The sequence below is a fragment of the Primulina tabacum genome, chromosome 10 (assembly GCF_025594145.1).
Source record: "Primulina tabacum isolate GXHZ01 chromosome 10, ASM2559414v2, whole genome shotgun sequence".
Lineage (NCBI taxonomy): Eukaryota > Viridiplantae > Streptophyta > Magnoliopsida > Lamiales > Gesneriaceae > Primulina > Primulina tabacum.
The window spans coordinates 7,476,607-7,620,054 of record NC_134559.1 but is presented as its reverse complement, the minus strand read 5'-3'; the positions used below and the strand labels follow the sequence as shown (position 1 = coordinate 7,620,054).

At 33.5% G+C, this 143,448-nt stretch overlaps 16 protein-coding genes, 1 long non-coding RNA gene and 1 other non-coding gene across 20 annotated transcripts in view; 10 read left to right on the top strand and 8 right to left on the bottom strand.

Moving 5' to 3' along the window:
- LOC142505506 (ATP-dependent DNA helicase Q-like 3) overlaps window positions 1-7,721 on the bottom strand; it is a 9,499-nt gene extending 1,778 nt beyond the window's left edge. The window contains exons 1-18 of one of the 3 annotated variants that reach the window (XM_075618517.1): window positions 7,614-7,694; window positions 7,491-7,539; window positions 7,306-7,389; window positions 6,455-6,595; window positions 6,277-6,311; window positions 5,362-5,445; window positions 4,587-4,675; window positions 4,149-4,301; window positions 3,970-4,066; window positions 2,844-2,847; window positions 2,600-2,749; window positions 2,419-2,511; window positions 2,278-2,343; window positions 2,042-2,175; window positions 1,066-1,157; window positions 831-961; window positions 599-705; window positions 1-460 (exon numbers count right to left, since the gene is read on the bottom strand). The exon at window positions 1-460 is cut by the window's left edge and continues 159 nt beyond it. In XM_075618517.1, coding sequence (XP_075474632.1) covers window positions 70-460; window positions 599-705; window positions 831-961; window positions 1,066-1,157; window positions 2,042-2,175; window positions 2,278-2,343; window positions 2,419-2,511; window positions 2,600-2,749; window positions 2,844-2,847; window positions 3,970-4,066; window positions 4,149-4,301; window positions 4,587-4,675; window positions 5,362-5,445; window positions 6,277-6,311; window positions 6,455-6,595; window positions 7,306-7,389; window positions 7,491-7,493 — 1,854 coding nt within the window. In that variant the 5' untranslated portion in view covers window positions 7,494-7,539; window positions 7,614-7,694 and the 3' untranslated portion in view covers window positions 1-69. Of the gene's footprint in view, window positions 461-598; window positions 706-830; window positions 962-1,065; window positions 1,158-2,041; window positions 2,176-2,277; window positions 2,344-2,418; window positions 2,512-2,599; window positions 2,750-2,843; window positions 2,848-3,969; window positions 4,067-4,148; window positions 4,302-4,586; window positions 4,676-5,361; window positions 5,446-6,276; window positions 6,312-6,454; window positions 6,596-7,305; window positions 7,390-7,490 lie in introns of all 3 variants that reach the window. The other 2 variants (XM_075618518.1, XM_075618516.1) reach the window with 2 other exon arrangements.
- A 1,480-nt stretch (window positions 7,722-9,201) lies between these two features.
- On the bottom strand, window positions 9,202-14,043 carry LOC142505505 (uncharacterized). The gene is given in 6 exon segments (XM_075618515.1): window positions 9,202-9,628; window positions 9,732-10,781; window positions 10,784-11,728; window positions 11,798-11,869; window positions 12,969-13,623; window positions 13,625-14,043. Coding segments are annotated over 6 exon segments (3,405 nt in total). The 5' UTR covers window positions 13,946-14,043; the 3' UTR covers window positions 9,202-9,266.
- Window positions 14,044-22,430: 8,387 nt separating this feature from the next.
- Window positions 22,431-25,659, bottom strand: LOC142505271 (uncharacterized). Its single transcript, XM_075618184.1, has 5 exons — window positions 24,724-25,659; window positions 24,046-24,098; window positions 23,674-23,840; window positions 23,434-23,582; window positions 22,431-23,171 (listed from the first exon to the last, which is right to left on the bottom strand). The coding sequence occupies exons 1-5, from the start codon at window positions 25,532-25,534 to the stop codon at window positions 22,717-22,719; spliced, it is 1,635 nt and encodes a 544-aa protein (XP_075474299.1). The 5' UTR covers window positions 25,535-25,659; the 3' UTR covers window positions 22,431-22,716.
- A 1,878-nt stretch (window positions 25,660-27,537) lies between these two features.
- On the top strand, window positions 27,538-30,424 carry LOC142504845 (uncharacterized). The gene is made up of 7 exons (XM_075617691.1): window positions 27,538-27,847; window positions 28,126-28,236; window positions 28,315-28,383; window positions 29,335-29,466; window positions 29,695-29,772; window positions 29,860-29,979; window positions 30,063-30,424. Exons 1-7 carry the CDS (start codon window positions 27,635-27,637, stop codon window positions 30,249-30,251), a joined length of 912 nt encoding a protein of 303 aa, XP_075473806.1. The 5' UTR covers window positions 27,538-27,634; the 3' UTR covers window positions 30,252-30,424.
- Window positions 30,425-30,429: 5 nt separating this feature from the next.
- On the bottom strand, window positions 30,430-34,167 carry LOC142504844 (protein arginine N-methyltransferase 1.1). Its single transcript, XM_075617690.1, has 9 exons — window positions 33,859-34,167; window positions 33,757-33,767; window positions 33,064-33,219; window positions 32,239-32,302; window positions 31,990-32,132; window positions 31,740-31,827; window positions 31,443-31,558; window positions 31,204-31,354; window positions 30,430-30,880 (listed from the first exon to the last, which is right to left on the bottom strand). The coding sequence occupies exons 1-9, from the start codon at window positions 34,067-34,069 to the stop codon at window positions 30,675-30,677; spliced, it is 1,146 nt and encodes a 381-aa protein (XP_075473805.1). The 5' UTR covers window positions 34,070-34,167; the 3' UTR covers window positions 30,430-30,674.
- A 2,245-nt stretch (window positions 34,168-36,412) lies between these two features.
- LOC142505470 (uncharacterized) lies at window positions 36,413-47,287 on the bottom strand. Its single transcript, XM_075618452.1, has 16 exons — window positions 47,078-47,287; window positions 46,922-46,971; window positions 45,960-46,020; window positions 45,212-45,307; window positions 44,975-45,121; window positions 43,450-43,581; window positions 42,368-42,495; window positions 41,898-41,940; window positions 40,891-40,974; window positions 39,776-39,817; window positions 39,187-39,257; window positions 38,191-38,244; window positions 37,983-38,088; window positions 37,837-37,905; window positions 37,228-37,371; window positions 36,413-36,701 (listed from the first exon to the last, which is right to left on the bottom strand). The coding sequence occupies exons 1-16, from the start codon at window positions 47,222-47,224 to the stop codon at window positions 36,570-36,572; spliced, it is 1,506 nt and encodes a 501-aa protein (XP_075474567.1). The 5' UTR covers window positions 47,225-47,287; the 3' UTR covers window positions 36,413-36,569.
- A 33,021-nt stretch (window positions 47,288-80,308) lies between these two features.
- LOC142505491 (1-aminocyclopropane-1-carboxylate synthase 7-like) lies at window positions 80,309-82,478 on the top strand. Its single transcript, XM_075618476.1, is given in 5 exon segments — window positions 80,309-80,558; window positions 80,656-80,787; window positions 80,884-81,044; window positions 81,415-81,610; window positions 81,612-82,478. Coding segments are annotated over 5 exon segments (1,332 nt in total). The 5' UTR covers window positions 80,309-80,402; the 3' UTR covers window positions 82,299-82,478.
- Window positions 82,479-93,633: 11,155 nt separating this feature from the next.
- On the top strand, window positions 93,634-99,069 carry LOC142505403 (uncharacterized). The gene is made up of 3 exons (XM_075618377.1): window positions 93,634-93,765; window positions 94,794-94,993; window positions 98,634-99,069. The coding sequence occupies exons 2-3, from the start codon at window positions 94,812-94,814 to the stop codon at window positions 98,818-98,820; spliced, it is 369 nt and encodes a 122-aa protein (XP_075474492.1). The 5' UTR covers window positions 93,634-93,765; window positions 94,794-94,811; the 3' UTR covers window positions 98,821-99,069.
- On the bottom strand, window positions 95,857-98,627 carry LOC142505404 (uncharacterized). Its single transcript, XR_012804412.1, has 2 exons — window positions 97,825-98,627; window positions 95,857-97,179 (listed from the first exon to the last, which is right to left on the bottom strand). It is a non-coding gene; the product is annotated as an uncharacterized LOC142505404 (long non-coding RNA).
- Window positions 99,070-99,933: 864 nt separating the features above from the next.
- Window positions 99,934-103,532, top strand: LOC142506189 (putative phospholipase A2 homolog 1). The gene is made up of 4 exons (XM_075619367.1): window positions 99,934-100,118; window positions 100,203-100,242; window positions 100,349-100,468; window positions 103,144-103,532. Exons 1-4 carry the CDS (start codon window positions 100,020-100,022, stop codon window positions 103,320-103,322), a joined length of 438 nt encoding a protein of 145 aa, XP_075475482.1. The 5' UTR covers window positions 99,934-100,019; the 3' UTR covers window positions 103,323-103,532.
- Window positions 103,533-106,727: 3,195 nt separating this feature from the next.
- LOC142506129 (uncharacterized) lies at window positions 106,728-114,190 on the top strand. Its single transcript, XM_075619281.1, is given in 8 exon segments — window positions 106,728-106,986; window positions 107,217-107,349; window positions 108,599-108,702; window positions 109,918-110,089; window positions 110,201-110,341; window positions 110,461-110,686; window positions 110,771-113,328; window positions 113,330-114,190. Coding segments are annotated over 8 exon segments (3,939 nt in total). The 5' UTR covers window positions 106,728-106,918; the 3' UTR covers window positions 113,867-114,190.
- A 2,683-nt stretch (window positions 114,191-116,873) lies between these two features.
- LOC142505563 (cation-dependent phenylpropanoid and flavonoid 8-O-methyltransferase 1-like) lies at window positions 116,874-119,252 on the top strand. The gene is made up of 6 exons (XM_075618600.1): window positions 116,874-116,952; window positions 117,562-117,650; window positions 117,740-117,819; window positions 117,966-118,110; window positions 118,197-118,328; window positions 118,628-119,252. The coding sequence occupies exons 2-6, from the start codon at window positions 117,594-117,596 to the stop codon at window positions 118,913-118,915; spliced, it is 702 nt and encodes a 233-aa protein (XP_075474715.1). The 5' UTR covers window positions 116,874-116,952; window positions 117,562-117,593; the 3' UTR covers window positions 118,916-119,252.
- A 610-nt stretch (window positions 119,253-119,862) lies between these two features.
- Window positions 119,863-122,413, top strand: LOC142505725 (F-box/LRR-repeat protein At4g29420). Its single transcript, XM_075618828.1, has 2 exons — window positions 119,863-120,456; window positions 121,095-122,413. Exons 1-2 carry the CDS (start codon window positions 120,003-120,005, stop codon window positions 121,985-121,987), a joined length of 1,347 nt encoding a protein of 448 aa, XP_075474943.1. The 5' UTR covers window positions 119,863-120,002; the 3' UTR covers window positions 121,988-122,413.
- Window positions 122,414-122,778: 365 nt separating this feature from the next.
- Window positions 122,779-122,850, bottom strand: TRNAP-UGG (transfer RNA proline (anticodon UGG)). The gene has a single exon. It is a non-coding gene; the product is annotated as a tRNA-Pro (tRNA).
- A 76-nt stretch (window positions 122,851-122,926) lies between these two features.
- Window positions 122,927-128,028, top strand: LOC142505562 (histone acetyltransferase type B catalytic subunit). Its single transcript, XM_075618599.1, has 10 exons — window positions 122,927-123,061; window positions 123,197-123,238; window positions 123,796-123,905; window positions 124,654-124,722; window positions 125,388-125,426; window positions 125,514-125,590; window positions 125,687-125,786; window positions 126,725-126,800; window positions 126,919-127,070; window positions 127,177-128,028. The coding sequence occupies exons 1-10, from the start codon at window positions 122,983-122,985 to the stop codon at window positions 127,807-127,809; spliced, it is 1,377 nt and encodes a 458-aa protein (XP_075474714.1). The 5' UTR covers window positions 122,927-122,982; the 3' UTR covers window positions 127,810-128,028.
- Window positions 128,029-129,034: 1,006 nt separating this feature from the next.
- LOC142505599 (large ribosomal subunit protein eL31) lies at window positions 129,035-131,349 on the top strand. Its single transcript, XM_075618656.1, has 3 exons — window positions 129,035-129,147; window positions 129,275-129,384; window positions 130,877-131,349. The coding sequence occupies exons 2-3, from the start codon at window positions 129,302-129,304 to the stop codon at window positions 131,154-131,156; spliced, it is 363 nt and encodes a 120-aa protein (XP_075474771.1). The 5' UTR covers window positions 129,035-129,147; window positions 129,275-129,301; the 3' UTR covers window positions 131,157-131,349.
- A 743-nt stretch (window positions 131,350-132,092) lies between these two features.
- LOC142505244 (asparagine--tRNA ligase, cytoplasmic 1) lies at window positions 132,093-135,294 on the bottom strand. The gene is made up of 6 exons (XM_075618139.1): window positions 134,737-135,294; window positions 133,500-134,108; window positions 132,959-133,212; window positions 132,746-132,875; window positions 132,597-132,655; window positions 132,093-132,469 (listed from the first exon to the last, which is right to left on the bottom strand). The coding sequence occupies exons 1-6, from the start codon at window positions 135,214-135,216 to the stop codon at window positions 132,286-132,288; spliced, it is 1,716 nt and encodes a 571-aa protein (XP_075474254.1). The 5' UTR covers window positions 135,217-135,294; the 3' UTR covers window positions 132,093-132,285.
- Window positions 135,295-138,087: 2,793 nt separating this feature from the next.
- Window positions 138,088-139,552, top strand: LOC142505321 (small ribosomal subunit protein eS30z/eS30y/eS30x). The gene is made up of 3 exons (XM_075618261.1): window positions 138,088-138,302; window positions 138,393-138,530; window positions 139,289-139,552. The coding sequence occupies exons 1-3, from the start codon at window positions 138,299-138,301 to the stop codon at window positions 139,333-139,335; spliced, it is 189 nt and encodes a 62-aa protein (XP_075474376.1). The 5' UTR covers window positions 138,088-138,298; the 3' UTR covers window positions 139,336-139,552.
- The last annotated feature ends 3,896 nt before the right edge of the window (window positions 139,553-143,448 follow it).

The following is a 143,448-nucleotide window of genomic DNA, read 5'->3' as shown; positions in this document are numbered from 1 at the left end:
AAGTTCCACATTCTGTAAAAACTACTGAAACAAACTCTTCTTCTCCATAGCTCGGCCAACCCCATCACTTCAGTGCTTTTTAAGCATCGAAAATTTGTTTTCTATTGCTTTTTTGCTGTTAATAAACTCCGAGAAAGAAGGAACTGGTGGTAGAACTGTCACCTGGGAAATAGAAGCATCTGATTTAATACTGATACCAGGATTTTCATGATGGGGGGCTTGTGACACTACTGGATTCAATGTCGAGGATGATCGGGATAAGCCATCTGGTTTGGGTCCGACGACTTCTGATGTTGTAGTATCTTCGGCACCCAGTCTACTTTTCAGCTTATCGGGACTAGTGGTTGACAACCACCTTATAATACTTGCCATCTGTGACAAATAAAATGACTTCCCACTTTTCCCATACTTGTGATAGCATTCATTCTCAAGTGTCTCGACAGATGTGCAGAAGTCAATCCTGACATTTTGTTGTTTAAGGAAGCAGATATATCCGGTGAATCAAAGGTATGAATCATGTGCAACAGTTTTGGGGTCAATGGATCAAGAATATGGTTAAAGGCTCAATGGATCAAGAATATGGTCAAAGGAAGGATACCTTAACTCGTTGAAAATGTGTTGGTTTTGCTTCATTGCGTCTAGTAACTTTTGCTTTCCGGAGTCTCTTAATGTTCCAGATATGGCATTTTTGACAACTTTATTGACCTATCAATACACAGCAGATGCTTAGTAGCACGCGCAGAGAGGAAAAAGGATCATATATGACTAAAGATTGCAGTCTGCTCAAATAAGTTGAGCCCTTGCAGGAAAAAAACGAACACGATACCAACCTGCTTTTCTGAGTCATTTTCATGCCGGTAATAATTCTCTTCTGCCTGCTGCAATGACTCAATCCTGTCATTTAATCTTCTTTTCAACGATTTACTTGAATGTGCCACACTCTTTGCAATTTCAAAAGCCTCTGGAGTTAGCAGGTCAATAGAATGTCATGCTGAGGAGAAGATAAAATGGCAAAGCATTCTAAGATACAAACATTGCTTTTAATATTTTAACTCATGTTTATACCATCAGAATCAGATATATCTTCCTCAGATTGACTAGCGTCATCTTCCCGATTCCAGAATTCTGAAAATTGTTCTTTGCATAAATTTGAAGCACTGTAGCGCACAAGGAAATCAAAAGAGTAAAGCAAACAAACAAGTTCATTTAATGAACACAGAAACGACAAACTATATTCTAAAACAAATTCACTCACAGGAAATCAAAGAGTAAAGTAAAATGAACAAGCTCATTCAATGAACAAAGAAACGAAGAACTACATTCTAAAACATTTTCATTCACAGAAAAAAAATTGACAGTATGCAAATCTGTTGCACTGGAAACTAATCAGTGGTACCATAAACAAGAGTGAGGAATATGGACAATATTTTTTATGTGGGTGGGGAGGGGCAGATTCTTTATTAAATGAACAGAAAATGGTTGAAACAGAAACTTATAACCATGTACAAATTCAAGCGTTATAGATAATAAACACAGAACTGACTTTATTTGTTATTTCCTTGGATACCTAAATATTTTCCCATTAACCAATTTTAAAAAATGGACTGCGTCTGGGAACTACTATAACACACGATACTTCATAACCATCAACCTCCAGCATTCCTATAAACTAACAAGAATTATCAATCAAGAAAGTCTCACACAAGATAAGAGTCACTCAAGCCCTTCACTAAACACAATGGTTAACAACCATTTTGCCGCACATCATATTAATCAACTCGAAGCAGATCAGCCACCTGGATCATCTTTCTCCATATGGCTCTATAAAATGGCACATCACCATTCAAACAATAATGATTCAAGGCCTTCTTAATTAGTAATACCACATATTTTTGCTCTAACACCTCCTTTGTGGTGTGGTTGGAAGCAATACAGATAGACTCATTTCCCCGCCAGAGTATCTATTATCCACATAGCGAACACCAACACGAACATGTCAAAAAATTGTAGTACATCAATATAGAGAAAAACAAACGGAAACCTGCTAAGGAATACTTGAGAGGACCCATTTCGGTACTTAAAAGAAGTACTGGTTGTAAGCTCCTTCAGGTGCTTCGAAACTAAATTAGGATGTCTGCATGCATCACAAGATTTTGCACATAATGATGCAGATACCTGCTTCCAGAGAAAGACAATTACATGGCATTATTTTCCCATCAGAATCAGATTCTTACTGGATGTGTAACCTACATGTGAAATGGGTATTGATCAGCACACCTGCTCCCCAAAACTCTCGAGTATCTTTCTTCTACGGCAGCCCGCATCCTCGCAGTAGTCAATCATCTGTAAGGAGACAAAGCCAAAGTAAAATTGATATAATAGGATGTAAATGTTATCTCAGGGAAGATGTATACTTACCAGACAGAAGTCCGCTAGGGACTTCTTAGAGGAATCCATTTCCGAGCTTGAAGAATGCAACTTTTTGCTCTTAGCATTGCCCAGGATGAATTCCTGCAATTATGTTTATTAAGTTTTAGAATGATACTGCGCAAACCTGAAAATCAAACATAGTAGTTCAATTGGAAAGATGATAGCTAACCATTTTTCTACGGTCATCCACCCCATAATATAATAGACTTTGGGAGGGCAACTGATCACGACCAGCTCGGCCTGACTCTTGATAAAAGGCCTCCATGGACTTTGGAATATTAAAGTGGCAAACAACTCTCACATCTTTCCTATCAATGCCCTAGCATTAGAGTGAACAAACCTTTAAGGTGGATCTCTTCCAATTAAGAATGCTGAATAGGGAGCTTCACAATTTGTCAAAAATATTTTCATACCATCCTGCAGTAAAACCACGAGCTCAAAACATGAGCAAGAAAAACGGCAGCTACAGCATCAATTCAGAAACCATTACACAACAAATATAGAATACTGAGGCCAACTGGGAATGATAGACAATGAGAGCTAAAAGAATTGAAATGAGATAGCACACATTTCCTCCAAGGAGGATTCATGTTCTTTCCAACTTAAAGAAACATGAACAGAAACATCATTGAAAATTAATGACAATTTGATTATCAAAATTAGAAACACCAAAAATACATTAATATATAAAATAGAAAAAACTTGAAATAGAATTAGAGTAAGGAAGCAACTTGAGTGATTATGTATGAAGATGATGTATAACTTCAAATTAAATTAACTATAAATACTTTTAGACTCTACAGGATAAGGTCGTAATAAGTTCAACCCCTACAATTCCTATGGTAAAAGCAGGTTTCCTATTATCTGGCCATACATCAGTCAGCATAATTTACATTGTTGACATGAAGGAAATCAAAACGACTTTCATCAGCTTCTACTCTCATCCCACAATCAAATCAAAACGACTTGCATCAGCTTCTACTCTCATCCCACAATCAAATCAAAACGATTTTCATCAGCTTCTACTCTCATCCCACAATCACCACCACACCTTGCCCCCACCCCATCAGTCTCAAACATCTATTCCAGACGATCTGCCACTGCCGCCAAATAGTTAGAGGTTTGGTTGAAGGAGGGGAAGAAGAAAACAGAACTAGAACGCTTATTCTATTTATTATGCGATGAAAGTAATTATTATGACTTCATTCCACATGATTGCGAGATTCAAAACTGCAAAATTGGACTTTAGTTTATTACATCCGACAGTGGAAGAAATTAGGACCATACACTGTCTAAAGCATTTACGACAACCCAAAGCTTAGAACATAATAGATTTGTGCTTTCTGATTACTTCTTGCCCCTTTCAAATATGGCGACATATTTCCTACTAGTATACCATAGCAGCAAAAAATAATTACGCCATGATCCACCAAATTATATGATGCAATTTGCTAAGAAAAATGGAATTCACAAGACAGATAATTGAAATACCAAATAACTTTTCTAGTTGAAAGAATAACAATGAAACAAAAATCATACCCAAAAGCCACCGTAGCAACAATTACTTGTGTTTTGAAGCAAATCCAATCATCCAATGTAGAACTCCGCAATTTACTGTTCAATCCTGCATGATATGCTAATGTGCCGGAAAAAACCCAATTTAGAAATCCAAAAGAAGAAATGTTTTTAAAAACTGCCAAAAACCATAACTCCGTTACCAGCACAAGAAATTCCTTTCTTTGATAGGTGGGCAGCCAAGTCATCACAAGTTGTCCGCTCAAGGCAGTAGACTATAGCACAAATATTCCCAAATGATTTAAGATGCTCACAAAGATCAGAGTATGGATCATCCAACAGGTCTTTGAAGCGAACTGCAGGATGAAGTAGTTTGAGAAACATATATGATGGCTATTTAATCCTCTATTTAACACTCATAACAAAGTGGCTCATTCATTCAGATTCATCATTATTGGAATTGCATTTGAGATTAGTTTCACTGTATCAGGTTTAATGAGGTGGGAGGAGTTTATGAATTTGAATCTTTTGATTTTATGTTAAGAGTAGCTTATTTTATAGATATCCGTAAAAGATATATCCATGAGCATCATTTATGTCATGAAAACTTTAACGTTATGATCAAGCTATGGGAACTCCACCTTCATAATAAATATTTGGGCGGTTGAATGATGACTTCAGTACGAGAGGGTTTTGTAAACACAAGGACTCTATCACGTCCTCCTGAACTCTGCAGAAGTACCAAATCTAATATTAATAACTCCCTGCCACATATTATACAGAGAATGATGTTACTTTGGAGTTTGGACAGCAGTGTGGAGAAAAGGAAGCCTCATATCAACTAGTAAAACTTCGCACATGATTTGTGCGTGTAAATTAATTTGTTTTATCTAAAATATAGTTTTATATTTATATATACTAAATTTTTATATGAAATATAATCAGATTAGAGTAATTCTTATTTAATTGAATTTCTAATTTATTATGTTTTTTCGATCACTAATTTATTATGCTTTGTTTTATTTCAAAAATATTTATGAGGAAGGGGTATTTTGAGAAAAAAATGTTATGACACGAGAGGCAAAAAGTAGTTACTATCCATGCCTCAAATTTAATATTAGTAATAAATTTAATCCAACCACAAATAAACCACAATTTCAAATTCCTCAACCATATTTCAGAGACCACAACAAAAACTGTCACAGAAGAATGACATTAAACAAACCAATATATTGTTACTTTGCAGATGATATCTTTGATGATGCAGGCATACCAAATGCTTTTGACATCTAATTGGAGTAGGGTTGCACAGTGGCAAAACATAAGAAAACATGATATTAATAACAAGAAGGTTAGAAGTATTTCAAAATTTTGGTGCGTGAAACTGCAATTGCCAGTTAACATGGACAAACTCACTTGGGAGCAGCTGTAGCAGTCAAGGCCATAACTGGTATGTTGGGCAGTCGTTTCCTTAGAGAAGAAAGTTTCCGGTAGCTTGGCCTAATTTAAATAGAAAATCAACAAAAATAACAATTAACAACAGTAGAGCAGAGAAAGAATATAAGAAATCAACACCATGCAACACACGCACGTACCCAAGTGCAGGTGCACAACAAAGACATAGAAAGGGAGAACAATTATCTCTGTTTTAGTCCAGAGAGTTTGAGCACATAACAACAAATGGGAAAACATACGAAAAATAGTAGTAGTCATACAAATAAAGGTAAGAAAATAGCATCTTAAGGGAGTGCACAGACTCTCCCTTTCATTGTATTGCAGAAGCTGGAGGCCACATTAAAATAATATAAAATTTTAATGTTAACAAACACGATAAGCGACCCAAGATCAAGTCAAACGAGGAAGTTGAAATGAGTTTACCAATAACAAATATGGATTAAATAATTCTCATCCTAGCAGATGCTTAGCTTAGCGGGGGACAAATATCATAACTAGACCCAGAAGCAGCTCTAGTTCATAATTGAAAAGCTACATATGCTGCTCCTTACACATTCAAAGACCTTGAGCCTGGGCATACTTGACCCCCCCCCCCCCCCCCCCCCCCCCCCAAGCAAGAAAAAATACCCTTGTCCAGACTTTGTGATATGAAATGAAACACAAAAATTTAGGAAATGTATACTTTCTTTAATATATGAGTAACACTAAATAAATAATTTCTTTCTGATATTACGGTGCACAGTAGCATGCACAAAACTGATGAAAAGCATAAAGCTCATGATACTTATCTGTAGTGATAACATGCAAAATAAGGTAAACCAAGTCCGATGAAATAGGTTTGAACAAGGAAATATACATCGAAGTTCGAGAATCCACCTGAAATCATGACCCCATGTTGAAACGCAGTGTGCCTAAAAACATTTAAAAATTGGAAGTAAATTAGTTTCCTGATAGGTTAAAAAGCAGATAAATTTATGAGGCAACTTCAGAAGCATCTTTTGACAACTGACAACTATTTATATATTGCCGTTAAAAATCACAAGCAGTTAAAGACCTCGTCTACTGCAATAAGATTTAGCAATCCTCTGGAATGAATTTTGGTCAGCCTTGCCATAAAACCAGTTGTTGCAATCAGTTCAGGTGTCACATACAGTAACCTCAAAGATGGCTTTCCCGATTCAAGGTCTTCATAAACCTACAAATGCATATGTAAAACAGATGAACACCAATGATATATCCATACACAATGAGAGATAATATTCGGGTACATAATTTTTATACAGTGAAATAGTAGGCTACGATAGTAGAACTTATTGAATTTATTAAGAAGCTTCTTAGTCAGCATCTAACCACAACACAAACTGAAATTTATATATCTATAAACATAATGAAATAGAGAAGGTACAGAAAGATAAAGAAAAACGAAACTATTTGGGAACTAAAAAACTGGAAAACCTCTATTGCAAAAACTTTTAGTCACATAGCATAAAACAAATCAGGAAGTGGTGAAAGAAAATATCCAGGATTGACTTACTATAGATGCTAAAAGTAAAAGAAGGAGATTGGAGTTCGATTGTTTCAGGTTTTATATGGATTCTCAAAGAACATCAAATATGTTTACAAGTAAATGGATTTGGTTTTCCCCACACCATCTGCATGTCTTCGCAAATATTGTAAAGGATGTATGCCAGGTGTTACAGAGCTATAAGTAGTTATCAAAATTAGGGTTTTCAACAACGCACTCAAAACAATATTAAATAGCTCTCATTAACACGACTGATATGTGTGATAAACTCCTCCATACTTCCTCTCTGCTCATTGGATCCACTAGAACGTGATTATTAGCCATTCTGTCTAATCAGTAAGCATTAGTGCTGGATGAAGTAAAATCTATAAAATCTCAACCTTATTCTTGGCACTCGCGGTCTGGGTAGAGGAAAGATATTCAGCAGTAATCCCTTTCTCTTTTAACACCATTACTTGATTTTCCTGAATAAAAATATAAGTTGAATTTATAAAGTAGAATTTACATTCACTTCCGTTAATAAATTACAGAAACAACTGGTGGACGAAATGTGTCATGTACTCACCATAAGGGCTGAGATTAAATGAATGAAGCAGAAGAGATCAAATCTTATCCTGAAAAAAATGATAGAGCAAAAGAATCTGTGCAGGCCTAAGCTTAAAAGAAATATATCAACAATCGCATTCACCTATCAAAGGACTGACAACAAGAACTATTCCTGCCTTTGCTAGTGCTGGAATCTGATAACAGATTGACTTTCCCCCACCAGTTGGCATCAAACAAAAACAATCTCTGCCTGCGTTCAACAAATTGCATCAATTTCCAGACTACTTTCATATAGCACACCGAAAAAACGAAATTATAACATTAGGATAAAAGGACCACACAAAACACACATAGAAGCATATGTGCATAGATGTGTACATATATATAATGTAAGCATGCACGCATAAGTTATATACAGGCACAAGACTATAGTTACTAAAATCCTTCAAGGCATGCATCTATGATGAGGGTGCAGTTAGGATCAACCCTTGCACCTCAACACATGGTAAAATGCAGTCCTTTTGTGAAGGGAACCTTGTTCATGAAGCCCAGCGTTGGTGCGTTTTAAATGATTCAAAGTCTTTTTTAAGCATACCTTACATGTCAGAGGTAGCAATTCCAACATGAAATGAAAGATAATACTTGTCGATAGTTTTGCTAGTAGATTGATGGGCAATTCTTTCATTGGTATTTAGTAACTCGTAAATCAAATAGACCTTATGGTGTTTTACTTGTGGGACACAATTTTAACTTATGACGATCAGAAACGTTCCATTAACAACGCCCATCTTCTAGAAAAGAAAATTGGTGCAATTTTAAATAAACACAAATGAGATTCCGGTTAGTTCCAGCTGCCGTGGCGATTCCCATTTAGTTCCATCCTCTCCCACACATTATGCACACGGAAAAAATCAAACCTGATAAAACTGATTCAATGGCTTCCAGCTGCTTCCCACGAAAATCAGAGTGCCCAAAATGCCATCTCAAAAGCTTCACCAATGCTTCCTTCTTGATCACCTGCTTCGCAGCCCCGCAAATAGAGTCCAGCGGCAGTGGTGATTTATTCATGTTTGAAACCCAAGCCCCCAAAATGCATGTATATCAGCCAACGACAATCAAATGTCTCTCCCTACGCATTTTTCCATTTGGAAATTAGGGCTCCTTAATTTCTCAAAACAAATTATTTCTTTCAACTCACCCATTGTAGCTGACCTCGTCCTCTGTTTGTATTGTGTCCATTTTTTTCGATTTGAAAAAAAAAAAAAATTATAAAAAAAATATATAACCTATTAAAATTATATATTAACAATATAAAAAATCAAAATCGTAAAAAATCTATATATAACCACAAATTTAATTTTCGGTGACAAAAATGTTTCATTGTTTTATTTGTTAGAAATATATATATATATATATATATATATATATTTCTTATGAAAAAATATATTGTTTTGTTGACAAATATACTTTGTTTTATAAAATCTTGAAAGAAAGAATAATATGGTCCATATATGTATATTTTTGCATTCTAACTATATATTTATACTTCATCGTTATAATTATATGTGTTATTTTAGTGAAGCAAGATTTAAAACTAAAAATATATTATGATAGCACATTAATTTTCAGAAAATTATGAATTTATATTTACTTAATACATTAATAATTTGAAATTATATAGTTTTAGGAATTAATAATAATAATAATAATAATAATGAACTTATAATATATCTAATAAAAAATTAAAATATTATTAACAATAGTTTAAATTTCATACAGTACTTAATTTGTACAATTAATTGACTTGTGGAAAATACTGAAGGAGCTTAGACATAATCTTCTTCAATGCTACAACAACAAATTTCATGTTTATTATCCTTTCACTAGGATTCTCCATGGAACATTGTAAAGCTATCTCCATTATCGACACCAAGCATTCCAATTTGTCACTGAAGTGTTGTTCATCTCCTCTCAACAATTCCAAATCTATAACTCGTACAAGTGCATTAGGCACTGAACCATTCACCAAACTCCGTAGGCTTAAATCCCCTGTAAATTTAGAGTCGTTCGGCTTCGTTCTTGTAAAAACTTCCATCAGCATTATACCGTAGCTATAAACATCGCATTTCACAGATACCAAACCTTCTGAACCGTATTCTACGAGACCGAAGAAAACAAATAAGTTCATCGAATGTATGACGAGTGAGATTAAAAAAAATGTGATTGATGGTGTGTTGGAGCTGAAAAATGTCATGTTTACCTGGTGCGATGTAGCCTAATGTGGCGAGGGTCTTTGTGAGCGTAACACTGACTCCATCACTTAATAGCTTAGCGACTCCAAAATCGCTCAAATGGGCAACCATATCATCATCCAAGAGCACATTGCTTGGCTTTAAATCACAGTGAACTATAGGTATTGAGTAACCATGGTGTAGATATTCTAGCGCGTATGCTACATCTATCATTATGTTGAGCCTTTGAACAATGTCCAAGAAGTTGTTTTCCGAATATAGCCACTGTTCGAGGCTTCCATTTGGCATATATTGGAGAACCAATGCCTTGAAGTCTTCGTTTGAGCAACTACCGATGACTTTGCAAAGATTTCTATGGCGAAGCCTGCGCAGGACTTCACATTCGGTATCAAAACTCTTGAATCCGCCTTCTGACTGCAAATTGAACACTTTTATCGCCACGTCCTCTCCATTTTGAAGGGTCCCTTTATAGACAGATCCATAACTTCCCTTGCCGAGTAAATGGTTCTCGTTGAACCCTTCGGTGGCCTTTACAAGTTCCTGATATAAGACTCGTGATGGTGCACTATCGAATGAACTACTTGTTGGGGTTTCTGTCTTGTTTTTCTTCCTGTATCTTGCAAGTATATATGACAAGGTAATGGCAAAAACTAGCACTGAAATCCCTAAGAAAATATATACAACACGAAGAATCAATTTTTTCCTTTTGGACTCGGTGTTTGTGTTTTCGTGACAAGGTGGAACTCCATATTTAGAATCACCACAAAGTCCTACATTAGACACAAAGAAATGGCTTGAAAAGGATTTAAAGGGGCCACCAGTAGGGATTGGACCGCTCAACTCATTGAAAGAAACATCGAAGTTGTTGAGATACTGAAGTTTTTCTAATGACATCGGTATGGTTCCAGAAAGATTGTTGTGCGAAAGATCTAGTGTCTCCAAACTCACTAACATATCGATTGACTGAGGAATAGATCCTTGAAATCTGTTTCGTGCCAAAGAAAGAAAGATAATACTTTGTAAGCCTCCAATTGAGCTAGGAATGATGCTTGAGAGTGATTGTTTGACAAATCAAGGGTGGCTGCAACCTTCAAATTTTCGATATCTGAAGGCAGGACACCCGTTAAAAGATTTGCAGACAGATTCAACATGAGAAGATCATTCAGTTTCCATAGGCTCCTCGGTATGACAGAATTTAATATGTTGTTCCCCAAGAATAGATATCTTAGAGAAGTTAGATTTCCCATGCAATCAGGGATAGAACCAGTTATTTGATTTTGATCAAGCCGCATTACATTCAAATTCGGTAACATGCAGAGACTATCAGGAATAGGCCCACTTATTTTGTTGCGGTAAAGAAATAATCCTTGAAGTTCTTTCAAGTTCACCAATGTATTCGGAATAGTTCCAATGAGTTCGTTACCAAACAGGCTCAATATAATCAAATTTTTAAGATTCCCAAACACGTCCGGAATGCTGCCTCGAAGACCACAGTTGTTAGCATAAAAATATCGAATAGTAGTCGATAAATTCCCTACTGAAACTGGAAGAATTCCATTGAAAGGATTATCTCCAAAAGCTAAATTTGTTAGGTAGCTGCAGTTTTTCGTTGGACCGATGAAGCTTAGTTCTGATGTTTCACTAACAAAATTGTTCCCAAATAACATTAAAGTTTCTAAAAGATTCAACTTGCCAAAGGAGTTGGGAACTTGTCCACTGAGATTGTTGGAAGAAAAGCTGATGATGGTGAGTTTAGAAAAATTTGAGATAGATTCAGTGATTTCTCCGAAGAAAAAATTGTCATCAAGGTAGAGTTTTTGCAGATTAGGTAGCCCATAACTCAAAATCGATGGAAGGTAACCCCAAAGTTTGTTCACTGAAACACTTATTGCGTTTAATGTTGAGATGTTGAAGATTTTTTCTGGGATATAACCGGTTAAGTGATTGACTCCCAAGGACAATACCTCCAAATTGTAAAGATTGCCCACTTCTTCTGGAATTGTGCCTGAAAAGCTAGAACATTTTGTTGTCAGTTTCTTGGATTCACAAGTTACTATCTCATCAATTACTATACCTATCAGCTTGTTGGTGTCAATATACAACATTTGCAGCATTGTTAAGTTTCCGATCCCTTTTGGGATTGCACCTGTCAAAATTGCTAAACTTCATAAGGACTTGATATTGTTTTGAAATGGCGAAAAGACCGTTAATAACATACGGATATGCATAATAAGCCTATTAGTAAAAGATGCATACGTGTTGCATGTGTTATTATTATTTTAATTTGATCAAATAATATTAAACAATTAACATGAAATTATTTTCAATTTAGAAGAGTTAGTTCGATTTAAAAGAGATTTTTTGTTTAGATTTTTTTCTATATAAAATATGTAATGAATTGAAGAGGTTTTTAGTAGGTTAAGTAGGGTAATTATGGAATTAAATATTTTCATGTTCTCTAAAAAAGTTACTCTAAAGATATCAAACTTAATAATATAATATAAATATAAAACAAGCAAGATTTGAAACTGAAACTCGTGACATAACCTCCTTGTACGATTAGCAAATTTAGAGAAACTCCATAGAAAATCACGGCAAAAATATGTCAAGTGGGAATCCCATTTAGCTTAAGGGGGTGTATTAGTTGTAGATATTTGCTGATTTTTTTAAATAAAAGACTTTTGTGGGGTTGATAGATACTTTAGGTTGAATTAAAGACATTTTTTGACATTTTATAGTAGTACCTTAGACTTCAATTTTTGTACTTAATAGAATTTCATTGAGTCATTAAAAGTCTATTGATATTTGGAAAACCTATAAATTTTTGCAGAGTTTTTAAAAGTCAAGTTTAAATATCATATGACTTTTTAAAATTCTACAAAAATTTACATTGAATATTACTAAACTTTTATAGTATATAAAAGTGTAAATTGAATACCTCTAAATTTTTAAACTCCATAAAAGTCATTAAAAGTCTAGAACCAATACACCTCCTCTAGAATTGTTGTGGTTCTTGAGGTTCCAGCTATGAAATTAGAAACATATAAGATAAGCATCTTTTCAAATTTCAATAAATTTTGATGTCCGAACAGACGATAAGCTTATGCAAACATATAGAGTTTGACACTTTACGTGAAGTTAGAGAGGTGTGTTGTATAAGCGGAAATGGTACTTTCAATCCAGTGAAATGAAAACCAATTTAGCACAAATTTGCAGTCACGCAACTTTAAGTGAAGTTTTGATACCTGTAAAATGGTTGGAGCGAAGATGCAATATTTTAAGTGACCTTAAGTTTCCAATTTCTCTTGGTATGGAGCCACTGAATTTATTGAATGACAAGGAAAGAAGACTAAGCTGTGAACATTCAGAAATATTTGGCGGTATGGGGCCTTCAAATTCATTGGAAGACAGATAAAGCCCTTTCAGATTCGACGTGCTGCGACACATCCCTTCGGGGAGATTACCAAACAACTTATTCCCTGTAAAAGCTAGAATTTCTATGGTGGATATGTTGAAAACCGACACTGGTATAATACCAGTAAGATTGTTATATTGTAATAGCAATTTCCTCAGGTTAAACAAACTTCCAATAGATTCTGGTACGTTTCCCTGCAAAGGATTATATGATATATCCAAAACTTCGAGCTTGGACATATTCGTGATGGAACTCGGCATAGAACCAGTAAAACTATTATTCCGAAGACTCAAGAACCGAAGTTCAACCAAGACTCCAAACCAAGAAGGGATGTCACCGGTGAAGCTGTTGAACCCAAAATCCAAGAATCTCACTCTATGCAACTGGGCCAATTCTTCGGGAAGTTTGCCAAGAAACACGTTACCGCTCAAGTTGAGTGAAACTAAAAACGAGAGGTTTCCGAGCTGTGACGGGAGATTTCCAGTAAAGTCCCATGCCAGAAACGTCTAAAGCACTCACTCTTTGGTGGCGAGAACTGCACGTAACTCCAATCCATTTGCATGTTGGGAAAGAAACGGACCAGTTTCGGGACAAAACATGACAAGGGTCTAAACTGAGCTCGGATTTGAATGCAAGAAGTGCAGATTGATCCGTGGTTATGTTGCTTAACGCCATGGCCAAATAAGCCATCAGAATATTTAAGAGTGAAATTGCTTGAAGAAAAAAATGTCCCTTCACGCCCATTTCCAGAAAGACGGGTACTTCAAAAAATTTGATAGATGACAGAGTATGAATCTTGAAATGCATTTGAAGTATGTAAGATTGTGTTATTTAATGATGAGTCGAATGAGGAACTTCCGTCTCATGATTGATACCCGTACTGTGTTGACTTTACAGTCAAAAGAACATTTTTAACATTAGAAAAATATTAAGCAACCAAATGAGACGGCGAGAATATTAGTTCTAGATTTTTAATGGTTTTCGTGGAGTTTAAAAGTCCAAAGATGTTCAATATAAAGTTTTATATATTTCATAAAAATTTAATTCAATTTATTTTAATTTGTAGAGTTTTAAAAAGTAATATGATATTCATATTTTATTTTTAAAAGCTCTACAAAAGTTTAGAGTTAATCAAAATGTCAATAAATTTTTATTGATTTCATAGAATTAATCAAGCCGTGATAACGAAATCTTGTGAAATTTGAAATTATATTTATTAAAATTTTAATAAAAAATTATTGCATTACGCAACCAAAAAAATTATAATATTTAATTGGCTCATAAAATAAAAATTATTATTTTTAATAAGTAAAATGTAATTTTGTATTATTTATTATATAACAATTTATGTAATTCAAAATTCATATGGTAGTGTGTGTGTGTGTGTGTGTGTGTGTGTGTGTATATATATATATAATTTTTGTGCTATGGATTGATATATTAACATACATAGAAAAATTTATGAACAATCATATATAAGAATAATTATGAAAAATTAAATATATCAAATTTTTATAAAGTTACATTAATTTCAAATATTTTACGTACTTATTATTTATTTTCAGACAAAAAAATTGTTTTTTTATTTTGTTGATAGACATATTATCAAACCAAAATTGATATATTTTTTCATACAAAAATTTATTTTAAAATAAATAATATTATTTTAAATTAGATTATTAATATTAATTATTATTACCTATATTTTAAAAAAAATATTAATTAATTAAAAAAGTATATTGAGTTGACTTGAATAATGAAAATTTAATTATAATAAATTTAATAATGACTTATTTATCTCCTTTCATAAATCAAATCATAAAAAATATTTATATTAATAGATAAAAAAATTAAATAAATAAAAATTATTAACGTCAACTATTAGTTCAAAAAATAAATTAAAAATTACAATTATAAATTTAAAAATCCATATAGGTTTAATGAAAGTTTTTACAAATATATATATGAAAGTCATGCAACTACAATTTTTAAAAAATATATATGTTTTTATTGTATTGGCTTCTCCAAATTTTACAAACAAACAACAATTATTATATAATTATATATATTTCAGAATTGAAAGTGACCGTCCATAAGCTTACAGCTGGAACCTTAAAATGCCAAAAAATTCTGATTACGAATAGATTTAATTGGTTGTTTCTAGAGAGTCGATGTATGTAGCCTACGTTCAATTCTTATCGACTTTTCATTGATCATTTACATATATATATATATATAATATATATATATATATAGAGCAATGATACCCTCCACACCCTTTTCCTGCACACCTGTGTGTGCCTGTCTACGTGGCACGTCCACAACCACACAAAATTTTTTGTTTTGTTTTTTTTAAAAAAAGCTGACCAATCATGCACCGCCACGTAGGCGGTGCTCATGACCCCCCTGCACACCAGGTGTGCAGGGTAAGAAATTCGTGTATATATATATATATATATATATATATATATATTTGATATATTGAGCATATGTTTTTTACTTTTTTTATAATATCTCACAAGAATTTAATATTTTCCCCAAGATATTCATGCGTCCATCTCACGTTCAAGATAACTAAATAAATAAATATATATATATATATATAATATATATATATATATATATATATTCATTTGATTTTCATCTTATATTAATTAATGTGTATTAGATAATTATTTAAGCAAAACATCAAACTGATGAAACTGCTAATTTAATTAATAATCCTAATTGATTTATGGTTTTACAATTTTAAAAGTATATTTCTGAACTTTCTATAACCAATCAAACGGATTAATTCCATAAAAAATTTTGGTATAAAGATATATTTGATAAAATTGTAATTAAAGTTTGTTGTTTTCTTTTATTTTACCTTAAATAGATTTTAAGGTATATCATATTGTAACATCCCAAAAAATCTGAAGGTCCACGTGAACCACGTGTATGCAAATTATTAAATCTCATTGGTATTTTATTAAATTATTTTAAAGCATAAAATACATGCTTATTTTATTAATTTGTGTTTAATTATTTTTATGCATTTTATTGCATAATTCATGCATGATAGGATTTAATTCATGAAATTTTTAAAGTTCACGCATTAGGGTTTCTAGGTGCATTTCACGTTCGAACGAGGACCGGAGGCCCGAGAATTTTCAGGAAAATTATTTTAATACATGATTAATTTTTTATAAATTAATATATGATGTTTTAAGTGGATTTTTCAAATAATGGGATTTTACTGGGTATTTTTACCCACAAGACTTTATTTTTAACGGTACGCCAATTTTAGCGAATCGGAGAACTTTTTAATGGTTCGGCTAATATTTTCAAAACCTTTTCAACATGAAATATTTTTCGGGAGTGCGTTTGGACGTAATGGGCCTACTTCTAAGCTCGTTGGGCTTAAAATCCTTTTTAACTTTTAATTATCAAAATTAGGCCCATTAGTGGATTGTTAGCTATTTATATATTGGCTAATTATCATCTTAACCTAAACCTAGACCAATTCCACAGCCGACACCCCCCTCCAACCAGAAACCTCCTCGTGAATTGCTGCAACTAAGTCTTCGGTGTCACCGTTTCTCCCTCAAACAAAGAACGCCTCCCTTCGGCCGTGTCACGCGATCATTTGTCCAAGATTTTCCCACCAAGGCACGCTTGTTACTTCTTTCTTTGCATCATGCACGTCATATTAATGTTGTGTGTGCATTTCTTCATGAAATCTTTCGATCTTTTCAAGAGCACGATTAATCTTTCGGGTTTGCACCATTTTATCGCATCATGTATTGTGTTGCTCACGGTTTTTATGCGTTTGTGCAAGGGGCTGCTGTATCGTGATGTAAGGGGGTTGTACAGGTTGTAATCAATGGAGTTTAGGTGCTGGAGTTGGAAGCTTGGTCGAGATCGGTGGGTTTGTGAGGGCCGATCGAATTTTTGGTGGTTGTGCGAGATGGAGTGTTCGATAGTGCCTTCCGCGATTCTGGCCACGCGAAGGCCTCCTCCAGCCCTGGACCAGACCCTGGTGGGTCTGAGTCAGGGTCTGGAATGGCTCGAACCGTGTCGGAGTTGACGGAAAGATCGCTTGAGTCAAGTGAAGAGGGGTGAGCCGCGGTAGGAGGTGTTGATGAGTCTCGGCTCCTAGCTGTTATGAGCGTGCATGGGGCTGGTTGCGATGGTTCAGTAGGCTCCTTAGGGTCTGGTCAAGGTCCATGGTAGGCTGGTATATGGCTGGTGCGTCGGGTAAGGCTAGTGGCGTGAGCTTTTGGGAAAGGGAGTGCACGAGGGTGCCAAACAAGGGAAGGCCGAGAATTTGATAAGTTTCTGGAATTATCATACGTGAGATTTTGGGTCTGGTGAATATGTTTAGGAGCATTATAGTGTTTTTAAGATATGGTAAAAAGTTGGGAGAAATTCGGTTAAGTTTCGAGTCGATTCGGGTTAAAACCTGGACCCCGGTCCAAGTTTTAAAACGAATCGGTTAAGTTTGGTTTTTGGCTCGAGTTTACGCCTAAGAAATTTATGTAATTATGTTTTGGGATGTTTTAAGGATTTTGGTAAGTTTCGGGTCAATTTTAGAGGTCCAGGGGTGAAACGATAATTTTCGGGTTTCAGGGGCAAAATGGTCATTTTGCATCCGGGGTGAGGTTTTGGTCCTGGCAGCGCCATGAGCACAAATTATGATATTTTTAAATGTTCATGCATCACGTTTATGATTTTTATGAAATCATGATAAATACGGTGCATGCTTGGTTTAAAAGAAAAATTATGTATATGCATACTTTTATTAAGTGATGAATATGATGACACGTTTTGAAGGAAGTGATTTAGTTGTGACTAACACGATGACACGATGATATGATTGGAGATATCGTGAGGGAAAAGGCCCCAGAGGGAGCCCGTTTACGGGAGAAAGCCCCAGAGGGAGCCCGACGATCGTATTTCCATTGACATGATATGATGACATGATAGGCTCGGGCTCAGTTGACGGGTGAGAGTGTCGCTGATGTCCCCCGCCGCCGGGTACCACGGTTACACGTAGATGGATCCATCGACTGACATGATGACATGATGATACGAAAGTCACAGCTAATGAACGGAATTCAAATTAAGATTTTAACACGTATATGCTGATACGATGATACATGCTATTACCATGTTTTGACAGGTCACAGTTACGCATATGATATGATAACATGATGAGACATGTTTTGACACGTTACGATTTTACACGACACGCTTATGGTCATGTTTTTAAGCTCATGAAACGTATTTTGATTATGCTATTTTTCACTGCTGTGTGCTACATATATGTACTTGTTATTACTGGTACAGGTGTGTTGAGTCATTAGATTCACTAGGCGTGTGTGATGCAGGTGAGCATTTTGGGTAGGAGACAGGAGGTGCTGAACTCTGAGTAGGCAAACCTCGTGCAGTGACACGACCCGAGGACCACATGTTTTCCGCTTTATGATTTATGAGATATGAGATGATATGAACATTTTTATACGTTGATGATTTTAAAAATTTTTATACGTTTACGTTTATGTTGATTTTGGATGACGTTAGTATTTTTTTTAAACTGCGTCATTCTTGTTGGTAAATAAATACGATTATTTTAAATGCAATTTTATAATTGCAAGCAAAAAAAATATTTCCGCACTTTTAAAACGAGTAGATGTTTCATATCTTTTATTAAAATTGGTCACTCAAAACGAAAAATTGGTTTGATTCAATTAAGGGTTTATTTAAAAATCTTAACATACCGATTATTAATATGACTATAATATATAATTATTTATAAAAAAATTGAATTAGAATTTAATTTAACAAATGTTGTAACATTTAGGAAAAATTGTGATTTTAAGCATGTAAGTGTGTATACTTTACATTTTAGTCATGTAACTTGTCTAAATATGATTTTCATCCACTAACTTAGATTTTTTTGGTTCGATCTTTATTTGCCCGAAATCACTAAACACATCGAATAATGACTATTTGACACTGACGCTATCCTAAATTACTTACATGACAAGAATATAGTCTATATGTGTAACATCCCAGATTCGACGACTGTCCTCACTGTATCAAGACGAGTCTTTCCAGCGTGCTTATGGTCCTCACTCACACGCACCCTGGGAAACTTCCTAGGAGGTCACCCATCCCAAAATTTCCCCAAGTCAAGCACGCTTAACTTTGGAGTTCTTATGTGATGAGCTACCGAAAAAAAGATGCACCTTTGTGATATGAGTAGTACAAATCAAATCTTTTAAGCCCTCTTCAACTGTACAGTCTATTACATTGAACAGTCTCGGAATCCCTCTCATTCCCGTGTGGGTCGGTTCATTCATGTTCCCTCCACCTAGAAGCCTGCCAGGAGCCGCTCATTGTCCGTGCAACTGATGGCACCGGCGATCACCCCCCGCCCTCTTCGGCCCCGGGCCTCACAAGATAAATATCGCGACTGATTAAAAACCAACACAAACAATTACGATTTGATTCAATTTTTATGGTTCGGATTAGTTTGACTCGGTTTTCAAATACCCCTAGACCATATTATTGCTGGTTATATCAACAATTTTATAATAAAGATTATCAATTAAAAAACATGTTAATAAGAATCAGAATTATTTTATAAAAATAGATAATCTTACAACAGAATAATAATTAAATATAAACTGTAAGTTTTATTTGGATAATTAAAAAGCAGTTTTATTTAATCTCATCACTCATCAGTGAGACAACCAACGTCTGTGATCTTTTTTGACAACAGTTTAGTACAGACCTTTTAAAATTTTAAAATTTTAGTATAATGTTAAGATCGGAAATAAATTTAGAGCGGATAAATAAATTTATCTCAACAAATTATTTCGTCCGAGTTAGCAATGCTGAAATTATATTCTTGTCAGTTGGGTTCTTAGTAAGTTAATTTGTATGAAATGTGCGAAAGTAGACTGATTGAGACTGTTCGAACAAATGACTTATTAAGAAAATCACTTGGGTTATACTGTATAATATGTAAGGTAGGTAAACTAAGAAGTAAATAGGCACAAAGTTGTTTCTTAATGTTCGAAGACTTCAATACTCTTACATCACTTCTTATTCCTCACGAAAGGATTGCACTAAAAGATTTTTGTGATTACAGGTCATTTGAAATCACCCATTTCAGTAGAACTTGACACTGCCTAACTGAAACTCTTAGTAAAATACAATCTAAAATTATTTGAGCAATAATACTTCTTAATTTCAATTACACAGATTTCACAAGAAAATTCTAAGCACAAATTTGATCATCATAATGATCAGATCATAACTTATCAACATGTGCTAGTTTTTCAGTTTGACTCATAGAAAGCATTTTCAAATAAGACCAGTTAGCTTTCAAAAGTTCTGAGATCGATTATATAACTGTGTAATCTTCAGAGCTTGTTCAATTGATCTATTTATATTTTAGTTGCAACGATAATATTTTCAAATATTATTTCCTTTACCAAATATAGATATCGTTGTTGTGATGTCATCGTCCTTTCTGACATGTACTGATAGTGCGTAGTAACTTAACATTCTGTTAAGATTCAGTGATTATTGGTACAGAAAACTTTATCCGTTATTTCAGCTAGGCTTTGATCATTTATCATTGATTATACTGATTCTTTGAGGAATGTTTGGATTTGGATTGACCGATCGACTTAGATAGACTGTCGGTTGGACTTTATCAGTATCCTTGAATCGGTTTGACTATCAGTATCATTCTTATGCTTTATCATTCTTGCTCTATAATTAGTTAGACTCCTTGGAAAACTTCTTCTTATGAATATTCAGTTTTCCTTCTTGAATTCAGTTAGGTTGGGTTCTTTATATATCCGTCGGATCACTAGCCTTGTTAAATCACCAAGGGTTAAAATGTTCCGACAATTTCCTCTTTTTTTGTATTTGACAAAATTATGTCAATACCGAATTCATTAGCAATAAGAAAAGATTTTGAGTTGATATCATATTTTTTATGGCTATACAAAATAACGAGATACGTATGATAAATCACGAGCCTTCCTAGTTTGTTTCAGATCTATTCATGGAATAAATGTTAAAAGCTCCATACTCTATTAAGACCGAGCACATAAGATCGACAATTTTGGGGTCATGGTATGTCTTGGTATTGAAAAATAATTACATGTTACTTCAAGAAATAAGTATCATGCTCCCCCATTTTACAGAAACAATTACCATGATATATTTTATTTACCAAATATTTACAAATAACCAGGGAATATATAAATATCAGAAAATGGACAAATTTTTTAAAAACTCATTTTTAATTTTTTACATATAAAAATAACCTAAAAAATTCAGTGTACATGAACATAAATACAACTTACACAAAAGCATGAATGTAAAGATAATAGGCTCCAAGACATATACGAGTTGGTAAGGTTTGATGTGACGTGAGTTGATATTCCTCGGTGTCGCAGGATCAATTCTCGTATGGAACATATTCTCTCTCGAATATTGCGGAGATATGCTCTGGGTCAGTATTTGATGTCTTCTCCCTCGGATCCATGTCTACTCATACACATTTTTCGATCTATCTTCTCATCCGAGTCAAGAGGTTTTGACTCATATAAGGAGTTTACCACTACCGGTAAACTTTTTTTAAAAAAATGAATGTGAAGATAATTGCAATTATCATTGTCACGACCGTGGACGAGGACTCAGTTCCATTGAGGACAAGATAAGTCTTGGCAAGTGGGTCAAGCGTTTAAGCGACTCTTATATTTTCTAACTTCCGACAAACGTTTCATAGTCTTGGGATGTTTCATTGTCAATCCAGAATTGTAACTGTCGGGGAAGGGACCATTTCATCAGAGTTGATTAAAACCAGACTCGAACATGATATGAGTCGAGTGCATCTATCACGTCAGTCCAAGTCTAAGAGGAGACCCAAAAGAAATCAACCGAAACATTGATGGCGTTGGATTGCGTTGGTTAAGGAAAAAAAGTTGATTTTAGTTCACAAATTATGTCGTATTAATATTGCAAAATAATCTCGACTTTTTTAAAACACCGTTTTGTTTTTCGGTTCTCATTGATCAGATCAGCTGCAGAAAATATGTTCATCCTGATTCTTATTTCCATTTTATATACGAGGGATGGAGATTAGAACCTAACACCTCTCCCCTAAACGAAAAGTTATGTAATCAAGGATGAGGATTTTGGCAGCTGAAATCAAGGTGCCAAAAAACTAAGTCAGCTGAAAAAATGTTTTTATAAACATTAGCATTCACCTGATAACGCCATGTAAAAGAAAAGATGCTGAAATCATAAAATATCCGTAAGTATACAGACAACCAACTTAATTCTTATCCTTTCTGATGTATAGTCTAAAAACATTTCCTCCGCCAGACTAGAGGAACTCATGGTTACAGCAATAAAATCTGGATTGAAATTACTACTTTAGCCGAATGAGGAACCAGAAGCTGATGTGAAATCATGACATAAACAGTGAGATTTGAACAGCAGCGGTTCTTTTTCTGCAGCGACCGACAACAATAAAAGATGCCATTTCTATATTTGTAATTAGTTCTTCAATCTTTTCCTTCCATATCCTCATCTGAATAAGGATCCTCTATTTCGCTGCCACTGTTTGAATCTTCATTTCTTGGAACATTGGACCTTTTACCAGATAGAGAAGCCGAATTGTCTAAACGGTTAAACCTGGAAAACTTAACCGACTTTCTCCTTTCATCATTTTTTGTTTTTCGCTTTCTTCTTCCTTGTTCTGACGATTGAATTGAGCGGGCAGCAGCCATAAATGCACTATTCATGCTTTCACTAATTTTTCCATCTTCTTTTCCACGTTCTTCCTCACCCTTGTTATCAATGTAAAAGAGGGTATCAGAATCTTGCCTGGCCCCATCTTCCCATCTTGCAGGTTGCTTATACTCTTCTTCCGAACTTTCCAATATTAACTTTCCACGGGATTTTAAATATTCATCGTCAAAGATCTTAATTCCTCTATTCTCTATGTTTAGCATCCATCCTGAATAGTTGTAAACAGCCGTTGAAGAAATATCCAAGTACACAGTAACTTACCCATAAATTTCGGGGAGGGGGTGACACAGGGATCAGGGAGGGGCGGCTATAGGGTGGAAGTTTCAATTGAAAAAAAAATCATGGATATTTATTGTTTTCTGTTTGAGGGATGGCAGCCCGTCAGCCCTCACCCCCGACCCCCCAGTGAGCACCCCTGAAAGTGCAACAGTGAGTTCTAACACGGATTGATTGGATTTAAAACTACTTACTTAGAAACGATCTTGGTGATGATCCACTAGGTCCACTGGCGCTGGATTCATTCCCTATCTCTCTCCCTACCCATTTAATTATTTGCGAAGACAAACTAGAAATAGCAAACGCATTCAAGTATGGAATAGCTTTGGTCTGGTCTCTTGCCCTGCAGAAAAAGTGGAAATAACCAGCATCTTAAAGTTTACATCTTGATGACAATTGTGCAGTAACAAAATGATTTTTCATTCGTCCCTTACCCAAAAAACTCAATGGCTTCATGAGTGACCATCAATTTTGTGAAGGCGATACGTTTTTCATGCTTGGCTGGTAATCGACCCAAGCTTTCGGGACTAAGGAAAGAATATTCAACCAATATTAAAGACCCAAACAATACTTTCCGCAGACCATCTTCATATTCTGGGTTCTGAGAAAGTTAACACAAAGACCAAAGTATTCTACATAAGAAGTTGAACTGGACCAAAAGGAAACAACAATTCCAGTACCATGAGCAAAGGTCATCAAATGCAACAAGCAATTTTTACTCAACAAATAAACTCACACAATAGTGTTTGCTTGTTTAAATATTAACAAAACTGATTATAGGACAGATGTGTGCCAAGCCAACTAACCACAATTGAGGGTATAGACAACACTGGCTCCAGCAGCATGCTCATCAGGGTTCCTACAACCACAAGCATAAAAAACTGATGTTATCCTTCCAAAAAATCAACTATCCTTATGCAGACGTGATTAACAAAATAAAACTATCCCCAAAAACACTGTTAGTCTAACAAGCAACAATTTTTTGAAAATTAATGTCCTTTAACAAAAGCTTGACGACATGAACTATCCGTCATCGAAAGGAATAATAAATAAAAATGACTGTTTTATTGCTTTCTTCTGATAATTATTTTACCTTTCATCAAGTTTCAATATCTTTTCTTTGAATAAACATCAATACACATAACACCACAAAAATCAGAGGAGCTGCTAAAGCACCAAAGCTTTCAGGTTAATCGGAATTATAGATGGCTCAGCCTGGGGCTGGGCCAAAACTGCACAGATAACTCTACACAAATGTGGCAAAAATTCAAGAACTCGATTCAATAAATTGATAAGAGACCCAAAAAAATGCTACAAGAAACCCATAAATATTAGCTGCAGTGGTTATGGATTGGCAACCTAATACATTTACAAACCGGGCAAACCACAGATTCAAGGCACTGCACACGAGCATGTAAGAGTAAACCAGTTTAGGGGTGTCACTACTCAAATTTCATTAGAAAGTAGTATTCTTTTGTACAAACCATATACGTGTGAGCTTTGAAATCCAGTTATTGAACCAACGAGCCAATATTTGAGCTCATTCTGCATCTTCTCTTCAAAACCCTCCTCTCGTATTTTCAAGCACAACTTTAACAAAATAGCCTCAGCAACTACGAACCCTGCAAGGTCCATCACGCCGCACCCTTCAACTCTAGCTCTTTTAACAATGTCAGGGCTCAGGAGTGGAAAAATTGCTCTCAAAGAATCAACATTTTGGTTCTGCACCCCACTGTCTGAAATCCATAAATTAACTAAATCTTCTAGTGGGTAAATCAAACTTTCCAAATCATCAAATTTGTCATCCAACCCTTCACTGCAAACATTTAGGTATGCAAGGATTGAATCCACCAGACTTTTGATCTCTCTATCAGCTTTTCTCGCTTTCTTGGAACCCAAACGTCTGTCCTTCACATCGAGTATACAATAATGCAACTTGCATAGAACAGGTGCAACCGAAACTATACTCGTTACTAGGTTGCAAGAAGCAGAGTAAGAAACTATAAGCTGAAACAAATCCTTTATGGCTAAAATTCGATTCAAAGAATCATTTTTTGGCGTAACGTTGTCATTAAAGCTCAATGCTGTAAGAACCCAGATGGCTTCTAGTGGAGGGTCAACTTTAGATTGCAATAATTCTTGAAAATTGGATATGAAACCTGACGAATTTGGGGGATTAGGGAGCTGAAGGGAGGCTAAGAGTGCTTGAATCGAGTTATTGAGAAATACTTCGTAATTTTTGCCGATCAAGTGTGGAGGAATTTGGGATGTGGGGGCAGCTATGGTTGACGCCATTACTGAACTCCGAAGGTGAGGTGAATGCTCAAACCCTAATGTCGATTTGGCACAACGGAATTAGGGTTGGGGCATGTCATTGGGTGTAAACTGATACGGCAAATCCTTCTACCAGAGAAAAGTTTTCTTTGTTTGCGAATTACCAAAAGTCCAAAACTAAAAAAATAAAATAAATAAACTCAAAAATCAAGGGCAAAATGCTAAAATCAGAACACTAATACACAACCGCACACAAAATTCAATTTTATGATACGAGTTTCCAATCCGACCTGATTCATAAAAAATATTGTTTTTAATACAAAAAATATTGTTTTTTACTCTATGAATATATCAGGACGACTCATCTCATGGATATAGATCTGTGAGTGATCTCACACGAGATTTACTTCCATAGTGTAAGAGATTATTATAATTGAATTTCAACTGTGAGACATTTTATTAAACTTAAGATTTTGATGTAAAATGTGACAAAAGTTATCATCAATATAATTTTGAAATAAATAAATAATAATAATAATAATCTTTTTTTAGAAGACTAATAATTCTCAGATTGATATAAAAAAAATGTTGGAAATTACATTTTTATATGTGAATTACCATAACACGTGCATTATTTTTCAATCCCTTATATATAAATCAATTCCAATTTTTTTTTATGATTTTCATTGTTCTTTCATATAATACATTTTTTATGAATTTTATATAATAAATATTAAAAATTTTACTCTTATATTTACTGTTGTACACGATCAAACTATTTAATTTTATGATTATTTAATTTATTTTTGTTTACAAAATACATTTTCAGATTTCTTTTATGGCATACAGTTTCATATTATTCACACACAATATATATATATATATATATAGATAGATAGATACACACACACTTTAAGGGCTTAAAAAATAACAATAATCTTACAACAAAGGCCCTTTCGGGTAACCAGACGGTCCCGAGTTTGGCCGAACTCATACAGACTCACCTCGGGGTCATCTCTAGTATCGTTATACGGACTACACTGTTAATCTATATAAAAAAAAATTATTTCAATTATAGAATACAATTTATATACCAAGAATGAATATAATTATCATGTAAAATAAAATTAATATTTTATATCTAAAAATTAATTTACTAACAAATTCTAATTTTTTTTGTCATGAATATGCTAAAATGGGATCTTACAACAACAAAAAAAATTACTTGTCAACTTTTTCATGAGAGATCTTTTAAATATTTTTTTTATAAGATTTTAAATATTATGCGTATGTTTTTTTCTGTTTTCCCCATTTTATTTAGAACCAGAGTGAGAATTTTTTAATAATGTTTATCGTATCCGATCAATATAAAACTAGCCCGAATCCGGTCCAATTTAATCTCAATTAGACTGGATTGAATTTGTGGATCTATGATTTCAAGTCCACTCGTTGATTTCGAGAAAACCAAATCAATTTTTTCCCAGCGATGCCTCCAACTCGGGATTTTGATTCATAGAACTGGCCAGCAAATGGATATTCATTCATCTATCAGATGCGTCTTCTTTAGCGAATGAAAGAGAGACTCCTTTCATAGGCAGCAAGGATAGCAAGAAGAGGTTTAGAGCAAGTTTTCACATGTTGTTATCTTTCCAAAGTTCTTTTTTTACGTTCGATCCTTTCATCTTACGCACAACAATTTCAAATAAAATAATGTCTATATCCTCCTAATACCACCCGTGGAAAGAGTAAGAACCTCATCGGGCATTTGCCATTCAACATCAATGTTGAATCAGATTGTGTTACATGAAAATGAATTCGAAATCATTTTAATTTGGTCCGATTGAATATGGTATAATATTATATTATTTAATTTTTGTTATTTTGCATATATTCATTCCAATTATGTTTTAATCCAATTCATTATACCACAATCCGAAACCGACCCGTATACCTAACTGGATATTGGTTGATTTGGAGTGTATCCCACGTGGCTTCCAATAACCAATCAGAAACAGGTGAACACGTAAACACCTACAACCTTAACAAAGTTCCTAAAATGAAATTGGCGGATCTTTCGGTAGTGTCATTAAACCAAACATCTTATGTGCTTTGTGCGTAACTATGGCGAAATCCCATCAAGCACTACTAGTTGCCTCGTGTTATCTAGCATTCCTAATACTTTCATGGATTCCCGTATCTCACTGCGCCAAGAAACCAGTGGGGGTAGCAAGAAAGGAGGACATCCCATACATAAAATGCCAAGTTTGTGAGATGTTGGCATCGCAGTTGTACCACCAAGTTCAAGCTAAACAAGCTGAGATTTCTCCTAAAAAGGTGATTTTGTTGTATGGGTTTCTTTTAGAATTCGTTACTATGTTAATTTGTGTGATTGGTATCTTTATCTTCCTTTTTATTGTTTGATCAAGTTCTCTTTTTGGGTTTTACTGGGTTTTGGTTCTCTATTGTTTCTATTGTCTGGCATCATTATCCATATCATGGCATGCTTTATACAATGGAGTTGTGGTTCCTGTGCTTTTTATTGCTTTGTGTGCGTGTGTTTTTGTTTTCTTGTTTTGTCTGTGACATTTAGTGTTTTATGGTATTGGAAGTAGATATCAGAGTATCAGATTATCGAAATTGCGGAGAATGTTTGTAATTTGAAGAAGCAAGAAGCTGACTGGATACTCAAAATTGATATCGTGGAGAAAGGAGATAAATTGGAGGTAAATGAGTGTACAATAGTGATGGTTATTGAGCATTAAATCGTATGAGGATGCTTGCTTACATATTCTTGCACTCAGCTTGTTGAACAAGATTCTGAAGGACAGTGCAACTCTGAATGCAAAACAATAGAGAGAGCTTGTCAAGAGGTCAGATTGCTACACATCTTTCATTCTTCGAATTAGTGGCTACAGGCTACAGTAGAAGAACTCTATACATTGGAATCTGATGTTCTAGGCATGAAACTGATCTGCCTGTGAACGTAAACTTCTGCGCCGATGAATTTTTTAGCTTTTTGTTTGTATTGTTCGTCTTTGTTTGGAGGAAGTGGTAATTGATGCTTGAATTTATCACATGATAGGATATGGAGTCTATAATGATAGTGGCTTCTCTAATCCCTTTACTCACGCTAGATGTTTAAAAGTCGGAAATTTTAATTTTTTTTTACCTCACCTGACTGCTGAGTGGACTGAGATTTTGCTAATCCAAACTGTCCTGCTTGAGTGTTGCTCTAACTTCTTGATGTATCTGGTTTTAGTTGAAGGAAATTCTAATGCGACAAAGGTGTGATTGATTCCTTTAGAATTGCATATTCTCAAACAAAGATATTGGGGAACCTTGTGTTCAAAGGAGGATCCAGCGGGGCTGCGAGGAGGAGGGATATCATTCCTATTCAAATGAACAATTTTGAAATTTTATGAGATTTTCTATGACTGCAAGTTCAACCCCGAAACAAAATCTATTCAGTCACCCAATTTCACTCACTCAATGCTTCTGCCCCTGTCCCAACTTCTGAATTCGCCCTTCGGCCCCTTCCTAGTTTTTTTTTATTCCAGTCATTCTTACACTTGTGAACTATCAAGAATGCGTTCAATAAGAGGTATATGTGCTATTTTATACTATCTTAAACCTTGATAAAATTCATAAAGTAGCTCGGAAGATCTCCTGATACGGGTAAATTAATGCTTTTGTTTGTCTTGTTTGATTGATTGGGAAAAATACTGAATTCTTTAGTTGTATTTTCTATGCATTTGAGACCTCAAATCACATTTCTCCATCAATTGTCTTCTGCAATTAAACGCTTGGATGTGTTTTTCCAGGTTCTGGGTTATTCGGATACAGATGTTGCAGAATATTTGTATAAAAACAAGCCTGTGCTTGACTCTTTGGTTAATTACATCTGTAAAGACCTCACAAAGGCATGCCATTCTAAGCTACCGCCAGTTCCTAAGGTAAAATCAAGCTGGTTTTTCCAGCAGTCGTTTAGCTGGCTTGTCATCTTCCATACTGGACACTTTTTTGCCTTGAACTGTAAGTGATTATTGAACTAGTACAAGGACAAACAAAATCTTTCATATGACTGTATTTCGTCCATATTAAAAGATTATGCATGTGTTTGATTGGGCGAATCAGTCTTAACTTGAGGTAAATCCACAAATGCTTCAATGTTTACCCTTCAGGATAGGATTCCTGGAGAGCCCTTTGTAGCTAAGTCCACTAAAGAAGCCGAAATGGAGAGGCTAATGAAATCCATGGAGGTATGCGGTGTTTAAAATTTTTTATAACAGCACGCCTTTCCGACCAGCAAATTGTATTCCAGGTCTGACTAAAATTCTTTATCATAGGGCATTCCAGGAGCACCGGGCATGAAAATGTACTCGAGGGAAGATTTGATGAACCAAAACTTTGGCGATGAAGATGCAGAAGATGATGACGAAGATGAGGCAGACTTTCCCTCTAAATTGGTTAGCAACAAGATTCAACTTTCTCTTTTATCTAGAAGTTGCTAAATGAGCAATTTATTGAGCAAATGCTAAATTTCTCGCAGGGAAAAGTCCTGAGAGATAAAGACGCAAAAAAGTATGATTGGAAAGAACATATTACGAAAGGAGCCATGGATGTAAGCCAGAAATTAAAAGGTCATGCTAACAGAGTTTCAAATAGAATAAGACAGTGGTGGAAAGGCACGAAAACAAATTGGAAGAAGAATTCGAAGTCCGGCAAAACAGAACTTTAAACTCAAACGGTAGCCCAAAAAGATTGGACCCATTTGTTTTTGTGTCATTTTGATTTGTGGAACGCAACCGTGGCATTCTTAACGTTGTTGAGGGTTCTGGAAAAGATGTTTACAGTTTATCCATCAATTTTGTAATATTGCACAAATTGTCGAGTTAATAGGAAATATGATCATACAGTTGAACCAAGTCGAATTCATTTCCGAAGCAAAAATATGCCTTACACAGCTAAGTCAAGCGCTGACAAACATTTCAGCTGCAATAAAAGATACTGATATAGGGATTATATATCAGGAATGTGAATAACAAAAATGAAAAAAGTGCCACCTTTCAGGAGGTGGTAAGCCAGCTCTATGAGCGATGACAGCAGCTTTTGGCTACATCTAGCCAAGAAAAATCCGACACCATATGAAAGCACCATAAACTCAGCGCATTCGGTAGTATTGAGTTCTAGAGGCCTGGCAATGTCGACCATTTAGTGAATATTTTAAGGTGATATCCACGTCGCGTGGGTTTTTCTTGTTGGGTGTAACAGTAAGTATCCCCGTGACTGCCTCCCCTTGGCAAATAGTCAGGTTGTCTTCCAGATAGAGGACGGTTTGTTTCCAGTGAGTGGCACGTGACTTTGGTCCTGCAGAGGGGTTCAGTCATGATCTAAGCAGAAAAACTCAACAAAGCTTGGCGTTTGAAGGTTGTTCTTGTCATCAATTTTACTGCTTATGCACAAATATTGTGGCTAAAGCTAGTATTTAGATATATAACAATCCAATCTCATCTGAGATCCTAAAAGGGAAACTAGTCTCCCACAACATAAAAGATGAATGAGATCAACAACAATCGATGAAAACTACTACGGCACCCAAAAATGTTGAGATTAAGTACCAATTTATTCATGCATTTATGTACTAGAGATCTTCATGATACCGTAATCTAATCGCTAAAAAAATTGTATACCTGTAGAAAAGCCCATCAATTTGTGGCACTTTGTGAAAGAAACATCGAAATACGCCACAAGAGCATGAATGTAGTCATCGCGTTCTGCGACGAGCTTAAAAGGGGCAGTGAATGCAGCATCCCCAGCAGACATCTTGGAAATGTCCATTGTCTGCATGAATAGGAGAAAGAGCTGGTTTATGGCATAAATTGATGCACAAGCTGCATGATATTCAAGAGGGAAACTAGAAGCATCCAACCTTGAGTAATTGGCAGTTTGTCACAATCTGGTTCTGATCTACTGTATCGACAAGGGGTTCCCATATGGCTTGCTTCCTTATACAACTCATGTCGAATCCGTATACATTTTTCCAAACTACGATAGCGTAAAATGCTAATGAATGAATATTAAAGCATAAAGTCATAGCACAAAATTGTTTTACACTAACATTGACACCCACAACAGAAATTCAGTTTAACTAGCACATAGGTGCAAAGGAGACTCTGTAACATGATATTCATTTAGAACAATCAATACCAGAGGTGGTTAGGCTCACATTCAATTTTTTCATCCTTGTAATCAGCATCTTCAATTGCGGTCAAATAAAGGGAGGCTTTATCTGGTAATACAAGTCCTCCTGGGACCTGAATGGCTCAAGTAATCCCCAAATAATTGCTATATTATATAAATGATCAAATTCAAGATTATCCTAGTTTTGAGCTGCTGACATGCAACTAGGAAATGAATGCCTACATACATATCCCCAGAAGTAATTGCTAGAGTGGGAAACAACTTAAACGACTTACAAGCCACTTGTCACGAGCATAGAGGACAGTGTTTAGCATGTTTTCATAGACCAAAAAATATCCCATCCACTCAGAAATAATTACATCAACTTGAGCAACTGGAAGCTCAATTTCTTCAACCTTTCCCTGAATAACTGTTATCACTGAAAGTAAAAGTAGGACAATGAAATCCATCAGACCAATCAAACTGTGATGTAAAATGAAGATATGACACATAGTTTAGAAACTTCAAACCAGAAAGAGTATTACCATCTGAAAATCCATTTTGTTTTACAATTTCTTTAGCCATATCGGCCATGCTGGAGCATTCAATCTGAAATACAAAGGAAAGGTAAAGAAATATTCAAATTGAAAAGGTAAAACTGAAACCAGAGGGAATTAGAAACATGCCACACCACGAGAAAAGTCACATCAAGATAGCAGGCATAGCACCAGAAATACATATGATAAAGCAATAGCTATATCTGACATCTTCCTTCAAAATTAAAACCATAAAACTCTTGAAGCATTTGATCACATATGGTAAAAAAAATGAGAAACTTTGATTTCAACAAAGTAATTGTATATACTAACCAATTTCAAAAATCCAAGCAAGAATAGCAAATAGGTGCTGTAAATACTTCAGCAAAACATGGTATACAAATGAAATAGTATCCCTAAAAAAGCTGAACGCAAGAAAATATGGTGACAATGATCACCAAAAAAAAGCTAAATTCACACTAAAATGAAAGAGTTCTAATATGCTAATAAAATGAATTTATATAAACATATTAATGTAATAGAAAAAAATTCTAAAAGGTAAAGCATTTCAAAGATTAGCATCTCTTTTCCTTTCTCGTTTAAGGATGGACACAGGATAGAATAACTTGGAACGCTAGCTGTAAAAAGATAAAGCAGGTAAATTTCATGCTATGACAATGAGAGAATTTGTGTGAAATTGTGAATAAATAAACTTTTCTCTTTTTAAATTTGGTCAACCAAGTCAAAATCATCATGAAATACATAATGGATACCGAATCGAAAGAAAAGAAACTGAATCCAATGCAAAGAGATAGTGAACAGATACTTCATTACCGCATAAACATGCTTAGCCCCAGCTTTAGCACAAAAGAGAGAGAGGATCCCTGTCCCAGCACCCACATCGAGGACAACTTTATCCTTGTAAAGAAATGGGTTTTTGTAAATAACATTTTGGTATGTCTTAGTTCTGACAGCATCCTTCAACATCTCCTGCATCAGAAAATTCACTTGGATTAGAGTTAAAAACAAATCAGAAATATAGTTTTAAGCAATGATAGGAAAAGTTTTAGATCAAATACTAGCAATTTACAGTTGGAGATAAGATCGTTTGGAAAAATGCAGAAGTAAAATAAAGGATATCCTCCTAGGGTCAAAACTAAAAATATGAAAGAAAAATATGAACTTCTAGAACCGGAGAAAAACATGACAGTTGAAATTTAAAGAATTAGAGATCATTAGTATAGCATCATCATATATTGCCAACCTTCAAAAACAAAAAGGAAAAGAGAGTTCAAGCTAACAATGAAGAACCACGATCATGAAACAGTTTGGAGAATTGGAAAGCAAGAAATTGTTCACGACTATAGGGGATTCTCTAACTATGTAAAACCCCTATAAAAAACTTGAACAAAAACACTAAATGCTCCATATTATTAATTTCATAAGAGCTAGAACAAATTAGTCCAGCTGGAAATGCAACAAAAGCTTTTACTCCCAGCAGCTTTACATTCATAATTCCATACTTACTTCATGGATACCTGCAAACAGAAGAACAAAAAAGACAACTACTTCTTAGTTTCGCCTTCATAATTTTCGCCAAAGATATCAGCAATAGGAATAACAATTTACCAAAATGGGAGTAGGAATCGAAGTAATAATCGGCGCTTGTCTTATTATCGCCACTATTGAAAATTTCTTCCGGCTCGCACATGGAAGAGCTTTCCGTTGCCACTTCCTCAAGGGTTTCGTCTTCATCTTCTTCATACTCGAACCTGATTTTGGAGGGCTTATTGGCGGAGTTCTGGCTTTCATTTACATCCAAATTGTTCGGAGCATCCATGATTTTCCCTTTTTTAGGAATTTTCAGGTTTTGATTTTGGGGGAATATGTCTAGGGTTTTGGGTCGGCTGAAAGGGTTTTATGCCTGGAGATATAGGGCTGAGGCTTAACTTTTAATGGATCGAAATATCTCGGTCTTTTTTCGGTTTGAATTAATTATCTGGAGAATCCGATTTCTTTACCAAAAATAAATTCGAAAGTATTTTGTATTTTTATTATCGAATTTATTATATACGTTATTTTGTAAGTTATATATGTGAATGTGATGGGAATAATAATTGTTCCTACCGATAATATAGTGAAATTGTCTCTCTTTGTTTATGAGTTGGTAAAATAGTTGAGTAATTGACCATTAATAAGAAATTGGATTATCATTTCAACTTATTCTCGGACGATCTTTTCACATATGACTTGTCTAATATGATTTATCCGACTAACATAGTTTGCATGTTATTGTGTTAACGTGAGAATTTATATAATTGTGACAATTGAATTGGTACGTGTTTTAAAAATTTTGAATTTTAGTGCTATTTTTTATAATATATCCTCAAAAACCAATATTATGTTGCTTATAGTTAACAAAATAAATAATATAATGAAATTTTATTTGAAAATAATTATTTGGAACATTTTTTTTAATTTTCAAATTGGTATTAATTATCTAAATTTATATACAAACATAAGTTGGTTAGAAGTTCGATTCTTCCTACAAACATCTTTTTGGACGAGCACGTCATACAATGTTTGCCTGATACGATTTACAAGACTAGCGTGATTTACAGACTATTGTGTTAATATATAGGTTTACCCAATGAACACAGAAAAATTGAGACTGCGGGTTGTCGAGTAATCACAAAAAAAATGTGGTTATTATAGTAACTACATTTGTAAGTTGGTATGGTCAATTTTTTTATTACAAGAACAACCATTATTATTCATTAATTTACTAATTTTTCATTTATATCTTAACTCACATAAAAGAAAAAATCAATCCAATTGAAAAAATCATCAATCCAATTCTTAATTGGTGAACAAAATATTTTTGACTAATTAATTAATTATTTTTTAATACGCGTAGTATGTTTGCCAAATCATTTCTAGTTAATGTAACAGGTTAGAGTTTCAAGCTTCATACGATTGCGGAGCAAAAAAGGGTGACACAAGAAGTGAATGAAGATTATGAGAAAGGAAGAAAAGGAAGTTTACAACAATCATTTAGTTACTAACTATTGTGTACAAAAAGATAAATGGGACTTGATTGTGTTCATTAAATGCATTCAAAAAGCTTGTTAAAACTTAACTATTTTAAAGCAAAATTATCAGATTGTGTAGGGATGACAACTTTCCCGTGGGTTTGTGAAATCAACCATCCGCCCTTCTTGCATAGCCAAGTGCTCCTCTAGACTTATCAAATTGGGTTAAGCTCGTTGGATCGGCCCGCCCCGCTATAAAAATTGAATGGATTGGGTTGATAAAATAACAGCCCGTTTGGAGACGGGCCACATGGGCTGAGCCCGTTTGGGTTGTGGGCCAAGACGTGTCGAGCCCAAACGGGACGGGCTTTTGGCGGGCCCGCCAAATTAGGATAAAATTTTATTTTTGTAAGTTTTAAGTTTTATATAAAAATTAGAATAAGTTTCATGCACCTTTATGTATTAGAACAAACATATCGATAATTTACTCTTAGAACAAATTTATTGATAATTTACTCTTACAACAAATATACATAAAGAAATTAAAAAAAAATTACAGATGTACATAAAGAAAACAAAAGAGAAGAAATTCATGTAAATTTTATTCATGAATCTTAAAATAATTTTTAAGCATAGCAGTTGTTTGTGAACCCAAGAGTGGTTTCATTTGAAGTTCGACGGAGTTGCATTGAAATTTTGTGGACCCGACGGAGGTTTGCTAATTATGTGTATTGTTGAAGACATAATATTTTTTAAAATTTACAACCGTCTCTTTTCTCGACTTTATGTTCTCTTCCATGTTTCAATCTTCATGTTTGCTTTAAACGCTTTACTTTTTATAGATTATGTTGTATGCTTTCTTAATTTCTTATTTCAATGTTTTTAATTATTTTATGAAACTATTTGATTGAAATATATTTAGCATTTTTTTCTTAAAAAAATAAGCGGGTCGGCCCGCCTAACCCGCAGCCCAAGGAGGATTGGGCTGGGTTGACCATTTAGAGGCCCGCCAAAATGGCCTAATGACGGGTTGCAGCGGGTGGCGGGGTGGCCCGTCCCACCAACCCATTTTGACATGTCTATGCTCCTCCCATTGAGCCATTTTCCAAGAAAAAAAAAAAAAAAACTTCTACCACCAAAGGCAAGAACACTACTACAGAAAGAGATTCATTCATTTAACCATAACAAGTACCTTAATTTTGTCCTATAATCGCGTCTGTTTAACCAACCATGAATATTGGAACTATTGATTTCAACACAACAATGGATAAGAAATAATTACTCTTCAGCAACCCAAGCATTTCAAGGTTAAAATTTTCCATTTGAAGAAGGAAGGCTCATCTTTTTAATCGGCCACGGGGCACCTTCCATTACAGCTTCAATTTCTTGTATCTCACGTGGAACTTTCGTCATGTTTACACAACCATCTGAGGTAACATACTGAAAACGTACAAAAGAGAGCACATGAGAATGAGTATACATAAATGACACCCCTGCTGACCCCTATCTTCTTCCTTCTGTTTGCAATCACATTTGCAGACATGGTGTTAACTTGCATGTATATCAATGTGTATTTGCTGGGTAAGTTGCGAGAGTTAAAAATGCAAGTTGAATATCTCACATTCTGAAGTTGAGATTTTAAAATACGTTCAAAATTTCAAAGCAATACACAGAACCTGATGTCATATTAAAAAGGTTTGAAGAAAATTGTGATATTTTGATGATAAAAAAATGGTAAAACCAGCCGAGCAATTCATTAATATAGTGATTATAACTCTACTTCAAGATAAAAATAAAATAACAAGAGGAAGCCAAACCATGATCGACCCAAGCCAATATAATCAGTACAAGCTAGCACAGCCCCTTTATGAAATTAGTAAATTTGAGATTCACCATAGTGAGAATGTTACACATAAGATTAAAAAATATACCGATTCTGCTAAAGAAAGGCAAGTCAAGGAAATACCACATCACTTTCAATTCGAACCCCACCAAAATCTCTAAATCTGCTGATCTTTTCCTGGTTGAAATATTGTGATGTTTTTGGATTTTCCATTGCAGGAAGTAACAAGGCATTAATGAAATAACAACCAGGTTCCACAGTTATCACCTGCAGTTGACCCATCACAGAGACTGTGTAAAATTCCATGTAATAGTTATTGAAAATCAAGAATAGATAGAGATTTTGCAGCATATAAGTCTACCAAAAGATGATACAGATATTAAAGGATCATTGGAGTCCAGTTTGCAACAATTTAACAACAAAGAGATTACGCAAATTACATCTCTTTGAAAGATAATTGAATTTTAAAGACATTGAAATTTTAGTTTGAGAAAAGATGGCATACGGGTTATTACAACTAATTCTCACAGTATGGAAACATCAAAGTCTAACATTATAGCAAAAGAAAAGGTAAAATGGAAATAGAATAGATAATTTTCACTGTGCAGATTTTTAAGACAGAAAACACGAAAATTTTTAACATCAAACTGACTGGTCAATGCAGTACACTTACAGAGCCATCACTTTTTCAAATTAAATTTTGCTCAACTAAATACAATTTCAAATGTGTACCATTCCCTCCAAAAGTTCTCTACTCGTGCGCAAGGCCCTCAGTCCAGGTTCTTCTGGTCTTTCAGCTCCCTAAAACCAGATCATTAATATAAAAATTAACTGAAATTGAAAGGAAAGAAAACTCACAAGAAAATAATCACATTAACCTTTAGGTAACCCCCAGGGTCGTGGGTATCAATACCCAAAAGGTGCCCTAGGCCATGAGGCATGAAAATAGCACCCAGACGCTCATGATTCATAGCATCAATGTCACTTCAACCATCAGAGAATCATAGCATGAATGAGTGTTTAGTTCTGTGTTTATTTCGTACAAATGGCAATAAGAAGAAAGCAAATAATCAAGAAATGCATTACCCATATAGGAGGTCTCCATTCCTCAATGATTCCAGGATAGTTCTTTCAGCCAATCTGCAAATGAGAGAAAAAGTTAAATTTGTTATAAACTATTTCCTATAGATATTCATATTATAACTAGCGCTCATTAAGTTTGCACGTGCCTTTATCTTGGATTGTTACCTCATCGTCCTTGTTATAAAAAAGACAGAAATAGGGACCAAAACAATTTTGCTCAATTCTCTTAGTTTTTCTTTAAGTCTCCACCCCCAAATTCCCTCAGCCAGATTAGTGGGTCAAAACTGAAGCACCTGAATGTGCTTCTAGAAAATAAAGGGTGTGAATTTGGAGAAGAGACGTGAGGGGGATATTAGGTAAAGCAAACTAGGAAGGAGAAAGGTAATAGTGGTAGTAGAAATTGGAAAAGGGAGAAGGTGATGATGCTGACAGCTGGGTTGGACTTTGGAGGTTAATGGTTGTTAGATTTCGGAATGGTTCATGATCTAGTTTGACGACAATAGTGTTTTTTGTGAGCAAGCACCAGTAAATACAGTGGTTTAATTTTGTGACAAATATGACAGAAATATTTTTATAATATTATAAACATATCACACAAGATTGAAGAAGCAACAACGCTCACCTCAGTTTCTAATCAGATCAACCTAATAAAATGATAACCACAACTTCGCCGTGCAGGAGTGAAAGAAGGTTTGGGTGGATGGGAGAATCAACTTTCCAAAAGTTACATGTCCCTTACAAAATATCAATGAATCTATGCAAATATATTATTGGTTGGATTCACTAGTTTCTGTGTGATCTATATTGATGATTTGTTTATAATTTCTATGAAGATATAATGTGCTCACCAAAAGTATTATGCATCTCATCAAGATGCTTTGAAAATACAGCAATAACAGAACTAAGCCATACAAAACAGCTTATATTTGAGATAAATCGTCCAGAAACTTTGCGTCAATAGCCACTAAATCTCTACAGCATTCAAATGTGGGTATTTACTTGTGCATGTCAACCCAGTTTACTCCAGGCCGCATATTTGAGATGACAGCATCATGTGCACAAAGGACAGCCTGCAAACCAAAATGATATAGAAGCAATATATATTACATATTATAAGGCATTAGTTTTATTAACATGCTTTTTGGTCTCCAAGGAAAAGGATTACTAGATTTTCTCCTAAAAGACCTCTTGAACTTTGATGCAAATGATACCTTCTACTTTTGCAACCACTAAACTCCAAGAATTGATAATCTGATTCAGTTAAAAATTTCCATGCCAGAGGGTTAGAAACCTCATAGATCGAGTTTTCATAGAGAACATTCCTTTTTTTGGATTCAACAACGGCAGCTATGCTACTTCAATGTAATATGATAGTGGATATGAATTTTGAAAGTCACTTCATATAATTACAGTAAATTCAATGTGAACTTTCAGAATGTTCTTGTCTTCCTGCAATGATATCCTAGCGTGCGCTTACTACTCAAGAATGGAAAGATGGAAATCATTACAAATTGCTGTGGTTGATGAGCCTCTCAAAGAATTAAATCCAATAAGTTAGCGATTCCAACATGAATAACAGAACACTCACGTTATATACTAGAGATTGATCCTCTGTAAATTTTCCATTGACCTGCATGCACAATCACATTTCTTGTTGTTGTTATAAGACAGGACCAAACACTCACAACAATGACCTCCACAATCTAAAGACACTTTCATTTGGCACCTAACGGACAACAAGATACTATCATGGTTGTAAACCAAAACAGTTAACAACAAAAGACAGTTATTGATATTTCAAGGTCAGGGCACATTGTAAATAGGCAGGTCAAGACCTCTACTGATTGTTCAAAGTGTACAGACAAAGAAAAACATTATTTACGACCTCTTTGTGCTATTTACAAATCAATATAAAGGTATAGTAACATTCCATGAATATAAATAGTCACAAACTGAAATTAATCACAAAAATTAATTATAAATAATTGACTGTTCTAGCAGGCAAAGATAAAGATGTATCAAATTAGTTAGGTATTGCTTGAACCAGACAGAATAAAAGGATGCCCTAGCAAATTGTTCACAAATGGCAGTTATTGAGTGTAAACAATATAGTAAATTGTGACCTTTTGGGCAACAGGATGGTGTGTATTAATAAGAATGTCAAAATAAGCTTCTTGATGTCCTACAGAAGCAGCTAATTAGAGTATCTTGACTAAAAAAAGCATAGTTTCTTATAAAGTTTTCCTTTTTTATAGAAATTAATGTACCAACTGAGAGAGGTAGTTTTCAGAAGACGCATTTAGTCCATTGTAATTTATGCTGATCTCCAACCTTAGTGGTGTCATATACAGGCCAGGAGAGGTGGTCTTAAGTTTAAGCCTCACAGCCGCCAAATTACGAGAGGAATTTTTCACATACAGGTCTTAATTTTAAGCTTTTAAAAGAGGCAATCAATCAATAACCTTGTTAGAAAGGAAAAAGCAAGAGCTGTGCTAGGCCACATCAGGCAAGAGTGTTTCTAACTTTATTTTTTAACTATTTAGCCTAATGTCTTCATGTATGAGTCGTTTAATGATTCTTTCAAATGTGAAGTCACACCACAAAAAACATGGGAAAGATCATGAACTAGAAAATAAATCACAAGAGAATCACATAACTTGAGTCGTGCATGCGTCTATTATATAAAGATATGTCCATGCTCACCGGAAAGGAACAAGTAATATCAGAACCATAAAAATTATATTCAGCTCCCATGTCGAGCAGTGCCATATCACCATCTTCCAAATTCTGCATGAAAGTCATCGAGTTAAAATACTTCAAATTTCCAGTATTGAAGGTAATCCAGTTTTCCTCTCCAAATACAAGAAATCACTTCTGGGAAACGAACTGACGGTTGTATTCAAAATTAAGAGAGAAAATAAGGCAATGTTACATAAGGTTTTTTTAAAAAAGTTTCCATTCTTTTGAATAAAACAAAAAAAAAATGTTTACACAATCTTCTTACGGTGTTATCATTTAAATTATTTGAACATATGAAACTAAAATCTTATTATTGTCGAAGCATCACAACGTCCACGCTACACAATAATATACTTTTCATCGACAAAATATCTCATTCAGGAAAACAAGGAAGACTGAGGACGGAACAACTGGGAACTATTGCTAAAAGGTTTTTCTGATAGTGTTTTCCGGTGAATTCCCACCTTCAACTTAATTTAAATCCTTTCCACATAAGTGATCTATCTCTGTAATATCTAAAAATCAATTATCATAAACAAAGCATCCTTAATACACAGAACAACATAGGTCATGATGTGAATGATCTTTCATATGTGATCCTTGCTTTGGGTGCCCCACCCAATTAACCAAACACAGAAAGATAGATTAAATAGCAAGTGATGCAGATTATTATCGATGATGCACTCACAATCTGTCGGTTTGTCTATTCACCAGCTAATATCTTTGTAGCATGCAGAGTCACACGAGAAATGAAACCTATGGTCACCTAACTTGCGACTGTGCCCTCTCAACGTGTTGGTTTTGCTTCTTTTTTTTATATATAACTACTTCAACCCCAATCAAAAGTTTATGGGAAAGTCAAAAAACTTGTATTGAATAAGTAGTAACAAGAAGCGTCATAGTACTGGTACACAAAAACACAGTTTGCTAAAACATAAAACTTGAACTGCAAGGACTACTATTTAGCATACCCTGTCATTTGGAGCTGCTGCATGACCATAGTGGAGAATAGCACTGAAATACAAGCAATACAACTATCAACATACGTCATGCACAGGAGCTCAAGTTTTCAGTCATGTAGTAAAAAAAATATTGGAGGTTCATGACAAAAAAAAGTCATGTTAGCTACTTTGCCATTTTCCCCGTCATGCAAGAGTGCCCTACAAAAGGTCAATCTTTCCTTTCTGTTCAAGAAAAGAGACCAAGAAGGAGCAAATATATTTTTGTTTCCTCTTTCGCCATTCTTATATAGAGTTAATGCACTTTTATTATAAAATCTTCTATTATGGTGATTTTCATCACTTTCTAAAGTTGAAGCTCGTTTAGTTTTTTTTTTTTATTGAACTGCTTCATAATCCATTATTCCTTTCTCATATGCCAAAATTACAGCAATAAAGAAGAAACATGATATTCATAAATAGTAAAATACGATAAAACTCACCTATTGTCTCCAGTTGCACATATACATGTGTATGAACAATGTCTACAGCCACCATACATGTAAGTGTGATGAAGAAACAAGCTTTCTAGCTGATACTCTTTCATGCCCACTTTTGTTTTTTTCATAACCTACTCAAAATTCATTTAAAAAAATCAAGAGTAATAAAAACTTAATCTATTGCGCTAGTATTTTCAAGTGAAAGAAAAACAAGAAGTATTGTCAAGAAAAAATACATCTATCACAAGATAGGAGAAAGTTACTTTTGCAAGCTCATTTAATACTTACAATCCCATTTTGCAATTGCAGTCATCCCTGGCAATATTGTATATTAGGCAGTTCGTTAAGGATAACTAGATAAGTACCAGATAAATCATTAATACTAGGTAATTGCGAACCCAAAATGTTCGATGATAATCAAGAGTCCAAGGCTCAAGCTTTTTTCTGCTTCGTACAATTGTAAAATGAAGCATTCTATTTCCCAAAATTTTTGGCGCACCTGACAACAACTTGATGGACAATCCTTCTTAACTACACATCAATGATGCTTCTGTCATTAACTCCTAGGGAACCACATTTTGATTCACTTTTTCCTTTACCTTAGTTATAAAATGTTCACAAGTTCTGCACCAAAGCTCAAGGCATAGCCAAGCCCTCACGCCTAGAGACATGCCAAGGTGCTTCTTTGTCATGGAATGAGTGTATTCATCTTAGCGTACCTTAAAGGACCAAGGTATTTTTCAAGCCTGCCCCAAATGAAAGTATTGTGTATTTTATGTGAAATTCGATGAAATAGTCATTCATTTTTGCTTGTACCCTCAAGAATCTTTGTTTTATAAAGGAAGGGTTCGCTCACCCAAAATCATCAATATACGAAAAGCAAGAGGACAGAAAAAATTCGACAACATTTCTACAAAAATAATTATCGAATATGATGTCAGATTTTAGAAAACATATGAAAATATACTCATAGTATCTGCTCCAACAGGAAAAAAAAAAGAAAAAAAAGCATGTCTGGGACTAAAAGCTCACAAAAACAGGAAAAAAAATTAAAAATATGCAGAAGAAAGAGAAACAATGTTAACCTCAACATGAGCTTCAGAGCTTATATCATTGGCGAACTGGATTAGAGCAATCTCTTGTTGTGTCTTTAAGACGCGACATTCAGTCAAAATAGGATGCAAAGTATTTAGATCTGTTTTAAAGTTTTCAATACCCTGAAATAATAAACATTCAAAAATCAGTTTCCTCGGAAAAAATTAGTAATGCATCAAAATCAAACAAAATTACATGACCATGCTAACCCAGGAGAATTCTCACATTCTAGAGGAAAAAAAGACCTTGTTTAAGAAAAATTAGACATTAAGAATTTAGAATTGGTCTAGAAAAAAAATACACGACAGCCAAAATTGAATACGGTGATGCAATATGTAGCATAAATAGTACAGAGACTTCATTATAAATTCCAGCAACACAATGTTTTAATTGATAGCATTGGTAAGCGTATGTAGCATTTGATACCAATTCGTAAATGAAAATCCAAGATAGAAAAATGAGATGCAGTAACAATGACAACAAACACTCTGATTTTGGACTAGAAACTTCTAATTGTGGTTATATTTATTTAATTGATTAAAAAAGGCAGCAATCACATTTCTTTTACCAGTTTCTCTCATCCTAAGATTATTGTCCTATAATCAGCTGCATAAAACTAACTATTATCCTACGATTATGAACAAAATTATCTAGTCTAGCAATTAATAGCCCAGGTAGAAAAGTTCAGAGTAATGTTTTGTTCATTTTATAGATTTAAGTCATTCGGCATAGGCAACATAAATACAATCATGGAAGTCAAATTGAGGAGTGCTACCTTTTAAGTCTTAAAAGCTCATATTGCTTCTTAATCTTAACTAATGATCTCACTGAGTGGTTCAGTACTCCAGTTGCTAGGAAACAGGAACGTGGAAAATTAAATACATCTCACTTGTGGCATGCGTAGGTCTTCAGGGTGAACTGAATGTTGTTCATCATTTAAGTTGATTATATTTTTACAAGCCTATAGCTGGAGTTCTGTCTTCAATTTTAGAGGTTAATATTATACATAAGCACCATCAAACATAGAAAGTTTATTCTGAGATTGTCAGCAGTTACCAATATCTGCTAAAATAGCGAGTGAATATTACCCAAAATATCAATAAGGAATAAAGAAGTTAACAGTTAGTGTATCAAAACTACATGAGACAAAGATGTCCATTTGTTTGAGCTCTGTCGTTTACAATCAAAGGGCTGGAAATCCTTAGAAGAAATATTCACATGTTTTCAGCACACAATTTTGTGTTTGGCATGTTCTCTGTCAAAACATTCTGTGTTTACCAGCATAAGCATGCATCTATTATAATTTTAAGCTGATAAGTACAAGTCTATTTACATGCATGAGATGATACAGTCATAGTTTAGACACGCAAATAAATTTATCAACACAAGATGCATTGTTTAGAATGTCATCATATATAATTTCATGTTTCAGAATGCAGAAATGTCAAAGCCCTCAGAAATCAGAAGCAAAAAAATACTGGTTTGGGGGGGGGGGGGTGGTTGCTCTCAAAAAACCTCGAAGTGTGCCGGTATGGAAAAGTTGTTGCTATCAGTATTGAGTCCGTGGAGGAGATACAGCAAGGGCTTTCCTGGTCCCTGATTCTGTTGCAAAACTTTTGCAATCTCGTCTGTATAGTGTACAAAGTGAACCATGTACTTATCCTGAAAAGTGAAAACGAAAAAATTTCAAAAGCAATGCGCACACATTCTTTTGTCTGTTATTTTATCTATTAACTTAGAAAATACAATCACCTTGAAGTAGGACAAAGGCTTAATTTCTCCCAACCAAACTGAATAATCAGCAGGTAATCTTGGAGCAAACAATATTGATTCACCACTAGACATATCCTTCAAATAACAAAAGGGAAATCAGCTGATCTTAGTTAACAACTTGTCCACAAATACGAAGGACACTATTCATAAATTAGAAAATATATCAAAATTAATTGTGTGCATTTACATTTTTTTCGAGTAAGCATGTATTTACAATTGACATCAAACAAAAAAGATAAAAACTATCCCCTAGGAACATATCCCATTTCAAACTACTCCAATATTTAAGAGATGAAGGTGAGAACTCATCAACAGATTTAGCAATGTCACTCGAAAAGACGAGAACTCCAGATAATTTCATGCTCCAGCTAATTTCATGTTTGAACATACAACATAGTAATGCACGAAGCAACGGCAAAAATGGCACCTTACTGATAATACAGTTAATCACAATGATAATCGTAAAGCCTTAAGTTTCCATCGTGTAAGATAAGGTACATTTATGATCTCTCAACAAGAATGACAAGATCAAATGCATAGATGTTCATCCAGATGTTATTACTTATTAGAGGGAAAAGGTACTGTCTAAAAATTATCAAGTTAATAAACTTGTTTGGAGCTTATCAAAATGGTGACATTCAATTATTTATTTTTATCTGTTTCACAATCATGTGACAGTAAATTAGAACCCTCGTACTAAAATTTGAAAGGTATATAACGAACTTACAATAGCTCCATAGAAACCAGGCTCCACCACTCCAAACAAGTAAGCAAAATAACTTTCCTGTCTGGTAATCAATGAACCACCGATTAGTATTCGTTTCACAGTGACAAAAATGACTTTCACAATAAATTCAATGATCGAACATCTCATCTCTATAAAAAGAACAGAGAGTGTCTACACCGCTTTGGAAGTGATAATTCAATTAAATTAATTAATAAATCAATTCAAATTTTATATGTATTCCTCAACAAATGATTATTTGTGATTCTCTGATTTTAGAATGATACAATCTTGATTGGAATACAACATTGACCCACAGAATTCCACATTGATTCAGCATCAATCAGCCTTAAACGTAAGTACTTAATCATAAATGATCTCATTTCATGTCTACTACTGCACTACATTGAAAGTGCACTGTTATTCTGTACAGTTTGTTGGCTTTAAAGAGGGCCTCTGGCCCAACAGCTTCCAACTAAGTCCAACAAAGATCAGGTTTCAAGCGACACACATGTACAAAGAGCACGTACAACTTTTTCCTGACGGTGGAAATCAGACTTATCCATATTATTTATCATCATCAAATATAATCTTATAAAGGAACTTGCTGGGAACTTATTGACCCAAGCCTGCCACAAATCATAAAAATTTTCTTGGATGCTAAAAAATAATACATCAAACCACAAAAAGTTCTCATGCATTGAGTTGCCACAAACTTGAACTCCAACAAAGATTCTCTATTCAATACACCATTAGTCATTACATTCAAATGCACCTCAATGCACACACACTTATAGCAGCTGGGGATGGTGAACAAGCGGGGAAAAGTCGTCCCCTTTTGTGTTTCAAGTCAATATATTAGTTTCACCCTTTGCTAATAATATTGGCTTTCCACTATCATTATCCGTGGATGTAAATTATGATAAGATAGAAAATCTGCTTATTAAAGATCGCAATTGAAGTACCTAAATAGCTCGATATGATCGGTGCAATGCCGTGTCTGCTCTTCACCACCCTGCAGAATTTTAAAATCACAACCCGTCACAAATCAAATGATTATAACATGAATTCAGAATATATACACAGAATAAGATAAACAAGTTGAGATAGAAAATGGATACCTGGAGACAGACAAAGCCATTTATCGGGCGACCGAGCTGGGCGAGATGATCGCCAAATGAATTAAAGAGCTTCTCTCGGTTCTTTGAGTGTAATTCCATCGGCACCGCCGGAGGATACAGTGTCGAAGGAGAAGTTGAAGAATCCATAGCCCGAAGAAGTGAGAGTGTAGTAGAATTTTGGTTTTTGTAACATTCAGTTCAGACTTTCATTTTCGTTTTTATTGGAAAAATATATATTTATAATTATTAATTTACATCTTATTATTTTTACAATATACTAACAATTATTAGCCAGAATTCATATTTTTTTAACTTAATGTACATTTTGTTTATTACAAGCATCAGGAGGGTGAGATGGAGATATTCTTTGCGGTCTGCTTCTCTTGGTGAATATTCAAGTACCACAAACTTGTCAAAAAAAAGTTTGAACACCATGTTCATGCGATTCATGAATGTTGCCGAAAAGTTTGTTAATCTGAATGGCATTTCATTGAATTCGTAGTGATCATACCATGTTTTGAAGGCCTTCTTTGGAATATCGTATGTCTTAACCTTGAGTTGGTGGTAGCCTGATCTTAAATCGAGTTTGGATAATACCGTAACTTATTTGAGTTGGTCAAACAGATCATCTATCATTGGAAGTGGGTACTTCTTCTTGATTGTGATCTTATTCAGTTCCCTATAATCAATACACAGTCTCATGTTTTCGTCTTTTTTCTTTACAAATAGAACATGAGCTCCACACGGAGATGCGCTCAATCAGATTTGATTTTTAACTTACAATTCTTGGAGTTATTCCTTGAGTTCTTTCAATTATGCTAGAGCTCCCATTCGGTGTGGCGCTTTTGAGATTTGTGTGGCGCTAGGTACCATATTAATCTCAAATTCAACTTCACGGTCGAGAATTGCTCCAAGCAAGGCCAGTCGATGAGCTAACGTCCCGACTTCTTGTATCACTCCCAAAGGTGTGGCAAATTTCAAGTGGGACATGTCTTCATTTTTTTGTTGCTGGTGGCGGAAGGGGATCCTTTCGATTGGTCACCTGAAAATCTAGTACACTTAAATTTTTGTCCGGCTTGGGGTGACTGACCCATAAAAGGTCTTTTGAGTTTGTTTTCGTCATGCCGATGCTTGATGTCAGTTCAGTGCTCATAGCTGCTCCCATTAAGTCAGCAAAACTGGTAGGCTTGCATACTGGTAAGGCTGACTGGATTCGGTTGGTAAACCCCTTCCTATAATGATGCATCTTCAAAGTTTCGTCCACCATAATGGTTGGAACATAGGTTCCAAGAATATTGAATTTAGAAGTATATTCTATCATTTTCATGTTAAGAGTTTGGATAAAACTTTCAAATTCACTCAACTTTTGCAACCAAAATTAGCTGAGTAGTATTTCTTTAGAAATTCTCTTTGTAACAGTTGCCATGTGATTCGTCTGAGATTCACCAGGACCAGTGACATTGTTTCCCACCATTTGCATGCTATGTCTTTGAGAAATGGGGTCACCACATCCACTTTGAGTTCTTCTGGCACCTCTAGCATATGAAATTGTGTTTCCATGTTCTTGAACTAGTTATGACCAACTTCCTGGTCAGGGTTTCTATTGAAGGTTGGGATGTAGTTCCTTTGAAGAGACTTGTAATGGTACTTAATACCATGTTGTTGGGATTCTGGTGGCAACTGGTCGGCAATAGTGTTGCAGCCATGATGGTGGCAATAGTCATCATGTCTTATTGCCTAAGGTTAAACCTCGATGGTGGTCAATGGGGGTTCTCATTTTCATTTTGGTTGTGGTTGGCGTAGTGAGAGTTACAATTGTTTCTTTCTCTTATTTCTTAGAATAAATCGAATCAAAATGCTTAAAATCATGATAGTGGTAAAAAAAAATCAAAGTTACACTATCAGACAAGTAAAAATACTAGATTTGGGATGGACAAAATTTTTCGTAGACTTTCCAAAAGTGGCAAGTTTAAATTTTTTTAGCATATTTTGACAGTATGGGGTAACATCCAGATTCGAGCTTTGAGACCTCTATGCGAAGATATAGATTATTAAAATGTTCTCATAAATGGCAAGCATCTTGATTTTGGAATTTTAAATGATGGAATATGAATTTTATTTTTCTCGGAAGATTCGAATAGGAAGACTTTGGGCCTTTGCAAAGTCAAATTTTGTCTATCAAACTCCCAGCTGGATTATGAACCCGACGACTTTGAAATCACTTAAATGTCACGCCATGAGGGCCCATGCATATAAGGCATTTGATATTGTTTAACAATATACATTGAACACAGTAACGCTCGTAGCAAATAGCCAAAACCAGTGTAATTCATAAAAAAAATTGTCTTTACACACACTGAATACAAATAAAAAAGAAAGATGTTCTTACAGAGAAAGTATGAGATGCCAAAGATATGAATAAATTATAATTTTTTATTTCGATTTTCTTTAATTTCTTTAGTTAATATAACTCTAACTATTACTCTTAAACAAATTATCTTGTTTTCACCTAGGATATTTGCCAAAGAAAGCGAGTTCCAAATAAAATAGAATTTTTAAAAAAATTTGATTTATAGATTTCGATTTTATTAGGAATAAAATCATGAGGCCTTTTTGTCGTTTTTTTCTTAGTGATTTAGAATATAACAAGTATTTAAATGTAAGAGAATGCATAAGTATTTATGTCTCCGGATTTCGAATATCTTAGTGTTGGTATATTCATTTTATTAATATCTAGGTGTGTTTTTTTCTTGATTGAATACAGAAAAAGAGAACCATCCCCCCGTTTTTTTGTTGTACTTCGCTAGCTCTAGCTAAGGTATACGAAGTGTCACACCCCGAGACCGGAGTTAGTTGACACCGGCGTTATTCAACAATCACATAATCGCTAAACAACAAGCCTCGTAGTACAGTATACACCAAAACCAGTTTATATATCATAAATACCATAAAAATGGAATCGTCTTTACAATAGTACACCTGAAACGATAAAAATATGCGGAAACGTTTATATCTTGGATTAGAAACTCACAATAACATATTCTAAATTAAAATTCTTCATGCGTCCACTATCAGTCCAAGAACTGGTGTCTGATTCTTCTTTCTCTATTTCTTCTTCTGATTTATCTGGGGATGATAGAATAAGGGGTGAGTATTTTGGAAAATACTCAGCAAGTGGGGGCTGTTCGAGCACCACATAAAAATATTTACACCATTTTCGAAAATAACACATAAACATATCATACATTTCCATAACATATCATCATATTCATATCATAACAGCACTGCGATTCTTTCACCTTCTATGGTTTACTGATATCAGTCCCTAAGTTTTAATCCTCTAAGGGGGCGAGGCCATAAAACGGTTCTATCCCACCGTTAAGGGCCATATGTTGGGATTCCCACCCATTTTCAGTGAATCCTCACAGTGCCAACACGTAAACGTACCAAAATTGCACAAAAAAAAAAAGAACATAGAAACAGAATGAAGGTGCTCAACCGAAACTTTCGAAAATGAAATAATTCATACGCAACATATTTTAAAACAAGCTCACTTACCTTATACTGGAAGAACACGTGAAGAACTCAGAAACTATAGAAGAATCATGTTTCAAAAACGCAACATCACATCTACCGAAAAATCAGCCGTCTTGTAAAATTTCTTGTACCTTATTGAACCGTTGGATCGGGCTCAAACTTTTAAGGTACGTTCAAAAGTATGTTAAATAAATTATGAACGGTGGAGATCGAGTTTGAAAGTCTTTCTGACCTGCTTATGAACAAAAACCGTAGGTATGCTGAATTCTCGCCTAAAATCTGGGCAGTTTTCTTGCAAAGACTATAAACAAAAAACTAACCGTTGGATATTTCTGAAATTTGGATATGTTATTCGAAACATATCAAAGCATATTCTGAACGATGAAGATCGGATTCTGAGCACCCGAGCGAGAGAAACAAATTTCTGAACTTAGATAGAATTTTGATGACTCGTGCAGAATTTTAGGAGCAAAATTTCGAAAATTTGGGGAGCAACTCGAAAAATTCATGTAAATTCTGAATGAGAGGGTCCTCTTATTTATAAGGGTGATGTAAAAATCCTACCATAATTCGATTGATATTTCTTCCATAATTTCGAGATAATTATTCCATAATTATCGAGATACTCATTCCTTAAATATTAGGATGCTACTTTGTTGAGAAAATCTACCTTGTGTTTAATATTTTCTTCCAAATTTAGTAGATGTCCAGCCTTAATTTATCGTGTATCTTGCACCGGATTTCGATTTCCATGTATTATTTATATTTTCGAATTTATTATAACTCGAAAATAAATTCTTATATATGTCTATATTTAATTAATTATATGCCCAAAAATTTTGGTTCTCACACGAAGACAAAGTTTATTTTATTACATTGTTGACGATAAAACGTACCAAGGAGGTTCGTTTTTGAATTCCATCTCTACTACAAAACTGAACGTGAGAGTTTCTTCTCATTCAGCTCCTCGCGAATAAAAGCTTCAAAATGGAATTTCACTTAGATTTTAATCTATATTAAATAGATATAACATTTTTTTTGAAAATTTCTTCGTAACTCTGGTTTTCTTCACCAGTCCCAGAATTGATCATGTTATGTCTATTCTACACGTTCTTCATTATTATCTTCTCCTGCAAATTGGCTACATATGAGACGTTTTCCCGCATCTAGTCTCCTTTTGGAGTCTCCTCTCATAGATAGGCTCCCTCTAAGACTTTTTCTCTCACAAATTTTCTAGATGCACCATTATGCAAATCATATCAAACAGACATATCACATCGAAACGACAAATCATAACGAATTGGAACAACACAGATGGATAAAAACGAACGAAACAACAAAATGACTCGAAGACTGTTGGAACATTTCATGTTCTCAATTTTGATTTTGATGTTAACAAAAATTTTTATTTTGTTTCTAATAAATTTATCTAAGTTCGCAGAAAGCTACCAAGCCTAAACTGAAGCTATCGAAACGCAAACTGAAAGCGTCAACTGATTGCCCAAACTGAACCAATTCAACTGATTGACCAACTGATAGGTAGTTCAGCATAAGACTTTCAGAAGCCTGACCAGCTAATGAAGAGCTCAACTGATTAAGAGCACAACTGACCAGTTCAACTGAAGCAGTGAAATCAGTTTAGCTGACGAGCCAACTGATTTCACCAAACTAATTCAAGACCAGTTTAGAGCATCAGCTAGGAGCTAACCAGTTTGCAGATCACGACAAGCTTATCTAAGTGGAATTCAGCTGTGCGCATTTAAGAAAAACAATTGTCCAGTCAAAGGACAATAATGAACGTTTTAGCAGAGCTTAAATTCAAGACGTTCTAGAATTACTGTCAGAAAAGAAAAGACACAAATGTCGAGGAACAGATTCAAACTGCAATGAACAAATTTGATGAGTCTTGATGAACGGTCTCGAAGCCTCTATAAATACAAGACCAAGACTATCAACAAATGTGGAACAAATAATAGAAGTGTGTGAAAAGAGGAAGGGCAGACTCAACACATACCAGCTTACAAGAAGCAATAAGCCTAGATTTGAGGGAATACTTCAAAGTGTTATCAGCTTATATATTAGAAGAACATTTCCCTCAGTGTGTGAGAACGCTTTCGTATTGTATTCATAAATTAGTTCTCTCACACACACACACAATCACTCACATATATACAGAGAATTAAGCGTATTGAAAAGTTGAGTGAGTCTTGTACAAAGACGTTAAACCTGTGTATGTAGTCTTTAACACATAGACGTTAAACAAGTGTTGGCTGGAAGATGTTGCCTTCAGTTAAGCTGTAGCGTAAGTTCTAAGCTGAGTGTGTTTGTACAAGGTGTTGTATAAATCAAAGTTTTCTAGTGGATCCTACCAGAGGTGGTAGAAGGGGCGACGTAGGAGCAGTTGAAGTCTCCGAACATCCATAAACATATCTTGTGTACTTAATTGTTTAACTATTGTTTTCAAACTGATTTGATCAGTTCAAACTGTTATCAGTTCAGTTCTCACCATAACTGAACTGATACATGCAAGAACTAACCCCTTTATTTTAGTTATTCAGTTCACATAAGGTAAAAGGCTTTTAAATTAATCAGCTTTCTTAACGAAATATTATTTCGAGTGTCTTCTGCTTGGTTTAAAACCAAATTCGATTTAATTCATCGATGTTTACATTCTTAGAACGCGAGCTATTGAAGCTCATTGAGAATATTGTGTTTGAAACATCTTCGTAGGTGTGAGAACCGATCCATCAAAGACGAAACAAACATATCAAATTGAAACTTAACTAAGGAATGCATATCATACGGAAATACTTAAGAAGGCAAATCATATTGTAATTGATCAAATTTTAAATCATAACATGAGATTTTAAAATATACTTAAGCACAATCACAAAGAACGAGTGTGTTAATTATATATACAAAAAAACACATTTATCCCTTGGTTCAAATGTACGATTCGAGTTTAACCGATACTTGGGCAAAACTTGGGTCGAACACGGGCGGTAGCACTTCGGGGTTAACTTGGGCAGCACCTGGTCATGATTGGGGAAGCACTTGTACAAATCTACAATGGCAGAATGCAGTCTCTATTCTTTGCTTGAAATGGCTGAAGCATTCGAGTATGATTTTATTAGATGTTGTGGGTCTCTCTATTTTTAAATCTTCAATGGTGAAGTGAAGTGCCACTCAATTCATTGTCATCTATCTCACCTTAGATATCATTATTATATGGTCATTAACATCCTCTTAAAGACACATATTCATGATCATTAACCTCCTATTAAAAGCTTTTATTCGTGGTCATTAACCTAGTATTAAAAGGCATTATTCAAGCAAATAAATGACATAATGCAGCTTTTAATCTCTATTATCGCCATTATTTGATGGCTACAATCTCACGAAGGTGAGGGGTCTCAAACAATATTTCAAACATCACGTTTCAATTGTTTTACCCACCAGAAATACTTATTGCATCCAACAGACTATTAATGAATGAGTTTATTGATAAAAAAAATGTTACTAACTTGTTATAAATCTAATTAGTACTAGCACATAACAAATTATACTATAAAGAATATTTTATATACGCTACAAAACTTGAGCATGCATAATTTTGTGGATAAAAACATATTATATATCAGAAAAAATTACAAAAATCATCATGCATGTAAGTGGTCGCATTTGGTTTTCAAGCTTGCAAATAGTGGTCTATTTGGTTATCGATCTTGCAAGTAGTTAAATACTGGTTTTAATCTAATAAGGAAAAAAATTACAATTTTGATCATGTATATTTGTCTGTTTAATATTTTTTTTCTCTACGTCATCAAATTTCAACTTTAATACGTTATCTTCATGATCATTTTTGAAATTCTAGTTTTTTTCTTATATAGTGTGTTGGGTACAATAATTGTTCATGTTTGGTAGAGCGATCGAACTGTGGTGCTTGAGCTACTGTGCGGTTTAAAATATTTGAGTTGCACAATTACCACAAGCTATAACTTTTGGTAAAGCGACAAACGTTCGGTCTTACTAGTGTATATGAATCATTTCAACAATTTTAATTTTTTACTTATATAGTATTGATGTGATGCCAATTCATTTCTGACATGAAGCTCATGTTACGCTAACCTATTGCGTGATTTAGTTATTTACCTGAAAAACACGATGAATTAAATTTTGAATGAAGTTTTTGTGCTGAAAACATAGTGACTGAATCTTCTACATGTCCTATGATAAATATCTGCATTGATTAAACTTATAAATAATCATGATATACTTGGAGTCGCATCTATTGACATTAACATTTTTAACACCATCCGATGTACTTAGCTCGCAAATAAAAGAAGCAATAACAACCTAGCTTTCTTCGTAAAGAAAGACTTTTTATATTTGAAATGACAACTTGCTTGCGCATATGAATCCATTAATTGTAACTAGGCCAGACACATTGTTCCTCTGTCTCATCTGTGTCATTTGTGATATAAGTTAGTGGGGTTATGTTGAGTTTAATAACGTGCTGAAAGTCATGAATGATGGCCCATTTTTCAATTCAAATTTGATGATTAAGTCAAAAAGATGAGGTTGGATTGTTAGCTCGCCGTCGTTGAATCTTTTGAGCATTTTCACATGGACAATGGAAGTTGACTGAGATGTAATGAACTGATTTTAAGTTAATCATGCATAGTAAAATAACATGAAATGTTTCGATTAGGCCGAGAATATATGTCTGATTGTGTTGTAATTATATTTTCAACAATTTATTTGAAACTGTGAACTAAACAAAATTGAGTGGGATGTTCTTGAAAGTTTCTACGTGGAAAACTGTATAACATAAAGTGATATACAATGGACTTGTTATTTGCTATCAAGCAAAGGAAATAGGTCAAGGCAACTTAACTAGGGACAACTCTTACACTATATTATAGGATATGGAGATGGTGGTGACTTGGTCTTGGTGGGTGATCAATGGGATGACGGTCGATAAAAGATGTCAGCATGAGGTGTCGGAGACGGAGGCGGTGATAGGTGTGGTGGAGGAGGAGACTTGAGAACAAATGCCGGTGGCCGAGGATTAATATAATTACGATTGGGATAAGGGGAAGGAGGAGCAAGCCGAGGTCTTGGACGTCTAATTAGTGACCCAGAGAGAGTCGACGGTGATGGAATATCTGTTTCTGGCGGAGGAGTGTCGTAAGCACTGTATGGAGGAGGTGGCGCTGATGGAGATTGTGGTGGCAGAGACTCTGGTGCCGGAGGTGGAAGATCGCGCCGTGGATTCATATGGGTTCTGGGGGATGGCGGCGGTTGATCGGAAAGACGTGACTCAGGTAAAGTGAAAGCTGGAGGAGAAGGTGAACTGTAATGGTAAGGCGTTAATTTGAAACTTGGGTTATCGTGATCAGATGTATGGCCAGCCGTAATCGTAATCGTTAAGCAAAGGATCACCGGATACATGATTATAAGGTGGAACCACCGTGGGAAGTAGGCCGGAGCTGTCATTTTCTACAAGTTTGTGGTTTTAGGTTTTAGCTGGAAATTAGGATCAGTGGCCCTTATAAAACATCAAACATCCACGTATGAAGTTTCCTCCCTATTTCTCTTAATAATGGCGGTCAATGTGAAATAAGTAGTTTATGAAACATGAATGGATAATTGAACGACGTATTCTGTACAAAAAAGGTATTTAAAATTTTTAACTCACTAGTCCCCTAATCATGTAAAATCACACAAGTACATCTACAAGAATTTATATTGGCTTGGGATTGCTGTCACACTCAACCTGCTGACATGTTGACTAAGCACAGTCAAGAACTGCTGCGTCTGGCGGAGGAGAAATCTAGCCTAGGTGGAGAATTGTTGGGTAGAATGCGAAGCTTGAGGGAAATATAAGGTTCTGTAATTTCTTTGGCTTAGCTTCAGGGATATAAAGTTCTTATTCGTAACATTTTGAAAGAGTTTCTACGAATAAGCCGTCGGCCCTCTTCTGTTTTTATAGAATTAGCGGGGAAGGAGTCTGTTGCCAGCCTTATGAAGCTCGATTTTCTGTACCAACACGAGGAAATCGATAAAGGCCAAGTGATTAATGGAAACTGCGGCTATGGCAATTCGAGCTGCTGGCGATTCTGTTTGGGGGAACTTTCAAGTTTCTCAGAGCCTGCATGCAATCAGAGGTTACAGATGTTAGAGTAGATGCCCTGCAAGCCAACTGTTGGCTAGGGATTTTATTGACTCAGTTGTAAAGAATAATCTTTATTTTAATATAATTCATTATTTTATGGTTTGTTATCTCTTTATCTGTATACCCATGTTATCAAACATAGATAAAGACATTGATTATACTTTAATACAAATGAATCGTAATTCGATGTTGAAACTCGTTTGTAAACACTGTATAATCTAAATTCGTTCCTAGTCGATTCAGCAGCCTAAAACATGGATAAAGGTCGCTTGAGCTTGAGACTAGCAATTGTGATGTTGTGTACTGCGTTTCTTGGTAAGGGCATAGAGATGTCCAAACATGCAGATGGGTAGTCATATGATGATTATACCGAACAACCCTCCCTCGAACTTTCCAAGTGGTTATCATTCATCGAGAGGATAAGTCTGTGGTTATGATTGTACACCATTAGTCCTTACGACCCAGGACAACAATGAGGCTCTATATGCGAGGGTTGTGCTTTGACTCGTTTACCGGCTCCAGGAGAGTCATCAGGTGGCGAGGTTGGGTACAGTTACGACACATATAGGAGCCAGTACATTGTAGTCGGGAATTCACCGCTCACCTACGGGTGTGGATATCCTATGTGACCTAATGTAATAATAGTGCATGGAATCTCTGGCCAGAGTATAAGATGTACGTTGGAGAAGGAGTTCTCAAATAGTACACGCGATGCCACTATTATAGTTATTACATAGTTATCGAATTAATATGCAACCCTCGATGAACCAATGGTTTCTTATTCGATCGGGATATATGAGATGAAGGGACCGTACTGTACGGTAATCATAATCGACTGGTTCTTGCAGGCACTATCAGTGATACCTAGGGGATCATGGGGCGATGCTACTAGACGCTCTTACCATGATCCGATGGGTGCAATTAGAAATGAGTTCTGACATTCTTGATCAAGGTGTTGATGAAAAGAATGGGACTAACTGGGGTAAGCCCGAATAAAGGATTATGTCCTGAATCACAAAGAGTTGTGAACCCACGGCTAGCTGTATCCCTGAACCATTGAGGGTCACACAAGAACTGGATTATTTGTTCCCGTTGAGATAATAAATTCAAGAAGTTGAATTTAAATTATGATATAGTAAATTCAAAGAGTTGAATTTATGATAATTAAATTTTGAGAAAATAAATTCAAGGAATTGAATTTTATGAGGTAGTAAATTCAAGAAGTTGAATTTATGAAATTTGGAGAAAATAAATTCAAGGAGTTGAATTTGTAAAGTTTAAGAATTTAATTTATTAAACTCAAAAGTTGAGTTTATTAAATATTAAATTAAATATAGTGGGAAGTATGTTAAATAGGCTTGTAGGAGTACAAGTCCAACATACTAAATAATTAAAGTTCTTAATGGACTTTGATTAATTAATTAAACCAGTTGGACTAGTCCAATTAATTAATCAATCCAATTAATTAAGTAAAGGAATGATTATTATGGAAAAGGATTGATTAATTCTTAAAATTGATTGCAGGTATTCGGTGGATTCTTTTCTTTTGAAGATTTGAGAAATAAGGCATCCGATAATTTTTCCTTGCTTTTTGGACAATAACTTTCGGCTCCTCCATAATTCTTCTTTGTGCTCTCAAAAATTGTGTTCTATCTCAAATGCAAAATCTTCTACACTTCCTAGTGCGAGTTAGAAGAGGAACATATATTCCGGTCGTGGACCTGATTAGTAGATTGAAGACCGTTCGTAGGGGATTCACGAAGAGCTATCTCCGCTAACCCCGGAATAGTTGGAGCCCAGTGATTTATTCACCAAATGTATAAGAATTTCTAACGCCCTATGAATGTTTATGTATTTGTTAAAACCATACGAGTGTCCAAAATTATTTTGAATTTCAAAATAAAATAAAAAAATTTAAACTTCGCAGCGTTTTTGGGCACGTAGAAAACCGAGATCCAACAATAGATGCAACGGAACTAGTGAAATTTTTCGAGGCTAATGCTTTATGTTTGAAGAAAATCAATGGAGAATACAAGACCGATATTCATTCTCAAGCATTTGATCGGTGTTTAGCTCCACAAGTGAAAATCATAGGGCCTCCACGGCGCTTAGTTTTTAGGTTTCGATGATGATTTCAGTGAGCAACATATATTATGCATTTTTATTTTATTACAAAGTCCCATTCATAGTCTTTGGAACTTAATCCTATCAGGAATAAAATATTATAAATAAATAATACATAATTGCTAAAAGTTGCTATTGTATTTATGTAGACTTAGGTAGTGTTTACAAGAAATTATTTTAAATATTTCTCGGTCCACGGAATCACAGAGATTTGCTTTCACCTACGATCTTTTTCGCAGCTCAAAACTCGTATTGGTCAAAAACCAATCTGGGGAACGAATTCCACACGGAGTTCCATTGTTTGGACAAGATGCTAGTTTTTGTGGCGTCTTTCTCCGAAAGCAAGGACAATATCTCGTGTAAAACTTGGTCGGGCAAGTCTCCGAAAGCGAGGACAATCTCACATACACACGTCACATGCTGGGAGAAAAACTCACATAAAAAAATTAAGATTTTACGATTTGGATAAAAACTTTATAGAATATTTAATTGATAACTAACTTAAAAAGTAGTAAATTAAATTTAATAAAAGATAAATGAAATAAATAAAATTTATTTTCGAGACAAATATATAGAACTTGTTATCATGATGCATTTTCCATAAATTTAAATTTCTCCAAACCTAAAAAACTTGTGCTTTCAACTCTTCCAACACCATTGGTGCTTGTCCGACCGCCTACTGCCACCGCCTACTACAACACCGTCTTCTAAATTTTAGGATTATTTAATTATTTTTCTCCTCTTTTGAGTTTTTCCGGAGAAATTGAAACACAAGTTCTTGTAATGAAAATCCTTATTCATGTTTGAATTTTTGAGGTTTTCGTACTATATGCTACTATATTTCTCCAGGTAGATAGCGTATCAATGCTGGTGGTGGCCTCCCATACACTATCTCAGGAGGAGTCAACTTTGAGGTTGAATCAAAACTTCGCCCGATGCACCCATTCAGCCCACATTTTAGATTAGTTGGAAACAAGGCACCTTCAATATGTCTCTAGCTACATAGAAATTAACCAGAGCTTAGCTCCACTGGTTTCACCCGAGATTCATCATGTAATAGCTCGACTTCGAGCCTTCTCGACTCCTAGATTTAGGTTGAATATACTGTTGATGCTTCCTATGTTTCATCCAACATTTGACTCAAATCACACAATAAATTGAGTAAAAAATAAACATATTAATTATATATCTCAGTTTATTATCTCCACTTAATAAATCAATGATTGTCATATCTCACCAACCAACCAATGTCTTATGATATTTCTGTAAAGGCTAACATCCAACCAGGCCCGGACATGTGGTATAAAATCTGAAATAGATCTCTCATGAGTTCGTGCCAAAAACCAAATCGTCAACTATATATTAAATGACGATCAAGCCCGTTATTGCTCGTTTTATCTTTATATCTATCCATTTTAGGCGATTTTCTGACACTTGGATGCGTAATCTTTGTGATCTATGAAAAGTTGCATCTGCCAGAAGGATTTTTTTCAAGTTGAAGTTGCTCGAAACTTATCTCCGATAAACTAAGTTACAAGAAAAATTAAATGAATTGGCTATATTACTGATCAAGAAAAAAATGGTCGATAAAATTGATTATGCAAACTTAATCAATATTTTAGCTTCGAAAACTGCGACAGAAGCAATATTCAACTTACAAGGTACTGGTTCGAAACCTGAATTTCATATTTTGTTTGGATGATCTTGGCTATATTTGTTTTTTATCGTAACATATTTTGTCTATCTTTTATTTATATAATTCATTATACTTATACTATCATATTTATCGATGAAAAATATATATGAATATTAAACTTTAAGAACATCAAATTTTTTTTTTGTGTTCGTCTCAGACATATATGGTTATTGGTTGATAATTTTGAAAGATATATCATTTATAATATTTAAAAATTATAATTTTTAAATTTTTTGGTGGGTTGGCTAGTTTAACCTGTGACTCGTGGCGAGTTGGGGTTTTTCCCAAGGACGAAGCCACTATAAGACCCACCCAGGTTGTAGCCCGAGCAAACCTTTCTAATTTTATTTTTTATATTGAGAATATCGGTTCAAATTTGTATTCAGACAGTGTAACTCAAATAGAAAATAAAGACAAGAATGCATAAAAGTTAAAATTTTTGTATTTAGATCAGATAGCCTAAATGAAAAACGAAAGACAGAGCCCAATAAAATTAATATTTTAGTCCAAAAAAAATTAATTGACATGTATTATTTTCTATTTTCATATATAAAAAAATAACATAGTAGTATTAGATTTCTGCCCCCGTCACTTGATTTTCCCATCCCACCAAGTTGGTGGACAGTAAGGGTGTTAATTCGGGTGGGTTGGGTCGGGTCGGGTTGAGGAATAGTACTATTCAAAAATTGATCAACCCGAACCAACCCGATTTCGAATTTTTTTAAAGAAAATTAAATAAAATTCAAAAAAAATAATATTTTAATTTAAATACATAATAACAAAATCTCCTCATATATATTATTTTGAATTTGAAAATCTAATTGTAGAAAAAGTAAAATATATTTACTAAATCAAATAACAAAATTGTTTAGAAAATAAAAAATGTTCAAAATAAATATTAAATTATGAAAATTTATGATATAAATATACAATAAATATTTTTTCAGACATACAATATATAAAAATGCAGGAAATATTTATTAATTATATATTTTTTAAAAAAGTAAAATTTTCGGGTCAATTCAGGTCAACGACCCGGACCCAACCCGATCATTTTTTTCGGGTCAGCTATCGGGTCCAACCGGATCTGACCCGAACCCGAAACCCTAAACTCAAACCTGATTTTTTTTTCAGGTTGAATCGTGTCGAGTTGATGGGTCATGTCTGATTTTAACACCTCTGGCGAACAGGCCCATTTGATAGCTCTAATTGGATATGTAGATAATCCATTTTACCCTGGTGAAAACTTACTACTCAACATGGGCAAATAGTGAGTTGAAGATAATTTTGAAATTTGTGTTGAATCTCTTGATGTATCATTTTTTCGAACTAATTTATCCATATAAAAATTATATGATCGGTATTTGATTTATGTGATACTCCATCCTAAAATGAAAGAGATTACATGATTGTACATGTATGAGACTATACAATTGAGAACAACTTAAAAATATTTGATATGTACTACTCATACCAATAATGTGTATCTCTTCTCAGGAGTTCGTTACTTGCTTGATTGAGAAAATTTTGGGATATGTGACACTATCGGAAGTTTTCCAATGTGCATATGAGTGAGTACATAAACATATTGAAAATACTTATGTTATTACAGTGAACACGGTCGTTGAATCTGAGACGTTACAATTTAGTCCACCTTATTTCTAAATCCTGGTTTCGCCGCTTATCAGTTCAACAAAATTAACTATTCATAGATCATATTAAGGTAAAACCTAACACTCTTCTAATCTTCCGAGACCGATCTCTCAAATCTAAACTGATCCCATTTTTTTTTTTGGCAACTTGATTATATATAGATTATATCAGTGTTCTAAAAAGCCCGCTTAAGCGCGCTGAAGCTTGAAGCTCGACAAAAACGCTCCGCTTCGGAGAAAAACGGAAAAAAGAGGTTAAACTGTAGTTTGATCGAATTAAGCGTAATTAAGACATTTAATTAAGTGTGCTTAAGTACAATTAATCGTATCTATTTATTTTTAAATTTTTTTATTTTGAAGGTATGTCTTTTTTTAAAAAAAAATTAATAAATTAGGTTTATAATTTACATATTTATTTTTTAATTTTAATTATGATTAAGATGTCTGATAATGATTTGACAAATATTTAGCATTTTTTAATGTGGTATAGTTGCAAAAACAAATGAAGATCGTAATTTTGAGATTTTTATGCTTTTATAAATATTAAAATTAATGCATCAGACTTAAATTTATCATATTTATGTATTATTTTATTTATTTATTGGTTTGAGATAATTACAATTACACTAAAGATAAAAAATGTTTTTTCACGCTTAAGCATGTGCTAATCTCGCTTAAGCTTGAAAAGCTTAGAGCTCAACATCTATACTTCGGGACACTTCACGCTTTGTAGAACCTTGTATATAGTCTAAACTCGTGATCAATATTAGTTTTATTAACATAAAGTAAATAAGTGTCGAGTTGATGAAGTGGACAAAAAGCCAACTTAGTGCTGCACCAAAACCAGTCTTGATAACAATTGAACACATAATAATCCCATAGTATAAAATAGATTATCGAATTATTAGATCCCTAATTAATAGTCATATTAAATGGCCATAATTAATTAGAAAATTGCAAATGGTTTTATAATTTTTTTCCAATTACGTGTGTGCTTAACGACCATATATGTTTCATATAAATTTAAGTAAAATTTATAATAATTATTGAATAACATTTTGCTCTTGTGATTAGATGCTTCAAGTGTGAAAATGTGTTGCATTTTTAAATTTCATTTGTTTTTGTCTATGCGAGAAAATTAATCACCGACTTTAGAGAATGGGGTACACAAAACGTGTTTACAAGTGGTTAAGTAATAATAATAATAATAATAATAATATATTATTATTATTATTATTATTATGTATATAATCCTTGGAATGTGTCTCTCGTGAAACGGTCTCACGAATATTTATCTGTGAGACGGGTCAACCATACCGATATTCACAATAAAAAGTAATACTCTTAGCATAAAAAGTAATGATTTTTCATTAATGACCTAAATAGAATATATGTCTCACAAAATACGACCTGTGAGACCGTCTCACATAAGTTTTTGCCTAATCCTTGAGTCATAGATATTTATATTTTATATATAATAACTGACTCATAATATAGACAAAATAGTATTTTGATATAATTTTTATAATATCCAAAATATCTATTTTTTTTAGTCCTTATTTTTTTTAAGAAAAATTAAATTTATGTAAAATAAATCTGAAAAAATTAATAAAAATAGAAAATTTTAATACAATTGTGGATATCGTTTTTATTTTAAAATTTCCCATATTATCTAATGAAGTATGGATGAATAATATTTTAAAAAAGAAAATATTTCCTTATTTTTATTTTTCCTGGAATTATGGAACTTTAAATTAAGAGGTGGTGGTAGCAATTTCAACTTTCGTAACTTTACAAATTGTTCGATTTTAAAAAAAAAATTAAAGCAGTGACTTATAAAAGTAATTTTTTTTTCTTCGAATGCTCGTGATATCTATTTGGTTAATGCACATTTCACAATCATAATTTTTTTTTATGTAAGTTACAGCATAATTTATCATCTATTTTTCAAAATAATAAAATGGATACTTCTGACTGTTTTGATTACAAAAATTATTTTAGAACATTTTCTCTCCTAAATTAATATGCTTTCAACCTTAGCTTTTTTTCCTATTAACATTAGTCGAGGTATTTTAGTGTAAGAAATCAACATTTCAATACCCTAGTATTATTTTTAAAAAAATTATACTATTATTTTTTTATAAATTTAATAAATAATTTTTTTGGAATGAAAAATTTATTTACATGGATTTTTTTAATAATAAATTTAGTATAAGAAATTTTTGAGTAATATTCTGAAAAAGGTATATATATATTAACATTAAAAATTTAACTTGTATGTTAATTATATACCCCAACTAATACAATATATATATACTAAATCTAATCAGTAGTCATAAATTATTAATTATATTTTCTATTTAAAGCTAGAATATTATTAACTAACAAATTAATTAATCTCAACTTATAATAAACTCGAAAATTAAATTAAATTAAATTTATAGATTAAAAACCAAACAAAACGAAGAATCTTAATATTTACCCGATCATATTCTTTTTGGGTCAGAGATTATTGTCATCTGATTAGGACACAAGATAAATTCCTCAATCTTTCACCTTTTATATATATATATATATTTTATAATCAGCATTTTTAATTTATAATTTTATCTTGATTTGAAACAACGTAATATTATATATTTTATTTAGTATCCCATAATTAATTATGTCAAAATGACCCGCCAGTGTACTGTCAATATTTGTTTTTTTGTTCTTGCTAATCTTTGGATAGCGTTGGAGGAAGAAAATAAAGTGGGTTTGCGACAAGAAAGTCATAAGATGCTATTCTTGCTTGACAAGTAGATACTATAAGTTGTTGGATTCCATTCTTTATAATTCAAAAAAAATTATTCTGAATAACGTACATGTACATTCATGTTATTAAAAGATATATATGACTAATGAAAATAATATTACTCGAATATTTTAAATTGTATCATCGATAAATTAAACGTTAACACTAGCTTTTATATATATATATATTCAAATATGTGAATTTCCTGTTGTTTTTGATACCCCATGAATGGACCCATCAAGACTTTGGACCCCAGGATCATCCCTAACCCAGGTAGATGGCTCATAACAAGCTCATGTACTCTCCTATAATAACAGGTTTTAGTGTCCAATTGAGGGATCATTCACTATATTGACTTTTAGTAGCACTCTTAGCTGTTCTCTGATTATATTCCCAGTCTCTGACTTGAGCATCGGAGGGATTACGACGGGACATCCTCTCGTCCCTTTCTAACGGTCTCCTTCGTGATTTCAGACCTAAAGTAAATTTGAGGTCTGCATTCGAACTGCTATCACCTGCTGGAACCGAACCCTAAAGTTTCAGTGAGTATCAGTTTTATAAAAAAATTAGTGGTTGATATGACGATGCATGCAAATTTAAATATAATATAAAGCTAGTATTTTCATATATTCGCTTTTGAGAGTAAGAATGTGTAAAGGTGCAGTTGATGAGATTAATTTGAAATTTATGAATTTCGATTATAATTTTATTGTTTATAATGAAAAAATATATCAAATATTACACGATTAGTAATATAAATTTGAATAGATTTCTAGTGAACTTAATTAAAATTTATAATCTTAATTAGCTCACTAATACATATTTTTTCGACTTTATTAATTTTTCATCAGATTACTGACTTGGTGATAGAGAACGATGATGTATCACTGAAAACTTCTACCTTCATGACGAAGCTTACTGATGTTTCCGATGTCATGTCAGCACTATGGTGAAAATGACTAAAATTGAAAAAAAAAATCGTGAATTAAGATGATGAATTGATAATTAATAATAGTACATAAAATGAAAAAACGTACAAGTTATCAGAACAAAAATGTAATTTTTCGTAGATAATATTATTTTCATTCATACATGTATTTTAATGCTGTAACTGGCAAAACATATTCATTGAATAATTTTATCTTATGCTATCGGATCCATCCTCATATATAAAGATGGAAAAATTGTAACATAACCAAACGTGTTTTCTTAATCACCGAAATTGTACTACGCTAATGAAAATTTGTGTAGTACAATTTAACAATTGGAAATTAATGATTGGTTTAAGATTATAATAATTTTATTATTTTAATTAAGTGTCATTTAATGCAGGATATGATTGTACAATAATTATTAAGCAAAATTTAATTTACACCAAAATTGTTTGGGAATATAAATTTTTGTGTTCCACTTATTTCTCCAATTTTGAGTTTTTTGTCGACCATATTCGAAGTTGATTTTGATACACCATCTTCTATTTTTTGTCTATTTTGATGAAACTGCTGAAATGACATCGGACTAAGTCATCAAATTTTAATATATTCAATATTTTCCAATTTCACGACAGCATTCTCCAGTGCTACGTCAGCACTCAAGTAAAATAGAATTTAAAATAAACAAAAAAATCAAAGTTAATGTACCAAAACAAAACTTAATTAGTCGACCAAAACCTAAAAAAAAAAAAAACTAATGGACCAAAAAGTTACTAATAAATTATAGATATATGTATATGCACTAAAATAAAGCGTATAGCATAAATTTATTCAGCTTTTAAACATTTGTAATTTAAATATCAACAAGTCTCGAGATTACCATGCATGTATGTAATTATATATAATTTAATTGAAAGACAAATAATTAATTAAATTAATTAGAAGGTTTATTAATTCAAAATTTCGAATTGCATTCGAGAAACACGACACGATACAATGTTCAGTCTGTGCTGTGCTGAAATTATTCGGACAATATGAACTGTTAAAGTTTTTTTAACAATTGAAGTTGTCTTACCTGTGTTCGATGCCTTTAAACATTATTATATTGTATTTAAAGTTACAATTAAGTATTATTTCTTTGTTAGATATAGTCTATGAGTGTGCAACGATCGGTTTGGTTCGGTTTTAATAAATTTTGGTTCGATTTTTCGGTTTACAGTTTTTCAAATGCCTAATCCTAAACAAAATCATTTTAATTCTGTCCGGTTTGTTTTTTTATTTATTACGGATTGATTATTACGGTCGGTTATTATGGTTTATGCAATAAATTTAGTTATAAATGAAGTTATACGTTATAAATTTTAAAAAAATATAATAAAAACCACAATCAAACTGGTTTTGATTATCTTACAAAAATCAAAATAAAGTAATCAAAAACATGCATAACTATAATTCTTGTAACCAATTTGTTAAGTATCTCACAAACATCAAAATAAAATAATAAAAAATATAGCTATGACTGTTATAAGCAATTTGGAATTTGGATATGTTGATAGTGAATAATTCCAACATTGGATCCATCAACTCTCGCAATAAAAATCCTCACGTGTAGGGAAATAAAAATATTAACCCATTATGAAAAAGAATAAGTTCATATAAATTAGATCAACTTAACAAACCTGATTGCAAGTCACTACTATATATCAATAATGCAAGAATCTCTTCTATCATTGATAAAATCTAGAAAAATTTAAAAACGGGTATCATCAATCGATAAAGAATAAAAAAATTATAACATAAAAAGATAATAGATACATAGATACTCACTAGATCAAGTCGCTCAAGATAATCCAAGTCTTCTTCTACTTTAATGGTCGAAGCCAATTTCGAAGCCAATCTTGAACACAAACAAGAATTTAGGAGTCAAAGAACTTCTAAATGAATCAAGAACACGCCCTCTTGTACTAAGTGCACTTTCCGATGCCATAGAAGAAATCGGAATCGCTAACACATTACGAGCCATCTCAGCAAGAATAGGGAATCTAGGTTCATTCATTTTCCACCAGAGTAAAATAGCAAACTTTTCATTTTCAACCTCATTTTATTCACCAAGTTACCTATCCAACTCTGTTTTAGCATCCATACTTCTTTCTACTCTTTGCTTTATGTCTCAACTATTCTTGTTGTATCAGTGTTCTTTTATGAATGTTTCCAAAATTTACACTTGATAAGTCTAATGTGTTACAATGTGAATCAGATGAGACTCCACATGCTTTTGAAGTTATCTTTCGATACTCATCAAATAAACAAGCCATATATGTCTTAACTTCATCTATCATTTTCTCCCCTTTTTCTTGCACATACATCCTCAAAAGAACAAATGTGACATAATCAAATTTGAATCGAGGATCAAGAACACAAGAAACAAAAATCACCTTATTCATCTTTTTTGGAAACCCCATTACTTGTCAAATTTAGCTTTCATTCTCCTTGCCATCAAACTCAAATTAATATCATCACCCTCTATCAACAATTTCAAAACACAATAAAATCATCAATTTCATGGAAGTGAACATTTGAAGTTACATATAATGAACCTAATACCCTCAGTGTAAGGTTATAAAATGTTTCAAGAAACTTCTCCATCCGTCTTACATTAGCCCAATCATCACTTGTGAGTGTTCCTGCAGTCTTTCCATCTTCACAAACATAAATAAGAATATATTACAACAACCCAGGATCAAGATTGCCATAACTTACAAAAGTATTTTCAAATTCTTGAGCATCTTTTAACATCAAATAAGTGGAATTCCACCTAGTGACAACATCTAAACACAAGAACCTTTTATTTGTTATTTTTTCAATTTCACAACAATCTTTGAATCTTTTGATCCTTGCAGGAAATTATCTGATGTAACTCACAGCTGGTCTAACAGAATCACCAATTTCTTTTAAACCATCTTGAACTATAAGATTGATCACATGAGCCATACACCATACATGAAGATGATGACCATCCATCAAATTTGTTCCCCACTTACTAAATTGTTTTGACAATTCTTTCACGTTAATATCATTTGAGTTAGCATTATCAACCTGTGATCGTGAACACTTTATCTAAGCCCCAATCAAGTAAACACTTAGTTATTGCAATTGCCATATCATCACTTTTATGGCTACTAATAGGGAAAAAATTTAGTATCCTCTTATGCAACTTCCAATCTTTATCGATAAAATGAGCGGTGAGACACAAATAATTAATTCATTGGATTGAAGTCTATGTATCTGTAGTTAGGCAGACTCTTTGATTATTCTCCCTTAGAAAGTTCTTAAGCTTTTGTTTTTCTTCATAAAAAACATTCAAAACAGTCCCCCGTCACTGTTGTATGAGATGAAATTCGAATTTGAGGTTGTGCCACACTTACAAAGTACCTAAATCCCCCCTTCTCAACAAAACTAAAAGGTAGCTCATCTAGAATTATCATTTTAGCTAAAGCTTTCCTATATAATTCTTGATATAATCTCCAAACATTCATTGAAACATCACCCTCATGATCTTTTGAAGCTTGTTGAAAACCTATTTTAGCCTGACTAGTTTCAACATTGTGGGGATTTTGTTTACATTTTCTCAAATGAGCGCTCAAAGTTGATGTACCATTATAGCTTGTATTAGCAGCATAATTAGGACTACAGTATTTACACCTTGCTCTAGGAGCCCCATCAGAATCATCATAATTCTCAAAATGTTCCCTACACAACAGATCTAGCTCTTATCACTTTCTTTTTTTTCCCAGCATCACTAATAATTGTAGATGCAGAAGGAGTTGCATTAGCATTTGAACATTCACTATCATCAAGTTTACCATTTTCTTCAGCCATCTATTAAGATATTAATATAAAAATTTTATAAGGAAGACATAAGAAACCTTTAAAGTCATCTAAAAAACGAAACTTTAAAGTTAAATATTATTTTATATGTTATGATTTTTTGAGAAAATATTGATTTATCTATTCTCCAATAAGTCAGTCAAGATAGAGCCAAATAACAGTCCATATTTTCTCAATCTCTCCCGAAAAAAGTGCCTGCAGTTAGAACTTTTTAATTTAAGAGGTAGAATAATTAATGAGATTAAATAGGGAGAAAAACTACTTGGTGCAAAACGATAAAAAAAAACAATGTCAATGGGTAAATGAGTATCCTTCATTTACTATTTTAAAATAATAAAAAAACCTTCATACCTATGTTTCAATATTAATTTTAAGGAAAAAACAACAAATAACTAAAGAACTTTGATATTTGATATGGTAGCAGAGTCGGCTGAAGAGGAGGCGCTAGGGATTGGAGTTGGAAGGTGAAAAGTTTAGAAAAAAAGGCAAGACGGTAAAATAGTAAACCTAATGAAATTACTTATATTAATTATTTTATTATTTATTATATTTTAAATGGTCGGTTCGGTTTTTCCGTTTTAAAATTTCAAAAACCAATAGCCGAACCGAAAAACCAAAAGTACCAAAAATAAAAACCATAACCGACTGAAAAACCATTTAAACCGAATCAAAAAACCGAAATTTATGGTCCGGTCGGTTTTGCCGATGTAAATCATTTAATTAACACCCCTAGATATAGATATAGTTCTTTGACAAGTCATCGACTTTACACTTTTAATTTTCACCGCTATTTCGAATGTTGTGTTTCTAGTCAATTTTATTTATTTATTAATTAATTTAAGTAAATTAATTATGAAGAGACATATATATATATATATATATTATTGTTTTGCACATGCTTTCACTATACGTTCAATAGATGAATGATACCTCATTGATGAGAGTGTGAAGGTGAGCACAATACGGAGGTGAGCACAATGAATGGACATATATCAAAATTATGATATATATATATATATTCTTGTTTTGCACATACTTTCACTTGGACTATATATGGAACATAAAAACTATATGTGTATGTATATGTGCAGGGAAAGTTATTAAAGAAAATTGTCCCATATATAAGGTTTTGTTATTTTGATTAGGCAATATTTGATTGGCCCGTATATATATATATATGTGTGTGTGTGTGAAAAGTTATTAAAAAAGTGTACAGAATATTGGCCCATATATATTCTTGTTTTGCACAAATTATAATTTCCACCATTGAATATTGAATAATATATGACGACATGTAAACATTCAAACGAAAAAACTTTAAGGTAAAATTTAAAAAAGAAAGAAATAAACGCTAATTTGTTGTATTTATATCAAATTCAGACGAATTAAATGACAATAAGTCTATATTAATTAACCAATTTGCAAGATGGTTTCTTCACAATGTCTCCATATATGTGTTGGATTAAGCGTGTATTAGTAAGAGTAGTACAGAGATGACTTATCTTTTGGGAAGTTCTCGTGCGTCAAACTACCGACGTTGCGTCGTTGGATCTAGTTGGCTATGTCACGCCCCGAGACTCGGGATTGACATCGGTGTTGTTTAACAATCATACAATTGAAAACAACCAACCTCGTAGCACAGTGTAAACCGAAACCAGTTTATAAATCATAATTCAAACGAAATAACATTGTCTTACAACTCAAAAACCCAAAACGACAGAGTTTAAATGCGGAAACACAAAACTGAATTAAAAGTTCAACTTAATCTAATCTCGAAGTCTCGAATTTCACCAGCCCCAAAACTGGTCCGACTTCTTTTCCTCAACCTGTTCTTCGGATTTATCTGGGAGGGGATGAGTATTTGGGAGTACTCAGCAAGTGGGGGCAAACAACACATAAATACATCCTGCTTTTCATAACGTAACATCATATTCATAACAGCACTGCGACTTTTCCACCTTCTATGGTTTACTGATATCAGTCCCTAAGTTTTGATCTTCTAAGGGGAAGAGGCCATAAAACGGTTCTATCCCACAGTGAAGGGCCATATGTTGGAATTCCACCCATTTTCATGGAATCCTCACAGTACCAACAGGTACACGTACCAAAATTTCGAAAAAAATGTATGGACAGTTTGAAAAAAAACGAACACATGCATAATCTGAAAATTTAAACATTTAAAACAGCCCACTTACAGTATTTTTAATTGCTAAAAACGTAGGTTCTTGGCTTCGGGAATCAGGTCGCTTCTCGTTTTTGCTCGGACAGCTGCTGGAATTCTCGAAAATATGCGGCAAGGATTTCGAAATTTGTGTGTTGAATGGCTATGAATGATGTGGTATTTATAGGTGAGGGAGAGGGAGTTAAATATGGCACTCAAATCATGCCTAAACTTGTGCCAAATCCTATAAGATTTGACTCCAACTATGCCTTCCATGGTTGATGATTTTGCTCCCAAATTGAGCTCTTAATTCCCTAGTCTAGCACCTTGATTGGCTCGAAAATTGGTGCAAGGAAGGGGGAAAGATTTGCTTCCATTCTTTTAACTCAAGTTGCATATAATTCCATATTCAAGCAATCCCATATTTAGTCACATTATGCTAATTTTCGGATTTTATTTTATTTTGCACGCACATGCCTTAATTTCTGGTATGCTATATCTCAATCTTGCAAAAATCTCCTTCCAAATTTTCGAAATTATGCATGCCTTAAGGTAGATATTATTGTCTTGGCCAAAAATATTTTCTCATATGCACATCTTATACAATAGTCAAATTCCTATGCTTCAAAATTTTCATTACAAATATCATTGTATGGTTAAAAAAAATCGGATCTTACAGGCTAGATGAGCCATAATAATGACATCAAATCTCAACGGGTAATATTGCTTCTGCTTGGGACATGACCTACGTTAGAAAAGTGGAAAGACCGATTATTACGGGATATAAGACAATACCAGCAGATAGACATGCACCTCCCCGAACTCATGTGCCTAATAGTCCGACCCATTAGCACTCAAATAGGTGCACTCTATATTGTCACTAGTATAAGAAAATAAAGTTGTGATTAACGGCTATAGTTTTTTTGTCTAACAACAAACGCTTGATGTTAACCATGTGTATGTGTGTATTTCAAATTTTTTTGTCCTATTAAATGACTTGCTGATGAACTTAACCTAACACACCACAAAGTAAAATAATTATAATTCGTGATTCTACTTGAGGGTTTTGGTTGGTTGCCTTGTTAATGAATGCGCAGATATAATTTGACCTAACAATATATTATTATTATTATTATTATTACTATTATAGCTAAAACCAAGCTAGGTAAATTACATATGCTTCTCCAAAGTTTGTAAAAAATTATGTAATTTGCATATGAAATTTTTACATCTAAAATATACAAAAAAATCAACAAATTTAATTTCCAATCATTAGAACTAACAATACGTCGGAGCGTAGTTACTGTTAGGGGATTTTTTTTAAAATTATATAGGTTTACCATTAGATTTTTTTATTTTTATTTTGTCTTGACGAAATTTAAAAACAATAAATTATTGGTTTTTACCCCTGAAAATGTTATTTCATTTTTTACATCTCAATGTGAAATAATACCGATGGTCTAGTTAACGTGATTTGCATATTATTATATTTATGCGGAGAATATTCATCGAATAATAACGAATACTAATAAAAATAAATAAATAGTCATGCCTTAGATATACGACTTTTTTGGTTTTGCCTCATTCTAAAATTAATGAATATTTAAATAAAATTTTATTGGACAGGCATTGCATGCATATTTAAAAAATATTTGTCGACACTGGCAAACTTTATGAAGTTAGTGGATTCTTTGAAAAACCACAAAAACTATTGGGAAGCCAAAGTCTCTCTCGCCGTAACACGATGGAGTGGGGGATGTCTAAATTTAATATATAAATTTAAATGTCAAAGTTGGAGTAGTAATTATGACTTCGAGTATCTTTAATTAATATTTAAGGAGATCAGGTTGATTTCCCAAGATAATTATATATAGGACAATTGTATATCAATTTTAGATGTCTTTAAAAAAAAAAATCCTTCAAGATAATAGATATCCTTTATATTCTGGCAACAAGAGTTAAATGTGTATGTAGTATCTCTATGTGTACAAGAAAATTACAATTTTAGTTCAATAAGTTGCTTTGTTTTGAATTTTATTTATACAATTTGTCAAAGTTTGAATTTCATCTGATAACTTTGATTTTTTTTTTTACTTTTGGTCTTTCTTTGTCCGAAATCTCTAAATACAACGAAGTACTTTAATGTATGTAACAGAGTTCTTTTTATCTCATATGAGCCATGTAATAGAGAATCAATATGAAATAAGCAATATATAATAGATTTAGTAGCTTCGAAAAATAAGATCAAAGCCAAAAAAATCCGAGTTATTATATGAAAATCAAATTTTAACAAGTTACGCGATTAAAATCCAAAATAAATCAACATACATGATTAAAGTTACAATATTCTTATGTGTATATACACATAATAAAATATATCAGTTGTAAGCTAATCGATTTTTCTCTACGAATCATGATTAGCCATTATAACTTACATTATGACAGAGACTATCACTCTCATCTTTAACAATGATCGGTATAAACAAAAAGTTGTATAACTTTAGGTTATGATCCTTAATCACTGATCGATAATGTCATTATAACAATCTTTGTTTAAAGTAATGGTATGTCGATTTAAATTAAATCAGAAGTCTATAATCAGTTTGCTAGGTTGATTTTTACGTTGAATAGCAGTTTGGGATAGTGAACAATTAGGGTACCGATTTCATTTTCAGCTCGAATTCAGTTGTGATCTTTTTATTAAACACCAAAACTAAATGTTCCAATATAGATAAACAAAAATAAAAGAAAATGACAAACTTTTTCATCTGATTTTGTAGTATTATAGGTCATTTTGCTTTATCTTTCCCTTTATTTTTTCTTGGATGAATTTTTATATATGTAACACATGTTTTATTTTCCCCACATGTACCCGTAGGTGAGTATTGAAGTCAAATAAACAATATTGATGAATTTAACAGTTTCAGGAAAAAAACTGAAAAAAAAAAAATCAAAGTTACTGAATGAATGAGAGTTATACGACTAAAACCAAAAACATTCAAACTTATATGAGCAATTTTTCATGTTAGAAGTGCCACTTAGTGATAATTCCTTTCCATCAAAAAATAAAAAGTTGCACACAATTTTTTTCAGAAAATAAAGTTCGTTTTTAAGATATATCTCTTCCCGTCATAATAATATCAAAAAAAAATTATCTCTTTAGTCTTTCCTCACATTAATTTACAGACTCACCATATATATATATATATATATATATATAATTATTTTATGCCGAAAAAGTAGCAATTAATAAACTAAGCTAATACGCTTTTCTATCCCATTGCTTGAAAATTCATAATACATGAGATTCCACATATGTATAATGATTAAGAATCTAATCAATCACCTAATTAATTCTCGTAATCAGTCACGCGCAATCCCTTTTTCATTTTAATTTTTTTTTATTAACAATATTCTAAAAGGATAAATCTTTTATTTTAATCTTTGACTAATTGAAACTGAAAGTTCATAAATTTATACATATTTATTCTTTACTGTTTTCTCTTGCTAATAAATACTAGCTAGCTAATTAATGTAAATTTCAAACTTAATAATATAATATAGATGAAGAAATGAACTCTCAATTTTAATTAATATGCAACAAAGTGCATTTAACTAATTCTTTATGGTCAAGCAACATAGTTAAACTTAACATATTATGAATATATACAAAACTATGGATACAAACCTATTATTATGAAGATAGAATTCATCGCCGTTATCATTTGATGCATATGGGTAAACAATATCAAGCTAATATAATATTCTGTAAAATCATGTTAGTCGAGTAAATAACACTGAACAAACTATTTGTGATAGGTTCACCCGAGAAATTGTTGAAAATCGAATTTATGAGTATTTGTCAAACGATCACATACTCTGCCAGCTTGAACACCCCTAAGAGGATACATACATATTATTGAAACTGGGAATCATCGCACATATTGTGTGTGCATTAAATATTATATTTTTATATAATTTTTTTAATAAACTTTTAACTTTGGAAATTAAGTTGGCATAATTATGATTTTGATAATGTTATTAGTTTAATTTTAGTTTTAGTGCAATTAAAAAAATTAATCCAATTTTGTGCTTGTTTTTTCAGAGTGCTTATATGAAGCAATATCTGACGTCATATCAATGTTTTAGGGAAAAGAAATGACTTATATTGCAAATAAACAAATTTATGTAGTAACTAAAATTGAAATTTGACTATTTCGTGGACAAAAACTAGGAGTATGTGCGATATAATAAAAAATCGGAGTAAGAGGTGTTATTAAAATAACTCGATTTTAGATAACATGGTTGTATGATGAATAGATATTGAATCAATTCTTGATCATCATAAAGACACAACTAACCATCCATGTGCATAAATTTTATGAATTCTTGAGTTATTATGCAATTTGGTTGATATAAATTATGATATATTATCTATCTATCTATATCTATATATGTAATGATAATTATAAATAATATAAAATGAAATGGTAAAAACTTGTGTGAGACAATCTGACGAATCATATTTTGTGAGACAGGATCTCTTATTTGGGTCATCAATGAAAAAGTATTACTTTTTATGCTAAGGGTATTACTTTTTATTGTGAATATTGGTAGGGTTGACCCGTCTCACAGATAAAGATTCGTGAGACCGTCTCATAAGAGACCTACTCAAATGAAGTTTATTTCAAAGATGTTTGAATTAGTATTTCTTCGAGATTGTAATTGGAGGGGTGTAGGGCCACGATATCCTCTCGTAGCTTTGAGATTGTCTTGTTTATGTTCGAAAATCAGAATCTTAATGATCTTTTCAAAGTGCATCTCTGTCAGGTAGTAAGAAACTCAACAACTCCTTCCATCTTCACCTACTAATTAAGAATATTGATTAAGTCAGCAATTACGATCTTGATTTAATTTCAAAAGTAAAGGTTTTTTATTTTAATAGGAGAAGAAGTTTTTTTATAATTGGATTTCGAATTCGAGATCTGATCCAAACCCCGAGACTTTGATGTTAAACAAACTATAAGTTATCAACAAAAAGGAAAGTTAATTTTTTATTATTATTACGTGGGCTTCTGCAGCAGCTACATTTTGGTGTGCACTGGGTAATACCCAGCAAATGTAGTAGCCAACAAACTATGCTAACTTGGTGAATCGTACTGAGCTACAATGTCTAACATGTTGTACAGATAAGGTGTTGGTAAGGGGAATCAAACTCTCATCATTACTCAAAACATTCGCATACTCTACCAACTCAGACACCACATCATGAAGACAAATTTTTTTTAATATTAGCGTTGGTTGATTCTAATGCAAGTGAAAATCAATAGTTAAAATATGGTATTATTGTAATATATATATATATATATATATATATATATATATATGATTAAAATTTAAAACCGACAAACTTACTATATTAATTTTGTAATTTTCACAATATTTACTGATTAAGTAGTTCATCTATAATTGAGTTTTTATTTAATTTATTATCGTCGAGGATAAAATAAGTGGTGATGAAATTTGTCGTCAAACAATCATCAAGAAAAAAATAACATATCAGTTGTGAGCTCCACATGCAAATGCCTAATTGCACTCCACATCACATATTTTTATGTCACTAGTGTTTCATTTTTATAATACTTATAAAAAGTGATACAATTATGATGGTCATCATAAGCAATCATCAAGAAAACTTATGCATACTATGAATAACATTTCGTTTAAAAAATCACATATACCAAAATAATGTGAATAACATAAATAAAAATTAAATTATGAAAAAATAATGCAAAACATTAAAAACACATAAAATATTAGTTTTAAATTTATAAAAAAAAAACGTGAGTGTATTTATGCAAAAATTCAAAAAAAACAACTAATGAAAAAAAAATTACTAAAAACTGGCTAGTCAACTCGCCCTGACCTACGGTCTGTTTGGGTTGACCTGTTTAGACCTGCCTCCAAAAGAGCCAGTAAAATCTTAACACAACCGGTCAATTTTTCATGACGAGGTGGGTTGGTCTGACAGGTCTGACTCATTTTGACGTCACTACATGTCAGCACTCTAATGAAAAATGATTGAAAAAATGTAAATTAGTAGACTAACATCGTAAATTAACAAAAAAAAGGCATATAAAAAGTAGAAAATATACAATTTACTTGACAAATATAATTTTCTCAAATCAAATACAATAGAGAAAGAAGTGACGGCTCTATCATCAACCCCCAAAACTCTATTCAATATTTCAATGTATGCATGTTTATGAGAAATAACAAAAAAAAAAAAAAACCACACACTACGAGGGCTACCACCCAAAAGAATTCAAGTCACAAACTCTAACATTCTCTGTCTTGACCTGAATTCCAACTTAAGGAATGAAATCGAGACTCCAATTTGACAACTACATTTCCCACCTCTTCCACGAAAATCCTCTAAGAGCATAAATCAACTGCGAACACCATCCCATTCCGAAAAAATGTCTAAACTTGTCTAGCTACCAACAATGACTTGGTCACCATATATATTTTCATGTCTCCACCACGAGCAATATAATGATATTTACAAGTATTACTTATCATCAACGTGTTTTATACTCTCGTAATAAAGAAAACTTCGTTTTTTTGTCGCGTACACTTCTTTGCCATTTTGACTACTTTTGATTTTTTTAAAAAAAAATAATTTAAATCATTTTTTAATGTGATCTTTATGTAGCGTTGATGAGATACGACATAATGACATAATATAAGTGCCTAAATTAAAATTTCATGGTACACACATTGTATTGATTGATAAATGTAACAGCTTATATAATATGTGTGGTATATATCATCTTAGGCAAAAACTTGTGTGAGACGGTCTCATGAGTCATATTTTGTGAGACTGATCTTTTACTTGGGTCATCTATGAAAAATTATTACTTTTTTATGCTAAGAGTATTACTTTTTAGAGTGGGTCTCATGTGAGACCGTCTCACGGATCTTAATCTGTGAGACGGGTTAATCCTGCCGATATTCACAATAAAAAGTAATACTCTTAGCATAAAAAGTAATATTTTTTCATGGATGATTCAAATAAGAGATACGTCTCACAAATACGATCCGTGAGACCATCTCACACAAGTTTTTGTCTACTTTTTATTGTGAATATCGGTATGATTGACCCATCTCACAGATAAATATTCGTGAGACTGTCTCACAAGAGACCTACTCTCAACTTATAGTGTACCAAAAATTAAAATAATTAATTAATTATATCCATTAGCAACCATCCATATATATACATACATACATATATATATATATATAGATACACACACACACACAAAAGTTTTTAGTCAATTATTCAAACCTCGAAAAAATATAATGTTTCACCATGTAATAAAGATAAAGAAAAATTTCTTATGATTGATATTTTGGAGGAAATTAAACGGGGACCATTCAACCACCATATTTTTTTTGGTGTTGTGGATCTTGTGGGAGATATATAAACGTTAGCCTTTGAAGAGATGACAGAAGCCAACAGTTGTCGCCAGTGAGAAAAAAAAAAAGTACTATATTTGTAAACTCCGACGTTTCATCTTGCTTAGCTTAACACAATCAATCATTGATTCTTCTTTTTTTTCTTCAATTCTTTTTTTTATGCTGAGAAAATATCATGGTATGATTTTAAATGCTTTAGAAATTTTTTTTTACGGGTGTCGATTACTTGTAATTTATCTACTATCAAAGTTTAAAATTTGGGACGAGTCTGAAAATATAATTTAACGAAATACTATATTTTTAAATCTTAAATGATATACATATGATTTAAAGATAAGATATGTGTATGACTTGACATCGACCATTTTATTTACAGTTTTGTAAATTGATTTGACAGCAAAAAAAAATTTCTTACAAACAGAATAAAATTTGTATTTTAAAAATGAACTTCTTAAAACAAATTTTCAGAAAACATTTTCATGCAAAATTAGGCAAAAATTTGTGTGAGATGGTCTCACGGATCGTATTTTGTGAGACGGGTCCTTATTTGGATCATACATGAAAATGTATTACTTTTTATTGTGAATATTGGTAGGGTTGACTCGTTTCACAGATGAAGATTCGTGAGACCGTCTCACAAGAGACCTACTCTATAAATTAAGGGAAAAAATGGCCAATGGTTACATTCATTTCCATGTAATTTGAAGGCGCCATTTTATATATATTTTTATAGCACTTCTTGTATAAATAGGGGACCAAAGCTAGCTTCCATCCAAGAAAACAAACTGTTCCTTTATTTTTTTTTTCTTGTTCTCACTTTTAGGCTGCATTTTCTTTCTTCAAATAGCCTCTTTTTATTGCAAAAATTACATTGATTATACATGGGAATTGAGACAGGTTTATCAAAAGTAGCAGAATCAGAAACTCATGGTGAGAATTCACCATATTTTGCTGGATGGAAAGCGTATGATGAAGACCCTTATGATGAATTATGCAATCCCTCTGGAGTTATACAAATGGGACTTGCAGAAAATCAAGTAAGTTCTCAGTTTTCGAATTATCTTGGCAGTCGAATCATTTCAAACGACTTCATTTCGCAGTACTTGATCGTTCATTTCTGTGTTTATACAACAGGTTTCATTTGATTTGTTGGAGCAATACCTGGAAACACACCAGGAGTCACCAACTATTGGTAGGAGCAAAGCTTCTGGATTCAGAGAAAATGCTCTATTTCAAGATTATCATGGACTAAAATCTTTCAGAAAGGTAATTATATTATTCATTTTTTTGCATAAATATTTATATTGTAAGATGAAAACAAAAATTATATATATCCTTTAATTTGTGAAATTAATAATCCAGGCAATGGCAAGTTTTATGGAAGAAATAAGAGGGGGAAGAGCCAAATTCAACCCTGATAGAGTTGTTCTAACAGCTGGTGCAACTGCAGCCAATGAGTTATTGACTTTCATTTTGGCTGATCCTGGCGATGCCTTGCTTGTTCCTACTCCATACTATCCCGGGTATGAACGTTTTCCTCGAAATTTTTTTTTATCGATGGGACGATTTTCTTCGCTCTCCTCTCGTTTGCATCCCTTTTCGGTATACCCACGTGTGTCGCCGTACCTGATATCCGGTGAAAATAATTTAAATTTTTTTGGAGAAATTAATGACATAAAATTTTGATTCTTTGGGTATTCTCAATTATTAATCCAAAAAGTAGGGAGGGGAATCCAAAAAGTAAGGAGAGGATAAGTTCTGGTGGCGAAATATTTTTGGAAAAATTACATTGAAATTTGTGTTTTATACGAAGATTCAGTCCACGAGAATCTCATATTTCTGACAATCTTGTCTGGCAAATGCATCGTTAACTGTGGTACTTTGAATTAACAGGTTTGACAGAGACTTGAGGTGGAGAACTGGAGTAAACATAGTACCAGTTTCCTGCGACAGCTCAAACAATTTCGAAATCACCCCTGAGGCTTTGGAATCAGCATACAACGAAGCTGAATCCAGGAACATTAAAGTCAAAGGAGTCCTCATAACAAATCCATCGAACCCTTTAGGCGCGACGAATCAAACGGCGAATTCTTGAACAAATTCTTGAGTTCGTGACCCGTAAGAACATCCATCTCGTGTCCGACGAGATCTACTCGGGATCGGCGTTCTCTTCGGATGAATTTGTCAGCATTGCTGAAGTTCTTGAATCCAGAAGCTACAAAGATTCGGAAAGGGTTCACATTGTTTACAGCCTTTCCAAGGATCTAGGGCTTCCAGGGTTCCGAGTGGGGACTATATATTCATACAATGATAAAGTGATGTTAACTGCAAGAAGGATGTCGAGTTTCACCTTGATTTCCTCACAAACTCAACAGCTTTTGGCCTCAATGCTTTCTGATAAGAAATTCACGGAACATTACGTCAAAACTAATAGAGAAAGGTTGAAAAGGAGGCACGGGATGATCGTTTCCGGGTTGAAAAACGCCGGTATCGAGTGCTTGAAAGGGAATGCCGGACTGTTCTGTTGGATGAATTTGAGGCAATTTTTGGAGGAGGATACGAAGGAACAAGAATTGGAATTGTGGGATTTAATTTTGCATGAAGTTAAATTAAACATTTCTCCGGGATCTTCTTGCCATTGCTCCGAGCCGGGGTGGTTTAGGGTTTGCTTTGCGAATATGAGTGAACAGACACTGGATGTTGCACTCAGAAGAATACAAGATTTTGTGGAAAGAAGAAAAGGGAGGAAGTGGAACAATGGATTCTGCTCAAAATGATTTTATTTTTTATTCTGTTTTTTTTTTTTTTTGAATTATTCATTTTTGAAGCCTTTTTCTAGGTTTTTCTTCAGGTTTGTTTTTTCCAGGAAAAAGGCTCTTATTTGAAGATCAATCAGTGTCTCAAATTGAGATTGTAAATTGTTTTCCAATTGAGATTCAATTGTAAGAATTTATATTGATAAGCAAGATTTTAATTATATATAAAAAAATGCATCTCATCATCAGTGTGTCTACAAAAACAACTTGTTGATATAAACAGATCATAAGTTCATAGAGTTTTAGTCTCAAATTTTTTTGACAAATTTGTTAATTTATTTTGCAACTTTAGTTATTTTTCACAAGAGTACTTACACTGAACATTGATTTATCGGTGTCACGACAACGAAAAATCCACGCCATGTCAGTGTCTCGTGTAAAAAAACCAAAATTATCGAGTAAACCAAAAACGACGGATACATTAAAATAGCAACTTTACAAAATAGATAACAAAATCACAAAAAGAAACAAATTTAAATAGCAAAAAGATCATATCTCCTGTGAGAATAGTCTCCGGTCAATACATATACCGGAAATTAATACATTTTCATTGATCGAGTCAGAACCATTCTTACAAAACTGAAGAGTGAGACGATTACATGAGAGTTTTAATATGACAAAAAATATTTACAAATTTTCTCGTTTCTCCATATCGGACACTCGATCTTCTTATGTAAGCCAGATATTCATAGAACATAAGTTGAAAATTGATTGATATTGAAGATATCTACGTCGATCGGTTATTAAATATCAAGAAATACATTGACTAACAAAACAAAGTATAAAAATGATCTTATTATATAATTTTAAATCTATAACATCTGTTTCATTATCATGTCAAAAGAATTATTTTCAAAACCTTCGAACTGAAGGGAGATGTATCAGTGATAATTTTTTTGATTTTATCACTATCAAATATAAATACTTATATTTGAAATATGAAAGTAAACCAATAACAAAAACTAGAATTGCGTGTGAGTGAGCCGTCTGTGATAAATATGCCATTGACTTTTTATGTTTCTTGGAAATGTCAAATTCGGTTGGTTGGAGGACAAGTGCTACAAGTTTTCCCTCCATATTTCGATAAATAAAGTATTTCTCATCCCTTTTGACTCCAAATTATTTAATTAATTTTATCAATATATGTTGAGGTGTTAAAGCTAGAACAACGAGATTGGATATTAAGATGTGAATAAAAATGTAGACCGGGCTTGTAGCTCAGTGGTCTCACCCGCCAGATTAACTGAATTCTCTCGGTTCGATCATCCTCCTCGCATGTGTTGTAATAAAAAAATGTGTATAAAAATGAGAAAAAATTGTAATTTTGTTTATTTATATTTGCTTTTCTCTTATTCTGATTATCTAATCATGTTATCAAATTTTAGCTAGTCTTAGTCCGCTATATGTAATTTTAACATTTTTTTTGACTCACTGTTATGAATCATTTTTATGTAAAAACAATAAAATTATCAAAAATTGAAAGATAACGCTGTAATTTGCAAATACAATTTTCTCTTAATTTTAATTTAAATACCCGATGGTGGCACACAGCTTGCAATTGGGTTTTTTTTTTTTTTTTGGGAAAAAAAATCATATAAAATGTTTGACCCACCCTAACACATTTTCGTATATAAGCGTGGCGTGCATGTCATGAGTCATGGATACTCTCGTTAATTAATTCCTTTAAAAAATTTATGCACTAGAAGGAAGCTCTTTCGACTTTAATTATTCGAGGATATTCACTACATTAACTTGTTACATATAAAATTTATTTGGAGCTCGTGTATGAAATGTAAAAAAACTACAATATTAGTCATATATGTTTGTTTTTATTGTAATTTTGATATTTTATATGAGTTATCAAATTTCTGTTTTGTCCGCTATCTTTATTATTTTTACAATTTTAATCATTTTTTCGACATGATGTTGATGTGACATATATAAGACGTCTACATGAATTTGATATGGCGCTGATATGGAACTCGAATATCAACGCTTCCATTGAAAGAACTAAAATTGTAAAAAAAAAAAAACTGATAGATACAAGTCTAAATTAAAATTAGATAATATAGAGGATTAAAATCACAAAATGCTAAACAGATATGACTAAATCACAATTTTCCCAAAATATAATCCAACAAGTTAGTACTCTGTGTAAAAGATGTTTCACTGGGTATAATATAAGCTAATTAGAATGTATTTACATTGAGAAAATTTAATAGTGTATAATCATAATAGTGACTTTGAACATTTTCGAGTTCAGCTTTTATATATAGTCTCTAACTGAGTTTTCTTTTACTATGATCTTGATACTATAGCAAAGATTTCATATTAATTCTTGATTTATGATAATAACTTATTGCTTAGATATATAATTAGTTCATCGTTCTTCGTTCCATGATTGTCACTTTTCATATATGACAAATGAAGTAAACTTAGATAACTAGGTTTTTTAGTATAATCTATAGTGAAAATTGCTATTTTAGTCTTTTAAATTGACATGTTTTGAATTTTAGTTTTGTAATTTGTCAAAGTTTGGTTTTTATCCAATAACTTCGAATTGTTTTTCCCTGTTTTGGTCATTTTTTTGCCTGAAACTGCTAAATCTACCGAATATTGTTTTATTTGACACGTATGCTATCTTATGTGGCTCATATGACAAGAATAAAGTTTATGCTACAATATTAAAATATACATAGACGAAAAAAAACTAAAAACATTTTTCATCTCATTTTGAATGTTGTTTTGCTTTGTTTTTCTCTTTTTTGATCAAAAAAATTTTTATGTGATTAATATATGAACTTTATTCTCGTCACAAATACCACGTAGAAGATAACTGATGCCAACCATATTCGATGAATTTAGTGGTTTCATGTAAAAATATGACTAAAACAAGAATAAAAAACTCGAGTTATTGTATGAAAACCAACATTATTTGTTGAGTTACATGACTAAAACCTAAAATAAGACAAGTTACATGATTAAAATTGATATTTTCTCTATTTAAAAACCTGACAAAAAGAAGATAACAAACTTAAACATTGATTTGAGTTGGTATATATGGAGAATAAATCTCTTGCAAAATAATAACTAACCAAAAAACTACAATTATTTTTCCATTTACGCATGTGAGGCCATGCTAACCTTCTCCTAATGGTTCTCATTGATTATATATATCATTGTATCATTGCTTCGTCATATGCTAAATGTTAACTTACCAGCTTTATTTTTGTCCTGTATTTTTATCATCTATATTGTTGAATTTCGATACTAATCCACTATTTTTTTGTTTGTAATTTTAGTCATTTTTTCGAAATGACATTATATACAATGATGTGACACCGACGTATGCAATATATATCACGATAGCACTCCCGATGACAAAATGACAAAACCAAAAATCGAAACGTACAATATTAAACTAAAATTTGAAAACATAAAAAATGCAAATTTTCCATTGGTTTAAGTTAATCGATTACCAATTATATCGCTGTCGTCACTCATTTCTTCATCACTCAATATGAATAATTATAATTCAATCATTACACAATGTTAACAATTATTTGTCACATTAAGCCTCTTATCCCCAAAGGCCCTTTTTCCAAATAATTTTTGTTAATGTATAACCCTACGTCTCCTATAGAGCTAGATGGCGTATAGATAATTAATTTCAATAAATTAATTCCAATTTTTAAATAAGTAAGTCTCTTGTGATATGCTCACAAGATTTTTATCTGTGAGACGGGTCAACACTACCAATATTCACAATAAAAAATAATACTCTTAGCATAAAAAGTAATAATTTTTCATGGATAACCTAAATAAGAGACTCGTCTCACAAAATACGATCCGTAGGACCGTCGTGCAAGTTTTTGCCTTTTTTAATTTTACTGACTTTTAGGAAACTTTAATTTCAATGATTGAAGTAGACCAATCTCCTTCAAAAAGGTGGTCCTCCAATTTAATTAATTTTCCAATAATTCGGTACTTTAATTACTTTTGTTATTCTATTAACTTCATTATAATAAAACACAATTCTTTTGGGTAGTTAATTAAATACAACTTGAACAGATATAATTACAAAATTGGTTAAGAAACAATAGTCAAATGTCGACATATTTATTCACCTACAAATCTTAGTCTCCAAATTGCCAAATTAATAGTAACATGATTTCATTATTTTTCTCTTTTATAGAAATATAATAATTAATTATAATTATTATAAATAGAAAATTGTAATTAATTAAATTCATAAAACTCATCAATATATATGTAATCAATAAGATCTTGATCATTCATCACTTATATATTTTCGATAAAAACTTGTGTGAGACGGTATCACGAGTCATATTTTGTGAGACGGATCTCTTATTTGGGTCATCCATGAAAAACTATTACTTTTTATGCTAAGAGTATTACTTTTTATTATGAATATCGGTAGACTTAACTCGTCTCACAGATAAGATTCGTGAGACCGTCTCACAAGATATCTATTCTATATTTTCAAGTAGATTGGCAATAATAAACTTAAGTTTATAAGAAGTGCTTGAAACTAGAGAAGTTGGCAAATGGTGAGTAAGAAATCCTCATTCATATACGTAACATCACATCCACACTCCCGATTAAAAATGATTAAATTATAAAAAAATGAAGTTATGAGACTAAAACTCAATTTTGACAACATATATAAAACCAAAATTACAAAGAGACAAACATATCGAGCATAAAATATAATAATAATAATTAAAAGAACAACTACTCAATGGAACACCTTGTAGACCACAAAAATTAAAGGATAGATATTTATACACATCATTTGAACAAATCGCACCTCCATTAATGATTATTTTTTAAACCGATTCTCTTTTAATTAATATAATTAATGGATAAGAAGAAGAGACTAAATCATCCCGAACATGTAATTACAAATTAAAAACTCATAATAATTGCGATAATCATCCTGGCACAATTGAATTAATAATTTAAAAATAAATATATTTAAATATAATATAATTTGTTTTATTTAAATGATCGCACGTAAACTGTATCTCATATATATATATATATTACAAATTAAATTCGTTTCTCTGGTTGGCAAGCATGTGTGTGGATGAGGGCAATTATGGTCGCCATTCCCATGCGCAATCATGCACTGGGCTGGGATCACACACTCGATCTTCAATTCATTCATGCCAATTATTTATTGCTTCAAACTTCAATTATTAATTGCTTATTGGATTGTGAACATGTGTGATCATCTCACTTATAGCCAACCACACTGTGATTATATAAAAAAATATAACAATTAATGTGTATGTATATATTACCCAAAAATTTTCGTGACACGATCTCACAAGTCAATTTTGTGATATATGTCTTCTATTTAGGTCATCCATAAAAAAATAGTATTTTTTATGTCAAAAATATTATTTAATATTGTAAATATGAGTATGATTGACTTGTCTCACGGACTGTGACCTACTAAATATATATGTGTGTGGAAGAAATAAATTCAAGAATAATGAAAAGTTGAAGTTTGACCAAGTACATTTCGAGATTGTTGTTTCTTTTCCTTTGTTTGTTTCAGTGGTCAAGTTTTTTTAAATAAATTTAAACTGCATAATTGATCTTTTATATGAGACAAACGATCACCTTAGAAAAACAAATTATTGACTATGTCAATTAACCTATATATATATATATATATATATATATATATAATTTGTTTTTATAAAGTGGTCCTCTCCGCAAGAAAAAAATTGTTATTTTGGTTATAAATTAACATTGTGATTTTTCTCGTGGAGACGATCACCTTAGAAAACAAATTATTGGGTTTGGTCTTTAACTAATTGGGCTAAATCCCCCATTTGCATAACTACTGCCCATATAGCCATAAGCATTTTCTCTAATCTGAACATAAATGAATCCAAAAGGAATAATAAGGGAAAAAGTTTAGAAAATCCTTAAAAAATATTATCCAAGAAAGATAAGCAGAAAAAAAATTAGATTTTTTCTTGAAAATCCACCAAAATCATACGTTCTAGAAACGATGACATAAGAATGAGTTGCAAATTATTTTTTTTTTAGATTCTAAATGTCTTACAATTTGAGAGCACATGATTTTGTCTTAGTTTAGAGCGATTTCTGGCTTCTGAGATCGAACTTCTCAAATCCTTACTTAGTGAGCTCTCACCTTGGGGTGCATACGAGTCGAATAGGGGTGTAAACTAACCGAATCGAGTCGAGTATAATAAAAATTTGAAGATTCGAATACGACTAGAATTATTTCTTTCATAGTTCGAGTTCGATTAGAAGTTCGTAAATTTTAATACTTTTGGCTCGAATTTGGTTTGAATTAAAGCTTCGAATATGTTCGCTAACTATTTGAATTAATGCTTGAAAATAAGTAGTCGAAAACCTCGAAATTTATTTATTTAATATATAATTATATTATATTAATAAAATACTAAAGCCCGCAAACATCACGCGAACTATCGAATAACATAATTTTGGCTCGAGTTTGACTCGAATAAAGTTCGAACATGTTCGAATTCGGCTCAAATTCGACAAACTCGAATATAAATCAAATATTTTCGAGCCGACTCGAAAAGTTCACGAATAAGCTCGGTTTGTTTACACTCGTTATAGTAGAATCAAACTCGAATACCGCAATACTCGAGCTCAATTTTTTAGGTTCGAGCTCGACGAAAACTCGATCGAGTATTTAATTTCAAGCTCGAACTTGTCTCGTGAAAATATAGAGTTGCTCGATCTCGTGCTCAAAAATATTTGTAGGGTTTAAATTTTATATTAACATTGACAAAAATACCTTAAATTATATATTCTAAAAAAACACAAATATAGTTACTCAAAAAGCCAGTGAGCTACTCGAGCTGAAAATTTAAAACCCGGACTCGATTTGAGTAAAGATTTGTGCTACTCGAACTCAACTCGAATTCCATCAAATCTAGCTGGAATCGAGTTTTGATTGAGTACTCACCTAATCCTGATCTTCTAAACCTGATCTGACTCACTAAATGCATGTCTGAAATCCCCACTTCTTGGGGTCTCACCAAATCTTTATCTCCCAACCGCATGTCCGTAATACTCAACACATGTTTTAGGACAAATTAAGTGCTATTGCTACTCAACAACACAAGTATCAAACAACAATAATTTGACCCAAACTAAAACATCTAACTGAACTTTAGAACTAACTTTGTCGTCTTGTATTCAAAACTGTAATTAACCAGCTATCGAGCTTAGAATATTTTTGATCTGATGCTTCTCTTGGTCGGAACATAATGAACTCACATCAACAACAGTAACGGTGGTCACTCGTGCTAGGAACGTAGTATCAAGTCGTCGCTCATCCACGCACGTAGCATCGAGAGTATGAGAGCTAGCTACCCTGTCATCCTCATGTTGTCGTCAGAGTGTGTTAATCCATGTCACTCATTCCATCGCCAACTCAAAACATCTCAATAGGTCAATAACTATACCAATCAAATGAGTGAGGTTTAAAATGATTCTTTGACTGTCAATATATATATATATTTTTAAAGGAATTTTGAAATGCATTTTTCGGCCATAATTTAAAAATTATCTGTGCAAAAATAGACTCTGTAATCGCAAGTTCACTGTTTAACTCATTGTTCTATCTAAAAGCGTGTTACAAGTACAAGATAATAGGAGTATAGAACTAACGCGACTTTAATTCAACTTAGGGAATGTCACGCCCCGAAACTCGGGATTTGACACCGGCGTCGTTTAACAATCACACAATTGAAACAACCAGCCTCGTAGCATAGTATAAACCGAAATACCAGTTTATTAATCATAATCTCAAAAACCAAAGTCTTTACAACTTAAATAACTAATGAAATAAATGCGGAAACGTTTTTACATAAAACTTGAGTACCAAAATTCAGAAACCTCTTTACTAGCAACTCTCGAGATTAAAACAATTCACCAGCCCCAAAATTGTTCCGATTCTTCTTCTTCAATCTGCTCTTCGGATTTATCTGGGAAGGTTGTAAGGGGTGAGTATTTTGGGAAATACTCAGCAAGTGGGGGCCGTTCGAGTACAACAAAACAACATGCAATTTCGAAATATACATACCATGCAAACATAATTCTTATCACGTGCGCATCATTAACCCGACACTGAGATTCATCTACTTTCAATGGTTTACTGATATCAGTCCCTAATTTTTACTGCTCTAAGGGGACGAGGCCGTATAGCGGTTATCTCCCCCACCGCGTAAGGGTACGTATGGTTGGGATTCCCACCCATATCAAGTTGAATTCTCACAGTGTCAAAACATTTATTCATGCAAAATATCGTAACCAGAAGGGTGTAGAAGAAGAATTGTACTCGCCCGAATTTTTATAAAATCGAAAATATATGCATCGAAATTCAATAATTTAAAACAAGCCCACTTACCTTAAATTCTTGATGAAAAACGTAAAAAGGCTAGGGTTCTTCGAAATTCCTACTTCACTGGTTGGACGGCGGCAGGGCTTCGCTGCGCTCGAAAATTCCTAAGGAGACTAGAGCAAAATTTTCGAAAATTTGGTGTGATATGTGGTGTGATTTTCGAGTCTACAGGGCCCTCCTATTTATAGGGGTTGGCTGCTATCGTGATCGAGTGATATCGCGTTTGAATCTGAATCAAATCTTTATCGAGAATCGTGATCTATCCGTGATATAAATTCGAACTCTAAATCTTTTATCTCTCAATTTTCGAAATTCTCAAATATATACACTGTAGATTTCGAATTCTAGGGATTTTATTATCCTTTGCCTGATTTTTATCCCGGCATCTCCATATCAACTCAAATCTTAGGCATTTATCTGCGAAATTTCAAATAATAATATACACGATATTATTATTCACTCAATCTTGGTAAAATCTTACAAATCTCACATCCTCAAATGAGATAAATCCTGGTATCCAAAATATACTATCGTGATAAAACTTAAAATTCTTGGATTTTACGGGAATCCTAATGATAGATGTGTAGGCGTGTAGCCAAATCTTAAATCTAAACCAGAGAAGTGGAATTCTTCATTAAAAACATCCTAATTTGTTGAAGTGTATGTAACAAGTGCTCTTGTTCTGAGAATGATCGAAACATTTGGTCTACTCAACTTGTACTGTTACCACAAAATATAGTTGTTCTCACAAACTATAGTTTTTTAGTCAAACGACAAGTGTTAAGTGTTCGATTATCATGGATTGCAAAAAATTCAAATTTTTAGGAGGAAAAATTGTTGGAGTGCAATAATTTTCCATGCGGGAAGAACGATTGAAACTGTGCTGCTTGAGCTGCATTATAATTTAAAATATTTGAGTTGCATGACAAATTATTTTTTATTTTTAAGTATCATGGAAATGGAGAGAATACTCAAGTGACAAAAATGTTCTTTTTATCTTTGTTCATCCATGTTTTCGAGGCTTGTGAGGAGTTTGTTAGAGCAACAAAATTGATATGTTTCTCACTTAATTTATAATAATAGATTTATATACTATATTAGTATCTTGTAAAACATAAAAATATAATATATTGTATTATAATTTTTATATTCGAATACTTTATGAGAATTTACTTTTATTATCCCATTTAAACCTTTATTTTAAAAATAGCCTTACTTAAAATTTTATAATATATCCTTATATCATCTAAATATCCTAAAATGCACTATTTTATCATCTTCTATATCTCAATTTATTACTAAACCTTAGTATAAATAAGTTTACTAAAAAAATACTCTATATATTTTATTTTTGGACTTGACATGAATTTTTTTTACCAATCATAAAAATTGGTAAATTTACTGTTGGGTGCAATAATTGTCTCTGTTTGGTAGAGCTATCGAACCATGGTGCTTGAGTTGTTATGCGGTTTAAAAAGATTTGAGTTGCACTATTACCACTAGTTATAGTTTTTGGTAAAGCGGTAAACATTCGATCCTACAATTGTTATCAGAGCCAAAGTCATGAGTTCGATTCCTATTGATTGCAAGGAGTGCAATTATTGGGAGGGAGATTGTTGAGTGCAATAATTGTCCCTGCTTGGTAGAGCGATCGAACCATGTTGCTTGAACTGTTGTGTGGTTTAAAAAGATTTGAGTTGCACAATTATCACTAGCTATAAATTTTGGTAAAACGGTAAGCATTCGGTCCTACATTTAAATCATGACATTTATAAATAATTTTTTTATTTTTTCGGCTCTGAATTTAATTTGATAAATATTTATTTATATTGTTAGTAATACACTAATAATTATCCTTTGTCATTATTTTAATTTCATCAATTTTTAATAAAAATTTTATTGTCTATTATTTATTTTCAATTTAAAATTAAAAAAAATGAAGAAAAATAAAATATGATTCTGCACTAGCTATTACATATTGCAAAATGAGAATTGTTCTCACTTTATTATTTATATATTTTTATATATAAAAAAATTCAAAATTTAATTATGACCTTGTAGGATTGTAATTTAACATTTGTTTTGTGTCCGTATAAAAAAGTTCTAAATGAAGGCCAAATGACAAATAAAAGCTTTAAAAGGTATTTTCGAAACTTAAAGCTATTTTTAAAGTTAACAACCAAATTTCATTATGACAACGGAAGGCATTTTAGATAAGTAAAAACTTGTGTGAGACGATCTTACGGATCGTATTTTGTGAGACAAATCTTTTATTTGGGCCATCCATGAGAAACTATTAGTTTTTATATTAAGAGTATTACTTTTTATTGTAAATATCAGTAGGGTTGACCTGTCTCACAGATAAAAATTCGTAAGACCGTCTCACAAGAGACCTACTCTTTTAGATAACATAAAATATTTTATGAAATCGTCTCTTGAATTACTTTTAGAGTAGATCTATTGTGAGACGATCTCACGAATCTTTATCAGTGAAACGGATCAACCCTATCGATATTTACAATAAAAAGTAATACTTTTAACATAAAAAATAAAACTTTTTCATGGATGACCCAAATAAGAACTCCGTCTCAAAAAATACGACTCGTGAGACCGTCTCACACAAGTTTTTGTCTTACTTTTATGATACAAATCTTTTATATGATTCGATTAATTAAAAATATTATTTTTTGTGTCAAAAATATTAATTTTAACTTTATATGTAGATCGGGTCGACTATCTCTAAGTGAGCCCTATACTTTATAAAAGCCTACTTTAAACTATAATTTTTGTCAGTTTAGCTCCATGCTGTAGTTAATGATAACTACAATTTACAGGATTTAGTAACAAAGGTCAAAAAATAAAAACCCTTCTAATTATACAATTTGATATTTTTCGCCCTCCCTTCATTTCTTTTCTCATACACTGAGCGGATAGACGAGTGAAAAACCCTTCGCTCGTGAAACTCTCTCGTCCAGGGTCCGAGGAGAGGTCAATTGCTAATTTTGCGCTAATTTGTGGGCTGTAATTTCTGGTTTTTATACACATTTTCATGGGATTTTGAGCATATTTATCAGATCTGTTACCAGATCGGTCATTCTTAGGGTTTCTTTTTGTGCTGGCTCTAGAATTCGATGCGATCTGTGAACTGGGTTTTAAATGTTTGATATTTTTAGGTAACTAATGTTTTTTTTTTCCCTGAGGGTGGACTTACAGAGGAACGAAATAATAGGGAAGACCTGAATTGGTGGAAATAAGTGTACTTTTCTGTCAATGAATCGAAATGACTGCGTGATGTAGATAAATGTTTTTTTGCTTTTGTAGCCATTGTGATTTATGTAGTAAAACATATTTCTTTGTCGGGAAAGTAGCCTTGAGCTAAATGTATAGATGAAAGTAGTACTGTCTAGTCGCTGCCTTCGTTGTACTTTTGAATTGCAGCAGGTCTGATTTGTGTTGTATTAACAAACAAAATTATCTAATCCCAATGACTATTCGCTAGCAAAATGGTTGAATTTTAAGTATCAAGTTTGGTTATGGTGTTTCTTTCGTCCTCTGATGAACGTAAGTCATCTGTGGCATATCCTAGCTAGTAAGAAAAGTGTCAGATGATAAGTTTTTGGCTGCAAGTTACTCTATTTAGTGGTGCTTGTGTTGAAATGATGCTTCTTTCATTCTTGATGCAAGGAAATACTTGTAACAACGCTAAGTAAAATGATCCCTGGATTGTTTTATACTCCAATTAATGTCTCATGCCTCATGGAATGAATTGCTGTGGTTAATCAGCTGGTAAACTTGAATAATGCAATTATATTATGGAAATATCCTCATTATAATCACGTTCTATATTGTCTCATAAATCGTTAGAAGTCTATATAGTAAACTCAGACAATTCCTGGGAAAAAGCTTCTCCGCATTTGGTTGTCTTGATTTGTTGATTATGTCCAGATGGAAACTCAAATATCTAACCATTTTAGTTTTAAGTTTTGACCTTAACTTGTATCATATGTTTCGTGTAGAACCTTCTTTGAGAATTGATGGCATCCAAGTTGCAGCAAGTGCAAGCCAAGGTTTTACAAGCCTCACAATTTGTCGCCAAGCATGGATCTGCCTACCACAAGCAATTGTTGGAGCAAAATAAACAATACATTGTAGACCCGCCAACTGTGGAGAAATGCAATGAGTTGGCAAAACAGTTGTTCTACACTCGTCTTGCGAGGTTACTCTGCATCCTTGCATTACATCCATGGTTTTGATTGGAATTCTTGGACAGCTTATTAATCTTCTTTCTTAGAAATTGAAACCTCTGTATGGCTCTGTTTTCCAATATAATTTTGTCAATAGATACAACCTCAACGATGATAATAGGTGTACTAACGAGGTAAGGAAGGTTATATTGATTGAAAAAAAGTGCTCAGCTTGAAATAATCCTAATAGAATGAAACCAAGCTGGAATGGAAATAAATCTAACAAGAGAGAGACACTTTCTCTCTTGCCCCTACCAGCTTCTAGTACAAATGAAATTCGGAATAATTTCTGGATGCCAACACTAACAACTATTATCTCTTTTATTCTTTTTTTCCTCTTCCCTGTTGCATTTGTGCATCTCCTTTCTCTCTCGTCTAGTATTCCTAGAACATGGAGTTTGAAATGATGGGCCTCCACTCTTCACCCTGTTCTTTGGCCCAAATGAGACTGCATTAGATTTGTTAATGCTTAGGAAAAAATAATGGTTGTTGCCTGAAAAAATCTAGAAATTCTTATTTGTTCAGTTTTCTATATTAATATTTATGTTGTTGGATGGCGACTAACCTGATTGAGAGACAATGCTGTTATTAGTTCATGTGTTGGCGCCAACGCCCATGATATAAATGGCTTACCTATGCACAAATAAATATCTACTCTCACTTATGCAACATGACCTTTTCTCCAAGGGTGTCTGTTTCTGGATCTATCGGCCCCAACGCCTATGATATAAATGGCTGATGTATGCACAAATAAAATATCTGCAATGGCATAAGCAACATGACCTTTTCTCCAAGGGTACCTGTTGATATCGGAATATTTCAGTTTGCATTGTAATTTGTATAATCCATGAAATCAACTAAGTAAATTGATTACTGAAGGACCTTTTACTTTGTATTGTGCTGATTTTAATGAAGTCTTGGACAGGCTGAATCAACTTTTCTTCCCACCTTCTAGTGGGACATTCCTGTCTTGTTTTGGGCTCATTCAATTTATGTTGGTTCAAATATGTCACGTGACTTAGCCTAGGGGTGCAACAGGCTAAATGCCGAAGCAAAATGAGAAAATTAGTTGTGAGCACAAGTGGAACTGGGATATACCTGAGCTGTTTAAAACTTTAAATGGTTTTTTTAAAAAAAAATTTGAACATTAATCTTACCATTGAATGTTCCAATTATTCATTGAAAATTTATTGAACTACACATTATTGAGAGTAGTGTTTTCATAGTCCGAATGTCCATTGATGTAAGCTATATAGGACGTCGGCGGAAAGTTGACAATCCACATGTGAGAACCTTACCTTTTCTGTACTGATCTCCTGAACATTTTTATATGATGTCTGTTTTTATAGCTTGAATGTTCTGTGTGAATCTCTTTGACGGTGTATATATATGTTTAATTTTTAACTGTAGATGAGGGAGAATATCTTGCAATTCGGCTGTTAGAGGTTTCTGATTCGACATGATATCCACATTCCATCACCTTAGATATTTGTTTTTAACTTCAACGGAGAAGGTTTTGAATCCTGTCTATATTTCCCTGTGGTTTTATTTGTTTCTTTTTTTCCATCAGTATATGATAGACTGAGGTGCAGCAAAAAAATGGTGCTGTTTGTGTTGTCAGCTGTAGTTGTGGGACCATGTTGTCATGCTCACTCACGACAATTTTCTTGGCATTGTTAGAAGGAATGTGGTCTACAGATGAAAATTTATGATTGATCAACCATATTACTGTGGGCTTGACTGCGTTCCTTGGAGTGTTTTGGTGTCTTTTCATTGCTATGTATTTTGCTTGACTTGCATGTTTTTAAATGCAATTTATGTTAACTTGAAGTAGCACCTGAAACCATAAGATTTACCTAAGTCATTTGTTTTTTTAGCCGATTACATTTGTCGGTGTTTGATTACACTTTGTTGCAATGGTGGTTTGTTGTGACCAACCAGATCTTAGTTTCATTTCCTTGATTGTGTGCTCGTGCACCTGTTGCGCAATTGGATACTGAATCTCCTGAGTGTCTACTCTGCATGTTTCTTTACCTATATGGTTTTGGGAAGGAGATGTTCCCATACATTCATACATATTGCTTTCGTTCGAAAAGACTTGTTTAGAATGGTGAATCATAAAAGAATCAACATGTGAAGTGTTTGACGAGATGCTCAACTTTGATGGTTTAAGCACAGCTGTTAAGGGCGCAAGATGCACCGAGGCGAACAAGAGCCATGAAATCTTGCGCCTTACCGAAGCAAGGCACACATTTTTTAGTTTTTTTTAAAAAATTATTTTAGAATAAATATATTAAAATATGAAATAATTAAGTCACAATGTCACACAAAACAAAAAATAATTAATAAGTTCATAGTATTTGGTAACATGATTAAAATTTTTCAATCATCCAAATCAAGTTCATCTTCTTCCATCGAATCATCAGAGTCCTCAGAACTTTCGGACTTGTATTTTTTTTGGACTTCATTTCTTGATCAACATTAATTTCTTCTTCCTCTTCATCCAAAAGATGTGAAATCGGTATTTTTCTGGTTGTTTTGTATATAGATGTCCTCTCCTCGTTCTTCTGTTCAGAGCTTTCTTCTTTTGATTTCCGTATTGAGGCATTGGTTTGCTAGGGTTTGGGTTTGGGCTGTTTGTTTTAAACAAGTAATTAAAAAAGCCTGAGTGAACTTCCAAGGCTATTCCAAACGAGTGCCTGAGCTCGCCTTAGTGAATTGCTGCGCCTGAGGTCATCTGGGATGTCCCTAGGCGCAGGGTCCTTGCCTGGTGGGGCCTCTCACCTCTAAGCTCGCGTTCGACAACTATGGGTTTAAGTAGTTCATGTATCTTACTTCTGGACCAAGAAATTAGGGTAGGTTGGGGCATAGTATTTAGGGCGTAAGGCGCACTAAAGCACTAGGGTGCATTGGTACCTGAGGCGCAAAGTGCGAGGCGGAGCGCACGCTTTATCGAAATAAAACACATTTTACACAAATTTTAAACTTCAACATATATAAAATAATTTATATTATTTAAATTAAATATTTTTCACAAAGATAACATTCAATAAAATAAAAATTTATTAATAGATAATGTAACATAAATCATAGCAAAAAAAAATTACAATCATCTAAAATTCATTAGTAAATCATATGGTCATTTTAGTATATTACAAAAAACTTAAAAAATCTAAATCATCGAGTTAATCTTCATCCTCTTCATCTTATCATCGTCATCATCTCCAAAGTTGAAGCTCCAGAGATTGGAACGTTCGGTAGCAGAGAGGAAAATGTAGATTGCAGACTCGGAGACAGAGACCTGCAAACGCAGAAAGAATTTGGGGCAGAGATGTGCAGAGCTGCAGAAATTAAAGCCATGGTCTCCTTCTCAAGTCATGATAGAAAATTTTGTGCCAAATTAAGATTTTTGGATGGTCAAAACATTTTCCTTCCTTTGATGAAATTTACACATAATAAACTTGGTCCCATACTCATTGCATGCCTCATTCAGCTAAGTTTCTGCTAAATTTATTTAAGCAATCGACTGTTTTGATGTACCCCAGAAATGTGTTTTTTTTGTTTTTGGCCTCCTCTGCATCTCTGTTTAACATCATAATCATCCATGTGCAGCATTCCAGGTCGTACGGAGTCATTCTGGAAGGAACTGGATTATGTGAAGAATATGTGGAAGAACAAGCAGGAGCTGAAGGTAGAGGATGCAGGCATTGCGGCTTTGTTTGGGCTCGAGTGCTTTGCATGGTTCTGTGCTGGTGAGATCATCGGAAGGGGATTCACTTTTACCGGTTACTATCCTTGAAAAAAGAAGAAAGTAGTTATAATCATTGGTAAGGACCATTCTTACCCAGCATCCTTCTGTTTCTCTTCAAAGTTTTGAAGCTGAGAAAGCAGTGTTGAATATGATTTGTCTCCAATAATTATTAGTGTATTTTTGACTATTAATTTTCCCTCAACTGATGCAGCAGCTAGTTTCCTTTGTTGAAAAGAGTCTATATGGTTTGCACCAAAATAAGATATGCAAACACAAAATGCCATCTGTTCATTTGAATTCCGTTTTGCTGAAAAAATATTTTGATTTGTTTGGTGACAGAAGTAAACTTGAATTGTCCTTTCATACGAGTAATGTTTTTTTTTTTAAAAAAAAAGGATGAAAAAAGGTAAATATTTGTGGGCATTTGTCGTATTTCATTTCTTCTAGTTGAGTTTTATGATAGTTTTGTCATCTTGAAAAAGATTATGCAAGTGGAAATAGATCCACTAATTGATTATTTTAATAATCGGATATAAATTTATCGGAATATTCGAATTAAAGAGTGGGTCTCGTGTGAAACCGTCTCACGGATCTTAATATGTGAGACGGGTTAATTCTGTCGATATTTACAATAAAAAATAATATTCTTAACATAAAAAGTAATACTTTTTCATGGATGACTTAAATAAAAAATTTGTCTCACAAATACGATCTTTGAGATCGTCTGACACAAATTTTTGTCCAAATTAAATTGCCGAACTTATTCAATTTATCTATAAATTCAGATGAATAGAATATTATCTCATTTATGAAGATATATCTCAAAACCTAATTGAAATTTAACTACACTGTTACTTATTGAGTGATGTATAAAATTATTGTATTTCATAACACTAATGTATAATAATGTTTATTTTGGTATATTATTAAGTGTAAAACCTTCGACTTTTTTTGTTCTTTGAAATATAATTTATTTCGGCAAAATTATATTTGTTTTTGTAAAACATAAAATATAATGAATTTTTTTTAAAAAAAAAGGAAAATGAATTTTTTTAATTTTTTCGAAACCACGTAATAAAAGGAGGCCCTAGCCAATCAGAGAGCAGAGGCCACACAAAAATCCGAATGATTGAGAGGGCATTTTAGTAATTTAAAAGTAACTAGAGCAAACGCAGGAGAAGCTACGAAGGGCAAGCGTCCATGTAATATATAAGAGAGAAGAATAGCAGTTGAAAAGGAAATCGACAATGCAAGAGCGATACGCCGTTGTTCGGCACCGGACTCGCGTCGCCGCCGCATTCGTTCTAGTCTTAATTGTTTTCGTAGAAGCCGTCGATGAACGTCAGGTGTTTTTCTTATTGATTTATTAGCCTTTTATGCGAAAAATGAGTTTCTGTATGGTTTTTCATTCAGCCGTTGGCCATGAACAGGTTGTGTGCAGCAAAACCTGTGTGGCGGAGAACTGCAATAGTACGTTTCTTCGAAAGAATGCTTTGCGAATGATATTGATTGGTCACTGTTTGTTGTGGTGCTTAATTTCATCTGTTTTTGTTTGTTTAATCTGAAATGTGTGCAGCGATTGGGATAAGGTACGGGAAGTACTGTGGTGTAGGTTGGACTGGATGTCCGGGAGAGAAACCTTGCGATGACCTGGATGCTTGTTGCAAAATTCATGATGAATGTGTGGAGAGAAAAGGTATATGACTTGTAATGATGCCTGCATTCTCTGTCTGATTGGCGTGGTTTGTCCTTGGATTTGACTTTTCAAACGACTTTCAATTATGCCTGCATTCTCTGTCATTTGAATGGAGTACAATGACCGCGAAAGATAATCTAAATCTAATTGAAAATTTTAAGTTGGATCTCTCCAAAACCGTGTGTATGATTTAACTTCTTTTGTAATTTTCTGTTGCAAATTTTTTGTGAGCCGTTTTTATTTGCTATTTTTCCCTTTTGCTTGTTTATGGATGAGAGCAACGAAATTGAAGTGATACGTCTTTATTGGTGAATTGTATTCACAAGTTCTTTTGTCGTCCAGCTGAATATATATATTTTTTCTTATTTCTGATAAGTTAAAAGAAACTTGTTTAGTTGAATTTTGTGCAATAAGTAGTCCCATTCCTCGGACCTCCAACTTTTGACTGCCATTGTTATACTTGTGCTTCTTCAATTGCAAATGATGTGTTCTTTGGCACAATAGAGAAATATATGCCTCCCATATGCATTTATGATTGATGGCATTGCCAACAATACAACTATTGGCATTTTTCTGATTCACCTTAGTGGATCAATGTGAATGGTCAACTTCTCAACGGATAACTGGGCTGAGGATTTGTATGGTTCGTTTTCTACTGTATGCTGCTCTGCTGTCAACAGAATATTGCTTGGAAAAGTTGAAGCCAGAAATAGTAATTATAAAATAAAAAGCTGAAGGGCACAATTCACAAATATTATTTAGCATTTGAAATGGTTGATTCATGGGAGCCATGTTAGTCCTGTAGTGTACGGTAGTAAATCTCTCATTTTAGTGGAGCCAAGTCATGTGAAATGTTCAATTTGTTTTTCTTTCAAATCCCAATCCTTCTGTTTGTCTTTTTGTTTTTTAGTCGTCAATTCAATTTCCATCATTGAATAAACTAAGCTCAAATAACTCATATAAAAGCCATTACTCGACTTGTAAGGTTAATTGGTCATTCCTCTGTATCGTTCTGCTTCATGACGGTTACCTCTACTACATATATATTCCACACTTTTAATTGCTTATTTCAGATCTTTTGGTCGATGTGATATCTGTCTCTCAAGTTCTGGTTCAATCATTTTACCTGGTGCATGCATGCTAAACTTTTCATAGATCAAGCCCAAGTAATTTGAACTAATTCCCACTCCTTTATCAGTCAGTTCATGACCACAGACAATTATGCATTTTCTTGACCTCAGAAATTCGTATGAATTTTATTATCTACATTCTATACTTGATTCCTTCTTAACACCTAGATCTTATATGTTACTACATTATTTCTACTTTTGACCTTGATGAAATTTCGATGATATGAAAAAGTAAAAAATGTACACCTTAAGCAACAAACTCTAAACTTTTGAATGACTTTCTTACATACCGGCCATTACTTAATAACCAAGAGAGAATTGTTTGTAAATGGAATTTTCTTTGCCAACTTTATGCTTTTTTTTAAAACTTGTAACTTTATGAATTTTCAATGATAGAGGTCAGGAATATGCTCTTAACATTTGCAGTGTTGTTTTAGGATACATCTGACTTTTACTGCTATAAATTCATTCGAGGAAATCACCAAAAATGGAGTGTAAATGTACTTCACTATGATGTCATTGTTTTTCTCTTGGAAATTGAGGTGCGGAAAAGATACATTTTGGAGCATCCTTGGTGTATGACTTAGATGTTTTCAACAGCCGTCCAACTGTTGTGAGGCTTATTAACCAAATATTGATTTACACCTGTATGAGAAGTTTGCATGCACTTGAATGATGATTCCTGAGATTGAATTACCTGATTGCATCCCTCTAATCTATGTAAGAAAGGATGTATTGATGATTGTTTAACCTTGTCTTGATATGTCAATTATTAAGAAATTGAACAATGTACAACCTGGTCAACTTGAACAAGGATAGACTTTTTAAGGAACAGTTAGAAGCTTATAATGTTTATTAAGAATTTTAGTGTTTTGTGTTTTTTTGCTCATCTTTCTTGCTGGAAGTCCACGATGTGTTTGGATCTGGTCCAATAGTTACTGATTTGACCCCCAATGAATGGCCGAGATAGAGGTACTGAAAATATCCATACAGAAATATTTATTTCACACACTGCGGAGAAGATGAATGTGCCATTGTGCTTCATCTATTTTTATTGGCTTTTAATGGTTTCGTCCCTCAAATTTCTGGATTTGCCGCTCCCACAATGTAACCTTCTGCTTGCTTTTTGTCGAATGATCTTTATATTTGTCACAGATGCATATTCTGAATTCAAAGGATCGAATGCCTCTGGTCGGTAGGTTGCCCTATTTGAGGCTAGATGACCTGGGCCCTTTTTACTAAATTTGCATTGTGGATACAGAGGTTACTTTTTGGTGATCATCTAACTCCTGGGTTCAAACGTGATAATTACTTCCTCTTAGATAAATTAAATTTGTTTTCTTGTTGTAACACGCCATCAACTCATAAACGAAGCTTTTACGTGTGTTATCATTCTTTTTCATCAATGTGGAATACCATCTAATCTCTTCCTTCCTCTAACCATTTCGACTGAACTCATGTTTGAAAGATTATTATTAGGTAGATTTTTGTATACGAAATTTTCTGATTTTAATATATCGGCCGGCATATTCTTGATGTTTTCAGGTTTGACCAATATCAAATGCCACGAGAAGTTTAAAAGGTGCATAAAAAAAGTACATAAAAATGGAAATGCTGGTTTCTCAAAGACCTGTCCTTATGATACAGCAGTGCCTACAATGGTACAGGGTATGGATATGGCAATTTTATTCAGCCAGTTTGGCGACTCAAAGATAGAACTTTGATAGGCTAGCTTAATGTAGATACACCATTAATTTTATTGAAGGCACGGCACGTCCCTTTAGAAATTCTAATTTAGCTAATGGACTGCCTTCGGAGACATGATTCATATCTGTATTTTTGGCTCCAGTTTACGCGTGAAGTGATGATAATGTGACAAGTTATCAATTCTTCTTCTTCTTCTTATTATTATTTTAATTAAATCACTTCTCTTCTATTTGTGATTTTTTTAAAAAAAATTCCTCTCTGTCTTGTTCTTTTGTTTGACGAAGGCAATGTTTCAGTTGAGCACTTGAGCTCAAAAGTTGACTGATACTTAACAGCTCAGCTTAGGCTTGTGAGCCCATCTCAAGAATTTTACTTTTCAAATTGTTCACAATTTCATATCGTAATTTGGGCACGAGTTTGAATTCATGAACTAATTTGAGAGAGATACGAGTGTAGTGAGTAGAGAAGCTTAATATAGCTTCGGATGATTATATATATATATATAATAAAACCACCCTTTCCATTGGTCAGTTACGTAGTTGAGGTTTACAGCAGATTGAATAAACAAAGGGTCGTAATCCCTACAATGAAAATCTATCCAAAAGTTCAATGCCTGCTTGCCTAACAAACGTGCAACATGATTGGCCTGAAGAGAACAATGCTGTATGGTTGCTCCATCCACCTGGTTGGAAAGCTCCTGATATTATCAATAATAGTCAGATCCTGAGAAAGAGGCGAGTCTCGAAAACGCACTGGATCAAGGCGAGCCGATGAGCCACAGAGAGGGCCTCACGCATCGGAAAAGATTCAGCAATGCGTGCCATAAATATACCCGAGAGACATCTAGCCAAATCGAAAACGACCACTTCCCTAAATCATCATCCCTACCCACAACGCCTAAAAGCTCCTTTCCTAACTAAACTCACACATCTGGGATCTGAACCCATGACCTAAGAGGTCTCTGGCTCTTACCCTTGTTAGTTGTTACTAAATCAAGAGATACTTGATATCTCAATAGTTATTTTTTTAAAAAAATATTATCCAAGTTGTTGGGACATTATGAACCAATCATACGCCGGGCTCTGTGGCTTAAAATTAATTTTTTTTAAACAATTTTATTTTGTGGTGGCAGAAAGAAAAATATCATATATGATGATATAGTAAAAATCATATCATATTATCAATTATATTTTAAAGATATTACAAAATATCATATAGATATGCACAAATCTAGTTACCATATATTACAAAATTCTATACCACTTCACACCTATAAATAAAGGGCTCCTAACCCTAGGTTTCGCCTTCTGGCGGAGTCATCTCACCCGTTTTCTTTGATACGCAGTTATATTTTTGGAGAATTTTTATTGGGTTTATTGAAGAAATTGGTTTGTGATCATCGATTCAATATATTTTATTGGGTGCGATTTTTTTGATTGCATCAATATATAAGAAGTCGTGGCTGTATCCTTTAAGTCTAATAAGCTCAATGCTAGGTTGACTTTGTAAAATTTTTAAGAAGTTGACTTACTTACATATTTGGTCTACTTAGAGTAATCATAATAACCATGATCATCATGCTTTCGTTTAGTATTGTCTTAAAATAATTGTAAATTTGTGATACTTTTCTAGTTTTTGAAAAATTAGATTTAAATTTCAAGTTGATAAGAGAAAAAACTCAAATTAGATCAGTAGAAAAACATGGATTGGGTGGAAAAGTTTATATGGGCTTCTTTCCCTGAAACCACAGGGGTAACGAACAGGGATGTATCGACATATTTTAACTTTCCTTGCGTTTCTCATTAATTGTTTCTTTCAACTTTTACCAAGTTTCACGCGTCATTCTACACTAAATTATAATTTCAATTTTTAGCAAATACTATATTATAAGTTGACATCAAAGTTAATGGGTCAATTCATGGGCCAGGGCCACCCACCTTCCTAATACAACCTGTATGACCATTTATTGACGTAAATTACATAATTAATAATTTCCATGTTTAAATTTTAAATATATAAAAAAAATTAGACCCGTTCCAATTATTGTATGGTAATTTATTAATCCAAATGATATATATATATATATAAAATATGACAAAAACTTGTGTGAGACGGTGTAACGGGTCATATTTTGTTAGACGGATCTCTTATTTGGGTCATCCATGAAAAAATATTACTTTTTATACTAAGAGTATTACTTTTTATTGTGAATATCGGTAGGATTTACCCGTCTCACAGATAAAGATTCGTGAGACTGTTTGACAAAAGATCTATTCTATAAATATTCTGTTGACTTCTTCCATTCATTTTCATAATAGGACTAAATATGATACATTTTTTAAATAACTTTTAAATTTATGAATAAATCTTTTAAAAATCAATATAAATCTATTTTTAGATCAATCATATATTATATAACTTCTGACTTAATCGAAAATGAAAAAAAAAAATGATAGAAAAAATTGGAGAGGAAGCTCTCACCGAACATTCATCTGAAACCGAAATCTAGCAAATCCATTTTCCTTAACAGTCCATGTGCAACCCCTTTCGTCTTCGATTGAGCGCAACTATTCTGGAGAAAATTCAGATCACGGCTAGCTGCAGGAACGTACGGGCCATCGTTTTGATATACCGTTCACCAATCATATTCATCTTTACGTCCATCGTTTTAGTTTTCTTTTTGCATAAGTAATTTTATGCCTTTAATTTATATGTTATAAAAAATTATATAATAAAGCCTATATAATATGAATATATCAAATAAATTTACAAATAAGAATACCAAATAGATGTATATATCGATATTTACATGCACTGATCGAGAAAAAATTATTTTTCCGATGATATTATATTAATAAAAAATAAAAATATTTTCAATGGGAGTAATTTTTGTTTATGCTAATAGAACCACAACTAGTATCATTCTAATCACATCTATTTGATTATTTAACATGTGCAACTAATAGATTCATGAATTTAGTGATAATTAATTTGTAATTTTTCTTTAGTTTTTTATATTTTATTTAACAAATAAATTTATACATTATTAATTTCTTAAAGTAATGTTTTTAAATATTAGTTAACTATTTGATTAGATTTATTTTTATTTTTTCAGAATTTCAAATTTTTTTAGTATTTTTTTATTTTTTTTAAAAAAAATTTAGTATTTTTCTCCATTTTTTTAATTTTCTATTTTTTTAAAAAAAAATAGACGGGTCGGTTCGCCTAAACCGTGGCCTAAATTAGATCGGGGCTGAGTGGATCATTTAATGGCCGTCAAATGGCGGGCCCGGTTGTCCCGCCAGCCCGTAAAACCAAGCAACTAAGCATAAAACAACTCTTAAATTGATTTTTGAGAGGCGTGTTCGTTGACGAGTAATTTTAAGAGTCAACTGGATTACAGGTTTCCCCAATTTAAACCTATAATTTTCCATTGTTTATAATCGAAGACAAGATGAAATTGAATACCAGCCTAAATTGAATTTGCGATCGATCTCATATTCTCTTTTACTCGAATAAACTTCAATTATTACAGGAATAACTTAATTGCTCGTGGTTTGGATTTCGGCAATCCCCCCAACTAGTGTAATTTAGTGGTGATTCTGTTCATAAGATGAAGAAATCAAAGTTTCTGCAGAATTCGAAGGATATGCTTTCCAGGAGCTTCAACCCGGCCAAATGGTAATCACTCTGTGATTTTATATTCGTGTTCAACCATATCGTGGGCAAATTTTGTTTTTCGACTTTATATTTTATTATGTTTTGAATTGTTTGATTGGCGCGCTGTTACATGTATTTTTGAGTTGATTGATTATTGAATGAGTAAATTTTATTTATCTCGGTTATTGATAGACATTATTGGGTGTTTTTGGGTTTGTTGAATTTGAGTGCGATGACTTGATTTGATGCAGCAAGACATCGCTGAGGCTAGCGGGATCAAGGCTGAAGCTTTTGAGGAACAGGAAAGAAGTTCAAGTGAAACAGATGAAAAGGGAAATAGCACCGTTGCTTGAGTCTGGTCAGGATCGGACAGCGCGAATTCGAGTACTGATCTATGGCTCCTTTTTGTTTTTGTTTTAATCCAGATCCATATTTTATGAAATTCCATGTGTTCTGTTTCCATTTTCTTTGTTTCTTGTGACTGTTAAATGTCAATTTGCTGATTATAAATTGGTTCTGTGTCTTGATTTGCAATGCAAAATACATGTTGCAATATATGAAACCCTTGAACTAAAGTATTCTCTCAAACTTTGGTAAACCAGTCTAAATACAGTTAATGTATGGTCTTTGTTGCTTGGTTTTAGTTGCAATAGTTGTATTTAGGTATAAACATTGGTGCAGGAAATGTGAACGTAGAAATGTGCCTAGATCTTAGAAATTATTAAGGGGACATATCACATGTTATTGTTGAAAGCTATTGTTCAAATGCTCCAAAATTCTTTTCCAATATTTTAGATTGTAAAATATTCTGGCATCTATATTTATGAGAAAGAGTGTTGATTATCATAGAAAAATTTTACTCCCTCTTTGTTTTGAGGTTGATCTTTGAGATTGATTCCTAATTACATCAAGAGTTGAAATATTGAAAACATTGGACATTTTTTATGAAGAGAATGAATATTTTTCTCGAAGGATCAGAAAAAGATGGGTCCGGATCTTCTGTGGGAATGATTTGAAAGATCCAAAACAAAAAATGGTGGTATTTGCTAACAACAACATAATGGAGACAGTCAATCAATATAGATTTGATCCGAAATCTGATTCAAATCCAATATAGTACCTATTGGTACATAATGGCCGGGACAAAGGGTCGCGATCCCACGAGGTTTGAGATCCCTGGGGAAGAGGATCAAGTTGCAAAAGGAGGAATCCACCCGAGGAGGAATTGGTGCTGGTTGTGCTTTGGTTATAATCCATGTTTATTTTAAGGGTAATCTTCAAAGAAAATTTGTCATTTAAGAAATGAAAAATAAACAATAGATTACCCCGAACATCTGCTATTCCATCATGAGATCTGTATGATACAATTTGATGTTACGTATAGTGGAAAATTTTGAAATCCAAGAAATCTTGAATTTTAATTAGCATTTTCACCGAAAATTAAAATATATTATAAGCATGCTAGGTAGGCTGTCTAATTGATGATATCTGTCTACATCTCTCAGAGGAAATTTTTTGTTGTTAACACCAATTTGAAAACATTGATTTTCTTTTCTGCTTTGATCATCATCTAATATTGGAGTATTCACCCTAAATAAGGTATTATACTCACATCTATCTTATTAAATGTCAGGTTGAGCATGTCATCAGGGAAGAGAAGATGATGGCTGCATACGATCTTCTCGAGATTTACTGTGAACTTATTGTTTCACGTTTGTCCATAATTGAATCGCAAAAGTATGTATATCTTTTCTGACAGAATGCTCCAAGAATAACCATGATACTTATAGTTCATAATTTAGTTGTTTCAAAATTAACTAAATTATCTCTTGAAGAACTTACTCTATACTAATGAGCTCGTGCATCACGACAATTACTTTACGGTAAAGAAGTATCTAGGAGACAAAGGTGTTTGGCTATTTTTTAAGTACACTGCTAGGTGTTTTCCTATTTAAAAAATTTGGAAAAGAAACATTTCTGTGAACCGAACCCATTAGTTTCTGTTACAAAAACGTTGTTCTTCATTTAATCATTACATTGGCACCGTCATGATGAAACCTTGTTTTGGGCTAAAATTTGAGAAGACCAGGAATCATTGTGACCGTACTATACATGCATTAATCTGCCGAATAAAATTTAACTGACCTACGCATCTTATCTATCACCGACAGCGATTTGGAAAGGACTCTTTTCCGAGTTTCCAAATTTTACGAATGATTTTGTGTTGACTTGATGTTCATATTTTAGTGTCGTCGCTTCTTGCTTATCAATGTGAAGTAATAATATAAACATTCCCTTATCCATTTGTTGGTTAGGTCTATAGGTCTAATTATTTTGTATTCTATAAGCTTTTTATCAGAGCACAGGCTTCTACTTGTGTGCTCTTTTCAATTAGGATCGTATGTATGTTATAAATGCAATTATTTGATTGATTAACCAAATGGGTTTCACTTTCTGTTGAGCACGTCACGAAATTGAAGGATTTGACCCTTCTACTCTTTCCCACAATATGGTGCATTGAAGAATATGTTTTGTCCATTTTTCTGATTTATTCATGGTTCCTTCGTGTTATGGTTCAGTGAACATATTGCGATATCTATATATTTTTGTTACCACGTTTTTTTATGCTATGCGAAGGACAGTCATTCGATTGTCTTGTAAACAAAATTTCTACCACTCCCTCTATGTTTCTCGCTTCTCTGAAAAGTTTGCAATCCCCTGCCACACGCTTGTCAAGTACTGGAGTTTTTTGGGTTTGTAGATGGAGGCATTTTATAACTAGGCAGTAAGGGCTGTGCTAAGGCATTCTTTATGCATGCGTAGTGGTGTGAAATCTCAAACTCTCGGTTATGATAAGTTATTTGTGCCTATTTCAGTTACCATTTACTTAAAATAATTCCCCCATTATTCTAAGGCTTTATATTTTATCTGTTCTTTTATTTTTTTATGTAGAAATATCCCGATTGACCTGAAAGAAGCAATTGCAAGTTTAGTTTTTGCATCACCAAGATGTGGAGATGTACCTGAACTTCTAGACATCAGGAAGCATTTTACAGCAAAATATGGGAAAGATTTCACAACTGCAGCTATAGAACTACGTCCAGAATGTGGTGTTGGCCGCATGGTATGTTCTGGTATTTAGTTCTTGAATTTCACGCATGAGGACATAATGATTGGGCTCTAGTCGGCACTGTAAAATTTTCAAATATTATTTGATTTTCATTTTTTATTGCAGTTAGTTGAAAAGTTATCGGCAGTGGCACCAGATGGACAGACCAAAATGAAAATTCTAAGTGCTATTGCAGAGGAGCATAATGTCAATTGGGATCCTAAATCATTTGATGAGAAAGATCCAGTACCACCAAATGACTTGCTGGTAGATTCAGTTGCTTTGAGGCATTCCGCATATGATTTTATTCACATTATTATATACTAGAGGTGGACAATATTTTATAGCATTTTCTGATTTCTGTGTCAATTTGTTCAATTAATCAGAGTGGACCAAGTACATTTGGGAAGGCGAGTACCCTGTATGCTGAAGCACCTTGCGCTGGAGATCCAGATATCCAAGCTCCCCCTCCCTCTAGCGACAACAAGATACATAGTACAACATTTAATGTCTCCCAGCAGGGTCCCAAAACTTTAGTGGGGACAGAAAATATCTCTTCTGCCCAAAATTATGGGATCAGCCTAGCGTCCCAACCTGAAACAAAGCCCCCCGGTACAATCTACTTAAATGAAGTGAACGGACTACTTACTGTAACATGGCTTGTTATTTTGTTTAACTATTTGTTTTGCGATTTAGGAGACAAGAAGACGCGATTGTTACAAGATGAAATCTACGAGTCCTCCTTGGATAGACAAAGTTGGAATATGGAATTCAAAGATGCTACTGCTGCAGCACAGGCAGCTGCTGAATCTGCCGAACGAGCTAGTATGGCAGCTAGAGCTGCTGCAGAACTTTCTAACCGTGATAGGATTATGAGGCAAAATCCCTCTTCAGAGGCCCAGGTGTCAAGAAATGAAGGCCGTGAAAACTATGAAACATCAAAATTGGCAAGTAAACCATTCCCTGAAGATTCTGCAAGCAAACCCTTTTTGGAAGAGAGTGAGCCACGGAGGGAGCAAATTAATAGGTATAATGAGAAGACTTCTGGTAGTTTCAAGGGGGACAGTCGTGGGAATACAAAGGAATATGTCGAATCAACTACTTTAAAATCTAAAGCTTCAAAAGATAATGATACAAAAGATCATGATGTCCTAGCTGCAGGTGCACGTTCTCAAAAGAACTCTTTAAAGGTATCTAGAGGTGAAATGAGCATGAAGAAACAGTCTTTCACATATGAAGCTGAGAACACTAATGATTGGTCAGAGAAATCTGAGAATTTTAGTGAAGAAAAGATTGGTAAACAATCCAGCGTCAACTTTTCTAGATCTGATTCTAACATTTCTGACGATGTGAATATTTTTGCGGACTCCAAGGACCAAAAGTTTGATCATGTTGCTGGTGAGGATTCTTTTGTGGATATTGGTATGAAGAAACAGTCTATCAAGTATGATTCTGAGTCCACTAATGATTGGCCAGAGAAATCCAAGCATTTTATGGAAGAGCAGATTGTGAAACTGCCTAGTCTCAACTCTTCTCGTGCCCATTCTATCATTTCTGATGTTGATAAAATTTTTGTGAACTCCAAGGACCAAAATTTTGGGCATGTGGTTGATGAGGATCCTTTTGTGGGTAGCAAGGGAAGCATTCCTGGAGAAGCCTCCGAGATAAGCACCCACAAGACTGCTGCCGTAGTTTTTGACAAGTCTGATTCAGAGAGTGATGGTGGGTATGATTTTGGCGCTACATATGATGAGCGAGAGTCTGTATTTCACTTGCCGTCGAAATTATCTGAGAACTCCTCAGTAAATTCTGATTCGTGGAGCCCTATATCTGGCTCAAGCAAAATCTTGCAGCCCAACGCTCAGTCGCTGTTTTCGATTGGAAAGAACTCATCGCCTGATCTTTCTGAAAATTTAGTAGCTAGAGATGGTTTACAAATGGATAGTAATACGGCTGCGAAGTTTGACCATTCTGATGGACCGAGTTCTGAAAGTGATGACGGCATCAATATATTGGGACATACAGTGAAGCAAGACTCGAGAGATATTTCGAGTACACAAAATAGTAGCAGTCTGTCGGTTAGATCAGAAATTAAAGATAAAAGCAGAGAATCACTTGGGTCACCATTGAGGGAAAAGCGGTATTCAGCATTTGGCAGAAAACAGTCATCACTTTCATCTGATGATGACTCGATGTCCGAGGAAATTTTCAAGGATAGAAGCCAAGGAAAAAGTGTTTCTCCAGCAAAGTTAAGCTTTAGGAAATCATCTGCTGGTAAGAAAAAGGAATATTCAGGATTTGGCAAAAGACAGTCGTCCCTGTTGTCTGATGATGAATTGATGTCTGAGGAAATTCTGGAGAAAAGTAGCAAAGGAAAAAGTAATTCTCCAGGAAAGTCAACTTTTCGGAAATCCTCTTCTGGCAAGCCTGCCTCGAGATCTGCTGAGTCTCAGATTGAATCCATTGAATATGGAGATGAATCTAATTCAGATAGTGGCGAGGGGCTAAATTTTGGAAAACTCACTGGTGGTTTTCGTCATAAAGGCTATAACCAGCCCTCTTATTTGAAGAATCGGTTGGGCGGGCAATCATTGTCGAAGAAAGAGACAGAGGATGCTGCCACCTCAAATGTAAGATCCATTTCTCCTCGTGCTGTTGAGAGTCCCCGGATAAACAAAAAGTTTGGTCATAAAAAGGGGACAAAAATACCCGTTCTCTCCTCTGATTCAGATAGTAGTTCTGAGGAGGAAGAATATGTACAAAATAGTTCTGGTCACAGGAAAGGACGAGTTACTCCTAATGCTGCAGAAGAAGTTAATAAAAAATCGAGTTTAGGAGCTTCTGGCTCAAATTATGGTTCTTCTAACAATGATTTGGATGACGATGCTCCAGAGGAGTCTGTTACTAGAAAAAATAATCTGCGAAGTGGGATTTCTCGACGAACAAAAGCCCCTTCATCTAGTGCTAAACCAAAATCTTTTCCCAATACTCGGTGGAATGAATCTGAAACTCCTGATCATGATGCTACTGGGCACAGAAAATCCAGAGTGTCTGACACTTCTGAAAACCAGCAAGAATCTGAGTCTCAGAGGAAGAACTCTAAAAAATTGGAAAATTTTGAGCGACCAACCTCACCAAATGTGCCTTATAAGCCAGCTAAATCAAATTTCTGGGCACCTCCTGAGCAGCCCAGCTCAGCAAAAGATGGTACATTGCATGAGTCCAAAATGAGACTCAAGTCTGAAGCGCTTGACTGATGAAGCTAGCAATGACAGAAAACCTGTCAAAACACAACGTAAGAAGTCTGAAGTGCTTTATTCTGATGAAGAGGATGAAAAGAAGTTTACAAGAACCAACACTTCTGAGACACCACGAGAATTGGAATTTGAAAGGAAGAGCTCTGTGAAGTGGGAAAATTCCGAACTTCCCACCTCTACGAAAATGGCTATTAAGCCAGCTAAATCAAGTGTGTTCTCACCTCCTAAGCAGCACAAAGTGGCTTCTAAGCCTCATCCAAGTGTTTCGGGGACATCAGAGCAACCTAACTCTTCGAAACCAACTACCTTGACAAAACCTGAGCCTAGAACCTCTCACAAGTCATATGCATCAGAACAACCATCAAGTCCTCAGACGAAGGCAGAGACTTCAGTTAGCAATGAAAATCCCAAGACAGCAACTTTGGACGATACTAATTCAAATAAAGGTGATGGTACTCAGAAAGCTAGCCATGTTCATCCAAAGCTCCCTGATTATGATATCTTTGTACAAGCTTTTCGGAAGAATCGTCCTTGAATTGTTAGAGTATGGAATTTTTTAAATTACATGAGATTCTTCTACACATAGCTTAAATGGTGGTTCTGTTTGTATACATTTTTAAAGTCGACGATTAAATATTTATACGTGTATGATACCGGTGATTGATGTCACATAGAGAATGTTTCTTCTTTCTTCTGAATTTGGATTTTTCAAATTCAGCAGTTTTTGTACTGTTAAGGTTTTGTAATTTCTTACCATGCTTGAGTCCGTTTGATTCATTGGGTGTATACAAAACAACAGATTGATTCGTTTGAGCATCTTCTAGACTTTAATTGGAGCTTACTTTATTTTTTGTGTGAATTGAACAACTAGATTGGTGCTATCAAATCATTAGCTTACTGTTTACCATGCACAACTAATCAAAGCATAAGCCAAAAACAAATTACTTCAGTGAAAATAGAACTTGGTGTCATGGTGTAGCATCATGATTTTATTTTTCTACCACATCATACCATATAATTCTTTTTATTTTTTATGATGTTTAATTTTTTATATTAAACTTATTTTTTCAAAGTTATATAAATTTTTTTAATACAAATTTTAAGTTTTTAAAGTTATATAAATTTTAATTTTTTTTACAAGTAGAGTGTATATATATATATATATATATATTATAGCTGAAATATGCCATGTATTATTATAATTAGTTTTATATGCATAAAGTGTTTGAATATGAATAAATCGACTATTTGATAAACACAAAACCATCGCATAAAAAACTAGTTGTAATAATATATGGTTTTGTGTCTATCACATAGTGCGATGGTTTTGTGTTCATCAAATAGTCGATTTATTCATATTCAAACAATTAATGTAATGATTGTAAAAGATCACGTGTATTTTTTCACGTTGTTCAATACATTGCATCATATGAAAAAATGATATGACTTCTATTATAGTCATTGGACAGAGTGTTATGACACTATTCATATGTTATGATCGAACTGATTAACGCAAATAACCTCAAGTATCAGTTTTTTATACCAAATTTGCAAAATATCCATTTACAATACTCAAAAACTGATCGTCAGCTTATGGTCAGTTTGCAAAATTTATTTTTAAGAATGATGAGTTAAGAACACAGAGTATTGAAAGAGTGATCAATAAATAGCATTATACATTTTGACATGATATTGTATATATACTAGTAGAAAAATATCATATAAACATAACTAAACATACATCACATTTCTCGATATAGTAAATTTTAAGAATTATAATCTTGAAACAACTTTTTTTTTATAAAAGAAATATCCAACAAAATATTACTTTCTTTAGCAAAAGTTTTTTTTAAAAAAAAAATCTACTCCAGCAATATATCTAGGGAAAATTGCAGTATTTTAAGGTATGTTTTCCTTGGATTTTGATTTTCTATATTATAAAATTTCAATCTTAAATTTTAGTCATTTTCAGATATAGTATTGGTGCCGACTTATATAGTATGACGTTATCATTCTCAATGACTAGAATTGTAAAAAATGAAAGATAATGCCTAAACTAAAATTTAACAATATGAAATATCAAAATAACAAAAATAAAATACTTAGGTGTCTAGTGTGTTCGGTAAGAGAAGCCAACGAATCAAAAACATGTATTTAAAATAAACATTTTTCTTTAAAAACATATTATTTGTTTACAATCAATATTTTAAAAAAGCACTTAGAAACTAAAATTTATGGCATTTTTTACTTTTGGTTCTAAGTAAAAATAAAAACAAAAGTACTTTTCAATATTTAGAATACGTTTGATTTCAAAAGCTAAAATAAGAAAATTGTTTTTTTTTTAAAAAAAAAAATAGGGATGGGCTTTTTGGTGCTTAAAAACACTTAACTAAGTTAGAATTAGTGTTTTTCCGAAAGCCTAAATTTATAACTTTTAGTTTTTTAAAGAGCTTTTCAATAACGAAATTCAAAACAATACGGTACCTGTGATTTCTCCAATCTCTCAACCTATTTCTCCATTCTACAGGGGAAAAATTTTCAAATTATCCCCATAATTTTTTCTTTTCATTGCACGATGTATTGTCCATTGAATTTGAAGATTCTCTCTCTCAGGTTACAGTTACTATTTTTTTATATCAAGATTTTCAATATTTATGCATGTTGTTATGATATGAACAGTGGTGGAGCCAGAAATATAGTTTTACCCGAATTAGAATTTCAAACTTTAGAATTTTTTAATCTCTTAAATTGATGTACCCGGACTAGTATCATATTAATTCAAAATTTACATACCATCTGGGTTAAAGCTCGAGTGTCTTACTACGTGGCTCCGCCACTGGATATGAATTTAATATATTATTCTTAATTGTTTATATTTATAGATTATACTACAGCATTTGTCGTTTTACCAAAAGTTATAGTTGGCTGTACCGAAGCAATTCAAATCTTTTAAACCGTACAGCAGCTCAAACACCACGTTTCAATAGTTCTATCCAGCATGAACAATTATTACAAACATCGATATTTTCCTCAATAGTTTCATTATTTGCAATTAATGATAATCATACATATGCCATTGACTCTGATACCAATTGTAAGATCGAGCAATTACTGCTTACTAAAAGCTATAACTGGTGGTAACGATACAATTCAAATATCTGAAACCATATAGCAGCTCGAACACTACATTTTGATTGTTATATCATACAAAAACAATTACTGCACCAACTCAATTGTTTAAAAGTATAATAGAAAAATATATATCAATAATTCATTAAAAAAATTTAATGATACTCATCCAAACATATTTTATAATAAAAAATGCTTTTTATATCTTTATCAAAATGCAAATTTAAAATTAAAAAATACTTTCAAAAGATAATTTAAAAAATAACTTTTGAAAATAATTTTTTTTTAAACCAAACGAATTTTATCCATACGTCAAAACCATTTATACTAATTTTAAATATTTTTTAAGCTATAATTTCTAAATTAAATTCAATGTATTTATATACACGTGTGCAGCCCACATTCACAAGATTCCAACAGGCGACAGCACTTCAAAGTTGGCGACATTTTCGATAGAGCATGGTGAACGACTAATCCCTCAGCATTCTTCAGGTGCCTCCCTAGCTCTTTCCTTTTACTCTTTGTCGAAGAATATGTTGCATGCTGCGTTTTTCGAATTGATTTTCAGAGTTGATGTCGAAATATTATCGTTTGCCCAATTATTATCAGCTCTGTGTTTTTTTTTCCCCTTCAATCTTTATTTTTTGCCGGATCGTGTATCAATTATGGTGAAATTAGATGATTTATTTAAATTTGGGAGTACAGGATTTGTTCATTCTTGGGTAAATTGTTTGATGTGTCAAGATGCAGACACCTCAAGAAAATCAACGTGTAAAAAAACAATTGCGAGTAATTTTTAATCTCAGTCTCCGAAATGCTGTTACAAATTAGCTGAATCTATATCCATTTTCCAGAATTTATTGTTTTCATTCAGGGTTTCAATCATGTGTTTCTAAGATGGCTGTTTCTTTTTATTGTTATTATATTTTTATTATTGAAATGCATGCGTTGTTTCTCACATATGTAGCAAGTATGAAAATCCATGAGCGAGAAAGGGTTCTCTCGCTAGAATCCGTTGTTTTGTGTTTAATATTTCAATTTTTCGAACTACTTTCGAAACATAAGAAAAATTCAAATTTTCTTATTCCATTGTCCGAATAGGCTTTGAAAAAGTGCGATGGAGGATAAGGCAAATGCTACGAACGTCTCTCCTTGATAAAGGATTGCTGCAAACTGATGATCTGTACCAGGTACTGTTTCATCGATCCTACTTGTAAATTGTCCTGTTTTAGTTTTGTTTCATGAACTACTAGTTACTCCTCCTTTTGGCGTGAGATAGTATATACTGGAGACAAGTGTGTATCCATTTGAATCGGAATTTCTAAAGGAGCTTCGATCCCTCACTTCTAATCATCCTTGGTATACTTTTCTATCCACATCTTGCTCCATGTCTTCAAGTTAGTTGTCATAGTCACACACATGTGAGCTCAAAACTTCATTTTGTCACTCTTCTCGATCGATTGTACGATTGTAAGCATAACATCTCTGTATCATTGTCATCATAGGGCATACATGGGTACGGCACCTGATGCAGGCCAACTTATGGCCATGCTCTTAATGTTAGTTAATGCGAAAAAAACGATTGAAATTGGAGTATTTACTGGATATTCCCTTCTCCTAACTGCCCTTACAATTCCTGATGATGGAAAGGTAGCAGAACTTTCTGTCACGCTTCTTCCATGATAAATCTAATTTTTATCATCCAGTTGTTTATCGAGTTAAATACGGTGCTGCAGATTACGGCCATAGACCTCGATCGGAGCAGTTACGAAATTGGGTTACCTGTTATTGAAAAGGCCGGGGTCAAGCACAAGATCAATTTTGTTGAGTCCGAGGCTCTTCCGGTCCTTGATAAACTATTGGAAGATGTAAGAAAGAGTTGCCTAAATTTTAGGCCTGTTCTCAAATCAAATTTACCTCTTTTTTTAGATTATTGTATATACTTTCCGAGTCACCCCTTCTCAGGGGTGGACCTATTGAATGTGTGGAAGGGGGTAATGTAATTCTGAAGTTACATATGAAAGTTTCAAGTTTTATTTTCATGTGAGATGGGGACCGCTGAATCCACCCTGACCCTGTTCAAGAGAGTATGTCAAAAGTTTATCACTGCAATTTTCACGTGAACTCCTAAGTTCTCAGTTTTTTTTTCTGTTTCTTGATGATACAGCCTGATAACCATGGCACTTTCGACTTTGCTTTCGTCGACGCGGACAAAGACAATTATGCGAATTACCACGAGAAATTACTAGTTCTTTTGAAACCCGGTGGTATTGTTATCTATGATAACACGCTCTGGGGAGGGACGGTTGCAATGCCTGAGGGCTCTGTTCCTGCGGACAGGTTGGCCACGAGGATTACTACCCTCGAGTTCAATAAATACCTTGCGGCTGATACTCGCGTGCAAATTTCTCAAGTTGCTGTTGGTGACGGAATTACTATTTGCCGGCGACTTTAGAAGAAGTTTATACAGAGGGATATGATGCCCTCGTTGGCGAAGTTTTATGTTCTATTTCATCACATTGCCCTCCACTTTGAACATGGATGAACTCTTACTTTTTTGAAATTTATATATTTTATTTCTTCTTAATTCTTTTTACGATTTGATTTGAATATCTTATCGATGAGTTTTACTGTTCTTGAAACGACATGCTAGGATTAGCTTGAATATCCGTGAATCTTATTTAACTAACTTGATGCATCACTGCATGAGCAAGATAGATGTTCGATCCTCGGTTGTCCATTTGGATAAGTGAATTCCATTTCAAATGTATATTGTATATCCATTCGGCTAAAAAATGTAATGACGGAATTGAAACCCATTTGTGTTTTTCTCATATATTTTTTACTTTCATTTCAAATATATTTTCAAATTGAATTGGCAAAATGAGCCAGGTTCATCAAATTGGTCGCCCGTCGATTTGTTAACAATTTCCTCACTCACTCAAATGACGGGTCGATCACTCTGTCATGCATGCCAAATGATGGGATGTGTCGGGCTGCGAGACAATCAGCCTCAATCAATAAAATATACCTAAAAATTGATGAGTTGACACACTTTACTTTTTCTAAATAGATGAGTTGAGTTCACAATATATCAACATGTCCAAATGATTGGCTGGCCCATCCCACCTTGCAAATGACACTGTTGTGGCAAGTTACGAATCTATTCGTTCTGCTAACCCGTTTTGACAACTTTATTTCCAATCGAATCCCTTAAAATATAAGATTTGAAATATCATCATAAATATAAATACAACTCTAAATGGATCCATGCATATTATCTTGATAAAATATTTTTGTCGTTTTTAAATATTTTAAATAGAAACTGATTTTATTAATATTTCCCCCACTATTTAATTTGAATTTTGTAAATCATTTATTATAGAAGATGTGTCATGATTATTAATGGGTTAAACCAATTTTTGGAAGCTGAGTACAACAATGCTGTCTGAAAAGGTACAACCATCAGCAGCACAATAATCATCCTCAAGTTCGACGAAGCCGTACAGAATCAGGATTCCGTAGCGAACCTTCCGAACTCCATGGACGACCTCCCTCCACCTCTCCTCCTCGAAATCCTGAGCAGGCTTAGCGATTCGGCCGATCTGGCTCGATGCCGGGTCGCCTCGAAGACCCTCAATTCTCTCGCGCCGGAGATCCGATCGGTGAATCTCCAGTGCTCCTACCTTCGCTACGCCAAGTCCCGATCTCCTCCGACCAGTGTTTTCATGACCCCTTTTAAATTGGTGTTCCATAATTTGATTTCCGATTTGAAGACCGTGGAAAGCGTCTCGATCGGCGTCGAGAAGCCTCTGCGGCTTGTTTCGTACGACGATGTTGAAGACGAGGAGGATGATTTGTTTCTGACTGAAGCTAATTTTGTGAATTCTTGGCTGCCTAAAGTATGCGGGCATCTGAAATCGGTGTCGATATCAGATTTTTGGGTGCAATCCTGCTGGCGGCGATCGGACGTGCTCTCCCGCATTTCTGCTTATTGTGAGCTGAATTTACCCTTTATATAAACTTAATTTTGTGTGTTTTTTGGCAATGTTATGCTATTGATACTGTCGTTTTGGTCGAGAGTTCACTATGGCAAGTTGATTCCATGAAATTCACTTTTGATAATAGGCTCAATTTGTAGTATTTGTGAATTATATGCTGCATGTATTGATTTGGAGTATATATTGCGATTGGAAGATCATTTGGGGTTGGTGTTGTTTGAAATCATTGATTTCAAATTCTTGAATAATAATTGTGATGGTTTCAAATGTACAAAGATAGTGTGCGTGATCAAATTTATCAACCCAAATATAATCCATTCACCTTGATCAAATTCAACCATACTACCGCAATTTCATTGGATTTTGTATTTAGGATTTGTGTCTCTGTTAAATTTTAAGTTTTTATGTGATTGCATGAGCTAATCATACTGCTTTTAAAAGTTACAACTGCAGCATCTTCTAGAGTGATGAATCAAAAGTGCTTGAATTTTTAATGCTTTGTCTGGCTGGGTCATGGAGCTTGATCGTTATACATACATGTAGATTGAAATTTTGTCCTAGGAGTATTCAATTTCTGGAAATGCTCATTTTTGCAACAGGTTGATTGATGTGATGAAAGTTCTGTCGATGCAGGTCTTAACCTCGTTAAGTTAGAGATCAAGAATGCATGGCTCTCTGTAGATTTTGTAATTCCTATGCCAAATCTCACAACATTGACTCTCGAATTTATAAGATTGGATGATGAAAACTTGGAGAAGGTGAACGAATGTTTCCCTTCTGTGCAAGTTCTCAATTTAATTGGGGTTGGAGGACTTAAAGATCCCAAGATCCATCTCATAAAACTGAAAACACTTTGCTGGACATTGTCTAATGCTCCAATGTCTATTACGATACTTGCACCAAATCTTGTGAAGCTCAAACTTAAATGTGTGAAGCCACATGTTCTTCTTATCGAGACTCCACTGTTATCAGACTTGCATCTTTCCATAGAGGGAGCTGGCAGTTTCAAAGTGAAAGAACTAGCTGATTTGAGAAAGCTTCATCTTGAATCTACCGCGCTGCGCAACCTACTTGTTATGTTTCCTTTTGGAAGAAGTGTTAAGAATCTAACAGTTGTCTCGACAAAGTGGGAAGTGCCGGTTGGAGTTACCAAGTCCATTTTCGAGTTATTGCTTTGTGTGTTTCCAAATGTGGGTTCTCTCACATTGACAGCTGGTGTTTGGTCCGAGTTCGAAATGTATCCTATCCGTGGAGGTTCAGAATCCAAAACTCAAATGAAAGATGTGAAAGAAATCACTGCGTATTTAACAGTTAACGATGTCGAGGTTACATTGTCCACAATTTTCTCTATATTGGATAATTGCAGTAACATCTCTTACATGGCAATGTTTATTCATCGGGATGTTGTATCTACTGTCACCAGCAGCCTTATTTGGAGGTGTATGGCCTATTCCTCTAAAGTGAACTGGAAATGGGGAATGTGGAAGGACGGAACCAAAGATGCTTGGATATGTGATAGCATCTAGTACCCTACCTCTCGAAGCTTCCTCAAGAGTAAATTATTTGCCATATCAAGTCGACGGGCGATTTTTATACTTGCTGTGTTTGCCATAAGGTGTGGCATCATGGAACAAAGAACAAGATAGTTTTATCCGATCATTCAATTGTGTGTGCCATGTATCTTGGATGGAGAAATTGTTGTACATAATGTAGTGGTTTTTAACTCCTCGATAAGGGAATATACATCTCTCTGAAAAATTGCGTCTGTACTATCAAATGAAAGTGTTGTTGTGAACAATTTAAATTTCACGTTCCATTCGGTTCATATCCATGACTACAACGTGCAGAGTGTTGCCAACTGTGGATAGATAATGCTATTATTGTCTATTATCATTTGAGCTGACACTAAGAATTGAGAAACCCATGGCTTGGTTGCCAAGGACTATTTTTGACCCACGATCATTATTCACTGCAGCGTTTATTGTTGGGTTTACTTCATGACATTATAACAAAAACTATAATTAATCGTAATTCGGTTAATGATTCATTCAAATATTTTAGACCACAAGCATGGAGAGAATATGTGATTTGATTTGCGTTTTGGCTGCTTCCTTGTGTGTAAATTTGTTGCAAAAACAAAATTCTCCTTGGTTCCTATCAACTTCTTTATAGTTTGCAACTACAAAGTAATTGTTTAAAGTTGGAGAAATGATATAAATAATCAGATAGAGATTTTGATTTGTGAAGGAAAATATGTTTTGGAAAGTAGCTTATTTTTCTGGAACAAAATGTATATTTTGACTGGGTCAAAAATGAAGGGGCGTTCCGAGAATCGAACTCGGGACCTCTCGCACCCAAAGCGAGAATCATACCACTAGACCAAACGCCCGGTGCTACTCTGATTTCTTAAATTATTAGATTTAAATAAATAAGATTTAGGCTTGTGAAATATTCATTGCCGCTCCTGTTAATTTCCCGCCTCTCCTATTTCCCGCTCCACAGGCAAGCCCTAATCTCCGAAATGGGAACGAAGCACCACTCTTCCTCCGATCCAATTTCCGACCAAAAGAAGCGGCGTCGCGTCGGTTTCTCCAAAGCTGGTAGGTGAATTTTGTCTGATGCTTTATATTTTCTCCTTTTGTGGTTGAATTCTTCTTTTCCTCCCACTGAGAAGTGTAGCTTCGGGATTTTTCCTTTTACATTTCTCATATTTCTTTTCAATTTCTTCTGTACAGATGCTGGAGTTGAAGCCAACGAGTGCATCAAGATTTATTTGGGTACTTGTTTCCTGATTATTGAAAATTTTTCCTAATTTGTCGGTTTATGTACTGTATGTTATATACATTTTTTCTTAAGATTGTTTGGTCCGAATGATCAGATTTTTAGTTGTGTCTTTTGGAATCGAAGTTGAATAAGGAGTAATATTTTGTGGCTATGGGTTTTAAAAGTCAGTTAACTTATTTTATGAGTTTCTTATTTGGCATGGAAGCTTATTTGTTTGAACCGAGTAGCTTTATCCTGTCTATTGACAAGTTATCATATAAATTTTCTGTTTATCGTTGAACCCCTCAAAGTGGAAGCAAATTGGACCACCGAATGCTCTTGAAATCTTAGAATACACTAGTTTATAGGGAGGGATACTAGACATTGCTTCTTTAAAAATATTTAGTCAGTGGGGTTGATTTTAATAATCTGAGGTTGCTTATTGTGTGAGAAATTTGAAGAACTTCTACTTATTATGATAGCAGCAATCGGCATATAACATGAGGCCTTGAAATTTTGTTTATTCCTTATAGTTATTACAAGGCTTTTTAATTATTACTTTTATTTGTAGTGTCGAACAAGGAGGAAGTAGATTCCCCAGACAGTTTCCAAATCGAGCCAGTTGACTTAAACCATTTCTTTGAGACAGATGGTAGAATATATGGTTACCAGGGTCTGAAGGTATTCTGTTGGAATTATTTTTTATTATTCATTTATTTTTTCTAAATCCAATCTTAAAGTTCATAATTTTACTTTTGTTTCTTTACCCTAAGCATAAGACTTGTCTGTCCTCTTCCCACTGTCTATACTTGTGATTTCTTTATTGCTTTTTGTTTATGGTTGTGGCCTGTCCGGCGATGGGACATACATATTTATCATTGGAGTTGAGATTATCTTTGGATAAAAAGGATTGATTGCTAATTTTTTCTCAGTAAAAAATTAGAGCCTTTCTTGTGGTATCCATGCAGTGTATAAGAAAAGAAATTAGATGGTCTTATTTTATTCAAATGCATTTTACTTTTGTCTGTGTTTTCACTAAATCCACATTGTTATAAAGATGAATTGCAAGATCATTCTATTCCTTATTTTCGAGATGAGTTTGGATTTTATATCATAGCACGAGGGCATGGTATTTGGTTTAATGAATTTTTAAACCATGTTGGGCCATACGATTTGGAAGCATTCTGGACCATGCCAATATATTATCTACAGACATTGTTTCACTTGGCACTTTCTTAGCAAAAGCAACTGTTGATAATAGGATCGCAGAGTTGGATAAACTTCATATAACATTCTGTGATGTATTGCTATTTACATCTTATATAAAAAGGTTTGTTTGGCCGTCAGGAATCACGTGCTTGGTCTCTATGATTTTTTTTATCTAATTGGGTCTTCTTGGATGTTTAATTTTCCTGTCTTTAATTTGCAGATCAGTGTTTGGATTAGCAGTGTATCCTTTCATTCATATGCAGATATTTCTTTTGACAGCTCGTCAGATGTAAGTGTTTACTTACTAATGGTAAAACTTAATAAATTGGTAGCTGCTCCCTAGATTAGCAACTGTTTGCTGTGCACTAATCTATCATGTCTTTGTTTCTTTGCTTCCCTGATGGTCTACAACATGGTAGATTTCATTTTGAGTTTTCCCTTAAATTTTTGAAACACATGGTTTAAATTTGAATCTCTTACATGATACATTATAATGGTGTCCACTTAAGAGTTATTTTGCATTATATTAGCTGTCGTTGGACTCAGTTTGTTGAAAAAGAACATGTAGTTCAAAAAAGTGGAATTATGAAGCTTTTGACTTCATTCCACCATTTTATCTAGATTATTTTGTATCTCTTTTCCGTTTCCCCATCTTCCTATATGATAACTTGGCGTGCGTTCCTTATCTCTTTTATCGAGTTCTGTTAGAAAGTTTTGATGTTTGACGATTTTTCCAGTTCATACTGCAAAAACTTTATATTTATCCATGTGGCTTTTTTTCATAAAATCAAGATCTTAATTATATGTGACAATTCCACAATCCACGCGATAACTTCCAAATGATTTGTGGTAAGGAAATCTAAGTTTTAGCTGCTCATATGTCAGGCATTTTCAGTTGTATCATGTATGTTCCCTCGTGACATTCTATTGACCATTTCTGTCAATATTTATCAGGGAGGCAAGGGAATAACAGATTTAAAGTCGTCTCTTCAGGTATATTGACAGCACATGTTTGAGAATTCCTGATCTTCTCTATGAAACTCATGTATATAACTCAAATATGTACTTTATTCATGACAGAATATATTTGCTGAGAACCTCATTGAGAAGAAAGATGACTTCCTTAAAACATTTTCAACGGAATACAATTATGTAAAGTACGTAGAATCCTTTCCCGTAAGGAATTTCATGTACGCTGCTGCTTATGAATTGTTGTATTCTAATTTTGTATCTTCCACTTTTCATGCATTTAGAAATATTGTCTCAAGTGCAGAAGTATTGCAAAACAATGCTTCTAATAGCTGCAAAGGTAACTCCAAGTGTCATCCGAAAGAAGAGCATGGTAATGTTGATGTGAGTATTTTTCTTCATTGATCCTCATCACGTAGTGCAATAATAAAATGTGTTATCCTGGGATATCATTCTGCCTAAAATTAAAATAAAATGCTCTCTCCATGATTACCTTAATGATTCCTGTGTTACTGTGGCGTAATATTGTGTACCTGTGTATATTTGTGATGTAGTTCCAATCCAAAACATTTTGAATATTTCTGCTTGATGAGGATTTATTTGAGCCACAAACTCCATTCATCGATCATGAATGTCAAATTTTATCGCAATTTATAAGTGACTTGCCTTTGTGCTTATATAATTTATTTGGGGCTAAATGGTTGATTTCATTACTAATCTTCCTTCAGCATCTGGTGGTTTGAGGATTGGTAATAGACATGTTGCAGTGCTTGCTTTTGAATTGATTGTTTAGTACTCTTATGGTAGCTGTTAAGAATGTCTTTACGTTATTATTAATTTTTATTGCCTCTATCTCAGTGCAGAAAAGTGTTGCCACCATGGTCTACGCGATGAAGATTAGGTTTTTAAAAACAAAATTTCATGATGATGATCATTCGTCTCTTCAATGGGCGAGAATAATGTCTAGCAAATGCTTATAAATGTCATCAAATCATCATTATATTTCTACAAGGACTTCTCTTTTTACAATATTAGATGAAATAGTTTGATTATTAGGCAGCTTTATTCCACCTGAAAAGAGTTTTTTTCTCTGCATATTATTTTCTCCTGCTCTTGCGACTTATTGATCTATGCTACCAATCTTTGCAAGAGAGCACTCTCTCCACTTCTCCTTCAGTTTGTTATTTTGAAACAACTATGGTTCGAATTGAGAGTTCTTTATACTTACTGAAGAGAAACATCATCATTTATGGATCTATCTAATTATGTTTCAGGATCCGAGTTTCTCTCTTGATTTTGTTGTTTCTGATTCATTATTTTAGGTTTACCGGGTTGGTGGTACTGCAGTGGGGCCTCTTTATTGCCGATTAGTGTCGCTCATTCTTCTTCTTGTTGATGGTGACTGTCTTTATCTGTTTTGTTTCATGAAAAATAATTTGAGTTACCTCTAGTATATAGTACTAATTGCTGTCCACTGGAACATGTTTTGACTTTTATTATTGTGCTATTGACACAGGTAGTAATCCTATTGATGTCACTGATCCAAGCTGGCAAATATATGTACTAGTTGGAAAGGGTCAACAAGATAGTTGCAACACGTTGCTCGGCTTTGCAGCTGTTTATCGTTTTCACCGATACCCTGATGGCATGAGGCTACGTCTTGGTCAGGTTTGTGTCTTTTTTTATATATAGCTTTTGTCTGTGTTTTGAATAATAGACAATTGGTGAATTCACCATCATAGACTGGTAAATAGGATGAATTTGTTGCTGACAGGTATTAATCGTACCTCCCTACCAACGAAAGGGTTATGGTCGTACTCTTCTCAAAGTGCTCAACAATGTTGCAATATCAGAAAATGCTTATGACCTAACTGTTGAAGAACCAGTGGATTCCCTTCAACACGTGAGAACCTGCATCGATGTGCAGCGCCTGCTTGATTTTGAGCCAATCCATAATTCACTTGATCCGCTTGTTTCATTGTTGAAGCACAAAAACTTGTCAAAAAACAGCCAGCCAATTCGATGTGGACCTTCACAGAGTATCATTGAATCTGTCAGAGAAAGTTTGAAAATTAACAAACGACAGTTTCTTCAGTGCTGGGAGATTCTCATCTACCTTAGCTTAAATCCCATAGAGAAGTACATGGAGAACTACATGACCATCGTTTCTAATCGTGTGAAAGCTGATGTGATTGGGAAAGAACCCGAAGGCTCAGGTAAGCGGTTAATTGATATCCCAACCGAGTTTGATCAGGAAATGTCCTTTGCTATGTTTAAATCGGAAGGTGGCGACGGGACGATGATCGAGAAGGATGAGAATCAGGGAAATTTAGATGAGCAAATAAAGCAACTAGTGGATATTAGGATGCAAGAGATCAAATTAGTTGCAGATAAAGTGTCCTCTTGAAGCCTAGAGTTTCAATGTCGTATTTTGAATTAAGAGAATGGTAGTTGCTTTAGAACAAAAACCAGAATCGGTCGAGGCGTTAACGATCGTCTTTTTTTATCTGCCATCAGCCTTCTTCACCTTTGATGATTTACCGGTGGGTTGAGTTATTGAAGGGTATCATTGAATTATGAACAAAGCTTTATCAAGTTTTCCTCTTTCATATTTCCTATTTTATCATTATTTTTAATTAACAGTTAATAAATTTTATTTCTAGATAGTGGAAATATATCTCACGCTATGAAATTCGTATATTTCTCTAATATATAATCACTTGTTCGGTATATTCTTAATGAGACATATCCACATTAAAAATATATTATAACCGGTATGTATCACTTTTTTAAAAAACCCATTTACGGTATATTGGTTTTTTTACGATTTTTATCGTCTAAATTATCAAATTTTATTTTTAATCTTCTATTTTAGTCTTGTAAATTTTAGCTTTGTTTTCACCGATGGTGATGAAATAATACCACATAGATGAGTACCACATTGACACTAATTTACATCAATGCAAGATGAGATAAATGATTAAAATAGAAAAATAAAAAACCAAAAACAAAAAAAAAAAAAAAACGGCAAAGAAAGCACTAGAACAAAAATTTGAAAATATAGAAACTCAAAATCACAAAATCCAAAGATCAAAATTTCAATTTTCTGATTTAGTTATTCGAAAATAATGTATCAGAAAATGATATTTTTAGGTAAAAATAAGTCTCGATGGTTAACATTTTTCTACGTGAGAAATTATTATTAATACTAGTTCATCGACATACGCGTTGCATGTTTGTATAAATTTTTTTTATAATTCATATAATTTATATTTAAACGAGAATCAAAATGTAATTATAAGAAATATTGAATGATTACATTGTAATTTTAATATAAAAATTAAAAAATAAATCGAAAAAAGAAAAGAGGAAAAAAAAACAAATTAATAATGGAACGTACAACTTGGACTTCAGAATACAAATGTTCTATTTACTAAGTTACAAGTGACCGCACTAAATTTTTAATATTTTATTAATATATATATATATAATTCTTAAAATAGATAAAAATACCAAAAAATAATTATTCTAAAAATCTCACGTTTAATAATATAATATAAATAATAATAACTTGATTTGAGGTCGTGGGCTGGTTCGTTCATATTTTATAATATCTCTATGACTGAAAAGACATTAATAGCTCTTATAAACAATACAATTACAGCTTATGCCACTAGGGCTTTAAGTTCCTCTCCCAATCATTCATATAGTTGAATTCCGCCCACCTCCGCGCAACCCTTTCCAGGTTTGCCTTCCAGCTTCTCTCGCACACGCTCGCACTGATTGATTAATATATGAATTTGATCTATTTCTATCTAGTTTGATCTCTAATTTGAAGTTTTGTGTTCTTCGTTGATTTGTTGCAAATGCAGGTGTAATAGTTGTAGGATTGAGAGAAAATGGTTGAGAAAACGAAGGGAAGGAAGGATGAAGTGGTGACGCGGGAGTATACCATTAACCTGCACAGGAGGCTACATGGCTGGTATGTTTCTTAGGGTTCATCGCTTCCTTGAGTTATTTTTTTAAGCTGTTGGGTTGTCTCGATTTGAGAGGGAATTTGATTTTGGTTAAGAAGTTCGGCAAGTGAGTTTCACTGATGGTTTTTTTTGGTTGATTTATCATTTTGGCTGGGAATTTGTTACTTTTTGTTGAAAATAATTGCACTGCTGGGTTGTGCGTCCCGAGTTTTCTTATGATTTTAGCTCATCTGGTTTGCTTTCCTGAATATATTTTTGATAATTCTCTGCGGCTTACTGGTGTTTTTAAATTGAGTGGATGCGTAGAATTGATGTGGTATTTTACCTAAGAGGGTGTGCAAATTATGAGTTATGTTTCTGGAAGACCAAAACATTAATCAAGGGGTCCGCAAACTGGATCACAGATAGACGAAAGTCAAAACTTATGCTTATGACACGAAACATGGGAGGCAAAACTTGTGCTTATAAAAAACTTATAGAAGTTAAATTATATAATTAGTTGAGTTAAATGACTATTGTTTGTCATAGTTGTCAAAAGCGCAAGGCGCATTAAAGCACTCACGTATCTTGGCACTTGCAAAGCGAAGTGCACGTTTTACTTGTTTTACGCAATAAATAAAATATTTTAAAAAATAAAAATATAATCAATTTATTTTAAAAAATATGAAACATGAAATATCAAATACTAAATAATCATTTTCATCTTCCAAGTATCAAATATTAAATCGTGAGGGCAAAAGGCAAAGATGTTAGGGTTTCTCCTGCTCTATTTTGTGCTCTTTGGAGTGCACTGAAGTGTGAGTTGTGCGCTGCGCTTTGTGCGCATTTGACAACGATGCTGTCTGCCTCCCCATGATACACCCTTGTGTATATTTTTTTGATATATAGGCTACAATGGCTCTCTGGAGATGCCTAATGTAAAAAAATGTGGAACTGTTTGAATTTCATTTGTTGTCAGGAAATGTGTCTGGGAGTAGTCTATGTAAGTACATAATACATATAATATGAAAATGCACTTCATAATGTGGTTGTGGTGTGCTTTTGCTTTGGGTGGTATTGGGGATCACTGATCAGCAATGTTTTTTTTAAAGTGTCTCAAGTTGTGTTCTCTATTTGCTCATACATGTAAGCCTGATAGTTGGCTTCATGCATCCGTTCTTGATCACATCCGTTCATGATTACCTTGGATACCATATATTTATCATTTATAATTTACATCACATCTCTTTCACCACTGATAGTTGGCTTCATGCATCCGTTTTCTTGATCACATCCGTTCATGGTTACTTTGGATACCATATATTTATCATTTATAATGTTCATCACATCTCTTTCACCACTGATAGTTGGCTTCATGCATCCGTTCTTGATTTGTAACATAGCAATCTTGTCTTTCTATGTTTTGATATTTACAGTTCCCTGCCTATAATTGATACTGGTTTTTTTATATTTTCTTTGTCAATTCGATACTATTCTTTCTCTGTGGATGTTAATTAGCACCTTTAAGAAGAAGGCTCCCAAGGCCATCAAAGAGATCAGAAAATTCGCGCAGAAAGCAATGGGTACCACAGATGTGAGAGTGGACGTGAAGCTTAACAAGCAAATTTGGAGTAGGGGTATTCGAAGTGTCCCAAGGAGGGTCAGAGTTCGAATTGCTCGCAAGAGAAATGATGATGAGGATGCCAAGGAAGAGCTGTACTCCCTCGTTACTGTTGCAGAAATCCCTGCTGAAGGATTGAAGGGCTTGGGTACCAAGGTTGTTGAAGAGGAAGAATAGAGTACCAATGGCAGTATCAATCTTTATGTGACAATTTTCATTATTTTAAGACTGTTTAGACAAGTATTAAATCGTGATTTTCCTTCATGGTGGCATCAATGATTAAACTAAGTTATGTGTTTTGTGCAATTGAGAATATTTATGAAGTAAAATATATGCTGTCATAGTATATTTTTATTATAATTTCCAAGAATCACCATACTCAAAGTGCAGACTTCTAGTTGAACATATATACGTTTCTTTTACTACAATTTTCCCATCGTTGTCTTATCTGCCATTTGATGGGATTACGATGAATTTTTGAAATTTATTTGCCAATTTAACAGGTATATTAGAGTTGCCAGTTACTCAGATTCTTTTTCCCCCTTTATAAGACGATCAAATTTGGTCCTCTGTTCAAACATCTAAGAGGAGTTTCATCTATCTCGTTGTCTATGATTTCAGTTACATTTTTTTTACCTATTTAATATTCTTCGATTAAATTAGACGTTCATGATTGTCAGTAACACAATTCAAGGGTAAATATTAAACACTACACCTGGGAAAAGCATGTTAATAACTACGTTGAATGGATACGAATGTCGTATCAAATACAATATGTATATGATGATACAATAAATTATAAAAATATAAACACACGATTACTAGAATACGATAATTATTAAATATAAATATTATATATATATAATATTTAAAATTGTAGATATATATATATATATATATATATACACACACATATTTATATAGATACATACATGTCCATAGAGTGATTTAAGAAATTTTTATTTGCCGAAACTTATCATCGTCATGTCCATAGCATATCCTAGCTTTTATCCGACTGATCAAACCTACAAAAGTCAATGACACATATTTTGTCGTATCCGACACGTCGGTATCCACATCCGTGTCCGATACTTCAGGAAAAAAAACAGGATATGAATAAGTATCAAAACAATTGGTAAACAAGAAGTTACTAAGATTCCAAACAAGCCTTCAAACAAATAGGTTTTTCATAACATTCAAAACAGATTCTTGTCATGGTTACTATGCTAAACTACTTTGTCGTATTTCTTAAAAAAACTGGATAAATATAAAAATTCGAAGGACTCGTGAGTGACCGTGTGTAAATTCAAAGATCAGCTCTCCCAGGGTATCTTGGGAATGGAATGACATCTCTAATGTTTTCCATACCAGTAGCAAAAAGAATCATTCTTTCAAAACCTAGGCCAAACCCACTGTGCTTCACTGTACCATAGCGCCGCAGATCAAGATACCATTCATATGGCTCTAATGGCAGATCCAATTCCAATATCCTAAGGCAAAGAAATCATTGATATCCATATAAGCGATCTAGCAGAATATAAAAATTTAACTTGAGATCTTGGCTCAACAAAGATGGAGCAATTAGAAAATCGAATACAGCAATAAAGCTCCTCATACCTATCTCGGAGAACTTCATAATTCTCTTCTCTTTGGCTTCCACCAACAAGTTCTCCCACCTGATGAACACAAGAATCCATTAAAGTAGTGCTTGTACAAATTGTGGTTCAGATTGCTAAATGAGGAAGATATCGTGAACAAGAGCCCACCTTGGGTACTAGCACATCCATTGCAGCAACAGTTTTATTGTCTTCATTGACCTTCATATAGAAAGCTTTAATAGCTTTGGGGTAGTTATAGACAATAACAGGTGCTTTGAATTTCTCTTCTGTTAAGTATCTGTGGGGGGTCAAACGGAGAGGAATTCAGCTACTTAAACTGCAAGCTGCGTGGAGAGAGAAGATACGATAACTGATAATTACCTTTCATGTTCAGATGCCAAATCAATACCCCATTCTACTTTATTCTCGAATTTCCTAACTTTAGCAGCTTCCTCAAGAATGGCAACTGCTTCTGTGTAAGTTATTCTATGGAACTTGGATTTCGCAACCATTTCAAGCCGTTGGATGGCAGTTTTGTCAATAAACTTGGTCATGAATTCCATATCATCATAGCAGTTGTCAAGCAACCACTGACAAAGAAATCTTACATATGCCTCTGCACAGTTCATATCGTCCTACAAAAGAATATCATCAGTGTAACTCCCATGCCAGTCCACATATTAAACCCTAAAAAAAAACAAAATCCAATTACAAGAGCACAAAGCTTCACAAATCTTCAAGTTTGAGGTACAGGCTTACAATACCGTGGCTAAATAATACACATCAAGATTTAGACTGTTTGTCCAGAAGAAGGCCTTCTTCAGGGCTGTTCCAATTTAAATGTCAAAGATATATTGCATCTTAAGATGAAGTATTTTTTACTCAAATGCAAGTTCAATAAAGAAGCTTACAGGTGGCATACCTCTATATTTGCAAATGCTATTTCAGGTTCCACCATCCAAAATTCAGCGAGATGTCTCGATGTGTGAGAGTTTTCTGCTCTGAATGTAGGCCCAAAAGTATACACGCTACTGAGGGCACATGCATATGTTTCAACCTGCAGTTGTCCAGATACAGTCAAGAATGCTTGCCGGGCAAAAAAATCCTCTGAATAATCAATTTTCCCATCCTTCTTTGGAAGGCCACCACTAACTCTACACCTCTCAGCAAGCTTTAACCTTTCATTCAGCTTTGAGAGATGCTCTTTTGACTTTGTCAGATCAGCGACTGCAGCATTAATTTTCTCCTTGCTTGCTTTAGCAGATTTTAGCTGGGTAATGACTTCTCCTTTCTCCTTGACATCAAGTTCAGCAGCTTTCACATCAGTTTCTGAAGGGGGAGGGTTCTCTTTCAGCTCTTTCTCTAATTTTTCTGCTTCACAGATTATTGTTGTAACTTGAAACATCTCCCCAGCACCCTCACAATCGCTGGTTGTAATGATAGGAGTATGAACATAAAGGAAACCATGATTCTGAAAGAATGTGTGGGTAGCATATGCCAGAGCATTGCGAATTCTGGCAACAGCGGAAATCTAGACAACCAGAAGAGTGTAACACTTCCAGTGAGAAAATATCAGGAGAGACAAGGGGCGAGTAGATCTTATTAAGGGATGTAATGGATGGTATAAATAAATAATTAATTAATGCAAGTAAAAAGAGGGATATAACAAGAAGTAAATTATAGATACACTATCCCTGCCTTTCCCATATTTTTTTAAAAATATAGTCTTTCGTTTTCTAATTCAAAAACAACAAGTCCATCACACAATAACAAAAACAAGGAGAAATGTAATCACAAAGACAGAAATTAATAGACCAGATGTACTAAACGAGCCACATGCACATAATCCAATTTCCAAAAAGATTGTTGATTTACAAATTCTTTGGCACTCACAACTACGGCCTATCAAACAAATGTATGCCCAGGTTTGATATTAGCTTTAATATAAAGCTTAGCCAGTTGATTATTAGTTAATATATCGGTTAATAATTGTTTGTTAGTCGGTTAATAGGTGTAGGAGTAAATAGCTGTGTATATATTCATGTACAGAACTCTTGCTTAACATTCTTTCAGTAAGAAAAGTAAGGAGATATTCTCCATCTCATTTTCCCTCGGTTCACGCTCAATATTTGATGAGTTTAAAAGGCGTAAGTTCTTACAGTGTTAGTCCTGGGGCGAAGGTGCATAACATCCCTGAGAAATTCGAGCGTCAATTTAGTCTTTGGCAACGGATACTTCCCCGCATCTACGGTACCCACATCGATAACCTTCTTCACCTTAAGCTCGATCTTCTGCTTCACACCTTCGGGCGGAAGATGGAGCTCGCCTTCCACGTGAATACAGGTTCCCGTGGAAACGACGTCGCTTAGCTTGTAAACGTCGGCTTCCACAATCACCTGCAAATTTCCAGGGCAAGACCCATCATTCACCTCCAAGAAGGCGAAGGCGCCCTTCCCCTGCTCCCGACCCGTTTTCACCCATCCCCCGATCCGGACACTCTGCCCCGCCAGTCCCGCACCCATATCGGGCCTACTCAAGATTGAACGGATCAACACACGTTGAGAGAATTCAGCCTCCCGCACGCCGTCATCTTTGATGGTGAGCTTATCCAAAGGCGGAGGCACAGACGCGTCTGACATTTTCCGTTTCCTCCTCGGCTTTGTCTGGCGGAGTACGAGGGAATCCAAACAAATTCCTTTTAGTACAATAAACCCTAATTGGATCCATTTTATATGGCGAGTCGGGTACGGGTCGTTTGATTCATCATTTACAAGGAATCTTGGCCTGAACATTTCCTTCTTATTATTAGTATAATACATGCTAGGCACGTTAGATTCAATAGATTACATGAACAAATTGAAATTAGACTTTTGGATATAACGTGAAAGTATTATCTTGCATAAACATCTCATCAGTCGTCGACCTTTATTGCTTCAAATCAAATTGACGAATAATATTTTCTTTAAAATATATATTTGATGGAGAATCTCGTTACCAATTGGTCCATATCCTCCCTATTTTTAAAATACACAAATATTTTGTGAGACGGTCTCATGAGTCAATTTTATGATATGATCTCACAAGTCAATTTTATGAGACAGATCATATGCTGATGGATAAAGCGAGGATAGATGTTGCTCGGTAATTAGTTTTTGGCTCCAATAATACTCTTTATAGTTTTTTGAGGTGGTTTTGAATTTTTCCTGGGAAAATGAGATGTCTTGTTCTTTTATAATAATATAATATATTGCGGTTGATGAAAATTTTGCACAGTTGCAGCACAAATTCTCTTGATTGAGAAAAGTAAACTATGACAATTTGTGTCTAACAAGATCAATGTCGTGCTTTGAATAAGAAAATTCCAAAATTTCCGGTCATTTTGTGTATGATCCCTTATGTCAGTTTTTTGCAACAATGAGATTGGTGTTGTTTTCTCACACCAACCTCTTTTGCGAAGGGCTCTAGCGGCCAGTGTTGCTTCACCTGAAAATTCCAGTGCCTCCCCGTAATCGGATTCAAACACTTGGTGGCATATATCATTATATATGTCTTTCTGCTCAGCGAAAGAATTCACCTGAAACCGTTAACTTGCAGGCCAGTGCTACTACTATGCGACTTTAAAACTCACTTCCCCGAGCCAGAATTTAGATAGTCTCGCCGTTAATTCCCGATCAAGGATCTGTAACTTTTTGAACATCTTTTGCTTGTTAAGAATGAAGAAACAAACACAAAGCTTGCACGGAGAAGGAAAATGGCTGCGATAAGACTCACACTAAAAAATATAAATAGAACCCGTCATACCAAATCTGATAATCATCGATCAAATTGGTCAGAACTAGTGTCATGAACGGTGAACCGTTAAAAATCAGTATGACACACCTTCTAAATTTTATTAATGTTTTTTTGTTTGGAATTTAATTTATTTTCTTATAATTATTTAAAAAATTTATATATATGATTATTTGAATTTTAAAAATTATTTAAAAAAATATTAGTAGTATTAGAGCTTATTTTGATTTATTTTTTGTCTAAAAAATATAGATATAATTATATTTATTTACATGTATATTTTTAGATTTTAAACTTTGATAAGTATAAAATTTGAATTTAAAAAATATATTATTATTTTATATGTTATAATTGTTTTTCGGTCTGACTGATTGAATTACATTTTAAAATAGGTCGGTTCGATCACATGTTCGATTATAAAAACATTGAATACAATTATATTCATAGCGTATATTTTATTAAAAGAGGATTCAACACACTTTCAAAAAATTTATAAAATATACATCGATGTGTTTCTAAAAGTTTGTAACATCCTTAGACAAAAACCATCTTCACAAAATACAAGATATATTTGTATCAAATAAATGTTTGTCATGTGTTTACTCATTGTTGTTCAAAATACTAGACTATTTGATTTTTTAAACATTTTACGATCACAATATAATACTAGCCAAAACATCAACAAGATGTTGAAAGATTAAATAACATTGTAACAAATATGATGGTCAAACGTGAATCCACAATACAAAAAAAAAAAAAAAACAAAACAAAGAAGAGTACATGATTTTTCATTAATTTAAAGAAAATAATGGAAATTTATATTATTTTTATTACAATTATTGTTTTTCTCGTTGTGTTGTTGTATGATTGCCTTAGAACTATTGATGAGACTCATATGTCAGCAATAGTTCATCGGCATGATATTAATAACTACCGTGATCGTCATAGAATAATTTTTTAAACAAATTTAACAGTTTGTAACTTCGATTTAAAATTCGTATATGTTCTCAGCGGGTGAGAAGGATCTGTCCTGATTCAAATGTTTTGATGAATGTTTATCAAGAAATAATGAGTTTAAAGTATCACAAGATATATGTGTACACATACATATATATTGGTTCTACATGTTATTTATTTATTGTAATTTCCAAGATAATTGTTATTATTATTAGTCATTTGATTCCAAAAATATGGTTAGATGGTTATTTTTTTAGTGGATGTTGGTATTCGAATCGGCATCAATTATTGATTCTATTTCGAGGTGTGTGTTATCATCTCGATGAGAAGAATACACTGACCAAGATCATTAACCTAGAAAGGCAAAAGAATTGTTCGATCTATGTCATGCTTTCGTGAGGAACATCACGGAGAAGGTATTTGGTATATTTAAATCGTGGTTCAAAATATTTAAAATACCTCCTCAATTTCCATATAGAACACAAGCCGAGCTTATACCGACTTGTGCTTGATTACACAGTTTTTTTCGCGTTGAATGTTAAAGTAAATTTTCAGTTAAACCAGATAATGAAGTTTCATCGTTCTCGGAACAATTTTACGAAGATGTCAAGAACAATTTTACGAAGATGTCAAGAACAATGAGCAAATATCAATGTATGGAGAAATTATAGCAACTCGAATGTGATGTTGATCATATTATGAAAATCAGATATTAGATTATTTTGTTTCCCATAAAAGATAGATTAATTAGATTTCCTGGTCTGGCCCGTTCTTTCAAAGGTTCTGGCCCACTGGGCTATGATTGCAATTATTTCAAAAGTTCATTTTGCTGGCCCACGTTTAAACACCCCAGTGTCCAACCCATTTAAAATCCTGACACACTCAAAACCCTAACCCTAGCATCTTCCGTTTAAGCACCATTTTCGGCGTCGGAAAGAATCCCAGAGGCATCTCGCCGTTTCAGAGAATATCAACATGGGTATGTTCTCGATCAACTGTTGTACCTTTCGATTATCTATTTTTCTAGATAATTTTCGATTGATTGTTGTTTATTTGTGAAAAATTGCAGGTAAGGTACACGGATCACTGGCGCGTGCGGGAAAGGTGAGAGGACAGACGCCGAAGGTGGCGAAGCAGGACAAGAAGAAGAAGCCCCGTGGCCGTGCTCACAAGCGCATGCAATACAACCGCCGCTTCGTCACTGCCGGTAACCTAATTTTTCCTCTTTTTTTTGAATTTTTCTTTGCGATTTGTTTCTGTACGACCTAGTTTAGCTTGCTGGAAAAACCAATCAAAACAAAAATTACCTTCTTTTTTCTTTGATTCCATGTTCTTTAGTTTTGCTTGCTAGAAAATATTTTCTTGAGGCTGTTTATGCTTAGGGTAAGCCTGTGTATTTTACACTACACTATCAGTGATGATTAATTATAGTTTTCTTACTTCTAATCCAATAATCAATTTTAATCCTCTCGATATCAATATTTTAAGTTTTCTGGAATCCCAAGTTGGGATTTTTCGGCCCAGATAATGAAAATTGTTTACCAGAATATGATTTTAGTATACAAAAATTGACAGTTGCAACAATTTTATATTAAAGTTTGAAGCTAGAATTACAATTAAGTAATATAACATGTTCAGTTTCCACCTTTTGTAGGCAAAATTTGTCTGCTCGATATTTTTCAGTAATCAGTCTTTGTTATTTGTGGGAAATGTTTTTCAGTAATCAATCTTTGTTATTTGTGGGAAATGTTCTTGATTAGGGGAAAGATGAAATATGTTCTTTTCGCAAAAAATGATTGATTACTAGAGAAGACTATGACCAATTTCATGCCTTAGGATGACTAGATAATAGAAGGAAATGGCATCTTCTTTCAGTTATAGATTGTTTTTTATGGATAAAATAGGATGCTTTATCGATGGTATCATGACAAAAAGTGAGTTTGTTTTTCTTTTAACTGTTTGCAGTTGTTGGCTTTGGAAAGAAGAGAGGTCCAAACTCATCAGAGAAGTAAAATAGAGGCCATGGTTGTGTAGTTGCTGTGGTTGAACAAGATTTTGAACTGAATTAATTGTTTTTTTCTCATGCCATAATGTTAAGCTCTGGGATTCCAATTGGTGTGTCATTTCTACTTACTTCGTACTTTGTTTAAATACACTATTATTCTCATGCCATATAGATGTTGTGAACCTCTTCTTGCTGAAATTTGCTAGTGTCCATTTGCGTTTGCAGTGCGTTTGTGCCATGGTATTTCATTCATTTGCACATATCATGTTGTCAATTTCGAACACTGAACGAACCTAGTGATATAACAGTTTGATTAATCGATCTTCGACATACTACAAGCACAAAATCAACTGGAATGGGATAAGTGCTTGTGCATAAGATCGGATGGTTCATTCAGCTAATAATGGTTAATCCACGCAGTCCCACCCTGTGAAAACTGTCGAACCCTCTGAAAACGTTTCGAGCATTTGATAAACCAATTGGCATTGGGGTGACCCAAAAATGTAGCGACCCCCGACTCTAAAATGGCTGTGTTACCTCGGCATTTTTGGATATGCCGTATGGTGAGAACTTCGCCTAGCCCTGGATGATTGAAATCTTGACAAACTCTTCCCATCATAGAATGTTGTTCACAACTGCAAATCCAAGGGGGATAGAACATGTTTATTTGGGGTGAGTCCATCGAGTCAACCCAGCTTGTCTCGTCCCGTCCCGTCTCGTTTCACAATTTAAGTGGGTTAGGAAATTTTTCCAACCTATTTAAAGGCGGTACAGCCCGAGGCGGGTTTGGTTGGCCCTCAGGCCTAAAAAAGAAAATAATTTTTTTATATATTATGGATTTATGTTGATATATTTATTTATTTTAATGAAAGTAGTGAATTGTTTTATATTAGTTATTTTGTATAAAATGTAGACTTGTGAAATCAATGGTTAGAAATTTTATTGATATTTTTTTTAAAATATTTATTAGTAATATGAAATGAAAATTTTAGTTAATTATAATGATTTTTTATTTATTTGTTTTTTGTGGGTCGATCCACGGACCGTCCCGTTTGACCCGCAACTCACTTTGGATTGGGTTGGAAGCGCCCTTTCTTTCAAACAAAGAGAGGTTTTTGGTGGGTCAGTTCGTCCTACCATGAGTTGATCTGTTTAACAACCGGCTGTATCAATATTTAAAATTCATCTCGAGTTTATTTTTAGTGTCCTGAGTATGAATGTCTTGTTGTGATTCTGGAAAATATTAATTAGCAAGTTAGTAAGTATCATTTGTGGATGCTTGCCAATTGAATAAAATCAAGATAATTTCTTCGTTGGTTTTGTGGAGTTGTAACCAAACTCAAAATTTGCGAAAAGTGGTTTGGCTTGATGGCATGGTCTCTCACAATTTTAGAGAAGTTTTGGGTTTAAATCCGAACTCTGATGTTTCCAAAAGAAGAAAAATATATTCTTTTCGGATGAACTCGAATTTCAATTAACAAATTTAGACTGATTTTGTTAAATTAGTTTCATAAACTAGTTTTAAATTTTTGTATTATTAATTAATTTTATAAAAATCACACGAACTTTAAAAACTTAATAGGAAAAAAAAAAACTATCCATTCCTTCCATTCCTTTGATTTATTTCGGGATATACGACTGAGTTTGTTCAATTTTTTTGGGTCAAATCAATAATTTAATTTTATTAATTATAACTTAGTACGTTTGGTTGTTGAAAGTTCGGATAAAAGATAAAGAGAAAAACTTGTGAGAGACGGTCTCACAGGTCGTATTTTGTGAGACGGATCTCTTATTTGGGTCATCCATGAAAAAGTATTACTTTTTATGCTAAGAGTATTACTTTTTATTGTGAATATCGGTAGGGTTGACCCGTCTCACAGATAAAGATTCGTGAGACCGTCTCACAAGAAACCTACAAATCAATAATTATGAACATAATATAACATTTCTTACTAAACTTGTTTACAAGTAAAATCTCATATACAAGAAAATATATACTTACATTTAATACCAAATCAATATTATTCATAAATATTGTTAATTTTAGATCACACGCTTTCAAGAGCATTAATTAACAAATATATTTTTGTGACTGAAATTAAATTAATATTCTTTAAGAATATTATTGAATCTTATATCTAATATCAATTTTTTTAATAAATATTAACAGTTTTCTATCTTAGATTGATATTTTTCATGAATGCATGCAAATCTCATATAGTAGATCAATATTCATCACAATATTAACATATCTTAAATGAATGTTCTTCGAGAATATCTGATATCAATATTCTTTGGGATTGTTGATGTATCTTAAATTTTAAATCAAATTTTTTTAAAAAAAATATTGACAGGTATTCAGTTTTAGATTTATATTCTTCATGAATATATGCAAATTTTAGATCATGAATCAAAATTCATCATGAATATTGGCAGATCTTAGATCATAAATCATAGGCCTACTATTCTTCAAGAACATAGACAAATATTTAGATTGCAAAAACTTGTGTGAGACGGTCTCACGAATCGTATTTTCTGAATGAATATCTTATTTGGGTCATTCATGAAAAATTATTACTTTTTATTTTAAGAGTATTACTTTTTATTTGAATATCGGTAAGGTTGATCCGTCTCACAGATAAAGAATCGTGAGACTGTGTCACAAGATACCTATTCTATTTAGATCTTAAACAAAAGATCCGGCTAGACTATCGATTTAACTTAATATTTTTCAAGAATATTGGTAGATATTAGATCTTGCTAAATATCAATATACAATATGGTCAATTCACTTCAAGAACATCAACATAAAATTACAAGAGAATGATATTTTATGAGCATCGATATTAATATTATCAATTATACTGCTTTTGAAGCATAAATGAATATATCATCATAAATATAATATTTATTGATCATAATATACGCTCATCAAAAGTACAAAATAAAAATACTAAATAAATATTTTTCCAGAATATTTAAAATCGATATTTTTAAAAAATATTCAAGATCTAATTTTTCCATAAATATTGATATATATATTTCAATCTAGATTCAAAATTTTCAAGAATATTATATTAGATATATAATATTTTTCAGAAATACAAATAGATCTCCATATTTTAAATAACAGATCTAATATTTTCTTGGATATAGATAGATCTAGATAGATTACCAATTGTTAGATCAGTGTATGTGGGGACCCGAACTTAATTCCATTCTTAATCACTTTCTGGGAATAATTAATCAATTAAAATAAACAGGGTCTAAAAATTTTTTAAAATACGAGAGTACGCAGCATATGAAATAAGTCTTATCTCATTTACAAGATCACTATTCAGATCTAAGTACAAGTCCTGTACAACCATAAATCATAATAACTACTGTTTCTTCACTACATCTCAGGTGATATAACAGATATACTCCTAAGTCCGGATCTCCACGCTAACTGTCTTCTCTCATCCTCTTCTTGACCCTGATCCAGCCCCACCTGTTGTCATGCACACATACAAAACAAGACAACAGCCGGATAACTCCGATGAGAATAAATCTCAGTATAAACAATGTAAACATGCAATTATATAAAAACATATATAAACGCATAAATAAGATATCATTAACATGTAGCAACTCAACAAACATGAATGATATAAACACTGTAAATCAACATGTCGTATCAGACTCAACTCAACCGACGCGTCGTCTCAGACTCGACTCAACTGACGCGTCGTCTCAGACTCGACTCAATTCTAATCTAGGGATCCCGGTGTCTGAATAATGATAAATATACCGAATCTCAGTCGATAGGAATGAATCAATCCCTAAACGGCATCGATATAATTCACATATCCAGTGTCTGGGTGAATCGGCCGCAGAATTGACGAATCAGTCGGAGATAGGCGAATCAGCCAATGACTAGACGAATCAGCCATTAACTAGGCGAATCAGCCATTAACTAGGCGAATCAGCCAGTAACTAGGCGAATCAGCCGATAACCAGACGAATCAGCCGGTAACTAGGCGAATCAGCCCATGACTAAACGAATCAGTAGTCAATACATGCAGTGGCTATAAATCAATAGACTACAAACATCAATCTCATCAATTACAAATATCAATGC

Coding starts and splice junctions, on each gene's coding strand:
- LOC142505562 (XM_075618599.1), top strand. CDS start 122,983: ATGGGAACGAAGCACCACTCTTCCTCCGATCCAATTTCCGACCAAAAG. Junction 125,787..126,724: donor AAGAGCATGGTAATGTTGAT/GTGAGTATTTTT, acceptor TCATTATTTTAG/GTTTACCGGGTTGGTGGTAC. Junction 127,071..127,176: donor TGAGGCTACGTCTTGGTCAG/GTTTGTGTCTTT, acceptor TGTTGCTGACAG/GTATTAATCGTACCTCCCTA.
- LOC142505599 (XM_075618656.1), top strand. CDS start 129,302: ATGGTTGAGAAAACGAAGGGAAGGAAGGATGAAGTGGTGACGCGGGAG. Junction 129,385..130,876: donor CACAGGAGGCTACATGGCTG/GTATGTTTCTTA, acceptor GATGTTAATTAG/CACCTTTAAGAAGAAGGCTC.
- LOC142505403 (XM_075618377.1), top strand. CDS start 94,812: ATGGCATCCAAGTTGCAGCAAGTGCAAGCCAAGGTTTTACAAGCCTCA. Junction 94,994..98,633: donor TTCTACACTCGTCTTGCGAG/GTTACTCTGCAT, acceptor ATCCATGTGCAG/CATTCCAGGTCGTACGGAGT.
- LOC142504845 (XM_075617691.1), top strand. CDS start 27,635: ATGGCGAAATCCCATCAAGCACTACTAGTTGCCTCGTGTTATCTAGCA. Junction 28,237..28,314: donor AGAAAGGAGATAAATTGGAG/GTAAATGAGTGT, acceptor TCTTGCACTCAG/CTTGTTGAACAAGATTCTGA. Junction 28,384..29,334: donor TAGAGAGAGCTTGTCAAGAG/GTCAGATTGCTA, acceptor GTGTTTTTCCAG/GTTCTGGGTTATTCGGATAC.
- LOC142505271 (XM_075618184.1), bottom strand. CDS start 25,534: ATGGCGTCAACCATAGCTGCCCCCACATCCCAAATTCCTCCACACTTG. Junction 24,099..24,723: donor TCAAAGCTCACACGTATATG/GTTTGTACAAAA, acceptor TTGTGGTTGTAG/GAACCCTGATGAGCATGCTG. Junction 23,583..23,673: donor GAAGCCATTGAGTTTTTTGG/GTAAGGGACGAA, acceptor CTTTTTCTGCAG/GGCAAGAGACCAGACCAAAG.
- LOC142506189 (XM_075619367.1), top strand. CDS start 100,020: ATGCAAGAGCGATACGCCGTTGTTCGGCACCGGACTCGCGTCGCCGCC. Junction 100,243..100,348: donor TGTGGCGGAGAACTGCAATA/GTACGTTTCTTC, acceptor AAATGTGTGCAG/CGATTGGGATAAGGTACGGG. Junction 100,469..103,143: donor TGAATGTGTGGAGAGAAAAG/GTATATGACTTG, acceptor TGATGTTTTCAG/GTTTGACCAATATCAAATGC.
- LOC142504844 (XM_075617690.1), bottom strand. CDS start 34,069: ATGGATGCTCCGAACAATTTGGATGTAAATGAAAGCCAGAACTCCGCC. Junction 31,828..31,989: donor ATGCTCGTGACAAGTGGCTT/GTAAGTCGTTTA, acceptor TGAGCCATTCAG/GTCCCAGGAGGACTTGTATT. Junction 31,355..31,442: donor CAAACTGCCAATTACTCAAG/GTTGGATGCTTC, acceptor CTATTCATGCAG/ACAATGGACATTTCCAAGAT.
- LOC142505244 (XM_075618139.1), bottom strand. CDS start 135,216: ATGTCAGACGCGTCTGTGCCTCCGCCTTTGGATAAGCTCACCATCAAA. Junction 133,213..133,499: donor TAGCATTTGCAAATATAGAG/GTATGCCACCTG, acceptor ATTCTTTTGTAG/GACGATATGAACTGTGCAGA. Junction 132,876..132,958: donor TTGGCATCTGAACATGAAAG/GTAATTATCAGT, acceptor GACCCCCCACAG/ATACTTAACAGAAGAGAAAT.
- LOC142505470 (XM_075618452.1), bottom strand. CDS start 47,224: ATGGATTCTTCAACTTCTCCTTCGACACTGTATCCTCCGGCGGTGCCG. Junction 46,021..46,921: donor GATCATATCGAGCTATTTAG/GTACTTCAATTG, acceptor ATTGATTACCAG/ACAGGAAAGTTATTTTGCTT. Junction 45,308..45,959: donor CTGGTTTCTATGGAGCTATT/GTAAGTTCGTTA, acceptor TGTTATTTGAAG/GATATGTCTAGTGGTGAATC.
- LOC142505321 (XM_075618261.1), top strand. Junction 138,531..139,288: donor CCGCCGCTTCGTCACTGCCG/GTAACCTAATTT, acceptor AACTGTTTGCAG/TTGTTGGCTTTGGAAAGAAG.
- LOC142505563 (XM_075618600.1), top strand. CDS start 117,594: ATGCTACGAACGTCTCTCCTTGATAAAGGATTGCTGCAAACTGATGAT. Junction 117,651..117,739: donor AAACTGATGATCTGTACCAG/GTACTGTTTCAT, acceptor GGCGTGAGATAG/TATATACTGGAGACAAGTGT. Junction 117,820..117,965: donor CTCACTTCTAATCATCCTTG/GTATACTTTTCT, acceptor TTGTCATCATAG/GGCATACATGGGTACGGCAC.
- LOC142505725 (XM_075618828.1), top strand. CDS start 120,003: ATGGACGACCTCCCTCCACCTCTCCTCCTCGAAATCCTGAGCAGGCTT. Junction 120,457..121,094: donor CTCCCGCATTTCTGCTTATT/GTGAGCTGAATT, acceptor CTGTCGATGCAG/GTCTTAACCTCGTTAAGTTA.